Source organism: Emys orbicularis, chromosome 9, assembly GCF_028017835.1.
Source record: "Emys orbicularis isolate rEmyOrb1 chromosome 9, rEmyOrb1.hap1, whole genome shotgun sequence".
Classification (NCBI taxonomy): Eukaryota; Metazoa; Chordata; order Testudines; family Emydidae; genus Emys; species Emys orbicularis.
In genome coordinates, this window is record NC_088691.1 from 105,387,048 (window position 1) to 105,531,226 (window position 144,179).

The 144,179-nt window shown below is 48.8% G+C and overlaps 1 protein-coding gene and 1 non-coding gene across 2 annotated transcripts; one reads left to right on the forward strand and one right to left on the reverse strand.

Moving 5' to 3' along the window:
• Positions 1 to 26,576: 26,576 nt before the first annotated feature.
• Positions 26,577 to 99,632, reverse strand: MB21D2 (Mab-21 domain containing 2). The gene is made up of 2 exons (XM_065411324.1): positions 99,428 to 99,632; positions 26,577 to 27,841 (listed from the first exon to the last, which is right to left on the reverse strand). The coding sequence occupies exons 1-2, from the start codon at positions 99,630 to 99,632 to the stop codon at positions 26,577 to 26,579; spliced, it is 1,470 nt and encodes a 489-aa protein (XP_065267396.1).
• Positions 99,633 to 123,805: 24,173 nt separating this feature from the next.
• TRNAN-GUU (transfer RNA asparagine (anticodon GUU)) lies at positions 123,806 to 123,879 on the forward strand. The gene has a single exon. It is a non-coding gene; the product is annotated as a tRNA-Asn (tRNA).
• Positions 123,880 to 144,179: the final 20,300 nt, after the last annotated feature.

Here is a 144,179-nt window from a genome sequence, read left to right on the forward strand (position 1 = left end):
GGATTAGATGAGAAAGCAGAATTATGAAAATTAATGTTCAAATTGACTGGGCACATTAGATTTCAGGCAGGTTGTCAGAGCTCTGTGATGTAAGGAGATTTGGCTCCCTGGCTTTGAAAGGTTCCATGGGGCACTGGTCAGGAATTTTTTAAATGAAATGTTTTCTTCAAATCAGAAAATGCCGATTCAGCAAAATTGTAACTGGTCACAGGAGGGAGCTGGTTTTGATTAATTTGTTTGGGAAATATCTTTGAAAACGTTTTGAAATTGTCTTAACCTGGATGTTTAGACATTTTCAAAACAAAAAAAGATGATTTTTGTTTGAAATCATTTTATTTTGAAATTTACGCTAACTACGGTAAAAAAAAGATTTTTAAAGGTCAAAATAGAAACAAAAAGTTTCAAAGCTGTCAAAACTAAATGTTTCCATTGACCCAAACCCTGTGTGTTTTTCTGATTTTCACCATCTTCACAACAATCTTCAAGATGGACTTTTTGTCCCAATTCAGGGCAAGAATATTTTTCAAAAATCTCAGAATGATCCCAGGATGGGAAAACTGTGTCTAGTTCTGTGTCTGTATCCCTCATGTTTCTTGTCCATTGTCTTCGCCATAAGCACCTTCTTATTGTCATCACAGCCATTGGTTAAATCCTCTGCTTTGGTGGCCTTTTACATACAGGTGCTTCAACATTGAGAGAGGAAACCTCTTAAGAAACCATGCAAGGGATCAGTGATTATCTGTTGCTCTAGTGGAGGAGAATCCCTAACTAAAGGCAAAACAAAACTGTACTGGAAAGAATGGGATTCTTCAAAGTGGGCACTTCACATTGGTTTGCACTTCCATAACTCCTGCCAGGTGAGGATCTCAACACATTTGAGGCACTGATCTTCCCCAGCCTTCTATGGAGGTCGGCCAGCATTACCACCCCTATTTTAGAAACATAGAAACAAAGGCACAGAGAGATTAAAGGCAAGGCTGGGTGACCCCCTCACTCCCAGTCCCCTCGTCAAACTATTAAATGCCACCTCCCCTCTGGGGGACAGGAACTCACCAGAGCAGGTCAGTAGTCTTCAGCGCAGATTGCCCCAGAGGGTCAACTTTTCACCATGGCCTGATTTAGCCTGTGTGCCCTTCGCAAGGCATGAAAATAGGTTAGTTAACGGCATAAATTCTAGCTATCCAATTTCTCTGCACAAGTGTCCCTCTGGGCTGGAAGTACGAGACACACAATCCTGCACTGCATTCTTCTCTTCTTCTCAACGGGCGGCCGTAGCAATCATTTGCCATTTGGCCAAGAGTCCAACGTCAGAACAGACTTGATGTACCCAGGTAAGAGGGGTCGGCCTCTGGGCCGCCTCCACCCCTCTGTTGGTGGAATTTTATCCTGGATGTTACAAGCCACCCAGAGAACGGCATTCACTGGAAGGTCTTGTGTCATTCTCGTCACACATCCGAAAAGCATAAGATGCCATCTACGGACAACGGCCCCAGTAGTCTGTAGAGCGGAGTGACCATAACATCTGCATTACAGATGAAGTCATTCCACTTTATGCCCAATACACGACGTTGGCATTTTGTGTGGAAAGCCTCCAGCTTTGCCCAGTCTGAGCGGCATAAAGTCCATGTTTCACAGCTGTGCAACCGTACGGGAGGATACAGCTTGAACAGATCCTGAACTTGGTTGCTGTGCTGAGATGATGTTGATTCCACATTCATTGTGGACAACCCACGGCAGATGCTGGGATGCCAATCCAATGGAGAACCTCTGGGTGAGAGTTGGAGGAACTGATGAATACAGAACCCAAATAGCAAAAGCTGGAGACTGCTTCTACAGTTTCATTATTCAATGACGTTGGAGTGGACCTAGTCCTAGATTTTGCAGCTTTGTCTTTTGACCACGAAACGTGGTGGCCAACGGTAGCCAACTCCTCTTCCATTTGCTGGAGTGCCTCACAAAACCTGTTGGGGCTCTGTACTAGAACATCATCATCCACCTAGTCAAGGTCTGAGACCGAGAGATCACCCATCTTAATGCCTGTGGACCTGACGGAATGCTGCATATGAAATTGCCCAACAAAAGCATGCAGGGGCTAAGACACAGCCTTGCCTGACATCTGATACGGATTTAAAAGGTGCCGACATCCGATTGCCAAGACGTACAAGGGCAGTGGTTCCGTTCTGCAGCTCACTAATCAGTGTTTTCACCCACCCATATAGGGGCACACCTCTAATCTGTGGGCCAAGGACTTGAAGGCATCAGAGAAGAATCAGCAGTTTAAAGACTAGCTGGGTATGGACGTTCCCTTCCGACTGCGTCCCTCCCTATTGTCACAGTTTAAATTATACCTAGTGTTCCAGCTGTAGCATTTTCTAAACATGTATGTGGCCCCTTTTCAGGGAGAGTTAAATATAAGCACAGGAACAAATAAACAGACTGGGGGGATTCAGAGAGGAGATATTTTTTCAGCCTGGGATTAGATGGGAACAGGTGGCATGGCCAGCTGCAAGTTATTTAAATCCTGTTAGCCGGACAGCGGGCTCCTCCCTCTGGGCTTTTCACAGTCCCTTTAGCTGAGGACGAGGAGGAAGCGAGGAGATCCCTCTTGGTGACGTTAGCGGCACCGCTGGCAGCGTGGCTGCCCGAGCATACTGCAGTAAGCACATGGCTACCCAGGTGCATGCTAGAGGCAGGAGCGCCACGGTGCCTCCCTGACTCTCAGCATCCGGGTCAGGCTCTGCTACGGCTGCCAACACGCATGCCAACTGTGCAGCTTGTCTCCGCGGTGAGGACACCTGTCCAGCTGGGATCTGGTTGGGCCCACCAAGCACGTCCCCCTCAAAGTCTTTGGGCCAAAACTCACCGTGAGCATCCAGGGAGTAACCAGGACAGTCAGGGGGTGGGGCCCCACTCACCCCAGCAGTGCACATGGCCAGTATGCTGCCATTCTCCCCCTCCCACAGAAGCCCAGACCCAGATTCTTATTTTCCTGTGGCACCTGGAGTTTGTCTTCCCTTCTCCTTTCCAGGCACTTTCCTTTCCTCACCCAGAGGCAGCATCAGGAAATGCTGGGGTTTCCTGAACGACGATTCACTTACAAAAATCTAAGTCCCACAACGATGTCTGGCAGGTACATTTCTAGACCCTCTTGGAAACTCTAGAACTGGTATCTCAATGTCCAGACTCATTCAGCTACCCAAGTTTCTCGGCTTCTGCTCCAGGGCATGAGATTAGCACCTCCACTCTCCTCTCTGGTAACGGGGTGCGAAGAGGGCCTGTTTCTTCTCTGCCTGTGGCAGAGGAGGACGCTGGCTCCTCATTCATGCTCTTTAGCCCTCTATGTGCCTGCTGCAGCAATCGTGGGCTTTGCTCTAAGAGATAGACACTAGAGGTGAACTGCACAGTTTTTGGGAAAAAGAAATCTGTTTCTGATCCTAAATCCGTAACAGAATGTGTGTAACTCGAGATGGGGTCAGATCACTAATGGGAACCTAGCTCTAACTTACAGTTACAAATACACTTTAAAACGAAGTATTAGAAAGGGACTTCCCAAGTCTGATTTTTCCTGCAGTGGCATCATAAACACCTAACACAAAATAGGATGTGCCAGAAAATGTACCAGGAACTCTCCGAGGGATGTTTTGAATCCAACTTTGGCAATAATCAAGTCATCTTTATGCTAGGACTTTAGTTTTCCATGGCGAATGTATATATAGTGTTGTAAGGAACTGGCTAGTATGGCTATCGCTGCCCTCTCTGAGATGGAATCAGAACGTGTGTGTCACAGCACCTATACTGCTAACAGCTAATGGAGATTCTCCTTTAGCTCAAAGGGCAGGGAGCTTGTGCTTTCGGGGCAGGACCGCCTGGATTCTTTCCTTGCTGCCATGAAGTCCCACATAGCCATTGCACACAGCACAGCGACGACCAGGAAGCCCCAGATGGACACGGGTGCGTTATAATACTCCATACAATGTACAAACCCACCCTCCCTTTTCAAGGGTCCTATTGATTTCACAGCACACATGCATAAATTATCAAGAAAGCTCAAGGCAAATAAAATGCATCAGGTCAGAAGTCCATAATGGCTTGCTGGCCAAGGAATCACATAGAAACACTGGGCATAACTGATTCACAGCTGGGTGCAGAATCTCTCCTACGGTGCGCCGAGGGATACGCTCCCCACTCTCCCGGGCTGAAATATAGAAAGGGGCCCTGTGCGGTATTCAGGTGGCTGGCTGGTCTGGGGATCTCGACCAGGGAGCAGAACACCTGGGTCCAAGCCTCCCGTCCCGGCAGGCAAAGCAAGGTCTCCTGGTGATGGCACTGGCCCAGCATGAGCTCGGGCAAGTCACGTAATCTCTTATGGCCCCGACTACTGCTGGCGCCCCAGGGTGCTACCGTAATACAAGCGACGCGAATACACTTTCAAACAGACTCAGCAGCCAGGCGCTTGGTGCTAATTGCTGGTCCCCACGGGCCCAGCTCAGGCTCCACCGTCCATTCAGCCTTGTCCCCTGGCAGGGGCATGGGGCCTCAAAGCATCACGGCCAAGCTACCGGTCAGCCTGCTCCTTCCCTCCACTCCAGCCTGCAGCAGCAGCATGTCCTCTTAAACCTGGCTTCTCTCTCCTCCTAGGGAGCCTCCCTGCCCCAGAAACCAGCTGATTCCGGACAAGCTCCCCACAACTGGCTAGCCCCAGCCAGGCCAGCTGCTGGGGCGATTCCCTCCTTCTAGTCTCTAGTCTGAAGCACCGACCTCGCCTCTGCTTCCATTCGGACGTCCACCCTTCTCCCCAGGCAGTCACATGATTTCCCCAGCCGCCTCCCCTTCCCAGGGCACTGCTCTGCGGGGTGCCCTTCCCCACCTGGGAACCAAAAGCCCCAGACTTCTTCTTAACGGGCGGATGCTGTAGCAGTCGCTTTGGGCAGTTCACATATGCTGCCAGGAGCAGCGCTACAATTGCAACTGGATTTCTTTGCAGGGGTGCCCCTAGCACAGCCTGTAAAGGCCTGGAGCCTCCTTCCTCTCTCAGGGCCATGAGACGGACAGACGTTTTCTTGCGCGCGAACGCCAAAGCGAAGCATCTCCCTGGCTCCAGAAAGATACCGTGCAAGGATGTATAGCTGAGCACATTTTGTTTGTACACATGTAAGTAAATGAGGAGCAGCCCTTGTGTCCTGAGCAATGGATTCTCCATCACTGGCCATTTTTAAACCAAGATTGGATTTTTTCCCTAAAAGATCTGCTCAGGAATGATGTTGGGGCAGGTCTCTGGCCTGGGTTACACAGGAGGTCTGATTAGACAATCACAATGGTCTCATCTGGCCTTGGAATCTAGGAAGGCCCTGGCACTATCGCCAAGGGATCCCCGAGTTCATGCCTTTGCTCTGGGAGGGCATGAGCTGCCGGGGAAATCCACTCCTTTGTTTTCCCATGTAAATACAAATGCTCTCGTTCCAGCCAGCCCTGAGCACGCAGGCAGCACCACTTGGCAAATGAACCAAGAACACAGGAAGAGCATTTGCTGGAAATGTTTCTAGTTTCGTTCCCCATCGTTCTCCGGAGTGCACGCAAAGGGCAGCGTCTGCTCAGCAAAGGGGGGCACTGAAAGCCTGGCCAAGGGTTTGGCTTGGGAGACCTGCTGTGGATATTGGGACTTCATGGGGGGAGGGGAGGGGAGGAGAGAAAGTATCGAAGCCTTCCTGGGAGCTGACTCATTCCAAAGCAGGGACACGTCACAGCCCTGCACACACAGGAAACACTAACAATATGACATCAGCACACCTACACGATATGGCTGGTCCCATGTGAGGCCCCTATATAATCTGTTTTCTCCTTGCACCTGGAATGAGCTCCCTGTTCTCATACAACATTCGTCCGCTCGCTCTCTGCTCCCTTCAATTGTCAGGTCTTTGAGGCCAGGACTATGCATTACGATATGAGTCAGCAGTGTGCCCTCGTTGCCGAGAAGGCTAACGGCATATTGGGCTGCATTAGTAGGAGCATTGCCAGCAGATCGAGGGAAGTGATTATTCCCCTCTATTCGGCACTGGTGAGACCACACCCGGAGTATTGAGTCCAGTTTTGGTCCCCCCACTACAGAAGGGATGTGGACAAACTGGAGAGAGTCCAGTGGAGGGCAACGAAAATGATTAGGGGGCTGGGACACATGATTTATGAGGAGAGGCTGAGAGAACTGGGATTATTTACTCTGCAGAAGAGAAGAATGAGGGGGGATTTGATAGCAGCCTTCAACTACCTGAAAGGGGGCTCCAAAGAGGATGGAGCTCGGCTGTTCTCAGTGGTGGCAGATGACAGAACAAGGAGTAATGGTCTCAAGTTGCAGTGGGGGAGGTTTAGGTTGGATATTAGGAAACACTTTTTCACTAGGAGGGTGGTGAAGCACTGGAACGGGTTCCCTAGGGAGGTGGTGGAATCTCCATCCTTAGAGGTTTTTAAGGTCAGGCTTGACAAAGCCCTGGCGGGGATGATTTAGTTGGGGTTGGTCCTGCTTTGAGCAGGGGGTTGGACTAGATGTCCTCCTGAGGTCCCTTCCAACCCTGAGATTCTATGATTCTCGGATTACTCGGTAGTAGTGAAGTGCCATGTAAATTTGCCACGCTTTGTTAATGATTTTTAACTAATTAATATCCGTATCTGGCTCCAGCGTATGTGCACCTCTGCCCTCCAGTGGATGGAATAAGAAACGCTCAGCTGGCCGGTTCTGTCCCGGTGCCGGCCCCACCCTAGGGGCCGGAGCGCGTGCAGTATGGGGACTACCCTGGCATCCAGTATTTAGACTCCTGGTGTATTTCTTACCTCGGGGTCGGTCTAGGGTCCTCACAATGGCACTGCTGTATTTAAATGTGTACTCAGACTACCCACTTCTCATCCCAGGCATCCTGGAAGCCAGAGAGGGAATCTGCAGCGTTACATTGGAGATAAATATGACCAAATGGGGCAGATTCCTGGGTATGGCAAAAAAACAGAGCGTGTAAGTCAGGGGACAGTACACAAAGATTAATTAAAGTTCCCTTTGCCCTGATCCTGAGGCCATTCCCACTTGCCCCGCCAAAGGGCATGAGGGCTACTACAATCTGTAGCCATTACAGGCCAAGATAAAGGACTGAAAATGAAGCCCAGGCAAGGCAGAGCACTGCCCCCAAACACTCCCCCTGTCTCTAGCCTTTGAGTCTGAATTTCAGAGGCACCGAGCACTCATAGCTCTAGTTGAGGTCAAGGTGTCTGACAATCGGGGCTAAAACGTTTTACTCTGGAACCCAAAAGGCTAAGACAGCCCAGGCAGTGGACACTTTTGAAAATATGAGTCTAAGGGAGCCGGTCCCAGTCCACGCAGAGCATCATTGCCAGGGATGAGATTAGAACTTGTGTGTCTTCTTCACCCAGCACTTCCTCTAACCACTAAACCAAGAGACCTCCCTACCAGAGCTCACTGCCTCTGCAATAAGGCTCCTCATACTGGGCTGGATTCCCCCCCAATGTGCATTTGTTTGATTGGCAGCACATTTCTGTTCCTACACACACATGCTTTTTTGCTAGAAATCAAAAAAGTTCAATACCAAGCTCCCTCAAGCTCCTCATTGACCCACAATAATTGAAATTTCACATGCAAAAAAAGCCAAGAAATCCCAAATTGTGGTTCCTGTAGCATCCGTAGCGCTGCCCCATTGCACATCCAGCTATTACAGGCATTAACGTTATTGCCATAAACAGAAATTCTAAACACTGTGGATGCACAAGTGGGAGACAGTCCATTATTTCCATATTATCCTGGCCTTACATCCCCCCTCCTGATTAAATTACTGAGAGGGATGATCAGCAAGATAATCAGATGCTGTGTTTAATCTGGATAAATCAGTATTAATGGGCCTTGCGACACAGGATTTGATGGGTACCAAGTCCGTGCACTCCAGAGAATTACCTCTAGCATCCGGTACTTCAGGGAGTCCGACCCCTAAAAGTTTGGAGCCAGGGCTAGATTGAGGGAAACATTCTGAGATGTGGGGCCTAAAGTTAAGCTCCCGAATCCCAAGCTAGGCACCTCTTCAAACGTGGCCTAGTTCTTGGAGTGGAGAGCACCCACCGAGCTCTGTCTATCTGTGATGATTTGTGGGCGCTCAGCACCTCTGACAATCCAACAATTTAACTGGGTGCCTAAATACAGATATAGGTGCCCTCCAGTTGAGCTTCCCTGGCTACAGTCTAGGAAGGATTAGCCTCCCACTGCTTGTGCCTGCGTGGGGATGTGACGCATCCTGACGGAAAACACCTGCCCCTGGGTAGTGGGGTCCGGAGCGAAGGATCCCCCGTCCAGTGGGTTCGCACTAGAACAGCCTCCCCCATGCTAGGGCCCCAACAGGCAGCAGGTGAGTCCCCCGACCGGCTGAGTGCATCCTGTTGAAATGAATGCCCCACATTTATATTGGCACCAAGTGCTGCCTGATGTTAATTAGGAGGTAGCTCAGTGAAGCTTTTGCAATTCTTTTGTCAGGGAAGGAGGCTGACGGCTAAAACTCCGCAACATGCGATGCAGACGGAAGAGCATATCGGGGAACCTGCTATGCCACTGCAGTTACACAATGAAGGGAGATGCACCAGTGGGGCTTGTTAGAGAATAAACTGACCTGGATGGGACATGAAGGCAGAAAATTCACCTACCTTCCCCGGAAGACTCCTTTGTTCACAGACAGCGTGACAGAGGCCTACAAAGCCTCTCTCGAAGCCCTGCATGGTGACCTCTTGTTCTGCTTAGAAAATGAGTCACCGACAAGAACTTTTATCACCACCTTCCCTCCTTCGAAAGGGCTTGATGTCTGTTTGAGCACAGAGGGAGGTCGGGTCCCTGAGAGAAGCCAGGGATTGTGATGTCTTTTGAAGAACTTCAGACACCTCCGGGTGTCCCTGAAACACATCTATCAATAGCCACAGCTCAGAGCTTCCCACGCACCATGCAGAGAAAGGGCTGCAGGGGTTCGAGCTCTGCAAATCAGGTGGATGGCTAGATGATATTTTTGACATTGCAAAGCTATCTGACTCCAGCTTCTCTCTCAAACACCAGGGACAATGGGGAAAAAAGAGGACTAGGAAAAGAAGTCTTGAGCACAGAACAGATGAAAATATGTTGCTCTACCCATCTATTATCAAACAGTGCCTGCAGCACAGGGATGCAATTCAGAACAGTGCCGAGAGAAAGCTCTTTTCACCCTTGCGATACTATCCTTTGGAACACAGGATGTGCCTCACTAGCTTGGACCATCTAGTCTAGTATCTGCCACCACAAGTAAGTAATCAACACTGGGTACTTCAGAAGTAACCAAATCCCACCCCACCCTGCTTCATTGAATGCAAAGTGCAGGACTGTTGAGGAAAGTGATTCTAGAATAACGGAAGCATGATGATGTCACATTTAGCCAACTACTGTGGGAAATCAACAGCCTCCACCCGACGAATCTCAGCACTGGGAGAGAGAGAGCGCAGAAACACTCCCCACAACTCAGGCGACCAGTCGGACAACACAAACCCTGCTTGTAACTCATCCCTGAAGCAAATCGGCCGTGAGTGACCCTGACAATTACTTGTAGAAACTATTCAGCAAATACTTACTAATAACGACACTGCAAGCACAGCGGGAGCAGGTCACAAACAGCTTGCCAAGCAAAACTCTTGCAAAAAGTACGATTCTCAGTGATTAGCTTGGAACCCAAACCTGTCTAGGATGACGCTCTCCTGCCTGTTAATATTAAGATGGGGCACATGACAAGTGCTGGAAACTTACCCTGGAAAGATCAGCAGGGCTCTGCTAGGAATCCTGGGAGAGAATAAGCAGGTAGCTTTTCTTTTAACACTCTCTAGTGTGCAAACTTAAGGAGAAAACTCTGGTTTCTGCCCACTTCCATTGATGTGCTAATCAGGCTGCATGAAAAGCAATAAAAAATGCATACACCCAGCGTCCCTTGTAGATTTGCTTGAAATACTATTTCAGGCATAACCAAAGTGTCCTCCCTAGTGCTCAGTGAGCTTGGTTGGGTTTTCTTGTTTCTTTTGTTTTGTTTTTTGGCTCTAATAAATCACACATCCTTACAGAAGCTGCCATTCGATATTGAGCCCCTGGGTGTATCATCTTCAAAGCTGCTTCCAGGCAGGCTCTGCTTTAAGAAATGAGACAGGCAGCAGTTGCTATGGGCCATGTCTGGAAAATAGCATAACATATACTTGCTGACTTCATCCTCTGGCTGTGTGCACAGGGGGAGCAGGGAACTGCTGGAACAATATTACACCAGGCTGGAATTTGCTTAGGCCACAATAGAGCTTTTCAGGAAAAAAATGTTAAAGGGACATTGCCAGATAGGTTAAAAGCAATGTTGACGTATGAAACAAACATTTACCAAACCTTCAAAAAGTGGGAAACCTGATGCAAACCCTTAACCAAGTTATGGGATTTCATCATTTAACATTAAACAGCAGTCCTTCCCAACACATAAACCTCCATGCAGACCACAGCTGGAAACACAAACACTGCACCAATATGTTACTGCAAGAAAGCTACAAGTGAAACAAACCATTCTGCTTTCTGTGTCCTGAGTGAATGAAAGCCAAGTTGTAAAAAACAAAACCAGCAGCAGTAGAGGTGAAAAGGAAATTCATTGAAAAGATTCTTTCAATTGTAATAATCTAGTGAGTCAGCGGGACAGGTACATTCTTCCTATCGCACACACTCCTCAACATCCATGGATCTAGACTGTGATCATTCCTCTAAGGTGTTTAAGCTGTGTGTGTGTGTGTGTGTGTGTGTGTGTGTGTGTGTGTGTGTGTGTGTGTGTGTGTGTGTGTGTGTGTGTGTGTGTGTGTGTGTTTTCAGTGCCCAGCACAAGGGGGCTCTGATCCCTGACTGGGATCCATAGGCACTATTGCAAAACAAGTAATAATCAGTCTATGTCAATACCTCCATATCCGTACCTCCATGTCTATTCAATATCCAGGAGTGCAAGGTATATGCACATACGGAATATTTACAATTGGTTATGTCATCATGACAAAAGCTAACAGCAGGTGCTTTGCTGAATAGGGGCCCAAATTTGACTCACGTGATTGGATGTAGAGTTTTGGTTCAGCCCATCGTCAGAGTAACTGCTCCTGTATTTCCCCTCTGTGGTCCCTCAAGGGCAGCCACTTGAGGTTTCCAGCTGCCAACCATCACTGGGTGGAGAGCCACGTCTCTCTCCCTTCCTGAACAGGGTTTTAAGGCTGCATAGCTCCCTGCCTTACACTGGGGTGTCCCCAGAAAGCCAGTCTGTCTAATGGTCAGCGCCTGCACTTTGCTTTCTCTCTGCAGGCTATGAACAGTGCATTGCCCGCAGTTACAAGGGACCACCCAGCTCTGTCTAGGAAAGCACCTTTATTCTTTAGGTAAAAGGATTACAGAGAAAACATGTAAAAAGCTGTAAAAGTTCCTATGCACATGCTAACAGCTTACCAGGGGTCACCCCTCTGTCTGATGGGGCCCTGGTAGGCCAAAGTCTTTCCAACGCTTCCACAAGAATTGGGGCCCGTGGACAGGGGGTCCTGTCTGTTTGCTGGGTCAGAAAGAAGGCTCTGAGTCAATTTCAACTCAGCCTTGTTATGCCAAAAGCCCTTCCTTTGTCTCTTGGTCCCTGGAAAACCCAGATGAACCAATCTATGCAAACCAGGCCAGGGGTGTTACCTCTTGGGAGGGGTTTGCAGCCTGAGTGATTCACCTTAGTCACCCCCACTGTTCTAACCCCTGGAGAAGTTGTGTTAACTCTCCCAGATGCAGAAGAACATGATCATACAAACAATCCCTGGCCCACAGCGATACACACACTTAACACAATACGTTTCCCCCAAAGATACTGCATGCGGCTACAATACCGGTCACAGCCCTATCGAGAAGTTCACGTCTGGGCCCAACTGCTTCTGGAGTCCAGCGAGACTGAGGGGGGAAAGAAGTGGTGTTTCTGATCCCATGTTCCTCTTCATGCCCAGCTCCACAACAGACCCAGTGCACGCTTGCTCTAACACACACACACACACACTCACTCACTCTTTTAAGCCTGTCCTTGCAGGGAACGACCTTTCAGAGAGCTGGGAATGGAAGCTGCCTCTGGCCCGGCTCAGGTATAACACACACAACAGTTCCTTGCCCCCCAGGGCTCAGACACACCACGAGGCTACCAAGATCTGTTGCTGAATTCGGTGACCTGACAGTGAGCAGAGCTGTGGCTGACGCCTGGGAACCCGCTAAGCCAAGAGATGGAGCATGTATTTGAGAAGCGGCTGCGCTCGTGTATGTTAGAGGCTGAGCCAGGGCCAAACCTAACCTCAGTTTACATAGCTGTAACTCCCTGAGATCATTCATTAAGCCCGTCAGCACTGCTAGGAGGCAGGTCAGTCATTTCTGAGGCTGTGATTGGGGCTGGGGAGGAGGAATTGCACTGGCTCTAGCAGTGATCAGGTTTAACCAAAGCAGCCAGCAACGCTTGTAATCTGCTAACCAGCTTGAACACAGCACCAGGTAAGTGTCACTAATTGCAGCAACCTTTCAGCAGCATAACTAAGGGCAGAATTTGGTCCTCATTGTCCAGTTGCCCTAAACGTAATGACAGATGAACCAGACACGCAGAGGAAGGAGTAGATTTTCCATTGGCTTCATTGAGACCTAGAATGGGCCTTAATGAGGCTCAGACCTCTGGAAAGCTTCCTTCCTCGTTATCCTTGCCAGCTTGCCCAGAGGCTGGATTGTGCCCGACCAAGTTGGGATGGGAGGGGAATTAAGTTATGTTTGTCCAGTTTGTCCATCTTCTCTTAGAGGCAGAAACGTCCAAGGAGTGAGGAGGCTGCCTGGAAACACCTGTGAAAAGAGCCGTTCTCTAGTCATTGTTCAGGAGAACGTACCAGGAAACAAGAAACATTACACGTGTGACGTGAGAAATCGGGGCTGGGGGGATTCTGGAAGGGGCCTTCTAGGCTGGCCATGTCTCTGCACTTCCTGGTGCAGAGACGCCCATAGCACTGACACTATTGGACCTTGTTGTGAATAGTCATCAGCAGAGAGGTCCAAGACTGAAGTGACTTGTGGTCCTATGGAAGATGGTCAGTCTGGTGGTTTGGGATCTGGCCCTGAACCAGGAGATCTTGGCTCAGTTGTTAGCCAGGTGTGGGGAGAGTTTGGATTGAGCCGGGAGGGCAATGGAATAACAGAAATACTGGGATTGTTTGGGGTCCTCACTTCTCTCTGCTGTCTCCCACTGGATCCTTCCCCATTTTCAAACTAGCAACGTGGTTTCAACTCTAATTGCCACAATAAAAGTGTGTTTGCAGTGGGTTGACGTGAGTATGGAACATCAAATGCCTGCTCTTTTCTCTCTCACTCAGTCTCTGAGCACTTATTGGTTGCTTCCCACAGCTAACCAAGGAATCTCCTTGTCTTCCGCAATGAGACAGGTCACAAGGACAATGCTTTGTGAGAGACACTAAACATCTGCTGATGCTTGGATCTCGATCATGAATGATGAGCTTTAAAAGGTTACCGTTGTGCTGTGCCCTGGCCTTTCTCATGTACGTCCCCTCTCTGCATTCTGATCACATCCCTTTTCCCAGCTGATTTTTGTACACAATCATTTCTGGGTTTGAGCCAGCGTTATCAGCATAGTAGCAGCAATTTCAAATAGCCAGGTCCCCCAGACAAAACACCAAGCTCCACTCGAATATTCCTGAGGTTGTTCACCTCCAAAACCAAAGCAAAAGAACCCAGCCAGACTCGTGCAGGATCTGACTCCTGGCATTCCAGTCTGCATGGTAATTCAGAGAGAGTCAATCACACGGCATGCATGGAATTCACTTTTTTTTTTTTTAAAACATGAGGATGCTTCCATAGCAAAGAGGTGGACAGCAGCACATTTGATCTTTCCAATGTCTATAGTGTTGAGAGCTACTTTCTCTAGCGTCCTAGGGACCTACATGGCCCCCATCACCATGGCACCTCCTAATTCCTGGGGACTGTCATTAATCCCCATTTTACATGTGGGGAACTGAGGCATGGCCTAATTTGTCCAAGGTTGCTCAGGAAACCTGTGTCAGCATCAGGAACCAACTCCAGCCCAAGGTCCCCAGTCTGGTGCCTTCCCCACAACAGCATCCGCTCTCTGCTCAGCACTAGCGGAATGGCCATTCGCCTTGCGCATGTCACACACACGGAGGCTGGTTTCCAGGGGGGCCAGGGACCCGCAATTTCTGCTGAGTTCAAGGGGAGATGCAGGTGCTCAGCATCTCTCTGAAAATCTGGCTCTGGGTGTCTCAAGTTGGGCTCCCAGAAACTGAGACACCCCAAAAAACTAGAGGCCCTTTTGCTAATTCAGGTCTATAAGCCCATTGCCAGCTCCCCGAGCCATCACATCCCACTCTCTTAACATACGCAAACCCTCAACACTGGAACTTGTTTAGCAAGTAGGAGAACAGCTGATCTTACTCTTTTGCTCCTTTCAACAGGAGTTCTCTCTCTCTCTTGTGGTTATTAAAGTTTGCATAACGGCCATTAGATCTGCACTTAGCTGCAGCCCTGATAGCAGTGTGCCTGGCTGCTGATCGCTCCTATTTACCCCAGCTCTAATGCATGTTGGCAGGCACGAATGTGCAGGAAGCCAAATCCCTAAGAGGAACAATGCCACATTATCACTCTTTTCAGATGAGCCTAGAGAACAATATTTTTTAAAAAATAGGAACCCTGGCCCTAACTGACTGCAGAGGAATTTAGACAATTGCAAAAGCACAAATCAACATAATCCCTATGTGACTGGACTAGAAATCAACTGCTAGAAATGAAGAGGTACATAGTTGAGAGATGATTTTACAAATGCATCCAGGGATTCACATTTATGTTCATTCCCCAACCACCACCATCATTTGAACTCAAGCTGGCAAATCAGGGACATTTGTCTGAGTACCATTTGCTTGGGGGACCATGATGGTACTGCTCATAAAAGCGAGAGAGGCAGGTTTTTCCTTATGAAATCATCCCTACACCGGTAAAGATACTATTAACTTACCAAATATAGGGAAGAGTGTGGCCACAAGTGGGCTGCTGGAAGTCCTTCCCAACCAGCACAAGGATGAGGTAGTTACAGCAAAAGACATTGCGGGTTTTTAGGTTCTAAAACATAGTAGAATATAGGAGGCAGCACCAGGTACTGGATGAAGCTCAGCCCTGGAAAATAAGAGATCCGGACTCCATTCCTACCTCTGCTGTGCTAGCCGAGGCAAATCACTCGGTGCCTCAGTTGGAGACCAGAAGTTCCCTATCTCAGAGCGGAGTAGCGTCAGTACGTTTGTAGTGTGCTTTGAGCTCCTCACAGAAGCCTCTGTGAACAGCATGAAACCGTTTGCATCCATGTCTAAGTACAGCGTTATAAAAACAATCAGCAGAAGAGTGGCAGATCTCAACATAAAAATGGCATTAGGATTCCCAAGGAGCATACCCCAGTCAGACTGCATGAGAGTAAAGATGGTTACATTTGGACCCAGGAGCCATAACCATACAGAAAGACGAGGGCCACGCCTCAAAGAGTGAACGATCTAATAAGGGTCTTAACATCTTACTCGTCTCCTAAACCTAGGGTGACCAGATGTCCCAATTTTACAGGGACAGTCCCGATTTTTGGGGCTTTTTCTTATATAGGCTCCTATTACCCCTCACCCCCTGTCCCGATTTTTCACACTTGCTGTCTGGTTATCCTACCTAAACCTCGGATCTGGGTCAGTGTCCAGTGGGGTTAACTCAGCCCTCTGTTCGACAGTGGTAAATAACGAGTGTCAAATTCATTTGTGCTGCGATCCCAATGGAGCTGCACCAGGGCCAGTTTAGCTGTTTGAGTCCCAGGCCATTGTGTAGCACAGGTTAGGATGGGTTAGTTGCGGGAGTGTGTGTGTGTGTGGTGGGGAGGGGGAACCTAGGTGCCACATTGACCAGCCGGCCCTTAGACAGGCAGGGCAGCCTGTCTAACTCCAGGTTCAGAACAAGCCCGTTAGCATGTGAGCACCCCTTTAAACCCCAGTTGAGACCAGCACGGACTGTGAATGGAATGGTGGTGGGTCTTTTGGATGAGACCCTAAAGCCCCAAGTCCCCTCCCCTCTGTTCTACACAGACCATAAAGATCCCATGGCATATTTCGTAGGAGTTGCTTGATGTACATGGCCAACATTCCCTGTCCCTGCACCACTGGGCATGGGGCTGCATGGTCCTCCCGCCCCAGAAGTGGCTGGATTCAGTGTGCGTGTGTGGCCGGGGTCAGCGAGGAGGACGACTACTGAATGCATTTACTTTTTAAAGAACTTTAGCACCTTTCGGAGGGAAAGATGGTATATAACACATAAAACATTAACACGCCATCTGCACAGCCAGCTGGAAAAAGATCCAGCTAAAATGTCTGACATAAGCTGGCATACACACCAGCTGCCCGCTGTATTGGACTGGAACTGTGGAACGTAGTGTTCCCACCTGGACAAAGCCCTTCTCTGAGCAGAGCCTCCAGACATGCACTAGCCAGCCTGAATGAAATGGGATTGAGTTCTTCACAGACTAGTAGCTGGACACCAAATCTACCCTTTGCTATTTTATTCTATATAGGTTCTGACCCTGTCCGTGTCTGTGCAGTATCCAAGCCCCTTACAGTTGTGTAAGTGGGTAGGGGCACTGACTGGAACTCTGGAGACCTGCGATCTATTCCTGGACCTGCTGGCTGCTTGGGCAAGTCACTTCGCCTCAATGTACCTCGGTTTTCCCATCTGTAAAATGGGAATAATGATATTGACCTACTTTGTAAAGCCCTTGGCGATCAACTGATGAAAAGCCTTATCTAAGAGCTAGATATCATCGTTAAGCAACATGACTAACATCTGTCAGATGTGGTTCGTTCCTCTCTCATCTCCTCCCTAGAGGGAGGATTGTGTACGGTACAGTGGTTTCTTTCACAGGCTGTTTTTGTGGGGGTTTTCAAGGTCTGGGTTTATAGCAGAGGAGGCTGGTCAGGGCAGTGTGCTGTCCCAGGGAGCGTGCTGGATGGTCCTAGATACCGTGAGTTCTTCACCTGCTCTCCGTGGTAATTGGCGCTGTTCCGTACTCAAACCTTGCTCGCCAGGCAGCTGCGTCTAGTAAAGGACAGCAAGCCCAGTGGCTCACCTCACACTGCTAGGGAAGATGTTCGGGTGTTTGCCACCTCGGGGTGTTTGCGCCGCCACAGCCTTCTCGTGCCCACAGCGCGGAGCCAACGTCCCAGGACCTCTTGCGGAGCTGACACGCTAATGCTGCCTCTCAGTACAGTGCTCCTTGCTGTGCGGCAGTGGGGGGAGGCAGGGGAGGAATCATGGAACCGTTTCAATGGGGCAAAAGGCTGATCTGGCAACACAATTGGGGCTGCTCACTCAGGTGCCACTTTAGCCTAGTGGGCAGGGGCTCCTGCCTGCCTCCGAGCCCAGTCCATTCCTTTCTTGCCCCGAGAAATGCACCTGTCGCTTTAGTTCATTCTAAGTCTCCACTTATATTCCATTTAGCTCAGAAAGCTCTCTGCCATGTCTCACACTCCACCAAGCGGGGTATCCCCTGGCCTTTTCCTGTGCCATGTGGTTTGGGGAGAAAAGGGGGTGGATTTGTCTCAGCACTAGAGAGCAGTAAGCCTTAAAAGGCAAAAAAGAAATTTAAAAAAATGGAAGTCCTTTTTGATCGCAGCTTCTGGCTTCCAGAAAGCACCCTGGAGATCCTTCTGGCACTTGACTTCAGAATCTGCTTTCAAATCCAACGCCTACACCGATCCATCACCCCCAGGCTTATATAGAGCAATAGGACACCAAATATCTGTGTGCAAAGATGGACAGAGACACTTCACCACCACACCAAAAAATCCCCAGAAAAAACACACCACCTAGCTAGGCATCTACACTGCCCTCATCCCCAGGGGACCAGGTGCATCCACAGACTGCCACTACCTTCCTGCAGCCCAAGGAAAATTAAAATCCTGGCAGAGGGCTGGGTAATTTCCTTCTCTCCTTTAGTAAAGAACTGGGAAATTCTGCACCCCAGCAGCACCAAACATGTCTCTGCACCAGAGCAGTTAGCTGGTGCCTCTGAATTATTTACTCTAGCAGGAACTTGCATTTCTTTCCTTTTTTTTGCAGTCACTGTGATGTTCGTATCGCTGCAAACAAACCAGAGATGCAGACGACACCGACAATTAAGTGGCTCTCCATGATTTTAATGAAATATGACAAGGCATTTATCCAGTCCCTCGCAGCAGCATTTTATTTGCTGTAGGTTTATTACTGCGTAGGGGAGAACATTCACCGAGTTATTTACTGTGCTTTTGTTCCCATCACTGCTCCCATATGGCACAGGGCTGGTCCAGTGGAGCAACAGTTTGCAGGGACCAGCATTGTGATGTGGAGAGCCCTGCCATGGGCCAGATGATGAGCGACAGAGGAAATTAGACTGACTTCGTACTACTGACCTGGTAACATACGGCACTGACAGGCAGCCTAGTCCAGTGGTCAGACGAGGGTGACTGGGATTCAGGACACCTGGGTTCTGTTTCTGTCCCTCCCCTTAACTCACTGTGGCTTGGGTCCGTGCTAGACTTTAAAAAACTAAAACAGTTCCACTGTTACCTCCAGTTCAACTCTGCCAGTGCTGGCACAGACCCTGCCGCGGTCTCAGCCACACCCAGTGCTGGCACAGACCCTGCCGCGGTCTCAGCCACACCCTGCTCACAGCAGATCTAGATAACACAGGAGTTAACCCCACCAGTGGCCACAGGAGCCTTCTCTACACTAGAGCTCCCAGGGTTGCAGCCGGTGATGGAATGGCTGCAATGGGAATGTAAGAAGAGATATCCAGTGTTACATTGGGTACACCCCCTAAGCAGTACCCCAGTTTAGTGACAGCCTTTTGGCAGATGGATGATCCCGTACTACCAGCTTTGGAGGGAATTCGTTACTGTCTGAGCAAGATTTGGAGCGCCTCGGATGAAAAGGCACTCGGAGCGGAAAGCCGAAGCATTAGGAGACATTCATGTGGACGAAGGGGTAAATTCACATCTCTGAAAGCTATAGTTCCTGCTCCTGATTCTCCACCTCTCGGCCCCTTCTGCAGTCATTTACCCAGTGCCAAGCGGGTGTCAACTGCTACCAGATCAGCACCGGGATGTTTTACCCGGACTGTGCACCGATGTAAACAGCGACACAGGGTGCCAGGCTGGGGAGGATCAGGCCCTCTGCCCAGCTGCATGCTGCATGGGGGGGGAGGGGGCGGTGATATTATCTTTGTTGTTGTGGGGATGAGGCATTCCCTCGGCTATGGCTGCCCTGGAACCTCTGAAGAGGGACATGAAACCCCCCATGGAAGGGCTCCACGGGGAAAGTACCACTCACCGCAGGGCCTTGCCTGCCTGTGGGATCTCCATGGGGCCAGCGCGTGTACAGTGTGTCCCCACCCATCAGCCCTCTAGCCCCACTGAGAACCCTGCTCAGGGCAGTGAGGGGACCCCTGAGCCCCATTGGGGGAGGAGGGAGAGTCACGTGCATCACCTCAGGACACTGTCCAGCTGTGTGTGAGGCATCCATGAAAGGGCTATGTCCCGGACAGAGACACCTTCTCCTGCCCACTGCCGCTGGAGAGTGAGGGCCTGAGAGGGGGGAACTCCTGGAACTAGGCTTATCCCCTCTTCTCCGGGCAGGTTCACATCAGAGGAGCTGAATTACCATTACATGAGCTGCGGGGTCATGGCAGGCTGCCTCCCGCCCCGCCCAGCCACTGTGACAGTCTGCACCCAGCCAGCTCCAATCACACCCAGGGGCCCCTTCTGTCCCTGGGGCACTGCCTTCCATAGGAGCTGCTGCTGGCCTGCTGAGGGAGGACCAGGCCAAGCAACCCTCCATTCTACTGAGCCATTATGCCACGCCCATCACCGTGGTACCCTCAGGGAGGCTGTGTAGGAACCTGGACATGGGGGAAGCAGCAAAAGGATCCAGCATCACAGCCCATACTGGAAAAGGCCCCACCGTTCTTCCACTTACTGGTCTGGCGTGGGTCTGTCAGCTGTTCAAATCCTCAGGGCCACCCGGCTGTCACGAGGGGAGGGGAGGCCATTAGTAGCTCCGCAGGGAGCCCTGCAGTGCACCCCTCAGGCAGCCAGCGCCAGGCTAGCTGCTCAGTGAATGAAAGCTGCAGCGAGGGGCTCGGGGGGTTAGACAGGCAGTGAAGCAGATAGGTAGGACCAGCCTCCACCTTGTAAACAGAGGTTTCAGGTCGTAGTAGAACCCAAGACTTACAGACCAAGTCTCACCTTTTCCCATGGCTTCTCCGGACCCAGAGAGGAGGCCTCAGTCACAAAGCTTATGGCTAGATGGGACCCCCAGCTCACCTAGTCACGTTCTCCGGAAACACTGCTGGCCTGGCTTGACAGGAGTCATTGGACATGGATGAGGCCTCATTTCTTGAGAGACAGGAACAGGGAGCGAAATGGATCAGCAGGCTGGAAAGAAAATGTCTTGACTAGCTAGGAGAAGGGGCAACACCCAGGGACCCACGGCCAGGAGAACAATGGATAAGATAAGGCTGGAAGGTAAGATGCATATGCTGTGCACGGACCCATAGGTGCTGGAACTAGGGGGGCTGCCACACCCCCTGGCTGGAAGTGGTTTCCATCAGATACAGGGTTTACAGTTTGGGTAAATGGCTCTCCCCACCCCACCCCACCCACACACACTCTACAAGTCGTTCCAGCATCCCTGCACGGACTGTGCGTGGGCAGCGCCTGCTGCACAGGGGATTGGTCCTACAAAGTGACCGAGCCAGTCCCAAAGTGTGTGATGCCACGCGCAGTAAATGGCATGTAATGTGTACATGTAGCTAAAGGAAGAGGCCTGCTGTGAAACTCTGGAGATGTGGTACGCCCTATGCCCACCCCCTACACTTGAGTCTGAGCCACTCAGTGTAGCTTTGCTGTATGCCAAACAAGGGAACCCGAGTGACGAGCCTGGAAGCAAGCTGAGGTTTGGGGGAACAGAGTGGAAGAGGTCTCGGGGGAACTCCAACTATTTTTTAGAGCTATAAAAGGGAAAAAGTCACTGTAAGTGGAGCTGGATTTCTCCTCCCTCTCCCCAGCATGAATCCATCCGTGTCTGCAGTGTGAATGGAAACACATCACCACAACCAGAAGTTCAGAAAGATAAAAGGATCCAAAAGCCCAAATGCAGCGTCAGTTTTCTGATGCAGCAGCACGATGCCAAGCCAAGAACAACGATAATAAAACACACACTAGTTCCTCAGAGCAGCCCTAAATAATAGATTACAAATGAGAAGGGTGGGGGGAGGGATGGAAGGGCTCTTTATCACCATTGCTAAATGCATTCAAAAGGAATAACCAGGCTCCATGTGATGTACAGTTCTCCTAAGCCGAAGCGTGCTCTGGATAAAGCTGAATTCCCAACTATGAAAGGTGCCAGCAAGAGGACCTTGGCAGAGCCGCTTTTCAAGGACTGAGTTGTTTTCCCTTTGTAGTCTGTGCTCCACCATGTTTACTTCCCTTTCTAGATAGCTTCTCCTTCAGCAGTTAAGTTTGCAAGCTGCATGAAAACATTACATTTTCATTAGGTTCCCCTAAACAAGACTGGCGGGAGAAAGACGTGATGCACTCAGAGCAGGCTGACAGCGAGCCTTTGGCACGTTGAATATTTCTAGTCACTGAATGACACCAAGAGAATCTAAACATCTATTACACTCAGCCAGCTGACGGCCTTTCAACCATTCACCCCTTGACAAAACATTTGGTGTTGAATGTTCCAGGTACACAGGGAATATTCTTTATTCATTCCGAGTATTTATTATGCGAATATAAAAATGCGCCTCCCCCTCCCCACTGCTGCAGTTGCTGTGCTACAAAGCGCTTGCTGCTTTACACAGCTCAGTGTGTAACCCACTGGGGAGTGTGTGCGTGTGACAGAGCCCGCTCGCTGCAGATCCACGGAGGGTGGGAGCTGGTACAGACCCCAGCTACAGAGCGGTGGTGGTGAGGTCCCCTGTCCAACCCACTGTGCGTTGGTCTAGATCTCAGCAAGCACAAGTGCCCCAGGTATTCATTCCCACTTGTCAAACATCAGCTCACTGTGGCCTCGATACAGCAGAGCACTCGCTTAATTTCAAGCATGTGTTCAAGTCCCAATAGACTCCAAGAGGCTTTAATTGGGGCCTGGAAAGTGGAGCCCCACATCTCCAAATGCTTCACGGACACTGCGAGCGACCTCCCACAGGCGTTCGGCACAGGACACTCCAGAGGGAGGCAGCAGAGTACCGGGGACATCCAAGTGTTTCACAGAATGCAGCTGGGTGTCTTGGGGTGGAGGCAGCCGTTTGGCACACTGGAGACGAGGTGGAGATGAACCTTGAGAATCTGTATCGTTCTAAGGCATTTTTAATACATTTACCGGCAATTGAACCAACAAATTAAAGGCCTGTAGCAGTTGTAAGCTGCCTCTGTGACTGGAAAACCAGGTGGTCTGCAATTATTTCAAGACACACGGTTCAGAGAATGGAGCTTTTGGATGATTTCCTGTGGTCCATTATCTCAGGCCACTGAAAGCCGGGGCGGATTTCCAAGCTCAGGGGAATCAATCATAGCAGATACGGCGTCTGCCCTCCAGGGCAATGCTTCAAGTCCAGATCAGGCCAGAGCTGACTGCTGTTACCACCCCAAAGCTGCTTAATGGCGCGCGTGAGTCACTGGTTGCTGTCCACTTCCTAGTGGGCCCGTGTCCACACCGCAAACCACCGTGACAGCGGAGCCCACTTTGTGGTAGTCTCAGGAGGGAGAGCAGGAGAGGGCATGAAGGCTGAGAGACCCGGCCCGGCCACAGCACAGTGATGACCTGGTGGAAGCGAGTGACGGTCAGAAACCTGTGCCGCTGGGCTGGCACCCAGGACAAAATGAGATTTCAAACACGGACACGAGGCTGAGTTGGAGATGCTGCTTTTATTACGCTTTATAACAAACCTGCTGTTTTAAAGGCCTTTGGGAAGGGTATTAGTCTGCAGTCACCGAAAGGGTTAAAACCCCCACACGTATTTTGCCAGCATTTGCTTGAGCTCTTGGAGACCCAGAAGCTCGTTAGCACTCTGCCGGCTGCAGGTGGCACAGACACTGCCATGCGCCAGGGACACTGGGACAAGACAGAGAAACCCATTCACCACGGCCAGCCAAGCAAGCCGCAAGCCTCACGCGCCTCAAGCATGAGAGAGCTGCAACGCTGCAGCCTTTCACCAGGCTGCCTCTGCACACCCGGGCTCTGTTCCTAACTCCAGGCACCAGAGACCGCCACAAAATAAGAGGGAGGGAAATATGCCCCTCTACGATTTCCATCGACTGGCCAGCCCCCCTGCGCAGCGCCAGTTTTCCCAGGGGCAGAAGTAGATGCTTCGGCAAATGTGAGAGATGGAAGGACAAAGTGGCAGCTCCTCCCGCTGCCGAGGGCCAAACGCCCTGAGGAGCAACGGGTTGGCACAGGAAGGTGGAGAGCACGGCCGGAGGGCAGGGACAGCCTCACTCAGCACCCAACCAGCAGAAACCGCAGGGGGCTTCTGCTCTACCAGTGGCTCTCAACCCGTTCCATACCAGGGCCCCGGCCCCGTTAGCACAATGGGCAGGGCAGTGACGATCCAGAGGCTGAGAACCCCTGCTCTCAGCACCACCCACCAGCCCCCTCTCCAGCTGGCATCTGGTCCGAGCCTCGTCACCTCAGTCCCACTGAAGCCAAGAATGGAGCCAAGTGGAAGTGGGCAGGGACGAGCAGCCGGTGTCTGAGGAGGAGGGAGCCCAGCCCATCCAGTCCAACAATGGGTGCACCTTAGCGTAGCCAATCCAGAAGGGTGCTGAGCATCTTTGGTTGGCTCCCTCCAAAGGAATTCAGCAATGCTCAGGATCAGGCCTCAAAAGTCAGCACACGGGGTGAAATCTCACAGGGGAAGAATAGGTGGCTAGTCTGCCCACGTCAAACAGAAACTCTCTCCCGATGTTCAGCGAAGGCAGAGTCACTCCTTTACACCTCCAGGGGCCAAATCTTCCAAGGTCTTTAGGCCTCTAACAGCACAGGCACGTGCATAGCGGAGGTTTCAAAAACCACCAAAGACAAGGTGCCCAACTCCCATGGAAATCAATGGAGTGTGGTGAGATACCAATGGGAGTTGGGCACATCACCTGCTTAGGTGCTTTGGAAAACTCCCTTCGGTGCTTAAATACTTCTGAGAAACTGCTGCAGTGGAGCTGTGCCAGGGGGCGGGGAGAGAGAAGAAGTCAGCAACAACCAGCTGATTTTTACAGAGGTTCCAGCCTGCACTGATCTCGGCTTAGATCAGTCTGGGTCAAACCGAGATTGGGCCAAGTAGTAAAATTGAATCCAGATTTTGACTCCCCAAAAGTTAGGGTCCCAACTTCCCTAGGTTGGGGCCCCCAACCTGGGGAAGGACGTCTCCAGCCAGGATCCAGTTGTGCTATTGGGATCTGCACTTTGAGCACTCTCGCATCCATGCAAGTCAGATGTTCTCGAACCTGGGGGAGAGGGACAGGAGGGGGCTCCCTAGTGATGAGCACTGTGGATCATTTTACTCCTACTGACTGCAAGTGTTGGGATCTACTAACGTTCATTTTTAATCCTATCAACCTGGCACCTTGGAAGCTAAATACTGATATCTAGCCAGCAGGGCTAACAGCTCCCATCAGGTAATTATCTAATGCAGGTTTCAGAAGGTTTTTGTTTTACCTGTTGCAGGTATAGGGTAAAAATCTTCAAAAATGCCTACGTGACTTTGGAGCCTAAATCCATTTTCAAAAGTGACTTGGGCTCTTAAGTGCTAAAGTCACTTTTGAAAAATTTTACCCTTATCATCTAACAGACAAAAGGTAATTTTTAAAGCAGGTATCTGCTGTGCCAGGAAACTGGTCACTCATTCATGAGAGGGGGTCAAAAAGAGGGACATGTTTTTCAAAGCTCTAATCATCACATTTTAAAGAGCGCACAAAATTGCTCCTGGAGGAGTTGTTCTGGTCTGATCAGCAAATTGAATGCACGGTCTGGCTTATGGTCTGGCTGGACAGAAAACCTAGAGCCAGCTGCACGAGGACAGAGTGGACACATTTTACGTTCAAATTCATCATCATTCCTGTATATTTTAACCTACTTTCTGCAAAGGGAGCCAGGTTTCTTTTGCAGAGCATCATGGCTGTGTTACATATGTAAGGTTGCAGTGGAATAGAATGCAAGTAACCCTGGTGCACAGCAGGCCCAACTCGGAGCTCACATCCCGAGTGGCACCACTGAAGTCAAAATGGAACAGAAACAGGTGAGAGGAGAACCAGGCCCAGGGTGTGTTTTATCTTAGCAGCAATCAGGGTGTAAGACACTCTACTCTTCTCTTCTGGTCTGGATGATTCACTTTGCATATGACACCATTTAATCATATATTTTACAGTGACAACAAACGCAAGTGACACGTGACACACGGTATTTAAAGGAGAACCCCACCAATGCAGGAGGCTTGTGTTCTTGAGTGTAACAGGACGAATGACAAGCCAGAGGCCTCTCGAAAGGCCCAATGGTAGGAGTGCCACTGAAGACAGGGGGAGTTGAGGGTGCTAAGCACCTTGCAGAATAAGGCCTTAAGAATCGATGCTAATCATAAAAGAAACACAAACAGTGGTGCTGAGGTAATGGCAAAAGATTTCATTAGTGCAATTAACATTTATAATGGTATGTTCTTTAATAGAGAATTTAAATAAGGCTTTGAATAATTACACACACTAAAACTAACATTCCATAACCTTATTCCGCAAGGAAAAAACAGCAGAAAACCCTCCAAGCCCGACAAGGTCCAATTACGAACAATTACATTCAAGAAGAGGTGGCTTCCAAAAAACCCAAACAATTGTTTGTTGCATCATCGGCTTTTTCAAGTCTCCTTGCTCCCTCAGTGTGAGAAAAGTGTGAAGAGCAGATACACAGTACATTCACCATGGGGGGAAGTTGGGGTTTGGCCAGCAAAAAATGCCAAGTAGCGCTTCCCAATCCGGAATCTCACCCAATTTCTTTATGGTGATGGAAGCTCATGGAAAGAGCAACTGAATTTTTTTACGTAGAGGAAGGTGAATTCTCTCCTCCCCACCCAAACAAGTTGTGAATAATTATGGAAGCTTGAAAGAAAGAAAAAAATGACGTGGGCATGTGTGTTTATGGCTCAAGTTCTCCTTTTAAAAAACTACACACAAAAACAATGGGGGGTGGGTGAGAATCAAAGCAGCATATGAAATAGTAATATACTGTTTCAAAGTCTGCACTGTCCTGCAGAACCAGGAATTAGAACGTGTTCATTTTGTTCTTGACAGATCCAATCTACACTGGATATGTAAAAAACAAGGGACCGTGCCACCAAAAAACAACCTACACGTTGTAAAGTCTTTAAAAAAAATAAAAACAAAAAACAAATACAAACGTTGGCGAAAGCTCAGAAAAATTTATCGTCGATTCGGAAGTGGGGTCTCGTGACGTCGTCTGGGTTGATAAAGACGGAGATGGATTTCCCCGGGTTCTCCGTCACCAGCTGTTGCAGTTTTTTGGCTAATCGGTCATCAGGCTGGTTGGGGTCCCCTCCGTCTGACTGCGGGGAGGGGATGCTGCTAGTGCTGCCTCGCCTTTGGAGCTCCAGCGTTAGCCGGTTAGCAGCTTTGACATGCTCAATGGCAGTTCGGAGGTGCTCTGCAGGATCCGAGCGGACCGAGGACAGCTTCCGGGCATGCAGCATGACCGTCTCTTCGGACAGGTGCTCCAACATGTTGCACTGGGGGATGAAGTAATTGGGGCACATTTTATTGACCAAGCAATGTTGCAGATCGTCAATGAGGCCCAGTAAGAAGTGGGCAGCATAATCCTCTTGAGCCAAGTAGTTGGCTGGTAGCCGGTCGCAAGCCCACAGCATCATGCTCCGCAGGTGATATGGACTAATGGCTTTGGGGCGGGAGAGTAGTTTGATGATGATCGCTTTGCAGGCCTGGTAGGCTTGCATCAGGCTGCTGGAGATGCACTTCTTCAGCTGCACTTCGCTTCTGGCGAACGACAGCCTCCACTCATTGTCCTTCTTGCCTTTGTAGGAACAGGCAGGCACTAAGTAAAACCCACTAATGACTTCCTCCTCTGTGATCTTCCCATCCCAGAAGTGGTTCTCCATCAGCCAGCTCTGGGCCACCGCTGGCCACCCTTTGAAAGACACCACGGGGACAATATCATACAGCATGCGGCTGCTGCCCACTCCCAAGATGATGGATATGATAGTTCCGTTCTTTTCCACCTTTTCTACTTTGGGCATCCCTCGCTGCGGCTTCTTCTGGATTTCGGACAGAACGATGCTAATGGAGTCATAGAACCAGTCCGCCACTTTCGTAGGAGAGAAGAAATAATTGGTAGCCCCGTTAATATGGTCCACAATTGTACAGCAGTCTTTCCATTTACTTATAGTCCCTTCGTCGAACAGCCGAAGGCTGAGCCACGAATGGCACAGAGCTGAGTGGCGCATGTCCAGCGTGACTGGCTGGTTTCGGTCGTGCAGTTTCAGCGCTGGCACCAGGAGGGTAAAGTCCATGTCATAGTCCGTTCCTCGAGCGTAAACGTTTAATTCGTCGAGATCGAGATCCACCACACCTTCCCGGACCCCGCCTGAAAGGAGCAGGTACTCGTTGGCTACTGGGAGCTTTTGGTCCAGCTTCTGCACCATCCCTGAAAGAGAAGCCAGAGTCATTTCAGAAAGCGGGACAGACTTTTTGGATTGCATGTTTAATTCACATCAAAAGCTATCGTGTGTCAAAGATGACACACAACCACCGTGGAAATCCAGCACTGCTCACATATGCTACAGGAGACATGAGTCTGAGGTCTTGTCTAGAAGAGTTAGTGTAGCAAGCTGGGGTGGAAATTTATAGCGCACTGGTGTGCCACACGCTAACTGGCCCTGTGGACCCTGCTACGGCACACTAACAGTTCCCCAGCATGCTTGGACAGCAGCAGGTCAATGCACGCTAGTGAACTTTCAGTGCGCGAAAGCACGGTCCACATGGATGCTCAGTGTGTGGCAGACTACTGCGCTGTACACGGACAGGCCCGCTTGCCGTATGCTAACTCTCTATCCTGACAGCCCTTGGACAATGTGCTCCTGCCAAGGATAAAGCCAGTCCCTGCTCCCACAGAAGTTAACAGCAGGGCCCCTCTTGAATGCAGGGATATGTGGTCTAGTTAAAACAGACTGATTCTGAATGTCGTACTTAGCAGTACTGGATGGAAAGAGCAAAGGGCTTTGGCAAAACATCGTTAAGCTATTTCTAGGCCTAAATGTAACTCCTGTTAAGCTCTGTCAAAACCAGGATTTAGCTGTCTAGCTACTAGGGCTCCCGTCACTGAGTAGCCAAGCACCTCCCACGAATTTCAAAATACGAACATTAACACTGCCTCCCTCTCTGTCCAGACCCCTCTTGTTCCCCCAGGAGGGGGAAAGAGCTGGATTAGCAGGTAGGTTTTTGGTTTGTGTTTGAGTGTCTCTGTGGAACTTTCAGGGAAAGCTAAGCCAGAGAAATGGACTTTGCATTTAGTTCTGAATTCAGTAAGGGCTGTGGTTGTTTTCCCATCTTTTATGGGAGGGAATTTCACAGAGTAACTCCACTCTAACACCCTGATTAACTTAATTTAGAAACTAATCCTTCAGGTTGCAATGAAGGTGGCATTCCCTGAATTATCTGCCCTAGCTCCCAAGCCGTGCATGTGAATACTGAGCTTCTACTGTCATTGCTAAACAAATCACACCACACTCTTTTGCCCCCTATACAGTGCAGAAGTTAAAATTTCTCATGGTTGATGAGTTTTTAAAACTGTTAATTAAGAACAACAGGAGAGACTTAATCACTGCAACTTTCAAAAGAACAAAACACCACATTGCACTCGATTTCTAAGTCAACTTAAAATTTTAGGCTTAAAATGTAGCTCTTTTTTGACTATTCACTGTTTGAAAGTCAATGTCACTATTTGAGTTGGTCTTGTTGTTAAAGGTTCAGGACTGGGAGTTGCGCTTTCCTCAGGCTCCCTGTATAACTTCAGGCAATTCAGTTAGCCTGACCGTGCCTCAGTTGTCCATCCGTGAGCTGAGGATCATGATACTCATCCACTTCATCAATGGTTGTAGTTTGCTTTGAGATCCGCAGTTATAAGATACTGGACAGTTGCATTATCCCCCCAGACCCCCAATACATACTACACACTCTGGGAGTGACTTATTTCTTGGCACACATTTTATAAAGTAGCCTCCGTGCCCTGCTTCTTTCCATCTACATTACCAATACCAGATTGAACCTTCCACTACGATGACAACAGGTTTAAACGGGAATGCAAAGGAGAGCAGGTTGGCGAGGAGGGGGAGCGGGGAGAGGAGAAGAGGAAAAGCAGTTGATCTTTAACTAAAGGCCATGCAATATGGTGCCAGAAACCACAAAGGGACACTTCACTGCAAGGTTTAGCCCGGGTGAAAGCACCACAACACCTGGGTGAGAGGGTTGTGTGTGTGGATGCGAAAGGGGTTGGGGCAACCCCAAGTAAGATCCTGGGCTCTCTCTGCGGTGAAGACAGACTCTACTCACCCTCTGGACAGAGAGTTGGCTCTGGGTCTTAACACAGATTCCCGACAATTCTGCCCCGCATTTAACGTTTCGCCTCCATCTCCATTCAGCTTTTAATATCTTCCTGAAGAACTGAAGTTGCTCCCTGCAAGTGCCCTTCACCCTCCCTGCCCCAAGTCAGGGTCACCTTCCTGCCAGCTGAGAGCCACGGCCGTGGTTCTCTTCCCTCCACACGGTCCTGGCCTCAGGGAGGGAAATGGCTCAGGAAGAGTGGGAGATGTCTGGCCTCCCTCCCTCCAGCCCTGCTCTGTGATCTCCCCATACGCGGCCCCTTTAAGGATAACCACTGCTGTCACCTCGAAGGTGGTTTGGGGTGGGGGGCTTAGTTACATGGTGGGCTGTATTATCCTGATGGGTGGAGTTAGAGAGCAGGCCTGTCTCTCTGGGTCAGGTAGCATCGCTCACTCCTACCTAGTGTCCAAAAAAGGCTCATTTGTAAAGTGCACCCGACGGGGAGTCCTGCTGAGCGCAGCTCACTGCCCGACGCTGCCCTGACACTCTGCTCCCAAACGCTTGCTTTTTAGGGCGGAGTCATCAGCCAGCCTACTCAGCCATGCAGGGGGGAAAGGGGACAAGGCACCCGCTGACTCTCCTGCCCGGGCTACTCACACCAGGGGGGTCGTGATGAGAGGAGGGGGAGCAGCCACCACCAGGCTGACAGTCCCCCCCTTCCAACACACCAGCCAATGCACCCTCTCCTTCTTCGCCCCCACAACACACCCGCCAGCAGCGCCTAGCCAGGGCAGAGGGAGAAGCAACCTGCATCGGCTGTGAGCTTGGCAAAGCTTGCACCCCCCCCCAGCGAGCAGGGCCAGAACTGTGACTCAGACACAGTGAACTGGATCCCTGCTCTGTTCCTGTGCTGCCCTACACACTGCCCCTTACGCAGGACAAATTGCTAGGTACCAGTCCTGCCCGTAGCCTGGTCCAAACACGCCCTCCGACACTCAGGACCACAATGTATCCCCCCCCACGGGTAAGTTTTCAGATATTCCTGGGGTCAGGATGCAAGAGAATTCTACGGAAATTACTCTTAAAACCTGCAGAAGTTGAAAAATATATATTTCCTAAATACTTTTTGAACTGTGCTACAAGAGGGATAAAAATCATCTATTAAATTCTATAGGATGGCCCCAAAAACCTATGTACAGTACAAGAGTGATCACAGCATTACAACGTAGTCCTGTGGAGCACAGAGTCCCTGGCTGTTACACCCCGGCTCTGGGTAGAATAGTACTCCATCTAATCTTCCAAACAGAAAGACTATTTCACTGTTTAAATCTACATTCAAGACTTCTGCCCAGTTACGCATGTTAGCATGGAACACTTATTTGGCACTTTCAGCATCACCGACTAATTGCATCTGATGTACAACCAGCCAGACTCACTTGGAACGTTCTATATAAATGCAAATGGGGTTGGCCATTTCTCTGTAGAAAAATACAAAAAATTGGCTGCAAAGACAGAAAAATATTTAAAAAGCAAAATACACAACACCAGCGCCGTCTGAGATTTAAACCCACCAATATTCAGCACATCCAGAATTAAAGAGTGTGTGTGTGTGAGAGAGAGAGAGAGACTTTGTGACTCTTTACAAGCTGTCATTTGTCTTGTCTCATGTTAGGGGACGGTGGTGGATAAAACCAACCAACCAACCTTCAAACCTGTGGGGCTCAGTAGGGGTGACAGCTGGACAGGGGAAGATGGACCCATCTGTGAGCCAGATGTGGCAGGACTCACAGCAGCAGCGATTGGACTCAGCTGGGAAGAAGCCTCTTCTGAGTCCAGACTGTGGTGCAATCACCAGAAGTTGCAGCTTCGATAGGACTGAAGCCCCCTGGGGACAGCGAGAGTACCCCGGACCATCTCGCACCCCAGCTGACGAGGCCCCTCTGCTCCCCTCTGGCAAAACAAAACTGGAAGTGTTCGTTTCCCATTGTAAAGCCGTCCGAAAGGCCGGCAGCCAGAGAAAGCTTTTGATAAGCAGTGTGCAATTTCTCTAGAGATAAGAGCCTGTGTGTGAGCTCCATTACCAGGCTAGTCTGCAAGTTCTCAGAAATTTGAAAGGAGAAAGTGTAATAAATCACCAGCCACTCTTTTCCTTGCAGACATCTGGATCTACCAGCCCATGGGGAGCTGTGAAGCATTAATGTCCACACAAAGGCTACAGGAGATGAACCATCGGGCTGTCAAAATCTCTCTGCCTGGAGAGTTGCAGATTTTAAATCCAAGCCCATCCTTTCCCCTCCAGACACTGCAACATGAGCATCCGCTGACCAAAAATAGCAGGCGCTCCAGCATTCAGCTAGAGAAGGAATCTTCATGAGTGGTTAGGACCAGCAATGCTGCTACATTTGAAGACCACAAAGTAGGGGTCTGAAACAGGGTCTCCTCAATTTAAAATTTACATAAGACATAAATGAAAGGCTCTGTGAAGAGCAGAGCTGGTCACGTACAAGATTCAGCGAGGTTTTTAGGCAGCCTATGGACTTTGCTAAGAACTCAAACCAGCCCTGTTGTTTATAACTCTGTTGAGTATTTGAAAATATATAAAGGAGTATCACATGCAAACAGTAAACTGAGCATCCTATTTTGGCATCAAGCCTCACAACTGATTGGGCCAAATATCTGTATCCAAAGTAGCAAATGTATACCAGCTGAATCAGGCCGATCGAGCCTAGCAAAGCTGGGAATATTCAAGAGGCAGGATATGGTCAAAGTGAACCAAAGTCCTAGTATTTGAGAGACAACAGTGGAAGGCCAGGCATCAGGACTCTTGGCTCTGGGAGCAGATTGTGGTTTAGAGATTACAGAAAGTGAAATATGACAAGGTCCCTGTTTGAATCATCTTCAGGGACTGAACCCAGGACCTGTGGGTGCAAAAGCACAAGCCTCTACTACCTGGGATCAAAGATCAGATCTCTCAACATTAAGGCAGGAGAGGAGTCATAGACCCCGATCTATGGCCTTGCTGCTAGAGGGTAACAGAGAGCCATCCATTGTCAGAGTGGATTACTGAAGTACTTCGTTTTGGCATGTTCCCTCTGAAAGCTTGTTTGGCAAGTAGCTACTTGGCTTCAGAGACCTGGATTCTTTCCCAAGTTCTGTCTGAAGTGACCTCACAGAAACTCTGTTTTCTTACCTATGAAATTAGCGAGTACTGCCCCAAGGTATGAAATCTTGGCTCCTCATAAGGATTGTTAAACATAGAAGTATTAAAACCAGCAGTCAGTGGAAGCTCTGGGACCAGAGCCTACAGTCACAGAGCTGGTCATTTAGCACATCCTCCACTAGGCTACACTGCGAGCGCGAGAGAGATTATTTTTGTTAAAATAAATCACTGTCCTTTTAATAGCAGGAAACGTGATCTATTTTTATTCCCACATCCTGCAAGGGAAAGAGGGCAGAGCATTACAAAAGGAGGAGGAGGAGGGGCGACTTTTACCTAACTTTTCCTTTTGGGCTATATCCTCAAATGAACTGGGATGCTTCGAGGCACAAGACACACCATATCCTGTACATTAAGAAGTAATGCAGAGAAGCTCTCAATACCATTACGGTATTTCAATGTGAATTGATTTCACGGCAGCCGCTGTGTGTGCAGGGCTCTGCTTCCACCCAAGGAAATACTTCATGCAAATAAGCAGATTTACAGTTCCCTCTATAGAGAAACTGACCATGAAATAAAACACCCGCGTCTTTGCAGACATCCATTCATTTCCTGATCTTTCATCTATCTAGTCCTGATGTCTCAGTTAAAGCAGCGATAGCTAGAGAGTAAGGAAAGCAAGGCCCAGCCTGAAAAAGGGAGGTAGGCTATGCTAATAAGACCAACCTGGTCTCATCAGGTTAAACCCTGTGACCTCCAGTGCAGCCCACAGAGTGCCCAGAATGCAGCAGAAAAGCCATATTTCGGCTGCCTGGGGCAGAGGAAGAGCATACAGCCCAGTCCCTTGTGTGCTCTGGAGAAGCATCAGAACATGCACCACTTCTCTGGGACAAGCTGGAGCTCCAGGGGCTAGATCGGCTATGTTTCCATCTCCGCCAGGTTGGCAGCAGGGAAAGCTGCGTGGCAGATCCTTAGGGGCCTGCTGGTGGAAGCAGCAGAAGGGACATACCAAGCGAATGTGTACCCTGGGCCAAGCTCCCCCCGATCCAGTGTCACCCACTGCTCAGCCTGGACTGTCTCCTCCAAGCAGCAGGCACCTTGAGCTGCCATATCTTCCCCTTCCCAGCAGACTTTCCACACCCGCTGGGCCCCACGCTGTGTCTTAAACCAGGCGTTAACATAGTCCCGTATCAGATTGTTTCCCCCACCCCTGCCTGTTTTATACCCGACTAGGATACAGGGCAAGCACTAGTCCACTGAACTCTGCAGCATTTGAAAACCAGCCAGCCCGAGTTGGCCCAGAGCTGGTAAAGGGTTGCTGTGAAAGCAGCAGCAGCGAACCCAGGACTGCAGGGCGGGCGGGGGCTGGTCAGGAGGGACGAGCTTAGAGACTTGCTAGAAGAAAACGAATGAGAGTTTATGGGAAGTGAGTGCCTGCAGCCCGCTGGCAGCCGTGCGCTGGAGTTCAACAAGAGAGCTGTGCTAACCAGCCATTATTCCTTGCTACTGCCCTTTCTCCAGTCACCTCTTGACTTCGCCATCAAATCTGACCTGAGGCGAAGCACAGAGCCACATAGCATCAGCTTAGCTACACCACATGATAATCGCCCAGCTTCTGCCCCTGAGCCCTCGTGTAGCTTTGAAAAAACAGCCCCCGGCGCATGCACAGAGCACCACTGCTGCTGGCTACACAGGTTTGGCCTAGGATGTGGGTGTGTTCTACGGAGACTCACTGACCCTGGGACACTCCCAGAACCATTCATGAGACAGCGCTAAGGCACTGCTGGCCCACACCTACAGCCACCGCTCCTGAAGTCACACAAAGCAACAGCTCAGCTTCCCTTTAAAACAGAAATGCCCGTTTCTAGGCCACATTGTTGGGAAGAAAAGCGTGACCATGGGACCCAGGTGTGGAAGAGGCAGAGGTGCCTGCCTGAGTCTGCACAGAGCCTGGGACAGTCTGGGCCTGCCTCATGCATCTCAATGGGGTGTTAACACCCAGGCCCAGGGCCATGCAGGTGTCCTGCCAACTCCACCCCAGCAGAGGCTGTGTGTGGCAGGTGGGGAAAAGTGCAGCGGGCCCAGTCCCCGCACCCAGCAGGTACTGCCCCGCCGCTGGAGTACGAACTGGGACAACTGCCTGCTGCCACCCCAGCCCCTTGAGGCAGTTAGGGGAGGAGGTGACCCTGCAGATATCCATCCTTGCTGCCCCCAAGGGGAGGGGATCGCTGTTGCTGCTCCTGGGGAGATAAAGGGGCACTGTGCTGCTGCCTCTTGCGTCTTGGATGAGAGAGGAGCTTCCCCTGCCCCCCACTGACATGGTCTGGCACGGCCTAGTGGTTACAGCATGAAACTGGGAGTCAGACTCTTGGGTTCTCTGCCAGTTCTGCCTGATTCGCCGTGTAACCTCAAGCACGACACATAGCCTCTCCTTGCCTCACTCCCCCCATCTTTCATATAAAACCATCTCACACGGCTGCTGGGACAAATGCCGTGAAACTCCAGACTAATCAACAAAACATCAGCTCTGTCTACAGAGCAAGGGCTGTGTCCCCACCGGCCTTCCTGAGCTAGCTCGAATCCAGCAGGGCAGGTAACAACAGGGAAGACAGGGCAGCATGGGCAGCTACCAGCTCGGCACAGACCCTAGATACGTACTCTGCTTGCCAACCCGCTCAGAATTACAGTAGATGAGAAGCTGGATATGAGTCAGCAGTGTGCCCCCATTGCCAAGAAGGCCAACGGCATATTGGGCTGTATTAGTAGGAGCATTGCCAGCAGATCGAGGGAAGTGATTATTCCCCTCTATTCGGCACTGGTGAGACCACATCTGGAGTATTGCGTCCAGTTTTGGTCCCACCCACTACAGAAAGGATGTGGACAAATTGGAGAGAGAGTCCAGCGGAGGGCAATGAAAATGATCAGGGGGCTGGGGCACATGACTTACGAGGAGAGGCTGAGGGAACTGGGCTTGTTTAGTCTGCAGAAGAGCGAGGGGGGATTTGATAGCAGCCTTCAACTACCTGAAGGGGGGTTCCAAAGAGGATGGAACTCGGCTGTTCTCAGTGGTAGCAGATGACAGAACAAGGAGCAATGGTCTCAAGTTGCAGTGGGGGAGGTCTAGGTTGGATATTAGGAAACACTATTTCACTAGGAGGGTGGTGAAGCACTGGAATGCGTTACCTAGGGAGGTGGTGGAATCTCCATGCTTATAGGTTTTTAAGTCCTGGCTTGACAAAGCCCTGGTGGGGATGATTTAGTTGGGGATTGGTCCTGCTTTGAGCAGGGGGTTGGACTAGATACCTCCTGAGGTCCCTTCCAACCCTGATAGTCTATGAAGCCTGTTCTGCACGGTCTTTACCGCTACTGTTCCCTGCACTAGCTGGATTCAAGCTAGCTCAGGCAGGTTAGCCCGTGCACAGCTTTCATTGCATAGGCATGTCCATGGTCATTTACAGGAGCGCGAGCGCCGGCGGTTTGCAGCTCTTTGGGAATCCTGCAGCAAACAGCAAATCCTGGGGACTGTTCTCCCTGCTGCAGGAAGGAACATTCTGCAAAGGAAACCCCACGGCAGCGTCCTCCCACTGGCCCCTCGAGCAGCGGGTCTCAAACGAGAACCACACCAAGGGAGGCGTGGGAACATGTCACGGGAGGCACGAGCTGTGTGCTTCTTTCCCCCCACCCCTGCCTTCAGAGGTGGGCGCCCGGCCAGCAGCCGCTGCTCTCGGCTCTGCCTTCAGAGCTGGGTGGCAGTATATGTACTTGTGGGGCGGGGGAGAGCATAAACAAACTACAGACACAAAGAAGTGGGGCCCGATCAAATAAGTTTGAGAACCACTGCCCTAGAGTATCAAGGGGTAGCCGTGTTAGTCTGTATCCACAAAAACAACAAGGAGTCCAGTGGCACCTTAAAGACTAACAGATTTATTTGGGGCATAAGCTTTCGTGGGTAAAAACCTCACTTCTTCAGATGCATGGAGACCACCGGACTCTTTGTTGCCCTACAGCAGGGGTAGGCAACCTATGGCACGCATGCCGAAGGCGGCACACGAGCTGATTTTCAGTGGCACTCACACTGCCCGGGTCCTGGCCACTGGTCCGGGGGGCTCTGCATTTTAATTTAATTTTAAATGAAGCTTCTTAAACATTTTGAAACCTTATTTACTTTACATACAACAATAGTTTAGTTATATATTATAGACTTATAGAAAGAGACCTTCTAAAAACGTTAAAATGTATGACTGGCACGCGAAACCTTCAATTAGAGTGAATAAATGAAGACTCGGCACAGCACTTCTGAAAGGTTGCCGACCCCTGCCTTACAGTGACTCGCACCTAATTACAGGGGCTTCATTAAAGGAGGCGGATGTGTCTGCTTTAGTGCAAGCAATGTGCATTCGGGGAAGGTGTGCACAGATTCTTCCATTCCTGTTGCTAATTGTAAATCTGTTTGTGAGCAGTGCAAGTTCTCATTCTATTGAGCAAACAGAAGAGTGAGCTCTTTAAAACAGTCTTTAGTTACAAAGCGCATGTTAGGGGAGTGTTGACAGAAGCACCCTTGGCAGGGGTGGGAGGTCAGGATGGAGAGAATAAACCATGTGATGCCAATTTAGTCCAATATGGGAGGCAAGCCAAGCAAGCAATTCTTTGCGGATTGCTATGCTGGAGCCCTATAGATTTTTCTCCTTTTAGCCATCTTTTGGGAGCAGGCTGCAGAACACCCGGCAGGTAACTAGCACTCTTGTTTTAAAAGTCAAGCTTTTATCTCAATGCTTTCTTTACAAGATCAGGAAGAAACTGGGACACTTCTTTCGTTTAACTGCATGCCTCTGTCAGAATCCCTACTGTACACCGAGGCCTAATGGTGACAGGAAAAACGTAAATTAGATTCTGGGAGTCAGATTCTGATCACCAACTCAAGGTGCAGGAACCACGTTGCTCATCCAATGGCGTTACTCCAGATTTTCACCAGGGAAGTGGAGATCAGAATCTGGCCCTGAAAGCAAAGCACAGAAAGAGGATCACAAATTGAACAGTGGGATATCATGGTCTGAATATTGACCATGAGTTCGGAGGGCAGCAGCCAAGCAGGGGAGAGGGGCGAATGGATAGAAAAGATATAAGCAGCAAGTAGCTTGATGGTACTCTGTTTAACGTCAGAAAGCATTGTATATTTTACCCCTGACATTTGTTTCCTTGACACTGGGCCGCCGTTTATTTAACCAGAATATGATTTCTCATAAACACTCAAGTTACCTTCTCAGTCATCATTGTTCCCCTGACGGAAATGCACCTTCTACAACTCGCACGGGTCATTACAAACCAAAGAGAAGGTGGTGACGATTCTGTCTTAGGATAACTCTGTGACCCACTTCAAAAGGGATCTTTTATTCAGCAGGGCAGGAAACATGATTCTTAATGAGGTGGGCTGCTTTGACACAAACAAAAAAAACCCAAACCCACACACCTTGAATTCCAAGGTCAGGAGCCAAAGAAAGCTAGGCTAAAACACTGACATCTCTGACAAAAATCTTTGTTGAATTTGATGGGACAAAAAGTGGCTTTTTACAGACAAGGCCCTGGTAATCTCGCTCGGTCTCTTTTTTTAGGATGTGTTTTACTGCCACTTTCTTTCAAAGTGTGTGTCATTAAATGCACCTGCCCTTTGGAGGAGAGCTCGAGAGAACTTTGGTTTTTTATATTATTTTGGGAAACTATTTTTAAACCTCACGTCAAGAGACAGGTGTTGCTACCCTGTGGAATGTCATGCAAGGAGCAGGAGCCAATAGGAAAGAGCCAAGCGCTGGAGAGGCCAGCCATCCAATTCACCCGCACGCCTGCCCCACAATAAAGCTGCAGCTCTAGGACTAGGACACAGAGCAGTTAGTGGAATTTCATTGATCTTTGACTGCACTAGTAAATATTTTGGGCAGCATTTTCATTAAAAAAAAGTCTCAGAAGAAATATTCACCCCAAATCACTGCGCCCTCCAACAACTACTTAAAGCTACAGATGTTTGCACCACACGTTACTGCCTAACTGGTGCCCTGGTACAGCATTTATCTTTTTTGATTTCTCCCGCCTCTCAGCATTGCTGCAGAGATTGCATCCCAAATGAGCTCCAGAAGTAATACTAGAACCCACCCATGCCCCTGGTGGGCAAAGAGAGCCCAGTTCTGCCCCCACGTACACCCCCGGGACGCTGCTCAGGTGGGACCAAGGGGGAGGATTCAGCCCAGAAGGTTTTGCTTTGGAAGAGACTCAAGGAGTTTACTCTCTTGGGGCCTAGTCCTGCAAGGTGACTGAACTCTTTGAAGGAGGTACTCAGCAGCAGCTTGCAGGATTGGGCCCCTTTGACTTGTCTACAGGACTTCCAAGCCCTGCACTGTTAGCAGCATCTCTGCTCTTCCCAACCCCTGGCCAGCTCCTCAGTCATCTGGCCTGACAGCTGCTGTGGCGTTAACTCAGCCCTGGTCTGCAGCTCATCTGCTCCCCGTGATGCAGCTTTTACCATGCACCAAGCCCCACCTAGTGGACAGTCTCTCTGCTTCCCCACCAAGCCAATGCCAAGTCCGCCGGTTCAGCATGGGATACTAGTGAGAGATGCCCTCCTGTGGCATCGGAGGGCTGCTGCGGCTGCACCTGGGAAGACACTGAAGTCTGACTTCAAAGCCCTCAGTGTTTCATGCAATGTAAACCCAGCGCAGGTTCCACACTGACCGGTCGCTGCCAGCCAGGTGTCTCTGCTGGCAGGTCCAGCAGCCTCCCAGTGATGGTCACAGCAATTCTGTACACACACAAGGAACAAATTCCGCTCGCAGTCACTCCTGGGAGCCTCCCGGTCACGCCAATGAGAGGGGCACGCAGGCCCGTCAGGTCAGACTTTGACCAGAGTACGCACAGCACGTGGGGTTTCTCCAGGATGGTTTACTGCCCTTGGGACATACCGTTTGCTATTTGTCTTCTAGTCCCTAGAGGCACAAAAAGCTAAATGAATCCACAGAGCCCTGTTTGCAGACAGCTCGCGTGGGCTGTGCTCACAGAAACGCAGCCACACCCAGTGTGCCCCCCTCCTTTCAGTCGGTGTGAAACCAGGGGCGCACCAAACGTGGGAGGCAGTGGGGCTTAGAGATAGTGCCCCCCAACTGGGGCTCAGGAGACCCAGGGTCTATTCTTGGCTCTGCCACTGGCCTGCTGTGTGATCTCAGACAAGTCACTTCACCTCTGTGCCTCAGTTGCCCTATCTGTAAAATGGGGATACGGATACTGGACTCCCTCTGTACGACACTCTGAGATCCGCTGATGAAAACTTCTATATAAGAACTAGACATTGTTTTGCTGCTGCTGGGCCTGTACATGGGTATCTAGCATGCATAATTTTTGTCTCCAATGACCCAGCCATGACATTTCACTTCCGTACCCGAGTCTGGCGGTTCTCTACGGAGACTACTGGGACACTGCATCCCATATTCTTCCTAGTAGTATTATTACGATTATGGCATAATTACGATGCATTTTGTACAAGACAGGTCATGTGAGGTGTCATTGGAAAAGTGATGATTTGCTGACTGTGATAATCCTATTTGTATGCATGTATCGCTTTTGTATACAAAGCTATAAATATTGACTAGGGATCTGTATTTCAAATGGGCTTACTCTGGGTGCATGCCTGGGGGGTTGGGGATTATCTTGGCCGTAGCCTCTCTATTGTTGGCTCATGCAGTGGACTGGTCAGCCTGCATGTAACTGCAGCTGGGGGGTGTCCCTACCTGTGTGTATGCTGGTGGAAGTGTAGGCCGGGAGAGGGTCTGCCGCTTGTCACAGCAGCACAGTGAGAGAGGGAGCCCAGGCTGGGTGAGTCAGAGGGCTCAGTGGTACCCCTGTTACAGGTGGCACCCCAGGGGCAACCTGTCACAACTCCTAGAAACGTGGGCCCGCCACGCCCACCACCGATACATTCCTGTTCTGAAACGATAGAAGGGACGTGATCGTTCCCCTCTATTCGACATTGGTGAGGCCTCATCTGGAGTACTGTGTCCAGTTTTGGGCCCCACACTACAAGAAGGATGTGGAAAAATTGGAAAGAGTCCAGCAGAGGGCAACAAAAATGATTAGGGGGCTGGAGCACATGACTTATGAGGAGAGGCTGAGGGAACTGGGATTGTTTAGTCTGCAGAAGAGAAGAATGAGGGGGGATTTGATAGCTGCTTTCAACTACCTGAAAGGGGGCTCCAAAGAGGATGGATCCAGACTGTTCTCAGTGGTACCTGATGACAGAACAAGGAGTAATGGTCTCAAGTTGCAGTGTGGGAGGTTTAGGTTGGATATTAGGAAAAAAACTTTCACCAGGAGGGTGGTGAAGCACTGGAATGGGTTACCTAGGGAGGTGGTGGAATCTCCTTCCTTAGAGGTTTTTAAGGTCAGGCTTGACAAAGCCCTGGCTGGGATGATTTAGTTGGGGATTGGTTCTACTTTGAGCAGGGGGTTGGACTAGATGACCCCCTGAGGTCCCTTCCACCCCTGATATTCTATGATACTTCCCGGCTACTGGGCAACATAAGGAGCTGGGTCCTTCCCTCACAAATTCTCCCATAAACCATTTGACAAGAATAACTTTTTGTCTACACTAGAAATGCGACAGCGGCTCAGCTGCAGTGCTTCAGTGTAGACACTCACTACAGCAACGGGAGGAGTTTTTTCCAATCGCTGTAGTAAATCCACTTTCCCAAGAGGCGGTAGCTAGGTTGACTGAAGAATTCTTCCATCGCCCTAGCGCGATCTACGTTGGGGCTTGGGTTGGCTTAACTACGTCGCTCAGGCATGTGGATTGTTCACATCCCAGACCAAAGTACCTGGGTCAACCGGACTTTCTAGTGTAGACCAGCCCTAAGACTGGTTTAAATGCTGACTCGCTATGAAAGGAATCGCCTCTTGCCCATCAGGAAGGGCTCTCAGAACAAAATGGGCCATTGTGCGACGTCACAATACAGACTTCACTAATTGCCCCTGCACAGGCTACGTGCAAGGGCTTGTTCCAGCAGCTTGAATTCTGGAAGGAAATAAAGACAGTGGACATGAAAACTTTTCATCTCTTTGGCTGTTTGGACTCTGACAGGGCTGGAGCTACGAAACAGAAGCAGAGACGCCAGAATCAACCTGGGTTAGCCCTAGAAGACATTCAGAGTGGACAGATTACTGAAACTCTCTTACCTTTTGGAACCATCAATGGTAACTCATTTGTGCCTGCTTTAATCTGTAAATAACTCATTTATTTTTCCTAGTTAATAAAGCCTTAGTTAGGGTATGTCTACACAGCAGAGAAAAACCCACACCTGGGTAAAATGAGTCTGTCTCACTTCCCCCTTTTACAGATAGGGAAACTGAGGCACAGAGGTGCAGTGACTTGAGAGAGGTGACAGAGTGGGCCAGTGGCAGAACCAAGAACAGACCTCAGGTCTCCTGAGTCCTGCGAGGTGGGAGGGCCCTAGAGCCCGGGCTTCACCCCGAGACCGGAAGCCTACAGAGCACCAAAACAGCCCTACAAGCCTGAGTCGGCTGGCACGGGCCAGCCGCGGGCTTTTCTTCGCTGTGTAGACAGACTCTTAGTTTACTATTGGACTGTTCGAGTTGTCTTTGGGGTGAGATCTGAGGTACAAACCGAGCTGGGGTAAGTGACTGGTCTCTTGGGACAGGGGGCAACCTGAACGTTTTGTGATCCTCTGGTGCACAGCAACCATCCAGTGGCACAACAGACCGGCGTGCCCAAGGGGACTGTCTGGTAAGGCTGTTACACTGCTTCAGGTATTCACATCTGTACTGGGCTGGTGAAATCGAATGATAGAACATACAGCCAGTCTGGGGGGTCTGCCCTGAGGCTGGTGCTCCCAATTTTCGTACTAAGGTTATACTAAGTGGGGCTGCCTTAGACTCACTTGAGGCGCAGGGCAGAAAGCTGAATCCCCACCGCATGGGGCTGAAGCCCGGGGCCCTGAGCCCTGCCACCCGGGGCTGAAGCCAAAGCCTGAGCAATGTAGTTTTGTGGGTGCCCCTGTCGTGTAGGGCCCCGGGCAATTGCCCCATTTGCAACCCCCTAACGCCGGCCCTGGCTTTTATATACAGATAACCAGTTATTGTGCACAGGTGGGCCAGGGAGTTTTTCTAGCATGTCTGGGGGGCCTCGGAACGAAAAAGGTTGAGAATCCCTGTGTTAGAGGATGTGGCAGAAGATGCTGTGTCACTGGCTCCATCTAGCCGCCCATCACTCCTGAGAACAATGGCCCGACAGGCACAGGCCAGCTGCGGCGTTAACCTCTGACCGAGGAGCAAGTGCAATTCGAGAGTCCAGAAGCTGGGGCTTCACGAAAAAACATCAAATATTGCCAGATTGGCTGATGTAGTTTAATTTCTCTTAGCCACAAGACCATATTTTTTCACTATACAGCATTGCTCCGAGACATTCAACCCCAATAGATTCTAGATTTAGGTTAATAACGAAACAAATACAACCTAAAGCTTTGCTCACAAGAAGCGTACAATGGAGAAGGCGGACGAAAAGGCTTAAGGTATACGATAGATCTCGATTATCTTCACAGGTATAACCAAAATTAGGAACCTCAAAGAAATCAAACATTTTAGGTCTACAAAAATAACAGGAGTACTTGTGGCACCTTAGAGACTAACAAATTTATTAGAGCATAAGCTTTTAGGTCTAGTTTTTATAGCTGTTTTGATGAAAGTGCCCTTATGGAGGCTGTGTTTCTGCAGCACTCACCATCCCCAGCACGGAAGCTGTCCCTCAGAAGGGACACAGGTGTCAGCAGAACATTCTGCTGCATATACGGCATCACATAAAAGCAACTTCACCAGTCCCCTGCTGACAACTGGACCCCACAGTGAGGAAGACCACAGACCTCCCAAATTCTCTCTCTCATCAACAGAACTGTGTATGCCAGAAGCACTAACATGGAGACTGGCCCCTTAAGAAGGGCACTGTATTAGAAAAATCAAAATGAGGAAGCACAAATCATGTCCAGAATCCTGGTTATTCAATCATGACAGCTTTGGGGAAGGGTTGAGAAGAGAACGAAGCCCTGGCTTTTTAGTGGATACAAATAAAAGCAACGTGCAAATAGGAGCTAGCAAACACAAGTCATGTACTGAGCACCACGCTCTGCCTAGCTGAAGAGATCCTGCTGTGACAGACAGCTGCTCCACAGGCCCAGGCTTTCCTTTCTCCTCTGCACACACGCAGAGCGCGTTGGGGCACACCGACGCAGAGCAGAGACGTTCTCACAGCACCCACGGCCCTGCAAGTACAGAGCTCTCGAAGGCCAGCCTTGTCACCAGCAGGGCCAAAGCATAGAACAGAGAGAACAAAACCAGAGTGCACAATAAAACACAGCAGCCTGTTTATTTATCCATTCACAGGCTTTTCTATGCTGCTCATCAGTGTAATCATTAGTCCCCGAAAACACTTCAATGGGCCTGTCCTCACAACACTCTGAGCAGCAGGGAAGTACCGGGGATGGGGAAATGAGACCCGGAGACCTGACACACCAAGAACAGAGACTAGAACCCATGTTTAAGTTTCACTCCAGTTCCGCAGCCACAAGTGTGCCTTCCTCTAGCCCCCTCCCAAAAGGATCACAGGGAAGGGGGAGGGGTGACTTCCGAGGAACTGCTATGGGGAGACAGTGAGGTCCAAAGCCCCTGGAGCAGGTTCCCTCTGATGGGATGAAGGCGTGATCATATTGGCCTTCAGGGTACATCACAAAGTAGAGAGCGAGAGAGCTCGTGCGTGTGTACCGTCTATATTCCCTATCCACCCAAATACCCAATGTGGGAACTTGTCAGTTATTTTGCAAGTCATTCCAGGCTGATGGGTAGTTTACAAGCATGCAAAATATGTAGTTTCATAGATGGTTGCTGATCTCATACCTGTTATCCAAACAGTTTAAAATCCAGGATTTAAGGAAGGAAAATATCCATGCCATTTCTTAATCTTAGCCCACCCCTAACAATCAGAGGTATATTCTCCTTTCACTGAAGGTCTGCGATCCCCATGGCACTTGAGAAAGATACAGCAAGAAGACAGCAGTTTCCTTACTGTGAAATTACCTCTTCTATCAGCAGATGGAGCAAATGCATTGGTTTTACTGTAGGCTGCAGAGAGCAGCGGATGTGTGGAGGGGGGGGGGGGGGGTTGGAGAAGAGCTGAAAACAAGGGGGGTTAGGTTTTTCCTACTGCACTTCTGGGGAAGGAAGGAGAAATCTCTCTCTCACCGCCCACCCCCTCCCCCCACCATGAAGGAATCACCCAGAACAGAAGTTAGAAGCCATGGCAAGGAAATCCAGGTGAAACACTAAGGCAACATATTCGAATGACAAGAACAGAATAACTGAGTGACTGAACATTTGCCAAGGGAGGATGTGGCATCACGGTTACAGGAGCGGTTCAAGGCTAGGACAGATCCCCACCTATTGGAGGTTTAAGGAACATTTTATATCAGTTCTGCTGCACCAAATCATGGCAGGTGGAGACGAAAAACACCTCCAGTGTCAGGTCATCACAGAGCCATTATGGGTTTTCTCCCAGCATGAGAGTGCCTTAGCTAGTACCATGATACCCTGTGTGTGGCCGGGGGGAGGGGAGACGCAGCACGAATAGGGTGATGAGAAGAGTCGGGGGTGGCGAGGTGATGGACAGCATACCTAACTATGTGTCCTGTTTATTGCAAATGAGTTGAAGAATGTCCATACGGAATAACTGTCACGGAAGGCTGATATTTTGGCCAAACCACCTTTACAAGGCACTTTTTGTGTTGGTTTTATTTTAGTATTTAGTAGCCACTTTATGGTGTTTTATAGCATCATAAAATCCAAGCAGGGAACAGGCAATTGACACTGTTTATCAGAGCTAGAGAACAGAACAGGCATTGTTTATAGCAGCATTGTTAAGACTTTATTGCAACTGCATATTAATAAGTTATGAAAATAAACCATCATCTTTACAGGGGCAATTGCAAGTGAAATTCGATCCAAAATTAGGGTATAGGTTGTTTAAGAAATAAAAGTCAAGCATTCACAAAAACCTAGGAGGAGAAATAGCTCAGAGTTTCAGTGGAAGCAAGTGATTTTGGTTATTTTAAAATAGAAGTGACTGCAGCCCAAACACTGAGAAAGTGAAATAGACCCACTAGTCACTTTCACTTCAGTCTGGTTGCATTTCACTCTTTTCAGACAAAGTAAACACACAGCTTTAATAATGAGTTAGAAAGGAGAGATTTAACATTATTTCTGTTGAACTAACTGCAAGCTGTTACTTATCACATAGGCTTGGATTATAAATCAGAGGAAAATGCAGGGATTTTGGAGTTCATTGGTTCTACACTGAATTGATAATCTACAATTCAGAGAGAGAGAGAGAGAGAGAGAGAGAGAGAGAGAGAGAGAGAGAGAGAGAGAGAGAGAGAGAGAGAGAGAGAGACAGTAAATGTGTGAATCCAGTCTATAAAGCTTTCAATTACTTGGGAGATTCTGAAATAAAATTAATTAAAAGTGCATCTAATTTAATGAGGCATTTGGGAGCCAGGATTAGCGTTTTAGTTAAATAAATTATATTAAAATCTTGCCAATCTCCCTTCAGAGGAATTCAAAATGTAGAATCTCAACTGTGAGCAACGTGGCCTGGGTAGAGCAAGGCTACCCTGGGTTGGGTCCCTGTGCCCACCCCTCCTTTCCCCCCATGCTGGTAGCCCTGTAGGATAAGAAGGGAGGAGGCAGGTACCAGGGCATCTGTCTCTGGAACCCTCCCCTAACCTCGGGGTGGGGCAGAGCCAGTATTCTGTGGGTCTCAGGGACCGTTGCGTGGTCTGTTCTCAGGAGGACGGTCTGCATGTTGTGAGCGGGAGCCCGTGTGATCAGATCAGCCATGAGGGGTTGGACCATCAGCCTGGGCTTTGTGCACCTGGAGTCCGTGCACAAGTCCCTAGAGCCAGGCGTTACACAGGGAAACCTGCAGGGGTGGAGAGAGCGTCTGGCCACAGTAAACTGGATGTTAACAGAGACAAAACTGGCAGCCCTGCCACAGGTGAAGCTGCCGGTGAGCTCAGTGGGGTCGTCTAGGTCCGGGAGCAGATTCTCAAGGTAGATTTAGGCCTATAACAATTGTGCTAGGGACTAGGCTCCTCATTTCAATCTCCTACTGTGGAGCTGCAACACCCTCAGAAAGGGAAAAGGAGCCAGCTGCTTATTCTGTGGCCATGGGGCTAGGAATCCAGACCTTAGCAGCACACAGCAGTGAGAGCTTGTGTAACATCCAGATCCAGGTCACAATGAAGAGGCAGATTGCTTAAAACACTCCAAGCAGGAAATGCAGGAGGCGGGCAGTGGGGAAGAGAACACAGTTAACATTACCAGGAAGCCTAGCAAGGAACGCTGGGAGACAGCCGGCCTTCGCCTGCCTGGGACGCTTGCTATGCTCAGCATTTAACGTTGCCCCAGCTTTAGCACGCCCCAAGCCATCGCATTCCTGTATTAATGGCTTAGGCAACGGTCAGCTTTGCATTTGTTACTACTTCTGCTTGACCAAGGTGACCTGAATCCACAGAGGTTGCACCGCAAGCTCGGCGCTCTTATCCGGCCTGTGAGCTGGATGCACTCTGCATTTTCAATCAGGAACCAGCATGCCACAGCTGGCCCCAGTCAAAAACAGCATCACCTACCCGCAGCATTCAAACCTCAGGAGTGGGGCCTCTGAACGCCACGGGACTCGCTTAATTACCAAATTCAAACAAAAAAGTTGGGTTCTTGCCAGTTGCTGCTTTCTGAGCCCTTAGGATGCACTTGGGTCACATTTTCAAGCTTTTCTCTGCAACCATGAGGGCTGCAAACTTGTTGTGAAAACTGAGATTCTCACATAGACCCAGGACTCCAGGATCTGTAACTTTAAGGAAAACACCCAATATTACCAGAGATGGCAACAGTGTCAGGTGACGTCTTTTCGACCCGTACCCAGCTGAACAACTAACACGTTGGAACCTCTAGAAACCTGTGCCAAAGTTCCCTCTGGAGTAAACCCAGCATGCAGTTACCTCCCGCATGCACCACCATGTCCACATGGACAACCCCGCAGTACCAAGGACATAGCCATTGCATTAGGCTGGAGATTCAACCCTTCCCGCTGCAGCAAATGCAAGCACAACTCATTTCAGTAACTTTGGGGATCTCTTCTGCTTCTCTGAAGTAGGACTCTGATGCCATGGATATGTGCTCATGGGCACACCCCTGATCTCACTGCACTTACTCACATGCACAGTTAAATCACATGTGAATGTTTGCAGGATGGGATCTAGGCACGTGACAAGCCTACACTGCATCACGCCCTCCCTCTCCCATCTGATCTTTATTCTCAGTCGTTTTTCGTAAGTAACATTCCACATTCCACTGTAACCCAGGCTCCCAGGGGCATGTGAAAAAGCTATTTGAAGCCTGAATTTAAGTGAAAGTGTTTATTTATAGACCGGATATATAGTTTAAATTTCTTCTGCCTTCAGTACAGTCAAGCCAGCATCAGCTCTGCATTCACTACTTATAAAACAAGCAGCTCTCTCTTGCCCAGTTATCACACCCCTTTGATCTGCACGCATCTGAACCTCCTGAGTGAATGGGAACAAGCTCCGGAATCTCAAAGCATGTCAATGAGAGACGGGTTCCAGGATCCTGGTGTGGAGCTGTGTTTTGTGCTCCTCGGTGCCCAGGTCCGGCAGCAGGTGCATTGTTTGTCCTGTAACAACAGTGGCCGTTTGGTGGGCGCGTTCCAGGCCAGATTTTGTCAGGTCTTACAAAAGGCACACCTGTAATTATAGAGCCACCTTTGTCCTCCCCCCATCCACGTGGCCGTGCTCTGAAGAGTGCAGACTCCTGCACCCCTGAGCAGCAGAAACGCATCATTTCCACTGTGTTTGGGGCCCAACATCCTTTTCTTGGGCAGCAGGATTTGGCCCTAGGAGAGGGTATGCTTTCGCCAATGAGCACGTGCACTGACTACCTTTAACACACACAGCCTGTTGCCAACTCTCACGAGTCTCATGGTCTTTGGTGCTTTGCTCAAAGCCCCAGCTCCTGGAGTCAGGTGATGATGTGCAAATCTCAGCTTCCATTTACCAGCAAACCGTTTCAAGCCCTCTTGGTGGCAGAAAAAACATTGAAAACACGACCTGAGTGAGACCTGAAAGCTCAGAGGGCAGGAAGGAAATAAAGAAAGCCAGAGGTATTTTTATTTCTAGAGCCCAACTCAGGACTCCTGGTTGCCTGGGGTCGGCCACGCTGCACCCAGTAACCAATTCCCCGTGACACTCCCCCTCCGGACAGCCGACACCCATCCATGCCCACAGATTGATCTGGTAATGGCAACTGTGCAGGCCAGCGAAGTGCGCAAGAGGCCTGACTCACTAGGCGTGGTGGAGCCAGGGTGCAGAGCAGTCACCCTTGGTAAGCACAGCTGCGGGTTACACGGTACCACCTTCGAGAAGCTGCTCAGAGTCTGGCCTACCACAATCCCCAGGGGACGAGCAGCACAAACCCCTTTGCAGCCAGGGCTGTTTGCAATTCTAGGAGCAGCCACGGGAGGGTAGGGGTCTCGTAAGATTGAGAGTTTCCTTTCCCCCTGTGGGGAGCAGGATGTACTGTAGTTCCTTTAAACATCCTTAAGGTTCTTATTAGATTCAATAGCTGAGCACACTGGCTTGATGTTTCCTAGAGGTGCATGTTGAAACAGAGAGCTCTGCTTTGTCTCTTTCCACAACAGAGAGAAGTACGATTCCTTGGGTGGGGAGAATGAGGGAGTCTGAACTCCCTCAGGGAATGAAGGGGGGACGTCTCCATCCCAGGGACTGCCCAGAAGGCCCCACAGTCTGCATGTGACAGAAAGCACAGCACAATTCACCCAGAGCTGCAGGGAGCCATTTGCCAGGAGCACGGCACTCCAGGAACACGCTGGGCTGGGAATTGCAGCAGCACTCCCTCCCATCTGCTCACCAGCTACGCTCACACACAGTCCCTCCTGGGTCTGCTGCTCAGAGCTGAAGCAGATTGCTCCGGCCAGGCGGTCGCTCTCCCCGGCACATGCACAGATTGGACTCGGCTCTGAAGCAATCCGTTCAGATGTGTTCGGGGGAGCAGCAGTCAGCTTTGCACTGAACCAGGGCAGGGGTTAGTCTGCAGCCAGAGAGAGATGCGCATTTAGGACCTCCCATTCCAGCCCCTTCGTCTGCAGGGCACTCGGCACTTCACCCTACCTCCCGCAGCTCCAGGGCAGCTCAGGTTCCATGCCAGCTCCGAGCTCAGCAACTGGCCTCTCCGCAGGAGAGCTCGCTTTGCTGATCTCTGCTTCACGAGCAAAGCCACTAGAAATGCACTGAGACCCCCAACCTAGTGCACATAGCAGGACACGGCTGAGCAGCCGTCAGAGACCTCTCAGCACCCTGACTGCGCTGGGCTGGACTCACTGTCTCACTCCCAGGCCTGACCTAGCCAGCTCCGCTCAAGCCTCAGTGAACGTTAACGGTGGTTTTAAAAGCGCTAGGGGGCCCAGGTTTGAAATGTGGGACATCGCACACTGGCTGCGACCACTGAACATCTTCACTTTGCTCTCACGTACCGTCCTACCGGACAAACACACAGCAGAGCCGCAGAGATCCCGTCTCCGACATCACACTTCGGCATAAACAGCAGTCTGTCGCCTTCCTCCCTGTTCAGAGATGTCGTCTCACACCCACCCCTGCTTCCTCTCGCTGGCCAAGGCCATCCCCCCTTACACTCTTTCCTCTCCCAACAGGAAAGAGACATCATTTGCAGAAAAATCCCATGATCTCACTCTTCACGGTGACCTTTGCTCTCTCTCCTGACTCTCCCACGTGTTATAAACTTGCAATGTTCTCGCTAAAAACAGACTCTGGGAAAGGCCTGTGTCTTCACCCTGATCTGTTCAGGTCCCCACACACATCAGGGACAGATGAAATGTAATAGCAATGGAACCATAAAATAGATACACATAGAGAATGCAAGAATGGTCCTATCGATCAGTGGTCCATCGAGCTTGGAAGCAGACACTGGCTGATGCAAGACAGAGCAGAAGGAAGGTGCATTACGAGAGCTTTGCTTTAAGTGCACAGGACCTCACCAAGGTACAGCAGGGAGTTTCTTCCCTAGGAAATCCTGAGAAATCTCAGGCCACAGTGTCCCTTTCTTTGCCTTCACCTGCCGGAATATCTCCTCCTCCTCCAGTTCCTCTCTACCTCCCTCTGCATTTCTACCTCCCTGTGCCTGTCACAGAGATGGGATTCAGTGAAGGAGAGCGACAGCAGAACCCTCTTTTGTTTGCCATTAGCACCCCCCTACAGTACAAACACAGCCCCTCCCAGGAGCATTGCCAGGCAGGGAAGGGCTCATGGGCACAGAAGACGAAGCAACCCAACAGCTGCGAGAAAGGAAGAACGCAGGTAGGTACCCAGGGAAAGCGGACTGCACGGGCATTTCTGAGCACAGGTAGAAACAGAGCAGTCACAACAAAGGAAGGAATTATGCAAAACGAGCCGGAGTCAGCTGATCTCTTTCTAATTCCCAGCACCTGACAGCGCAGCGCTAATCTCCCATGTCTCAAGAAGAATCTCACAGGCTGCGGACTGAAGGAATAGCCTAGCTGGGAATGCAGGTGGCGCACACACACCCCATTTCAAAATCCACAGGCAGTTACTACAACACGGCTTTATCTGGTGCAGTTTCTTTCATATGCGGCATGTTCCAAACGCAGTGCAAAATTAAAGAACCAATCGGAGCTAGTGAGACAAATGGAGTTAAGAGGTATTAAGCCATGGAGCGCGACATTTGAAAGGAAGGACAGTCTGGTGGCTAAGTCACTGAATGGTGACTCAGGAGATCTGGGTTTGATCCCCAGCTCTGGCATAGTGTGTGCTCCCAGGTTCACAATCTGAATTCTCAGCAAGTGTTTTTTAAAATTAATTCAGAGTTTGTGACCATAAAGCCAGTGTAAAGTTAACTGCATGTAAGAGGTTCTTGCAAACTCTTCCCTAGTTTTACAACTGGTACTTTAGACTTTGGGGCTTGGACTGAACCAACCTACGTTACAGGGAGTAACTCTACTTTCTGCTAACTGAATGCAGCTCACTCACTGAAGTCCAAGGGCTGCAGCTGGCCTGTGTCTGAACAGAGAATTCATCTGAGGCCTGGTCTATATTTCGAGTTTAGACTGACGTAGCTACGTCATTCGGGGGGGTGTCATTTGGTAAACTGACCTAGCCCCCAGCATAGAGGCAGCTAAATCGATTATGGAAGAATTCTTCCATAGACCTAGCTGGTGCTGCTCGGGGAGGTGGGTTACCTTCCGTCAACACAGGAAGTGTCCGTTTCTATTCTAATGCAGACTAGCTGGGAGGGGTTTAAAGCCATTTTATTTGTAGTGGTTCCTTGTCAGACCAACTTTACACTCGGTTTCCCACAACGTGACTATTACAACTCCTGCCCAAGCAGGTTAAACTGTAGCAAGAGTCGTCATGATGGAGCCAGCTTCTGCTCTCAGCTACACTAGAGGGAAGATGGGGATTCTGTGCTGACACCGGGTCAACCGAGCACAGAATCTGGCCCTGAGGGATTAACCTGCCTTCAGATGGGCCCGAGGTGGCTCCCACCACCGACAGCAGCAGCACAAGTGCAGGGTTAGAGAACATGGCCCTAGCGCTGCAGCGCCAGTCTCCGATCAGCATCACAACATTGCTTCGACCTCTCTGCGTTTTATTACGAGCCCAAAGGGAAAAGCCGACCTACTCCATTTTAAATGTACTTTGAGTCAACAAATCCGGTATTGAATACACCTCCATGAGCAGCCTTTGGCTTCCAAAACAAAAGTCTTTCTCTCGACTAAGAGGGCAATCTCTTAGCTGCTGGCAGCACGGGCGCGCTCTTGTCATCTGTAAGCCAACCAACCACTCGGGGGGGCAGTGGTGTGCGTCCCCACCCCACACCTCACTGAGGACAGGCAACTCAGTGACCCCCCCCCCCCCATTCCACAGAGGGCTCCAGGCCAGGAACGCCCCAGTAACGCCAGGCACCCACTGGCTGCCCAGGCACACTTGGAATAAAGGAGACCGAGCTGGACCAGGCCAGGGGCAAGCTGCCAACGACACGCGCCAAAAGGAAATCCCCAAACGAGTGGAGAGAAGGAATTGGAGGGCAATAAGAAAGCAGCGTCCCTACGGCTCCCTGACAGTGCCCATGGAGGAGGGCACACAGCCAGAGGTCCCCGGTGTCGCTACAGATAAGAGGAGGTGGCCAAGTTTTCAGACAATAAAAATGACTCAAGATAGTAAAGTCCAAAGCAGATTGCGAAGAGTTACAAAGGGGTCTCACAAAACCGGGTGACCGCGTGACAAGACGGCAGATGAAATTCGATGGTGATGAGTGGAAAGTGATGCACATCGGGAAGCATAATCCCGACAGATACCAAAAAAACGGGTCTGAATTAGCTGTTACCACTCAAGAAAGATCTTGGTTTTTAGTGCAACCACCGCAGCAGGCCCTTTCTTACCCTCATCTCTCTCTCCCCCCAGCCCCACAGGGCCCTCCTGCCCCCTCTCATTTGGCCTAGTTGTTGGCATGGTGGGTAGATCCCCAAGGAGCTCTGGGGGAGAGGGCAGCTTCCTCTTTACTTCTGACGTGTCTGACCAGGCCCAAACCTCTGCCCTAGATTCAGCTGCAACAGCCACGAGCGAGACAGAGCTCCGGACAGCCCAGCGGGGACCCATGGGGCAAGCCTTCAAGCACTGGGCCAGGGTCCCTATGCAAAGGCCACTCGGGCAGCACACGGCTGCCCCAACGCTGGCTTCCCCAGCCACTGGTGGATTCCCCTGCAGCAGCTCCTACATCAAACCAGGTGCTGGCCCTAAGGGGCTCCCTGACACCGGCCGAATGGTGTGCATCTCGGAGGAGAGTCAAGGCAGTTCTTGGTATTAGCAGCAACCCAGCAAGAACTGCACGAAATAGAAGGGGGGGCCGCGCCGCTGCTCCAGGGTCTAACGTTTCCGAGAAAAGGGATGGTTTTAACCCTGGGCGGCTAATTCTGAAAAAGCCGCCAGCTCAGCCACTCTGGTCACCAGCTTTTTCACACTCCTCGTGCAAGCCGGAGCGGGGCTTGTGGCGGCCAGCAAGGAGGATCTCTAGCAGACAGACTAATGAGAGGGTGAGTGCTAGAGTTTCACAGGGACCTATTAAAGTGCCAGACGGAGCATTCCTGGCTCTCTAATTAACGCCCACTTGAAATCAGAATGCAGGATGACATCACCACAACTGCTTACATTCCAAGGTGCGACAGGGAGGAACCAATTGCTATGCTGAACGACCCCAGGATCTGGATTCAACTGCGCTGGCGTTCTTGGCAGAGCCTCAGAATTCACGCATTTCATCTCAATAACATGCCCCAGGGTTAAAACAGTGGGACAGCTCAGCTCTGCTCACACAGAGGCTGCTGAGGGGCTGCAGACACAAGCCAGCAAACCTTTCATGCATACTCTGCAGAGAGATTGAAAAGGGAGCAGAGAGCAGCACTTGGGCTCCAAGAATCTGCCATTTCAGGAGCTAGCTAGTCTAGTTTTTGCCTCAGAGCACCATAGCTTAGCCCTAGATTGACCCCTAACCATCTCCCCACCAAGTAGTCTCTCTCCTCCCCTCCAAATCTATTTCTTTCCCATCCCTTCCCCAGGAGCTGGCATCACTCCCATCATCAGAAATAGGCCGACATCTGGCACCAACATGCGTGTAGTAGGGCTTCAGCTCGGCCATCTCCCCAAGCTGTCACTGCCAGCACCCTGGAAGCTGCATTGAAAGGAGCAGGCTCTGGAGGTCAGGGCGGCTGGGAGATACAGGAGTCTTGAAGAGCAAGCCTGCCTGGGAAGGGCAGTCATGGGACGAGGTCAGGCACTCATTGGCCCCTCCATACCAGCTAACAGGTCTCTGCACTTCAGTTCACATCCACCTTTCACCAGGAAACATACAGTGTAGAGCAGGAAGCCCAAGCAGCGGCGGAAGGCTGCTGCATTTCAGTAGTGCCAGGTACAAACAACAGTCCCAAGATGGTGTCCCTTTGTGGGGAGATTCTGGTTGTCATGCTGCCAGTCACTGAGACTGTTCCGCAAGCAAGAAAAAGACCAAAATCTAGTTCAACTGGGATACACCAGCTTTTCTGCCAGAGTTCTCAGCTGCTCCACTGCTAAGTGGCCCACTGCTATCCGACTTACTTCACTCAGCATGTGGCGTTTAGTGCTCCCCCTTCCACGCCAACGGGTATCAGAAACAGTTGATAATTGAACGACATCAAAATGATACTGCAAGGAATTTTCCCTCACAAAAGCGTACATTAAGCTGTGCCCGTCAGTCACAACGGTCACCTAAGCAAAGTACATCCACTTCATGATGTAAAAACTTGGTTAAAAACAAACCCGTTTTTAATACGAGGGCAACAAGACGTTTCCAGAAAGTTTTTTGATTTGCCTGTTTGTTTTTATTAGACTGTTCATTAAAGGAGTCGTGTCTTTTTGCAGTGTTAGTAACCCTTGTGCTAGCACTGCATGAAACCCGGAAAGGGAAATTGACTACCCCAGAAGTGAGCGTGGTCAGCCTGTGCTTCGCTCTCCAAGATGAGTGAAGGGCAAAGAGTAAAACCTGCCACCATGAAGACAGAGAACTCTGGCTGTTCACACAGAAAGGGTTTTTTAAAAATATCGAAGGTGGTCATTAATAACACACCTAATGAAAATTGTTTTTAAAATGTTTTTTTCATCTTCATGAGACAAAACATATGCAAATATCACTACTAAAACATAGGGTGACCAGATGTCCCGATTTTATAGGGACAGTCCCGATTTTGGGAGCTTTTTCTTACATAGGCACCTATTACCCCCCACCTCCTGTCCCGATTTTTCACACTTGCTGTCTGGTCAACCTACTAAAACACAACCAACAAAGGCCTAAAGCTCTATGAATCGGGATGACCTCCTGATAGTTTTTAGATACACTTCAGTAATGCTACAAAGATTAAAAATGATAGAAATCTACAAAATAGCTTCAAAGTAAGACATCAATGGAGACCGAAAGCCACGCTAACAGACCTACAATGCTTAATTCTCTGTCTGTGAAGGTTCATTACAGATTCTTTTTAAAGTCTCGTTCCAATCCTCCTCCCCTTTCCTTACCCAAGTTTTCAAAAAGACCCTAGGAACTCAGTGGATTACGGGGGAAACTCATGGTTGTGAGGCAAGCAATATTCAATCACCCCAAGGCTATTATGGGACAACACTCCCATGCTGAGATAAGCAATGGTTTAGAAAAATATCTGAACGGTTTCAAACATCAAGATGATTTCACACCCAGATGGAAAATACTTGGGTTATTATCGCAACAGTCATTATGGTATTCAGCATGCAGTCATGCTAGGAACATCACAAGAATACAGCCACTTTCTTTTATAGGATTAGGGGACTGATCCAAACCCCACTGAAGTCAATAGGATTTTTCCAATGGCTTTAGTGGGAACTGAATCAGGCCCTAAAAATTAATCATACCAGACTACATAAGACATCATGGTGTGTACACCCTATATCTAGTTAATAGATATATGGAGGGGTTACAGTAATATACAGTGCATTTATTTTCCCCAATCTAGAAGTGAATAAGACCAGTGATGAGGATTCATAGCTGGGTATTGCACATTAAGGACCGGGATCAAGCTAAGGGTGAGAGCACAATTACTAACATCTCCTTTTGCGTCATGCATGTCAGGGCTCTTGGTATGGGAAGCTTTGGCGAGCACGCTCAATGTGCGCTCTCAGAGTGGCATTTTAATGGAATATTTAAAGAGGCGTTCAAAGCAAAAGCTTTAAAAAGTTTGTGGCCTTTATGCTCAAGGAAAAAGACTCTGATTTGCAAAAGGTGCTATCTGTGAGCTCGACACTGCAGCCCAAACAGGCAGGCAGCACCTTCCAAATAAATGCAGCAGTCTTTCTAAACTGTTATTTGAACTGTACGTGATTCTTGCACCAAAGAAAGCACAAAGGACCAGAGTGTGAACAGTGGCCCAGAACAAAGGGAAAAAGCATTAAATAATAAAGAGACAACTGAAAACAAAAAATCCAGCTGCATAATCACATGCCATGTCAGACTCATTCACTGTGATACTGGGATATGAAATCCCTCATCTAGCACTGCTAAGGCACATTTCATACCTCCAGCAAACTCTTAGTAACCAAGGTGCCACAGGACCCTCTGTTGCTTTTTACAGATTCAGACTAACACGGCTACCCCTCTGATCTTAGTAACCAAGTCTTTGCCCTCCAATGGCTGCTAAACAGTCTAACCAGATGTGTCTGTGTAGGATTCAGTCCAGTTCCTAGCAGCTGCAATCGACAAGCCCTTCACAACGGGCAATCTCAGAGCCACTGGGTACTGGATAGACATTGGAATGTGGACCATCCTCCTTCCAGAAAGGGGCTGTTCCCACAAAGAGACCCAAAGCAACAGAGTGAAAGGCTGGTGAAACCAGCATCTCCAGTCTAATGAAAAACAAACAAACAACAAAACCAAGAAATGCGTTCGTCCCGTCCCCTCTCCCCCCTGCCCCCACGGGGTTTGCTCAGAACTGATCAAGTTGGCTCACAAAGCTCATGCATAGCCCAGAACCAAGCCAGCTTTGCAACGTATTGAGTTTCACTGTGAACCTTTTGCACAGCTCATTGCCCCGTCCATCATGCAAACCTCCCTGACAGATGCAATGCGGGCATTGTGGCCACTCCACAAGACAGTCACTCAGATACTAGCATAGGGCCAACGCCAAGTGGGCAGTTGGTTACGACTGCACGGGGCTGAGACCTGGGCTTTCTATAGCCAGCTCAGGGGGTGACCCTGGGTAACTCACAACCATTCCGTGCCTGAGTTTTCGCACTTCCCTACTCCAGAGGGCTGCGGAGAGGCTTAATCTCTTTAAAGCATTTTGATATCATTGATGTGACAATGATAGCAAGACAGGAGAAACAAGGGGAGTGTCCAACTCCTAAATCCTGTGGCAATGCTCATGTTGGACACGCTCACACCAGGGAGAAACAGCAAAATTGCTTATCTGTGGCTGTGCGAGGAGACTGGGGTTTAGACACACTTATTGCTCCTGATACTCATGTCTGCTTGCCAGACCCCCACCTCCCCCCCCCCACCCTGGAATGAGCGTCCTCGTTGTGGGCTCACTTTAACGATGTCGATTTGGGAGCATCACGCAGACGTCTTCAACTGGGGTAGCTGTGACAGAGGCGCCCAAGCAAGAGCTCAGAGTGAGGCAGACGGTGGTGGCCTGAGAGAAAGGGATGAGGCAGATCAGCAGAAAGGGACGTTCTATTCCAGAACCCTGCAACAAATGCCACAGGGCAAAGGGTCCATATTTCAAACCATTTCCAGTTCTATAGAGCAGGAGCCTTACGGAAGAGTCCTTCCCATCCCCCACTTTAAGAGAAAAAGCAGGATTATATTAAGATCCAGTCCAGAAAGTAAAACGTCTACGTCAGGGGTCGGCAACCTTTCAGAAATGGTGTGCTGAGTCTTCATTTATTCACTCCAATTTAAGGTTTCGCGTGCCAGTCATACATTTTAACAAGGGCTCTTTCTATAAGTCTATAATATATAACTAAACTATTGTTGTATGTAAAGTAAATAAGGTTTTTAAAATGTTTAAGGAGCTTCATTTAAAATTAAATTAAAATGCAGAGCCCCCCGGACCAGTGGCCAGGACCCGGGCAGTGTGAGTGCCACTGAAAATCAGCTCGCGTGCCGCCTTCAGCACCCGTGCCATAGGTTGCCTACCCCGGTCTACGTCTTCTCTACCAGACAATGACAGCTTGAGGCCGAAGGCTCCAGTAAATGATATCATTACTACCAGTCCAGCCAAAGCCATTGCATAACGGGAAAGAGGGGAGAGCCGAGAGACAGTGACATGCACGTTCCTTGCAGCACCGCTGGATAATCCAATTCTGCTCCGGGGGAAAGGACTGCCAAACTTAGTCTGTCGGGTTGGTTTGTTGCTAAATTCAAACTGATATTTGGGGAATTTGTAAGTTATGTTAGAAGCACGTTGGCAGGGTGATGGGGGAAGAGACTGTGGTTTGTTAGTGGAAGCCTGTCAGCCCCCTGGTGGCTATGCCCCAGTCCATATGTTGCTATATAGGCACTGTCACATCAAAAGAGAAGCAATGGCCCTTTGAGTCTGTTACCTTGCCTCCAAAGCCAGGCAACCTGGATGCTTCAGGAGGGAACGTAATACCACTCGGTGACCTACTCCCACAATACTGGGCCACCAGAAGAAGTTTCTTCCTGACTTCTGGGGACTGATCTCATGCCATGAAGCTTGTGGGGTGGCGTAGGGCCTGCCCTCCTGGTTGCAGAAAATCCAGCACATCCCTGGGCAAGCAGGCTCTGCATACCCTGTGCCCTGCCAGGTGAGCGCTAGCCCAGCGCCAAAGCTTGTCTCTCTCACCAATGGAAGTTGGCTAAATAAAAGCTATCCCCCCCGTCCCCCACCACCACCTTGTGTGTCAGGTCCAAAGGGAGTGGTCCAAAGCAGTGTTACACTGATCCAGTTGCTGGGACCCCACCGGAGGAGCACCTGCTAGTCCACCTTTGGGGTGAATGAGGTCTGCCCCACACGCTACCCACAGATTTACTGTAGCTTTGGGTGCAGTGGAAACCCCCCCCCCCCCCCCCCCCACACACACATCTCCAAGAGCAGACTTTGTGTTCTCACCTCTCCCATTAATGAGAGCTCTGTGGAGGGGACTGCTGCCTGCATGAGCAGAGAATTTCACCCTAAAACCGTCTAAGCCATTGCAGGACTCCGAGACGGAGCCTGTCAAATCCATACCTGGCAAAGCTAGCTGTCAGGGAGCCAGACAGACACCCACCCAGCCTGCCCACAAACGCTCTCTCCGGCTGGTCAGCCTAACTCTCACACGCAGCCCCATTTGCTTCTGCTTAAGGGACCCCAGGAGCCAGCCGTTGAATACGAGCGGTAACTGCAGGCACACCAGCATTTTCAAAAGCGGCCTAAAGCCACAGAACTAAACACAGAGGTGAAGTTGGACACCAGGGCCCAGTTTTATCACCCTTGCCCATGGCACCTTCTCCCCCAGCGTGAGGACACTGAATTCACTGAACTACTTACCGAGGCCTGGTCTACCCTGAAGATTTAGGTTGACATAGTTACGCTGGACGGGTGGGGGGGGGGGGGGGATGAAAAATCCACCCCGACTGACGCAGCTATGCCAACTTAGTCCCCAGTGTCGATGCAACTACGTTGACAGAAGAATGATTCTGTCAAAGTAATTACCACCGTTCAGGGAGGGGGCGTTCCTACACGGAGGGAAGTCGGTGTAGGCTGCATCTACACAATGGGTTTATGTCGGCAGAGCAATGCCTGTATAGGCCCCATAGTACAGACGTACCCTTAGGAGCACGTTAGCTTGCAGAGTTGCCTGTTACGCTGAATAATCTAGACTAAACGAAACGGAAAGAAAAAACTCTCTCCCGACCAGACCAGAGGGACGGCTGCTGAAGGGTTTCTTCACAACACTCACCGGTGTGAACAGCAAAGTTCACACCTCGGAGGGTGCTGAGTGCTAACTAACAGAATCACTCTTGCTAGTTAGAAAGCCATGATAAGCCAACCAGACAGTAGCTTATGTAGCAGCTGGTGATCCTTTGTTTGTGCTTCCTCTCTCCTATTGGGCCATGCACCAATATTGTACCTGGAAGTGGGACAAGAGATTTCATTGTGTTAACCCAGCACAACGATAGGTGACTAAAGCAAAGCCCTGGAAGCTGTTCTTCTCCTCCGCTTTTCGCTAAGGGGGCAGCAGCCTGGGGCCCGAAATGCCCTGGATGGAAGAACTGCTCCTGTTAAGTCCTCAGCCCACCACACCCCCTCTCGCACCAGACCGCCTGCCTGTGCCTCTCCTGGGGTGAAAATACGCACTTCTCCTACTCGCCCTGGGCTACAGCACCATGTGGATCAACTGTACCTACCCAGCAGGTCAGACTGGGTTTGGTACTGGTGACAATTCCCTTCAGGGGTCTGTGACCAGTGGTTAGTAGAGTGACCAGGCATAGCTGGCTCTTCAGACAACCAAGGGAGAATCTGTGCCAGTCTGGTTTCACTGAACAGCCCCCCAGATAACTACTGTCAGAGAGATTGTGTTCTCTCTCTCTCTCGCCCCCCACCCCCTCCCTCCCAGCCAGTTTTCGGGCCTTGGCCCCACTCATCCAAACCTCTGATGGGCTCACCAGGCAGTGGAGCCAGAATCCTCAATGCCAACGGCTCTGCCATTGTCCCGAAACAACATTCAAGCATTTACTGTATGGAAGTGATCTCAAGCCACGGTTTCCTTCCTGATGGCTTTTCCTTACCGCCTCCTACTAAACTAAACCAATAGGTTCATAGAGCAAACATCCCAGAAACTAGGTCAACAGGCAGCATCACTGCCATCAGACCTCGCTTCGCACTCTGCAGCGTCCTTATCCTGCTTAACTGCTGCCTTACCCCAGACAGTCCTGTGGACCCGACAGTTTTCTTGCAGGCCTCCTCCTGACGATGATAGATCTTCCTGCCTGTCTTGGGCTCTTTGCTGATGGCCACCTGCCATAGACAAGCCCTATTTGTGTTGGTGTCCCGTGGATTTCCATTTTCTGGAGAGTGCCTGCTATCTGAAATGACCTCGAACCTTGCAGTTTAAGCCATACTGGGTTTTAACCTTGTTTTCCTGCTTCTCACAAGCAGGCCTGCTTTCTGAGAGGCTTATGATTGGACTAAGTAGCCACTAGGCCGAGTCTGTGGGTTTAAAATGTACTGTCTAACTGAGGAGTAATTTTGTTCTTTTACTTCTCCTCTTTAGGGTTCATTGTCTGCGTGTTAGTTTTCGGTATGATCCATCCTTCAAGGATGTTGAACTTAATTCTGTCACGGTTACTAATATTCAACGGCTCAACTGCAGTTACTTCTTGAATCAAACGTACGCGTTACTTAGGACTAAGTCAGGACTAGCCTCTTCTCTTGTCTTACGTTTGGTTAGATTTACTTGCCTTTATGATCCCCCCCTCAGCAATGCACACTCTATCCCTTCCTGATGAGGAAGGCAGGCAGCAATACAACCCTACCTACCCGTACACTTTTCTTCTCATGGATTGGGATTTGCATCCCTACAGGTCTGGGTGTGTAGTTCTCTGCTCAGAACCGCTCTCATTCGATTCTAGAGAGTCTTTTTAGCTAGAATGCTACTCCCTCACATCTACGACCTGTAGTGCAACACATGGCTATAAACTACCCCCATCGATTTTAGTCATTCACAGTCACATCTGTGTCAAGAGCCCGCTTCCACTGCCAGGCGATCTAGTTCACCTCATTTTGCTTCTCACGTTGGTGCAGATACATTTTTGGCCTTTTGCCTATCATTATTTAATGGCTGGATGTCAAGAATCTACGTGACAAGTCCCAGGGACTTTCAGTTGGACTGGTGCTGCTAAGGTCATGGCTACATGTACATCTGCTGCAGCGTGTGTGGTGAAGACGCTCTATGCTGATGGGAGAGAGCTCGCCTGTTGGTGTAAAAAAAACAACAACCCACCTCTGCGAGCGGCATAAGCAGTGGTGGAATATTCACACCCCTGAGCGACGTAAGCTTTGCTGACATGGGCTATAGCGTAGACATAGCCGTAGTCACTTTTCAAACCAGACTAATCGCTTATCTTGGTACCGTGGAACCTGGCTGGAATTTGCCTCTGCTCGCAGCCTGCCTCCGATAGTGACACAAAGGTGTTCCTGTCTCCTCTCTAACAGACGTCTTTGTCCAACCTCAGTGCTCAACCCCTGCCAGCTCGCCCCAAGCTCCTCCTTTAAATAACCACACAAAGCAGCCTCAGTTCTCCGTGGCAGGGGCCTGGTTTCTCTGGAAGAGCAGTAAAGGTGGGACCCATTCCTAAACATCACAGCACCTAGAATTTAAGACCTCACTTTACCCCCTCTTCTCATCCATTTCTGATACTGAAGTTTTCCCTTATTTAATGGGTCCCCTGCGTGGCACCGTCAGAATGCCAGAGAAAGTTACCCCAGGTGTGCTGAGTCAATCATTTAAGTGTAGTTTTCAGGTCTTCTCTGCTACATCTTTGGCACTAATAAGTACCATGATGAGCAGTCTCTGCTCTGGTGCTCTCCAGAAACCCACGTAGAAGTCCTGGGAGATCTGCTGCATTTGCAGCCATTAGGTAACTCACCAGACTGTTCAAAGTCACATGATTATATCGGCTAATAGAGCAGTGCATCGTCATCACAGCAAGTGGGGAGCGCGTGTCCCACACGGCTATGGTTTGTTAGTGTGATACTCAAGCTGGAAACCCAACATCCATGTGCACACCTGCTGACACAACAATGGTGCTTTCAAGCCAAAAATGTGCAAAACCAGCCATCCCATCCCAAACAAAGCACCCATATACCCCAAAGCCCCAGGGAGGGGTGGGGGCACTTAAACCCATTAGAATGGTCTTTCCTGTGACTAAGGAGGAGAATGAGATTATGCAGGCTGCTGAGGCGAGAAAGGGGAGGGAGAGACAGGCACTGCAGCTCGGCTGTGACAACAAGCCTTTAAAATCCTCGGAGGAAGTCACAGGCAACCAGCGAGCATCTGATCCAGAGGACAAGAGGCTTCTTCTGTCTGCAGAGCCCATCAGCTGGTTTACTGCCCTCCTGCCAGCTCCAGCACAAGCCCGCCCATTTACAAGGGACAGATGCTGCCCGAGCAGTTAGACGGAGCCACCGCAGCCAAAGAGAAGCAGCCCACCCATTCGGTGCTCCTGCTCCAACAGAGCTGTGCCCAGCCCTTCCCACAAAAGAGACGGATTTCCCTGGTTTAAATCTTAGCTGGGTGCCAGCCTCTTTCAGCATCCCCCAAGAGGGTCACTGTGATGACAGCTCACCCCCCTGGGCACTCAATCGGTGATTAACAGCCACTTGAAAGACCAGGACAGGCTCTCCTCTCCCCCGTTTTATTACCAGTAAGTCTGTTAGTGGGTTCAAAGGAACAGATGTCTTCATTGTGCTTTTGTATTTATTTATTTGGGGGGCGGAGGGTAAGAGGAGGAGAGCTTCAGTGCAGAACATTCACTTGTTAGCCTGTATCATTTACTGGGGAACATCCTTTCTTCCCCCTTTGTAAGAGGCTAGCCAAGTGGATTGCAGGATCGGGAGAGAAGTCCCCTGGAGAACTCGCTCCTAGTGTAGGCCTGGCTCAGGACTTCACGGTTGTCATTACACTTGCACACAACAGACTCAACACTGCAGTGACAGCAAGGATAGAACTGAGCCGCCTGCTCTGAAAGCCCCAGTTCTGGTCACTACGGAGACTCCATGAGCAGTTGTTGTGTCTGCTGTTCTTTACACAACAAAGCAACAAAGCCACAGGTTCACAGCTAGGTCCCAACCAACAGTGTTTACTACACACAATCATGCAAGTCCCAGCTACTCTGGCTGGGTCCTGGCGGCTTCTAAAACCCAGAACACAGTGAGCACCTGTAGAGGGCTCACAACCTATTTAAATGGCCACTGCAACACAGGCTCTACAACGACCAAACACTTCTGATTCCACCCGGTGGCAGGCATTAGCATGGACATGGTGCACCAGTATTCTTCCCATGTTACAGAAGGAGATACCGAGGCACAGAGACAGACGGAGGTTAAGTCAGTCGGCCAAGGTGGCAGTGAGGTCCTAGTTCCCAGCTTAAGAGAGCACATGCCCTGCTAAGAGAAGTCAGAGTGCACAGCTCTTGTTCAGTGCAAGTTCAGGATGAAGACTGGGTCAGAGCAGGCACCAGCCTCAACAGTTGGGGGCACTGCCCATTCCTGCCACCACCACTACCCACAGTGGAATACAGCAGAGGGCAACCGCACAATTCTTTCCAGCACATCACATGCTCTTTGTTCCTCGTGCTCTTTGGAGGTAAGCCACATAGTCTGCAGTTCACTGAGTAGGACGCCTCTGGCCTCATTCAGTCGTATACTGTAGCTGAAAGTGGAGGGTTGGGGTGGGAAGTGATTCTGATTTCTAAAGCAAGACAGTTCTCTGGCTTCATGAAAAGAGTCACTACTCCTTAGGAACCTGGCTACTGTTGCTGTGCACTAACATACCATGCTCCACCCCAGAGACAGCTGCAATACAGAGTAGCAGAAAAACAGTTCCTTGGCATGTACAGAGTGCCAAACCTCCCCCCACCCCAGCCCCGCAAGATGCGGAGCAATCATCTCATTTTAACCAGATGATATCCCTAAAAAAAAAAAAAAAAAAAAAAGGGGGTGGGGTGGGAAGAGGGCTGTGTGTTGTAGACATGTGGCATTCCCACCCTGCTCCTAACATAGCATGCCCATATGCATAACTGGCTCCAAAATTATCCCCTTCCTAAGGTTTCCTTTATTAACAGTGTAAAAACCTCAATCTAAACTTTTGCCACAGCTTGCACGTTCCTATGAATTTCCCAGCGCAATCCCAGAGATACTCAAGCCCTGTTATGCTCCTATGTTAGACTAACAGGACCTGGCTCCCAGGGCGGATAGTGAATCAGTAATAGTTCTCCACCCCTTTGCACACACCATCCAGACCAGCACTATTTCAGACAGCAAGTCTGCAAACCCAAAGCCTGGCAGTGTCTCTTTAACCAAATGCTAAATTAAGTCCTTGCAATGTTATATCCATCACAAGTGCCCTTTGTGCTGTAGAAACCGCTCTGATCGCAGCATCCCAGCTTAATATTTAGCAACAACTGGCTCCAGCAGCCAGTCAGCGTTCATTCAGCTTGACTCCCTCAGGCAGCAACGGGGGTGACACAGGGGCCTTGGGGGTAAGGGTAAAAGTGTAACCTGGATTGAGGTTAAAGTGCCCCTGATTTATAGCAGCAGCAGTAAAGTTAAGAAGAAAGCTTCACCCTACAGTTGCACCTCCACTCATTCCCCAGACTCCAGAGAACATCAAAGGGCCTTTTAAAACAACCACACACACTTTCCCCCTAATACTGGACTTTCAGAACAGCTGCACATTCACATCGTTGGCAGGAGCCTGTTCAAGTGCCCGGGCCAAGAAATGATTCTGCCAGCTGGTGTCTGGGAGGCTGCCAGCTTGATAGGAAGAAGTGAGCTAATCAAATTTTCATGTATGAAAACAGTTTCCTCCATGTGAACAGAAGCTGGAAGGAAATGCAGCAGGCTGGAGAGTCCCTGATTAACCCTTGTGGTGCTGGTGTTTCCCCCAGATTCACAGATAAATGAATGCTTTGAGGGAAGGAGCAAGCAATGTATGGATCTGGACATGGAGTGTGTGCACCTGTATTACTCACATGCCCAGGCAAAGGGTGTTTGCAATGACACATCGATATTATGCTGATAAGCGACACAGAAAATACTGTAACTAAACAACAGCTAAGGGCCTCAAACATTAGTTAATTTTGCTTCCTCCCAAGGCTGTGGTGAGGCTGGACTATTATCCCCATTTCACAGGTGGGGAAATGGAGGCCCAGAAATAGAGGCCAAAGAGTTCCATTCGTTTTGGGTACCCCATTTGAGCCACCGAGGCCCAGTAGTGCTGAGCACCATCTCCAACACAGATGTCCTCTCTGGTTTTTGACAAGGCACTACAGCGCTTCACCTTGATTTTCTTCCTGCTGTACAAAGAGCGGATAATGCTTCCCTGCCTTGCAGAGATGTTATGAGACTTTATTAATAATGGGCTCGATCCTGCAAGCAGCTGAGCACCCACCGTCACCGCCAAATGGATTTCAGTGGGAGCTTTTCAGGATTCGACCAGTGTTTGCAGAGTGCTGAAGAACTGACAGCACTAGGCACCTTAGAAAAAGTGACAGGTTAGATTGATGAGTGCTTAGTGTTAACAAGTGATCAATATTTGTTGTGAGCCACAGCTACCCATGAGCCCATGTGTGCATGTGTTCCTCATTCTGGCTGCTTCTTTCCATCTTTGTTAGACTGGAGATAGACGAGGGAATGGGACTGGCAGGTATGCAGTTACAGAGACACATCAAGAGCCAAGCATTGGCCAGTATTTTAATCGCATTACTGAGTTGCTCAACCTGGCAGCCAGTCAAAAATTCGAGAATATGTTTTGGCACCCAGGTTATCTAATTCATCTGGCAACACAAACCACATCAGTTCCACGCACATGATCTGGAAAACATCTTTTCTACAGCAATTGCACAGGAGGAGGAGAAAGTAAAATGGATAGTAGCCTCGAGCACAGAGCAGAGAGGAAATCACAATTTCTATCCCAGGTTGCAAAAGGGGAAATCAATTCACTTTGTTTCCCATAACTCAGAAAGCCACCACTGTGGTTGCTAGCAGCAGCAAAAAACAACTGGAGAACTTCCTGAAAGGAGCAGGACAGACCCCGAAACAGGAACGGTGCGGAGTTTTACGTGAGACACAAAGAGGAACGATGAAACAGTGGGGATTTTTATGTGAGTGGCAAAGAGGAACCATCGAGTTAATGCTCCGTACCAGTGAAAAGCGAGTTCACAGAGGGGCACAAGGGTTAGAACCATTTTTTAAAAAACGACTTTGTTACCAACACTCTAAAAACATCTTCAGGGCAGGAACCGGGGCTTCGTAGGAGTCTATGAGACCCCAGCTGCAGGGGGCTCAGACCCTGGCAGAAGGTCTTGGTGGAACCACACTTAGTCAACATCCATTCCCCTCCCCTCCAGACAGAGGAAGAACGTGGAGCCTGGAGGAGGGTGGCCCAGGACCCCTTCTCGTCAGCACCGCCAGGGATGCAATACACCATTCAGTGCAGTGACCATGCTGCCCTCGCCTCAAAGGCAGATTAAACCTTCTTGCTGCCTGGGGACGAAATTAGAAATGTTGCCTGTTCCCAGCCACTCCTAAATTAAAAACAGGAGATTGGAATGGGGACTGGCCACCGTCACAGTTCAGGGCAACTGTGCCTGTATTTCCCCTCAGAGGTCCAGCCAGGGCTCCCTGGCCCTCATCTCTCTGGGGTGGAGACCTGCCTCTCTCTCCCTGCCCAGAAGGGACTCTCCAGGCTGAACAGTCCCCTGCCGTCACGGTGTTATTCCTACCACAGACAGGTTGCCCAAGGACACCTCCTTGCTTTTTCGTCAGAGACAGCTAACAGGTGTCATTGCTACAGTTATACGGTACCACGCAGCACTTTCTACACAAGCCCACTTTACCCTTAAGGCAAAAAGCAGGACAGAGAAACTGTATTAAAAAGAGTAAGAGAACCTACATGCAGGCTAATAAGCTTACCAGAGTTCATCCCTGCTTTAAACATGGTTCTGGCAGGAGCAGTCCTTCAAATCCCCACCCAAGGGGTTTTCTTGTGGTTACACGTTCATCCCCGCTTCAGCTCAGAAGTCTCATGGCGCCCAAAGGGCTCAGTCCTTCCAACCACTCCCTAAGGGCTGGGGCCCTTGGCGGACCAGGGGTCCTGTCCATTTGCGTGATCGGGAAGAAGGCCCCAAGCTAGTTTAAAACCAGGCTATGCGCTGAAAAACCCTTTGTTGGTCCCTGGAGAATCCAGTTTGAACTAGTGTATCCACACTCTCAACGGGGGTGGCTGCAAAGGGCTGATCATGGAGGAAATATACTGGCGTCCCCTCCCTACTAGAAAAGATACAGACAATGCCACAAACACATACCCAACTGCATTTTTAATGCAATGTACCCCAAAGTATTAATCCTAGTTCAATAAGATTTAACTTAATTTCATATAGTTTGTTCAGTCTCTCACAGCTATTGCTTAAGTTTTGTCCCCATCAACCTTGACGGAGTCCTTTCAACAGCAGGAAAGAGGAAAACTAGAGACTGAAAAGATAAACATGAATGAGCAGCTGTGGGACCCTCCCTTCCCCCACAGACCCCAGCCATAGAAGCATCTCATGCGGTCCTTGAAACAGAGACTGGAAGATCTGCTCAGAGAAAACCAACTGCTAATCCCACTGTTAAACCTGGGGCTTGGGGCCAGCTCCCAGAAGTTATACATTTTACTAGAAAGAGTGTATCAGTGCTACAGAATTTGGGACGGTGGGTTGGGGGGGAGGGGAGATGAGGGGGAGGTTCAGATCCAGGGCTTGGAATTGGACCCATCTCAGCTGAAGTGGAGAGTAACTGCAATCTGATCCATTTTATTCAAGTTAGGCATGGCAAGCAGTTAACACGGCCTTGAGTTAGGCAAACCCGGTTGCTGAAGACAGAGCATGTCAATCACCATATGCTAAAAGGATTGACTGACGGTATAAGCAGCACAAGTCAGACAAGATGAATATTAATGTTGTATTTAAATCCATTAATCCAATTAATCATCATGAGAGTAACATTTCCTTGCTGAGCAATCGTAACGTAGAACATTGCCGAGTTAGGAGTTACCCACGCGCTAGGCAAGAATACAGCAGTGGCAAAGAACTAGGCACGAGGACCAAGCACCATTTTAAACAGAAACAGAATGCAAAGAAAAAGACAAATCAGTAATGCCACTGGGAGACTGCTGATGGCAATTTTGAAGGGCTGGCAAAGCTCTCACGGTCAGAGAGCCGGGCGTGGGGGGAAGAGTACTGCGTATTAGACATACAGTGAAGTCATTGGGCTGAATCCACTTTTGCTGAAAGAGCACTAGGGTTAACCTCCCTGGCAAGCAGTGATAGAAAAGCTGATGCCCTAGTTATAGGAGAGGGCTACGAAACAAGAGGATCTCTTAAAAAGGGGCTTGCCGGCTAAAACAGGTGTGGGAACCACAATAACACATCTAGCCCTTCTCCAGGGGAGTCACAGAAAGGAACAACATTTATACAGCTATGTTCTACCAGAAGGACACACCAGGGAGTGTTTTACAACCCAACCCAAGGGCCCAGTCCTGAGCTCCAGACTCTCTTATCTCTCTCCAGTCCTTGCCCATGGAAAACTTTCATTCCAGTCCATAGGAATTACACCTGCATAACTCACAGGATTTGTTTAAACACTCACATGCTCACACACACAAATATTTCAGCCGCCTTGTTCTCTGACCCTGCGTTCCTCCACTGTGTCTAAGTACACTCCCTCACTCATACTGCACTAGTAATGTGCAATAGAACTGAACCAGGGACAGCAACAGGATGGGATATCTGATGTAGATGACAGTGGGCAGCAAGACCTGAAAAGGAATTCCATCAAAGGTTGCTTTTTAAAACCATTTAAAAAACAGTTCTAAAATGTTGATGCGTCTTGCTAGTTTGTGCATGTTGGTTTAAAACTGCAAACTGGAATCTAATGAACACACACATACACACACAAAACCCCTCTTCTCCATTTAAAGAGAAAGAAACACTCACTTTCCTAGAAAGCTATGGCTGCATGGTTAAGCACATCACATCCACAAAATGCAAGTGCTCAACGTACACTTGTACCCTTAACTCGGCTCCTTTGTATTTATGGGACAGTCCTATTAAGTGATCATATTCCATTGGTAAAGCACAATTTATTCCTACAACCTTGTAAGGAAGGTTCGGAATTCTTGCCTTATTTATCATGTGTCTTCAATACAAACAATCTTCAGAAATCATGGTATGCTGCAAAGATGCTGCACATTTATCTAACATTTAAGAAAACACTGTATATTCCATTGTTGTATATAGGAACTAAAAGGACATAATGTTTATTACAGCATATGGAGCTGTATCAAAGCATACACACAAAGGGGGATGCAAAAATGTAGAATGTACATGGAAATCTGAATACTGACATTTCCTGACTCGACTGCTTAATTATCTGACCTTATAAGTTTCCTTAACATAATTTATTCCATAAGCAGCAGCACCACACAGTCATGGAGACAAAATACACACACTCTGGCATATTGCCCTTTATGTGGCTACTCTTATCCTGGTTTGTATTACACAGCTTGCAGAGTTTTAGAGAGTGACCTAAAAAAAGCAATCAAGTCCGAGTAGTCAAATCCAAAGGCAGGCTATGCATGCATTTACCAGTTTCATTTTCAAGTCACCTCATCTTAAGCGCTGTAATTAAGCATGAAAACTCATTAAGTCAGGTATTTATACCTGGGAGCAAAAGGTGCTGAGCGTTCACATGGGATGGAAAAATCGCAGACTGTTTGGAACAAGAGTTCAGCCTATTCCCTGACTGTACTTCATGCACAAGGATCCTTTCTGCTGAGGGGTGGGGGCATGTACCCGACACCATATTTGAGATGGTCTAAGTATCTCTCCTCAGATGCAGAATTGACTTGTTTCCCCCTCACCCTAATACACTTTTCATTTTGTGATCTGCTAAGCATACGGCACAATAGCGAGGATCGCATGAGAAAAACGCTCAGCACTGCTAGCCCCAGAGGTTGAAAAACCTGGAGTGTGACCCCCAAAATAGTGGTGTCGAGTCCTTTTTCTTTGCTGTCTGTTTTTTTAATCTTTTCCACTTGAGTCACCTTTTCAAGCCGTCTTCCCCTGCAAACTCACTTTATTGTTTTCACATGGAAGTGGAAATTGTCATGTAGGTACTTGTCTCTAGGAGTTGAGGATTTATGTAAAACAAATATCCTGCCACTCACAATAGAATCAGGACAGCGGGCAACATGGCTCTTTCCTATACTGAAGTGAAGGATAAATGGAGACAGTCTGAATGTGTGTTATTTGCTACACACACCCAAACTCCCCCCAAATCATGGAGTTAGATCCCCAATTTGCACGTCCTCAAAACCCGGCTTGGATGTTCAGATCTAGTGTTCTCTCTTTGTACCCCCACCTCTAGCAAACACCAGAATAGACGTCTAAATCAGTGGCTTCATGCATGTGGCAATCAGCTATTCTAAGTATCTAAATGTAAGTTAGCTATTTATGGCCAGAGACGTTTTGATTTAACAGAGCAATCAAACACAGGATTTGCCACCCGGCGTCTCAAAGTTTGAGGATATTTTTTTCTTTATCTAGTGCTGGAAGTCAGGGAGACAAGCACTCCTGACCCCTCTCTATTCTTGGAGTAAGGAAACAGGCATTTGTTTTTACATAACGCCACCCAGTTTGGATGTAGAGGATCCCCTGCTGCCAGCTCTACGTCAAGGTCCAAAGTTGAGTCTGGATCCAAACCCATATGTAAATTAGAAAGCAAAGAGCCTGTCCGAGATGCTAAGTGTCTCCCAGGATCTGGCCCTAGAAGCTTGGACTAGCTGTGATCAGCATCAGGCGGCGCACATTGATGTCCCTATGCCATGTAATGCATTTACACTGAACCAGTCGGGGTGATTTTGTCCAGTATAAGGGGATTAAAAAGACCATAGGTGCATGTCATAGGAGGATTGCAGTCTGCTCTGGCTATCATTAGCCCACTGCGCTGATAGTTAGAAGTGCTTCAGCAACTGACAGGAGGGAGAGACAGTTATTGGTAAAGTAGGCCACCAGAACAAGGCTTGTAGATTGTGCTCAGTAGTTATGGGAAGACTCCTGCCTAATCACTGAGCTCCACAGTCTCTCTGGAAGATCACTAATAACTGCCGATAGGTCCTCTAGCTGTATTCACCACTCCCCCTCCCCAGCTAAGGGGCTACAGTCCCTCCCCACCACATAAAAGAGTGCTGATTCCTCCTTCAAGCACCAGTGAGGGGAAACGAACAAAGCCGCTTTACTCCTCTCTAATCTTTCTCCCTTGTGTGCTCACACCAGATGGTGCGGAGCCGCAGGTTGGAAGGAGATCATAGGCCCAGGGAAAAAAATATATGGTAATATTAGGTTATAAAACTGCTGACCTTCAAATATTAATGTCAGCTGCTGGGTAATTGATGGGACAAGACGACAGACAGAGGCACGCACTTCAGATGGTATCCACAGTCATGTGTCCCCCTTCTCTACCAAGAGACTAAGCTATAGAATACAGTTAGAACTGTCTACTACCACTGTTTGGTGGTGGTTGTGAAAATAATAAAGCACGACGGCCTCTATTTCTCCTGACCTGATGATAATCATTTTACAAACACGTTTCTTTAGTGGAAGTGGCTTCTCCCGCTAGCATCACAGCGTGCCCTCCCCAATGAAGTTCAAGGACCCCTTCCATGTTCAAAAGGGTCCAAATCAAACACAGGGCAAAAAGAACGCCTAAGAAAAAACATTTGAGGGGTGGAGTGGGGGGAGGCGGTGGAAACTGGGGGAAACTGTTCAGAATTAAAAGGTGATCTCAAGCTCCCGACCTACACTATTAGCAGCTGGAGGTTATGCTGGGGTCAGTGCAAAGGCTGCTATGAAGGTGGCCTTTGGGTTAGATGTTTCACACCGGGACTCGGGCGATCAGGGTCCAGTGCCCAGGTGTTCCACAAGACGCCCCTGTGTGGCTGTCAGCAACTGCAAGTCAGGATCTAACTCTCTGCTGCTGTAAGCGAGCTGAGCGTCACGGAGCTAAAGCGTAGCATCGCCCATTTACACCAATAGAGACTAAGTCTTCTGATCTCCCCATGCCTTGGCCCCTACAGTGGGGATAACAGCATTTCATTTCTCCGACCCTCTGTTGGCATAAAGCGCCATCTCTCATGAAGAGTTTGCGAGTGCCAAACATCCTATGGCTCCAGACTCAGCTGGGCCCTAGAGCTACCCCTGTGAAGGCCCCATCCTATGAGGTGCTCATAGGATCACGCTGCACTTTACATCTTCAGAGCCATTTGTTACCTAATTTAATCCAAGTGCTATCACCTGCCAGGCTACAGACAGGGAACTGAGGCAGAGAGATGGTCACAAAGCGAGTCACTGTCCCAGCCAGCTTTAGATCTCAGAAGCTCCTGGCTCCTAGCCCGCTGATCTTCCTGGTGAGAGGTGGGGTCCACTTCCCGCAAGATTTGCCGCAAGTTCTTGGATTCTAGCCACACCCTTAATAGCATCAGATATTAGTGACCAATGCGTGTCCAGGAGATCTACTGGCAAATAACCAGTTTCTTTGTAGATTCTCTAGAATTTTAATTTACAAGGATAAAGCCGATTAGCAGAACTCAATGGTTTCTAAAATGCAAGTTATTGACCCTGATTACATCAGTCAGAGACAGGAAGCTCAACTAATGTAGGATCAAGATCCCCAATCTTTTTCCTTAAAGCTCCTCCATGCACCAGATTAATTCCAAGGCCAAACCTATTGGAGTCGATGGAGTAACACATGGGTGTGGAGATTCTCTCAGTGGAGCACGCAAAACCTTAAATCAGAGTGAATAAATGAAGACTCGGCACACCACTTCTGAAAGGTTGCCGACCCTGTCATAGCTAGATACACCGAGCGTTTCCATCTCGTGATGCCTACCTCCACACACGCAAAGCTCCCAACTCCTTCCTAAACAAAGATGGGGAGCATGTTGCAGCTTTTCCAAAGGTTCATTCTAGGCATTAGCTCTTGCTACGTTTACCACCTCCTCGTATGTGGCCTGATCCTGACAGGGGAGGTACGTTTTGTATGCATGGAAGCCAGATAATGACTTTTGTATGAAGTCGTCCTATAAAGGTGAAAGCAGGCGGACTCTACAGAAGTTACGTAGGGTGCCATATAGACTAGAGCCTATAGATTCAAAAAGAGAATTCTATTCGTGTTATAGCCCCTCTTGAAGATTCTGTAGGTGGTTTTTATTTTTATTTTCAATTCCACAGGACTTCCTGAAGGGGAAGCCGAGCCCAGTGGAGGCTCTACGGTAAGTGCTCTGCACAGTCTGCTACTGCACCTTCTTGGTTTAAGCCCCTTGCTCTTATGCACACAACTCCTGGGTGCTTTAAGAAATCTAGGTTCCCATCTGGTAAGCTACTTTAATGGGCAACTCTTCCTGTTACCTAAGGATTTAGCAGATGAAGCAGGGCACCCTGGGATATTAACATTAGGAGGGCAGGACTGTTGCAATAATTGGGTCTACAAATTTACCCTAATTGTGAGCTCAACTGGGAAGAGTGAAAGTTCATAAGATGTCACAAAGCCTGTACAAATAAATGTTGATGGTAAAAGATACGAAAGCGAGACAGGCTGAATTAGTCCAAACAAAAAGGCCTCCTGATAGAACTCAAGGGCTGTGTTAACGCAGGCCTGATAATCACTACAAAAGTTTTCTTTTTTTCCTCCTGCTGATAATAGCCCTCCTTAATTGATTTGTCTCGTTACGAGTTGGTATGGCAACCCCATCTTTTCATCTTCTCTGTGTATATATATCTTCCTACTGTATTTGCCATTGCATGCATCCGATGAAGTAGGTTTTAGCCCATGAAAGCTTATGCCCAAATAAATTGGTTAGTCTCTAAGGTGCCACAAGGACTCCTTGTTGTTTTTGCTGATACAGACTAACACAGCTGCTACCCTGAAAAGAGACGTGTGGGACCCGAAATCCGTGAACCAAAACTGGTGTATTGGAAACTAGGCCGAATTGGTGGACAAAGTAATGAGGGGACTCGCAATTGCACCCATCACCCCCTTTTGGGATCCTTAAAGAAAGACTTTGAGGAGAAAAAGTGGCTATTAGAGCACGTTTCACTATCTCCCGCGTCCCTGGGCCTTCATCATCCCGATCTCCTGGGGTGCCCTGACCAGAGGGGCAAAAGAGAGGTACCCAGATGACATCACCACCTCTGGCAGCTCCAGCTGAATGCCAAACGCTGCCTGAGATGAAATGGGATCAGACTAACAGCAGCAGCTGCAGCTCTGGCCCATCTCAGCTAACTTCTCTTCTCCCCCAAAGCACCATTATTACAATCTCCAACCCCATCTAAGAGCCTGTCAAACAAGGGGGTTTTTCCTTCTAAAAAAACTCTCCAGCTAAAAAGAAAGGGGACAAGGGATGCAGTTAAAATGAAAGCCTTAATACTGCACATTTCAATGCTGTGACAGCGTACCCCATAAGGCTTTATGGGGGGGTGTTTATAAATGTATGTATGACATAACTGAAATATGTTTTGTGCTGCCTGTGCCATGTAACATATCTCCGTAAAGGTTATGGTCTACTATATCTATTCATCCTATTTGTACATATATATATCATTTTCTACTTGAGGTTAAGAATATGGGCTGTATGCTTGCTTGATTTCTAAGTAAGCTTGGTGAGGCATTTGGTCAGCTTCTTTAGGAAGGAATTTGCCAGGTTAAGTACCTGATCAGGAAACACTTGGGGAACAATGCATCTTGGAATGCTCCAATCCACATAAGTCTTCCTGGAGACATGCAAGATACCATGTGGACAATGGCGTCGGCCTGTAAAGACTGAGTCATGCAGGGGCATGTGACTTGCCCAGGTGTCTCCAAAACTCCATCTTGGAGCTGGACTTTGCATAGGAGGGAGGAGGGGGGTCTCCTCCCACAAGAGAAAGCCTATTTATACCTGGGGGAGACCCCTCCATTTTGTCTTCAGCTGGCTAAAGAAGGAGCCTCTCCACCCCCCCAGGATACTTGAAAGAAACTGGGGGGGGGAAAAGACAGTGACTACAGGGGTTGTGAGAGATTGCTGGACCCAGGCTAAAGGAGGATTAGCCTGTAAAAGGGAGCATTCTGGAACTGGTGAGGAACTTATCTGTATTTAGTTTGATTAGGCATAGATTTGCGCATTTTATTTTATTTTGCTTGTGACTTACTTTGTTCTGTCTGTTACTACTTTGAACCACTTAAATCCTACTGTCTGTATTTAATAAAATCACTTTTTATTTAGTAATTTACTCAGAGTGTGTATTAATACCTGAGGGAGCAAACAACTGTGCACATCTCTCTATCAGTGTTATAGAGGGCGAACAATTTATGAGTTTGCCCTGCATAAGCTTTATGCAGGGTAAAACTGATTTATCTGGGTTTAGACCCCATTGGGAGTTGGGCATCTGAGTGCTAAAGACAAGCACACTCCTGTGAGCTGTTTTTGGGTAAACTTGCAGCTTTGGGACAAGTGATTCAGACCCTGAGTCTTTGTTAGAGCAGACTGGAGTGTCTGGCTCAGCAAGACAGGGTGCTGGAATCCTGAGCTGGCAGGGAAAACAGAAGCAGGAGTAGTCTTGGTACATTGGGTGGCAGCTCCCAAGGGGGTTTCTGTGATCCAACCCGTCACAAATGCTTTAACTGTTTTCCCTTCTTTTCTGGATCTTTAATGAAAGGTTAAAAAGATTTTTAATGGGAGTGCCATGGTGCCAAGCAGGCTGAAGTCTCTGTATGCAAAACCCCAAACCTTGTTTATCACTGTTTGACTGGGTTATGGTAACACTTTGGGCCCATGTATTCCGTTTAAATGAATACAACAGGAACTTCATGAACACATTCTCACCTGCTCTAAACGACAGTTTACTGTGCTCAGGATGGAATTAGTTGCCACATGTGAATCTAGCCAAATTTCAGAATGAGCCCTGTAGCTTTAATCTTGCAAGCATCTTCCGCTGTGATTATGTGACTTACGTCAGGTTAAAAGTTACTACAGTAGCATCTCTGGAGTCCCTCCTGCCCCCTTTAACTGACAAGTGCCCAGAAAGCCAGCATTGCCTGGCAGTGAGTGAAGTGATGCAGAGGAGTGCAGTGGGCTAGCAGACACACAGAGGAAAGAGCCAAGAACGTCAGTGATGCTTCATACTAGTTTAAAATCAGAGAGTCGGTAGAAACATTTAAAATTGGATGCGTCTCTCCAAGCAGTTGGTTCCCTGGCTGTTCAGCCCAATCCTCTCGTGCATATTTGCTATCTGGCCACCACTAAGGAAATGGAGCCATTGTCGTGCATCGAGCCGGGGGATGCTCAGTGCAGATGCTAGGCTTATCTGAGCTGACTGAAGTCAGATCGACAGACTGAGGGAAATGATGCACTCAGCTCTCCAAATCTGGTCTCAGAGAGTCCATCGAGGACAAGTCCAAAGAAGGAGGCAGGGCTCTTGGGGCTGTCATAGAACCATAGAAATGTAGGGCTGGAAGGGACCTCAAGTGGTTATCAAGTCCAGTCCCCTGTGCTGAGGCAGGACCAAGTAAACCTAGACCAGCCCTGACAGGTGTTTGTCCAGCCGGTTCTTAAAAACCTCCAGTGATGGGGATTCCACCACTTCCCTTGGAAGGCTACTGCAGAGCTTAACTAGCCTTAGAGTTAGAAAGCTTTTCCTAATGTCTAACCTCAATCTCCCTTGCTGCCGAGTACTTCTTGTCCCACCTTCAGTGGACATGGAGAAAATCAATAGACTGTCCTCGGTACAACAGCCCTTACCACAGGTGAAGACTCATCAGGTCCCCCCGAGTCTGCTTTTCTCAAGACTAACCATGCACCGTTTTTCTTGCTCTCTTCTGGACTCTCTACAATTTATCCACATCCTACCTACAGTTCAGTGCCCAGAATTGGAGACCGCACTCTAACTGAGGCCTCACCAGTGCCGAGCAGAGCAGGACAATTACTTCTGGTGTCTTCCAGATGACGGTCCTGTTAATACTGCTCTCCCACCCCAGTGATATTAGGCCTTTTTGCAACGGCATCACATGGTTGGCTCATGTTCAGTTTATGATGCACCACAACCCCCAGAACCTTTTCAGCAGTACTATCACCTAGCCAGCTATTCCCCATTTTGGAGCTGTGCATTTAATTTTTCCTTCCTAAGTGAAGTTCTTTGCACTTGTCTTTATTGAATTTCATCTTGTTGAATTCAGACCAGTTCTCCAATTTGTCAAGATCATTTTGAATTTGAATCATGCCCTGCAAAAGTGCTTGCAATGCCTTCAAGTTTGGTGTCATCCAGAGATTTTTCTAAACATACTCTCCAAGTCATTAAATCAAAATATAAATTCTACCGGACCCAGAACTGACCCTTGCAGGACCCCACTAGATACATCCTCCCAGTTTGAGAGCAAGCCGTTGATAACTACTTTTTGAGTATAGTCTTTCAGCCACCTTATAGTAATTTTATAGACATTTCCATAGTTTGTTTGTGAGAATGTCACATGGGATCGAGTCAAAAGCCTTACTTTAAAACAACAAAACAAAAAAACACCACCAGCACTACAAACTCCACACAATAAATAAATAAATAAAATAAATAAATAAAGCAAGATATGTCACGTCTACTGCTTCCCCCCATCCACTAGGCCAGTAACTTCATCAAAGAAGGAAATTAGGTGGGTTTGGCATGTTTTTGTTCTTGACAAATTTATACTTGCTATTCTTCTATTCATATTATCCTCTAGGTGCTTACAAATTAATTGTTTAATAACTTCCACGATCTTCCCAGGTATCAAAGTTAGGCTGACTGGTCTATAATTCTCCCGGATCGTCTTTGTCACCCATTTTAAAGGCAGGTACTACATTTGCTCTTCTCCAGTTCCTCTGTCAATATACAAGGGGTCTGTCCCATAAGCCTCAGTAAAGGGAATTGTGGTCTAAGTCGGTGTTCTGCCAATCCCGCACCAACTGGACTTTTAACGGCCCGGTCAGCAGTGCTGACCAGAGCCGCCAGGGTCCCTTTTCGACCAGGTGTTCCAGTCGAAAACTGGACACCTGGCAACCCTACTGTCCGGAGTGACACCTCACTGGCATTTAACTAAGGGTAGAAGGGAAAAGAAGACTGAAATGTCTTGCTAAACTTTAGACTCAAGCTTGCAAAGTAACAAGTCATTTTTAAATTAAATCTCTGTGCAAGCAGCAATGCTATTAACCCTTTAGTGATATAATTGCACAGGGAGATAGCAGTGAATTTTGAGATCAAAACTCTGTTTGCTATGACTTTTTCTGAACTCTGTCCAGCTGTACATGAGAGAAAAACATGTTTTGACAATGACATTAACCCTCTAAATATATGTAGCTTTGTGGTTCCTATGTAGATTGCTAGGGGCAATCACACAATGCAATTGCCTGAGATGCCTCTGCATGTGATGTACTGCATGTAACGTGTTTGCCTTGGCCAAACAGAACATTTGCTTCTGCCATGTGACATTTAATGGAGATGGTCGACCATACGAGAAAGAGGATTTTAAATTAGCTTATTAGCTTTGTAGCTTCCAAATATAGCATGGAGACGAAGACAGTGAAAAATGCTCCCATTAAACACTGGACCAGCGTGACTTCGAAAGAAAGAATTGAGTGATTTGAACTGCAACGCTGGGATTTAATTTGCTGGAGACTTTCTTAATCACAATTATTTTGTACAAATTTCATCTTTCAATTCCATGCCTTTTTAAAAATAGTTCTTAGATTTGTTTTTAAGGCTTGGTGTATTGGGAACTTCACAATTTTTTTTTCTTGACTTTAAGACTGGAGTCCTATGCATCTCTCGTGCTCATGTCTAAACCGCAAAGAGCAGAATGATTTGAAATGTTTCAGGAGTTAGTTTATTTCCTCTTCAGAGACAGTCCAAACTCAAACCGTTTTATCTCACCACTTGGTTCATATGTCCCATTTCTTCCCCAAAAGTTGGAAGGTCAGAGAAGCAGTATGGTCAACTCCAAAAATTCAAAAAAAATTATGAGATTTAAAAAAATTGTCCTCTTTTCTTCAAGCCTTTAGGCTGCACTCAGGTCACATTTTTCAAGCTTTTTTCTCTACCACAGTGACGTTAGAAAATTATGTAAAGGATGAAAAACCCAAATCTGATCCATTGTGAGTGTGTTGCAGTGGCCTACGCAATTCTGCACGGACCACATTTCAGCGGCACCATGCACAGAAAAAGGCATGGTCTTGGAGTTTTCTGCCCCAGTTGGTATTGACTCCATCCCTGTGGAGACGCTGCTTGGAAAGCTGTTCATGAGCATGCTAAGGAGAAATGTTCTACAGCTGAGCTGAGTGGCCTGGGGGACAGGGAAGGAGGGAGTGTGAAGGCGCTCAGATCTTGAGACGTCTCCTTTCCCCAATCCCTCCTGCTGAGTTCCCTGCCAAAGCAGAGTTATCTGTATGGGATAAGGGAGGCTGTGTGCTGGCCGGACTGGCCAGGAAATGGTCCCATGAATAATGCAATTTCATTCTTGCATTTGCAGCAATTCAGTTAAACCAGTGTAGGCCCCTGTGTGGGAATCTTATTTTGGTTTAAGAGCAGTTTATTTTGGTTTAGCTTACACCTGTTCCTAGCTGACTCCAGCTAAACAGAAATAAACCTAGTTTAAACTGAAATAAAAAACTTCCACGCAGCCTTTTTTAACCAGTTTGAAATAGCACCGTAAGTTATGGTGGCCTGGCTCAGTGTGGAGAAGAGCCCTTCAGCTCTTTTTAATATAGCAGTTGTCTTGGGGAAAGTGGTTAGTCTCTTGCCCTGTGCAAAATGTTCCCATCAAAGTCACCCAGACCGAGTCTGAGGGACAATGTGTTTGTGAACCCTGGCTTGTTCTGTGTCCATGAAATGGGCCACCCTGGGAACACCAGCTGGCCTCTCAGCCAAAGTGGCCAGGGAATCTCCTTCCACACTGGCTGTTCCCTCTGGCAGCTCAAACTCAGGCCTGCAAATGAATCTACCAAAGATGGCCCCCACTTCTAGAGCCCGCGAACCAAGCCTACGGGCTCCAGAGAGCGAGCTGAGCCCTGCGGCATGAGGCTCAGCAGGAGTTCATGGCTTTGTGCCTTAGGCTACAGACAATGAGTAGCTCGCCTGCATTTGCACACTAACCCATCATCTTGTGGGGTCCTAACTCACAAACAGAGGGTTAAAAATACCCACACCCCACTCTCCGCCAGCCCAGGGAACGTCTGCTCTGAGCACAGCTCCTCTGGGGTGGTATTTGAGGAATGTGGCCTGGGCTGCCTCTAGTCTCTCCGTTCTGACTGAAAAATGTAAAAAGCTTCAATGGGGCAGCGATCTTGGCGCTCAAATCCCATTGTAATTGTTTACAGCGTTATTTAATGGAAGATTTATTTGCATTGGAACAGCAGGAGCCCAGCATCAAAGGGCTGGTTTAGAGGCCTCTCCGCCATCCCCAGCACAACGTAGGTTCTTTCCCCACCCCCAGCGTTTTAGAAGCTTTCAGACGTCAGTGCAATTACTGAAGAGGCTGCAGTTAACATTTTAATGCCAAATCACAGGGGTAATTTAAATAGGGGATTGCTCTCATTGTTCTGTGGAAGGAGGTAAAAAGGGAAGGTCTGTGGGGAGAATGGAGCAGGAAAGGCAGAGACAAACCTGCATTCTCCCCCGTTCCCTCCCTCCATAGCACTCTAATGTCGATTTGTCTTGCTTAACTCTGGACGGCTTCTAGCTGCTCAGGTTGGACCTGTTCACATTGATGGAAGTTCTGCCACTGGCTGATGGGAGCAGGAGAAGACTTGTGATGGTGCTCCTCTCTGTTCAAGGTCTCTTGTGCTCAAACCCTGCAGACATATCTCCACTGCTACAGTCATCTACACCCCCCAAAACACATCTTTCAAGATCCAGGCATCCTACACGTGCCTATCACAGCAATGGGTGGTGTTCCTCATCTGGCGCACTAAATGCCCCAACGAGAACTATGTGGATACAACCAGACAATCACTGCACTCTCGAATGAACTCGTACAGGAAAATGAGAGAAAGACAAAAACACCCTATCAACTGTGGGTGAACACTTTTCCTAAAGCCATCACTCTATACCTGACCTATCAGTCCTCATCCTCAAAGGAAACCTGCACAACACCCAAAAGACAAGCCTGGGAGTTTAAATTCATTACCCTTCCAGACACCAAAAATCACACACTGAACAGACACTGGATTTATGGCACATTCCAACAATCTGTAACCCACTAACCCTCTCTTTTTGTCCTACGACTGCAGACGTGTTAACGGGCCTCTCGGCCTTGAACGGTCCCTTACAATATGTGCTACCTACAATCTATTCCACCTTGCAATTTGCAGTGACACTGGGAGTTCCTTTCCCAGGCCTGAAGAAGAGCTCTGTGAAGCTTGAAACCTTGTCTCTCCCACCAACAGAAACTGGTCCAATAAAAAGATATTCCCTCCCCAGCCTCATTTCCCTGTTCATTGCAGTCAGCTGGCTGTATCTACGCCCCTGGCCCATGACGGGGAGCACTCTGAGCCTCTGGCAGATGGGGAAATGCTGCCGATAGTCTGCCCACTTTCTCCTTGGTTCTTCTCCCTGTGTGTTAGAAACATGCCGACACAGCGATTGTGGTTTTTTAACTGTATCCTCTGCACAGCGCACTGGCCCATGAGAGTGGGACGCTAGCTCGGGTCCAGTAGCGTCTCTGGGAATTTCAGTGCAGGTCTGCAGGCACACGGTTCATCGAACACCTCACTTTAGTTAACAGATGTTATTTAAAGCTATTAAAAAAAGTTGGTTGTAAAACAAAGGACAAACTAGACAAGTGGCTAGAGCCTGAAGTGTCCATGCATGTCGGGATGGAAATGCCAGATTTCCGTGCATTCGGGGACACATCTATTCTCTGCACCAAGCTGGGAAGGGAAGGAATCCCAAGCCGTGCGCTGCAGCTACTATTGCAGCTTAGCGCTGTAGACACTACTGCGGCTCTAACACGCCCCGCACCCCGCACCCTCCCCCCCCCGGGTTGAGGAAGAGACCAGCTTACACTAGCTATGGACCCACTGATTCATGTCTCTCCTTCCCAGGCACTCTACCCCCCCCCCATGTGCTGGGGTGCAGTGAGCCCCCACTGAGCTGTGCCTGATAGCATTCAGGAATTTGGTTTTCCTCCTCCATGGCATCCTAAAGTTATACCCCACCTCGCTTGTGGCAGAACCACCTCCGTCCTGCTGGGGACCTGGTCTGTCTGCTACAAAATTAGGTAGAGAGTCTATCCTCTATTCTCCTACTGGGACAGACTTTTTTATTTTATTTTATTTTTAAATGGGGTTGGTTTATTACCGTACCATTCCCAAACTGTGCTAAAGGCTCAAGATCTCCACATGGCACTACCACGCCCACTGGGTCACTGTCTTGTAAAAGCTGGTGACCCTATGGTTGCTGGGCAGGCTGATGATTGGTTACAGAGCTGTTCACAGCACAAGATGGTAATGACCAGAGTCACTGCTGCCTGGCTCACGAGTGACCCACGTGGCACAAGTTGGAGGCCCCCAAACCAGTGCCCAGGCGCCCAACACTCATCCCCTCCAGCTCCACAGGGCCTCAAAGGCAGATGGTGTTGGGCATGAACAGAGGCCCTCATCAATGCCTCTCCCTGGCAGCTCCCCACCAGACACTTACAGATTTACTGCGTGCGTAGCAGTGCTTAGAGCTGTGGGGCTGGGAGTCGGACGCCTGAGTTCTACTCTTAATGGTGCCCTTGACTCCACGCACAACCTTGGGTAAGTCATTCAATTGCTGCGCCTTGCTTACCCATCAGTACAATGGGGATACGCTCATGGATCATGGACTGTACGGCACTGCATATGTGGCAATCATCATTTAACGGAATTTTGGTGCCTATCAGCTGCAGTTAAAGAAAGGGGGGTTGCGGGGGAATCTGGATCCAGCTCTAATAGTGGATTCCCTTAGGGAGAAGGAAAAGTATCTTCACTCAGGGAGCATTTGCATCTTAGATAAATTGGTTAATGTACGTAGCATGCTTTGAAAATGGCAAAGTGCTATATAAATGCTGAGGATCGTTATTTATTATTGTCTAGGTGCACAAGGGCGGAAGCCGTGCTATTTAGAGAGGCAAATTAAGAACAACAGGAGGTCTCTTGACAAGCTGTATTTTCTTCTCTCCAAATGCAGCCGCGGGAAAGGGGGCTGAAGTTCCAGGGTGGGCTGAGCCTGTTTGAGGACAAACACCTCTCCACTTCCATCCACTCAAGACACCAAATCAGAGAAATACATCGCTTTCCAGAGGGGCTCATCTGGGGCTGCCACTCCGGGTCAAGTGGGAGTAGGATCAGGCCCCAACTGAATAAGTGATTTCTTTTGTTGGTTTTAAGTGATGCAAGATGTGTGTGTTTAATCAAATAGGAAAGATCAAGTGAATTCATTGTGCAAAATTCAATATACAGAAGTGCCCTCTTAAAATAGATACATCATAGAGAAGCAAGTTTATTTGCCTGCATTAAAAGCTGAAAACAGCTCTTAAAAAGCCAATTAGAATTAGCAAACATGAGCATTAGAAAGTTTGAAGACGTGACCCAACTACACCCTAAAAGCTCAAAAGCCAGAAGGCAAATAAGATACCCGCCTTTTTAAACACAAACAAAAAAAACCCACATGATTTTGGAGGCGGACTTCTGATTTGTAACTGTTTGGGGTTGGTGCTGCCTTCAGGTTGTCAATGCTGCAGTGTCCGGGGGCAGACACCCTAAGAGTGTACACATTCCCAAAACAAGACATTCAGTGGGAACATGTGCTTTTATGAAACCTTGCATTCGTTACATATCCACAAGGGCCACTAGGGAATCTGACTCGCATTAGAAATGCAGCATCAAGGACTTGAACACTTTAATGAGCGATTCTGGTCAGGTTTCTCTAAAAAATGTAATCAAGTGAAATTCTTCCCTCCGATAGATGAATGCTATGAAATCCTCGTGCCTTTGTTTTCTGTGTACTGCGCTGTTAAGTTTCTGAGACCTCTACATGCCGAGAAAGCAGTCATTTAGTTCTCCGAGTTGCTGCAGCTTGTACAATCTGCACTCAGACTTGTGTTCTTTCTTGTTATTGTCTCTAATCTAGAAGTCATTTAGCATCTGGCTAGAAGATGTCTGCAGGCAGCGCCTCCCCATCAACTTCAGGTTTGGCCCAGTGAGCTGAGGGATACCTACAATCTTTAAAAACAGCACTAGATGCAGCGAATGAAAGGAAGATTTGGGAAGTAGACTACTGCTCAGCTGGGAAAGAGGACTGCAGAGCTGTTGGAATGCCAGTCCTTACCTGTCTCCCCATATAAATGCAAACACCTCTTTGTGCATGGCAAACAATATGAAGTTATTAAAAACTACTTGAGTCTTGAATAGCAGTGATTCACCACGCACTGACGATCTGTACAGGCAGTATAGCGAGTCTGAGTTCTAATATTTCAGCAATTAAAAAACTGGAAGCAGCACAACAATTATCCCAATGTGCAGGTCTAGTAGAGGTGGTTGTAAGAATTGTAAGAAAGGAAGAGAGGTGAATTCAGACACCTTTGAGCCACAGAAATGGTACAACTCTGAATGTTGGCAAATGAAGTGCATTTAAAAGGAGATTAAGGCATTTCCTGAATACAAAGTCCTACTTAATTTGCACTCAATTGCTTCTTTCTTCTTTGCTGTAAACTCCAGATTCTTCAGTGCACTGGGCTGTGTTGTAGAGAAACTCAGTCAGCAGCAGCAAAACAAGTTTATGGACGTCAATCTCACTGCACACATGAGAGTTTGCAGGTTCCTGAAAAATGCCCTGCAGTTCAGGTCCTGCCACACTGAGCCAAGGATGGAGATTAGAGTTATCAACTTTGACACTCAGCAGTAACGTGTCACAACGGATTAAATCATTACATCATGAAATGACAGCAAATGCAGCTCTCCGGCTCTTCTAAGTTACAGATTTAATAAAGGAACTAAAAAAAAAAAAATCTGAAGCATCTCCAAACATCGCCTCATGTATTAGAGCCAAATGCAGCTGTAAATGCAGGTTTTACATATAAAACATAAGAACGGCCAAACTGGCTCAGACCAAAGGTCCATCCAGCCCAGTATCCTGTCTTCCAACAGTGGTCAATGCCAGGTGCCCCAGAGGGAATGAACAGAACAGGAAATGACCAAGTGATCCATCCCATCGCCCACTCCCAGCTTCTGGCAAACAGAGGCTAGGGACACCATCCCTGCCCATCCTGGCTAATAGTCATTGATGGACCTATCCTCCGCAAACTTATCTAGTTCTTTTTTGAACCCTGTTATAGTCTTGGCCTTCACAACATCCTCTGGCAAAGAGTTCCACAGGTTGACTGTGCGTTGTGTGAAAAAATATTTCCTTCTGTTTGTTTTAAACCTGCTGCCTATTAATTTCATTTGTTGACCCCTAGTTCTTGTGTTATGTGAAGGAGTAAACAACACTTCCTTATTCACTTTCTCCACACCAGTCATGATTTTATAGACCTCTATCATATCCCCCCTTAGTCGTCTCTTTTCAAAGCTGAAAAATCCAAGTCTTATTAATCTCTCCTCATATGGCAGGCGTTCCATACCCCTAATCATTTTTGTTGTCCTCTTTTGAACCTTTTCCAATATATCTTTTTTGAGATATGGTGACCACTTCTGCACGCAATATTCAAGATGTGGGCATACTATGGATTTATACAGAGGCAATATGATATTTTCTGTCTTATTATCTATCCCTTTGTTAATGATTCCCAACATTGTTCAACATCTTCATTAATGATCTGGATGATGGGATGGATTGCACCCTCAGCAAGTTTGCAGATGACACTAAGCTGGAGAGGTAGATACGCTGGAGGGTAGGGATAGGGTCCAGAGTGACCTAGACAAATTGGAGGATTGGGCCAAAAGAAATCTGATGAGGTTCAACAAGGACAAGTGCAGAGTCCTGCACTTAGGACAGAAGAATCCCATGCACAGCTACAGGCTGGGGACCAATTGGCTAAGTGGCAGTTCTGCAGAAAAGGACCTGGGGATTACAGTGGACGAGAAGCTGGATATGAGTCAGCAGTGTGCCCTCATTGCCAAGAAGTCCAACGGCATATTGGGCTGCATTAGTAGGAGCATTGCCAGCAGATTGAGGGAAGTGATTATTCCCCTCTATTCAGCACTGGTGAGGCCGCATCTGGAGAATTGTGTCCAGTTTTGGACCCCACACTACAGAAAGGATGAGGACAAATTGGAGAGAGTCCAGCGGAGAGCAACGAAAATGATCAGGGGGCTGGGGCACGTGACTTATGAGGAGAGGCTGAGGGAACTGGGATTGTTTAGTCTGCAAAAGAGAAGAATGAGGGGGGATTTGATAGCAGGCTTCAACTACCTGAAGGGGGGTTCCAAAGAGGATGGAACTCGGCTATTTTCAGAGAACGATCCACAATGACTTCAAGGTTTCTTTCCTGAGTGGTAACAGCTAATTTAGACCCCAATATTTTATATGCATAGTTGGGGTTGTGTTTTCCAATCTGCATTACTTTATCAACATTGAATTTCACCTGCTATTTTGTTACCCAGTCACCCAGTTTTGAGAGATCCTTTTGTAGTTCTTCACAGTCTGCCTGGAATTTAACTGTCTTGAGTAGTTTTGTATCATCTGCAAATTTTGCCACCTCACTGTTTACCCCTTTTTCCAGATCATTTATGAATAGGTTGAATAGGACTGGGCCTAGTAGAGACCCCTGGGGGACACCACTATTTACCTCTCTCCATTCTGAAAACTGACCATTTATTCCTACTCTTTGTTTCCTATCTTTTAACCAGTTACCAATCCATGAGAGAACCTTCCCTCTTATCCCATGACAGCTTCCTTTACTTAAGAGCCTCTGGTGAGGGACCTTGTCAATGACATTCTGAAAATCTAAGTACACTATATCCACTGGATCCACCTTGTCCACATGCTTGTTGACCCCCTCAAAGAATTCTAGTAGATTGGTGGGGCATGACTTCCCTTTACGAAAACCATGTTGACTCTTCAACAAATTATGTTCGTCTATGTGTCTGACAATTCTCTTCTTTACTATAGTTTCAATCAGTTTGCCCGGTACTGAAATCAGGCTTACTGGCCTGTAATTGCCGGAATTGCCTCCGGAGCCCTTTTTATTAATTGGCGTCACATTAGCCATCCTACAGCCATTTGGTACAGAAGCTGATTTAAATGATAGGTTACAGACTACAGTTAGTAGTTCTGCAATTTCACATTTGAGTTCCTTCAGAACTCTTGGGTGAATACCATCTGCTCCTGGTGACTGTTTAGTTTGTCAATTTGTTCCAAAACCTCCTCTAATCTCCTCAATCTGGGACAGTTCCTCAGATTTGTCACCTAAAAAGAATGGCTCAGGTTTGGGAATCTCCCTCACATCCTCATCCGTGAAGACCAATGCAAAGAATTCATTTAGTTTTTCCGCAATTACCTTATGGTCCTTGAGTGCTCCTTTAGCATCTCGATTGTCCAGTGGCCCCATTGGTTGTTTAGCAGGCTTGCTGCTTCTGATATACTTTAAAAAAAATCTGCTATTAATTTTTTTGAGTCTTTGGCTAGCTGTTCTTCAAATTCTTTTTTGACCTTCCTAATTATACTTTTACACTTCATTTGCCAGAGTTTATGCTTCTTTCTATTTTCCTCACTAGGATTTAACTTACACTTTTTAAAGGATGCCCTTTTGCCTCTCACTGCTTCTTTTACTTTGTTGTTTAGCCACAGTGGCACTTTTTTTTGGTTCTCTTACTATGTTTTTTAATGTGGGGTATACAGTGAAGTTGAGCCTCTATTATGGTGTCTTTAAAAAGTTTCCATGCAGCTTGCAGAGATTTCACTTTTGGTGCTGTACCTTTTAATTTCTGTTTGACTAACCTCCTCATTTTTGTGTAGTTCCCCTTTCTGAAATTAAATGCTACTGTGTTGGGCTGCTGTGGTGTTTTCCCTGCCACAGGATGTTAATTTAATTATATTATGGTCACTATTACCAAGCGGTCCAGCTATATTAACCTCTTGGACCAGATCCTGTGCTCCACTTAGGACTAAATCAAGAATTGCCTCTCGTCTTGTGGGTTCCAGGACTAGCTGCTCCAAGAAGCAGTCGTTTAAGGCGCGGAAGAGAAGCAGAGAAGTTAATTGCGTTTGTCTTAACCTTTGAGACTATGATTGTGTTTCATTACTAAATCAAAAGGTCCCACCATATGCATGGAAAAGCTAAGGCCATGTCTACACTACCACTTTTGTCAGTATAACTTATGTCGCTCAGGGGTATGACCCCCCCCCCCCCCCCCCACCGAGCGACATAAAAGTTACACCAACAGAAGCACTGGTGCGGACAGCGCTACGTCGGCGGGAGAGCTCTCCCACCAGCATGGAGCGGCTACATGAGCGATCTTACAGTGGCACAGCTGCGTCGGTATTGCTAGTGTAGACATGGCTTAAGACAAGAGACATTTTAGAACGAAAGCACACAGGCTAGCATTTCAGTTCAAGCTCTCCTGCTTTGTGGCAGGAACATACGTTGTACGTCTCAGTAGCTGCATCCAGCAACAATATTCTGTACATACTCAGCTATTCTGGACAAGCTAACTTTCATTCATGAGCGCCCACTGTGTCGAGAGGTGGGAGTATTCCACTTAGCAGGATGCACTTGGGAAAGGAAAAATCCTACATCCAACCACGTCTACTTTCCATCTCTCAAATCACAATCCCAGGCTGCGTGTGTGTCACACAGTGTGATTACACTCTTTCCTAGGTCCTTGTGGTTACCCACACCGGTATCCGTGGTTTCAACAATATACGAGAGCTGTCACTTTCTGTCCCAGATTGCTGCACCCTGCTGCTCTGTGAGCTTGGACCACACATTCCACACCAGCTCTGGCTGAAGCCAGGACTGTACTTTTAACTGTAGTTTGTAAGGAGCTTTGGGAATTATTTGCTAGACCTTAATAAGTAGGTCACTTTATAACCCCCCTCTGAGGCCAAGCCGCTTGATCAGCACGCAAGGAGAGCGCATCAGTACCTCCCTACAGTGTTTGTTTGAATACTTTCTGAAGCTTGCTGGTCAGTTTTGCATGCCCTATCCCACATATGGCCTCACCACAGCCTTAGCAGAAAGAACTGCCCTACAGCGTCCTACTGCTCAAGCCCTGCAGCAATGCAACGCTGAGTTGCTGTATTTTAGACTAATACTACAGCAAACTGAAGTACTCTTCTTAAAGGTCACGATCTTAGTCTTCAAAATGTTATTCCCTTTTAACATCACCTGGAACATGGTCACTAGCAGTTCTGGGCCACAACTGTCACATTCCTGCAGTTACACCTCATTTTTGACATTACAACAGCCCGCAGAGACCCCAACCAAGACGACAGCCCCTGGCAGTAGGCCATACATAGACACACCAAGCCATCCCGACACTGCCAAGCCAAACAGGTTGCACAAGTAGAGGAAGAATTATTATCCCCATTTTACAGACAGGGAATTGAGGCACAGACAGGTAAAGTTTCCAAAAATGCCTCAATCCCATTGAAAGTCAATAGACTCAGGCACTTGCCCAACTAGGGTAGGGCAGGGCACTGAACCCAGGTCTGAGGAGTCCCAGTCCAATGCCTTAACTACAGTCTATGAGGCTGTGATTCAAATTCATCAGTCTCCATTGTTCGATGCCCAGAAGCCACACAGCACAGCACTATTAGCAGCCTCCTCTCCAAAGAGGTCTGGAAAGGAGCAGGAGGGAAGAAAAGGTAGCCCAGATCCCAGCCTCGTGGTTTCTGCACCTTAACATTAGTAATCACCCCTCATTCAGAACACTGTACACCAACCCAACCAGCACAAAGTGCATGAACTATATAGTAATTAATGCTCTAAATTAGACTAAAGCATACTGTCGGACGGATGAAAGACAGCACGTTAATAAGACCACTGTACTTTACTTCGCATAGAGGGTACCTTTGACGCCTGTGTTTAACAAATCAGTTCAAGGAAGGTTTGTTCCTTCTAATTTAAGCTACTGCAGAAGACTGTCTGAGAGAGGAGATCCATTGAAACAGGTTTTTGAAAATGAGAGAGGATGTATCCAAAAGGATTACGTGCAGTGTAGGGATCAGGCCAGGCGAGCTCGCTATCGCTGCACATACAGACCCGCAGATCAGAGGTCTGAAAGGAGGGCAAGGATATGGTTGCCCACTCACGGCAGAACAGCTTGCCATTTGCAATCAAAAGCACCACATCAGAGCAGCAGAGATGAAAGAGGAAGCTGTGGAGTTTCTCGGTTAATGAGAGCGCAATCCACGCCATCATCCGCCAGTCAGAACAGCAGCAGCTGTTGGAAGAATTATTCTGAAGGCCTGGAAGAAACCAGGTTACAAGTTGCACTAGCAGACAAGCGGCAACCCCCACATCTCTGTGACTGGTACGTTAAGGTTACAAATAGATTTTTATTATTAAAACCTGCAGCCTCTGCATCCACAGGAACGATCCAGTTCAGAAAAGATCCCCAAAGCGTTTGAATTGGTTTGACAAGTGAAGGGAGTGTAGATACGTCTTCCAATATCCTCTGTGTTCAGAGAGTCTCTTGAACTCACACGTGGCCCATATCACATTTCAGTGCCCAAGTTGAAACCTGGGCTGGCGGTTTGACACATCTGCCCAAGAGTCATTTCCCATCCACCAAATCCACCAGCCAGCTGGGACAATTTGCCCTCCCTCAGTAAGCTCCGGTGTGCGCGCATCCATGCTGCAAGATAGCCCCTGTACGGCAACGCCCATCTCAGCTCCCCAGCGCCGCCTCGGAACGAGCAGCAGCCTGGCTCTGTCCCTCCCAACCCACTCCAGCCACACGGCCCGGTACAATCGCAGAGTGCCCCAATAATTCAACTAAGCTAGCACACGACTTCGTTACCGAAGAGAAGATTAATTACATTTTCATTTATAATCAGAGGCTATTTAAAAAAACATTGCCCAGAGTTAGAGAGAGGGAGAGAGAGAGAGAGAGATCTAGCTCCTTATTAGATGAATGGTTGGAAATTGGTGGTGAAGAGTGAGGCAGAATTAAGGTGCATTTTCTTCAAAGTGTGCAACATGATTCCCCTCCCCCCGCCCCCTTCCCAATTCAGATCAAGGGGAGTTTAGCTCAGGAAGGATCTCCTCCTGCTTGAAAAGAAGGGCTGAAGAATTGCAAAGGCTATGGTCCTTTCCTCCTCAAACCATTAATCTCATTTTGGTAGTTCCATGACTTGTTTTAATCTGTGAGCTATGTATTCCAAAGAGCAGGATAGCATCCATCACTGCCGTCTCCTGGACACAATCAGAATCACTCAACTCTGGGGCATAGGCCCTATATTGCACAACAGTAACTTTCCTTAGGTCAAGGGGTAGGGATTGTGCTTGAAAAACAATGGGATCTGGATTTTACCCCGGCTGCTGCCATGAAGTTCCAAGTGGATACGTTGTCACTATCTATTTGTATTACTGTACTACATAGGCGCCCCCATCATGGCCCAGGACCCCACTGTGCTAGGCACTGTAAAAACAGAAGAAAAAGACAGTCCCCTCTCCCAAAGCTTATAACCTAAGTAAAAGGCAAGGAGACAACAGATGGATACAGATGGATGGAGGAGCACAAGGAAACAGCGGGAAAGCAGTGGTCAGCATGTGAGGCCATGGCCTCGGCACACCAACAGCCTAACCACTGTCGTGTTTTTTGTAGGTATCACGGAAAAGGAGAGTTTCCAGGAGGAATCTGCAGGAGGATAACAAGGTAGCTTCGTGGATGTTTACAGGGACCTCCTCACCAGCTTGCAGGTCAACATGGGAGAAAACATGATGGTGCTTGCTTGAAAATTTAACTAGTGGGTGACATGCTCAAAGCCATAAGCTACGGAAGCGATCTTTGCAGCTGCATTCTGAATGGATGAGCGGGGCAAGACTGCATTTGTCAAGGCCAGAGAAAAGGATGTTGTGGTAATTAAGACAGGAGATGAGAGGCAGAACAAGGAGTTTTAGCTGTGTGGACAGTAAAAGCTGTATCTTAGGGCTTGTCTATACTTACTGGGGGATCAACACGTGGCGATCGATGCATCAGCAGTCGATTTAGCAGGTCTAGTGAAGATCGAGAAGAGTAAGGGGAGTCAACGGGAGAGCGTCTCCTGTTGACATCACATAGTGTGGACCCCCCAGTAAAAAGATCTAAGCTACGTTGACTTGAGTTACACTGTTCACAGAACTCAATTTGCGTAGCTTAGATCAACTTTTCCCTGTAGTGTAGACAAGGCCTCAGAGATGTTATGCAGACAGAATTGTCAAGATTTAGACACAGCTTAGATACCACTTGTCTGTGGACTTGGTACGGTGTTCAGTGATAGGGAAAACCAGCAGAGGTTTGGTGTCTGCAAAGTCAAAAGTAAGTTTTGTTCAAATCTGCCTTCCATATAACCCAGCCCTCCCCCATGTTTGGGGGCTTGAGAGCCTGAGGAGGGACAGACCATTCTGGTTGTGGTCACTTGATAACTATGATGACTTCGTCCTGCCAGGAGTGCAGGGGACTGGACTAGAGACCTCTCCAGGTCCCTTCCAGTTCTATGATTCTATGCCAAACAAGCTGCGATTTGGCTAGAGACCCATTTTCCAACTGTCAAATACTTTTGAAGTGGGGTGAGATTATAACCATGGACCCCGAAGGAAACCCTGCACATGGACAGATCTTGTATGGACCAGCAGAGACACTGCATGTGTCTGAATGAGTGAAAAGAAAACCTTCAAAGCGAGAATTAAATCAAACATGTCCTCTGCAGTGATTAACAAGAGAAATAACTGCCACGCTGCAGAGTAGAGCCCCCAGAAATGCCCATTAAGCTTCAGAGCTTTCCTAGAAACACATTTTTGCATACTAGAGAAAAAAAATCTTCCAGTGGAGGTGTTTCCTAGAATTGCAAAGTTTAACTCTCCTTCCTAAGCAACTCTACCACTTGTGTCATTGTTCCTCATTTCTGCTTCCACTTTAGTTTTATTTAGTAGTTCAAAATCAATCAGCTGGCTAAGAGAAAGCTGAACAACTTGTTTCCAGGCTAGAAATATTCCAAGTCTGGTAGTCGCATCTGTCTTGTTTATGCTGCTTTCGTGCTAGGTGTTCATGCAAAGTCATGTGGAAGAAGAAAAAAAAACAATTCACGTATCCTAGTTACCATCCTTCTGTAGGAACATAATTATAAATTGCCTTTAAAGCAAAATTGGGCTTGGCAAGTATTCCCAAAATCCTTTACAAATATTTCCCCAGCCTTTAAGAACGGGTGTTGGGCAAGTACTTGACAATCCCGCCTTGAGAATGTGTGTGCCCGGAAGACATGTTCTTAGCTATTAAACTAAACAGCCTGCGTCACCACCTAACGTTTCAAAATAGCAGTTGAGTGACTTCTCCAGTTCATTCGCTCAACTGTCTCAGAGACCGTTAGGACAAAGCTTCTCAGGCTGTCTTCACTGCACAAAAGGTGCGGGGGGGGGGGGGGGGTATATTGAGATAAAGGAGACAAGGGGGGAAGGGATAGCTCAGTGGTTTGAGCATTGGCCTGCTAAACCCAGGGTTGTGAGTTCAATCCTTGAGGGGGCCATTTAGGGATCTGAGGCAAAAATCCGTCTGGGGATTGGTCCTGCTTTGAGCAGGGGGTTGGACTAGATGACCTCCTGAGGTCCCTTCCAACCCTGACATTCTATGATTCGAAGGCACGGCTTTTAAATCTTGACTAGCCACATCCCAGTACACTCCCGGGGGGTGGGGGGGCCCATAAGGATAGGGTTGACTTCAACTAGCTACATCGAGGTACGAGCCACCTGTGCCTTGTTTCCATCAGGATTTTGCATTGAGATAGCTACCATTTTCTGCACCCAAGGCAGAGCCTCAAATATAAACCCAGACACTCATGGCCTGCAGGGAGAGGGACCCAGCAAAAGCCAGAGACAAAGGATACTGTGATGCAGAATAAGGTTGTTCTTAACAGCTGTGTGGTATGTATGCAACAGCACAGGGGCACATCAGCAAGGAGGCTCCTATCGTGATTGGCCTCTCTTGGAAAAGAGGGAAGGACAAAATCTTGACTCCGGAGAGATCATTCCACTCCCGTTGCGATTTCTGCTCCTCAGTACAGCACCAGAATCAAAGTCTCTCTCCACCTACCATAGACAGTGAGTAACATTTCCAAGAGTGCCTAACAGAAGTGCCTTGGAGCCTAAGGCCTGATCTACATGAGACAATTTTACTGGCCTAGCTGTGCCTGTTAGAAGCTAGTGGGGGGACGGGACCACAGGGTGTAGCAAGACTACCACCCTAACCAATATCGCTATGCCAACAAAAGCCCTAGTGTAGCTGCTGTCACACCAGCAGGAGTGTCCTTTCGCTTGGATAAGCTCTCTCCCCCCTGGGGAGGTTTTCTGGTATAGCTCCCCCAGTACATCTATCCCAGCAAGCCCTTGTAAATGTAGACAAGGCCAAAGGTCTCACAGAAAGTCACTGGGACTCAACCTGCAAACTCATCAGCTGCTTTGGAAAATCTTACCCACCCCACCATCTGTCCAGTGTCAGAGGACAGAACCACCACCCCCCTTTAGAACGCCCGTGAGATTGTCAATGGACTCAGGCTGCAATGTTTGGACTTGCACACCCCCAAAAAGGTTGTGTGGAGCTGAGGTTTTGTCCCTTCCCTCCTGTGGAGATTAGACCTATTTAGGCAACAAACAAAACAGTCGAGGTTTGTGAAAATGGCCTCACTAAAGGATCAAGATGAATAACCCCCACCCCACCCCCTTCTCTATATGGCAATAAGCAAGTCTGAGCCCACCTGGAACAAAGGGACAGTTACAGATTTCCTTAAGGCTGTCGGCACCCCTAAAAAGAAAAGAATCCAAGAGTCAGGACCCCTAAGAGAGAAACCACAGCCTAGCTTGAGGCAGCAGCAGCTGCGCCGGGAATTTCAGAGGTCGGTTTAGTACTCAGTGCTCCTAGTCCTAAGAGCCCAGTGTATGTTTTTAAAATTTCACAGCACATCTGTGCATCATGAACAGCCGGAGCTGCAGCTATCGCCGCCTCCTACATTTGCCAGAGCAGTTCAGTTCTTCTTTTGTTCTAAACGCTTTGCGTAGAATCTTCCTTGATACACAGCTAATTCCTCTCTGGGGTTCACGGCCTGATAAAGAGGGAACAGTCCTGCCTTGGAAGGACACCCCAATAGGACTATTTTATCTAGATACTGATACGGTCGCCATCACAACAGTATCCATGACACTTGTCAGGCGCTTGGAATTCATCATCACAGCAGCACCGTGAGGTCGGGAACTATTGCTTTCCTTATCCTACCGGCACAGAACTGAGAGCGAGTATAAGCATCTTGTCCAAGGTCTCAAAGAAGTCAGTGGCAGAGCTAAAAGTTAGACCCTGATCTCCAAAGTCCCGATAGTACGAGACCATTCTTCCTCCCCAATTTTCCCCATTTCGGACCCTAATTATGCAAGCCCCACAAATCTCCATCACTTAACAGACAGAGGACACAACCACGCAGCTAAACTTCAAACAATCCTCAAGTGACGCTCAGCATAAACAGGGAAACGTACCCAATAGGGGCTCCTCAGCACGCGCACTTTCAGTGCTACCGCATTAACAGGACTGCGAGCTTTCTGGGAGAGTGCCTAGTTGTGCTACCACAATCCAAACAACTATATAAATAAACACCTGCTCCATCTAGGTCAGAGTCATAAGGCTGCAGCTACGAACATCTTCCCTAGCGTTCGGGGACACGGGCTGTTGGGACCACGGTACCAGGTCTGAGGTAGCAGAACAGCAGTTCATTAACTCTTCCAATGCTCAGCTGTCCAATAGCTAGGGAGAAAAAGGGTATGAGACAGGGAGCAAGAAACTCAATTTTTTAAATACCGGTGAGAGAGGGTATTCCTCCACGGGGCCTGGGCCTGGAGTCTTTTCTCTGGCAAAATTCCTTCCACTGGAAGTGGTTTAATTTTGACTCAAGCAAAACCTGCCTGACATGACGTAGGCGAGAACATCACTTCTGTGAAAACCCCACGTCAGTATGCTAACAGCATGCTTCAGCCTGCAGATTTGTACACACAGCACTCTGACAGAAAGTGACTGATGGATATTCTAATATAGTTCAGACTCCACAATTACAGCTGAAGCAGTCCCCCTTGTGCATTATACGGGCCGTGAAGCTTTGTTAATTTGTGTAAGCACCAAGTAGCCAAGAGTTCCCGATCTATTCTGAGCAGCTGGCCATCAGGCTGGCGAGGAAGAAATAGAAGGTGTTGTGCCACCATCACACCCAACGTCTGCATGGGGGAGGGGAGACGTATAGGTGAAGAAATGCACTGCCTGGCACTTCGGAAAGATGCTGTGTAGTTATTTACAAACCAAAGAGCTTTGCAGACAAGCTATCGGGGCAGTCGCTCATTTCTACCTGTTGATGTTTTCCCCACAAAATCCCAACTGAGAGGTTTGTCAGATCAGGATAGTGGGTGGAACCCTGGCCTCACTGGCGAGAATGGCAAGACTCCCATTGACTTCAGTGGGGCCAGAATTCCATGCAGGGAGGGTTGTTGTTTTTTTAAAAAGGAAGAAGGAAACCCCCCCTCCCAAAAACCGCAGTTATAACCAGTGCCATTAAACATTTCAACGCTTTGCCCTTGTTCTCAAGCTAAAGTTAGTGAGTTACATCCTCTCCAGCCTTACATGAAAAAGAAAAAATATATATATTGACTATCTGAATCCCAAAGCAAGCAATTACCCACTAGCTAGTCATCCTAGATAACCAGAGTTCAGCAGGTAGTCACTTGTTTAATGTAAGTACTGTACATTTATGACTAAAGAGGAAGTGATCAGTTAGTGATTTCTGGACTATGACAGCATCACGCTTTCATATCAAAATGCGGTATAGGTTAATTATTAATAAATTGATTCTGTGTAGCCCCGCACATGCATATGTACTTTACCTGTTTCGTTACATATATGCTTTGGAGAGAAAGAAAGAAATACACACACCTTGAAGCCCAGAGCTATTTATTGACCCTACATTCTATTTCAATGGCTTGACCTCAGACTCTTAAATATCAGATAAAACTTTGAACCTGCCACATATATGTTTCACTCTTCTGTTATTTTGATGAAAAAATGCTTGTGATGCTGATGTAAACCCGAAAGCTTGATGTCAAGATCCATTACAAAGGATCCTTTCTATATTAAAGGTTTCTGTTTAGATTAATAATTTTTAACCAATATTCATCAGTGACTGTACTGCAGGTGGAGTTCAAACGTTAGTCACTCTGCATTTCATCTGTGCTAACTCTTTGTCATCCAAGAGCCTGGGTGATTTAAGCAGTGGGGTGGCTGCCATTTGTTTGAGTATCATTTAAGGATCCCCACACCTGCGATGAATCAAAGTTACATGCAAACTAGAATTCTCAGCCCAGCCACAGTCCCTGGTTCCACAGGATACAAGTTTTGCAACCAAGCCTAGAAACACAGCTCATGGGAGTGTTGGTGTGCTAGCATGTAAACCATCTGGCTACAACTAGACCGACCCGTGATCTGCAAATATATCACTAGTCTCCATACATGAAAATAAATAAATAAATAACGGAGAGTGCCAGTGGCCTCGCCTGACCCCCACCCTCCCAAGGCCACGAGTGTGCAATCTGAGTCAGGCACACACCAGCTGTGTGTTTGCACACCTACAGCCAGGAAGGAAGGTGTGCCATGCACTCACACGAGGGGCAGGAAAGAGAATTTTAATTTAAAAAGGAGGACGGAGAAAACAAACACCTCAACCTGGAACGAATCAACCCCCCCGGCCCAGGCGGGTTCGGGGACCCCCCCCCCCCCCGGGCCGGCGGTTCTGCCCGAGCCCCCCACGCCCCCCGCTCACCGAGCATGGAGAAGATGAAGTCTTTGGCCGTGTGGATCTCCAGGGCTCGCTGGTCGTCGTACTCCCGCTGGTCGTGCTTGGTGAATTCCTGGATGAGTTTATTCAATTCCTCCGTGCGGGCTCCGGACCTGAAATCGAGCTCGGGGCCGGCGGGCTTGCTGGGAGCGCCCAGGGGTCCGGGCTTGCTGCCGATCGGCGCCGCCATCTTCACGCACAGGAGACAGCGGAGCTGGAGCAGCGGCGGCGAGCCTCTCCCCGCGGCTCGGCGGGCCCGGGGCTCCCCTGGCGGCGGCGAGCTCGGCAGCCCGAGCCTCCCTCCCCCCGCCAGCCGGCGAGCTGGAAACAATGTGACAGTCAGCGGCGCGCCGCGCAACAAGCGGCTGCTGGTGCCGACGCCAGCCCGTTAAAGGGGCCGCGCCGCGGAGCGAATTGGAGCCCGGCCCGTGTGCACGGCGGCGCCTGCTCCGAATCCAGCCCGGGGCGGGGGTGATGCGGGGCGACTCCTCCTGCTGCTGCTGGTAGGTGCCGCTCCAAGCCTCGCCCTCTGCCAGGACCGGGCCTGGAAAGCCGGAGCTGGCGCCCCCAGCCCTGGCCCGGGCCCAGGCGAGCCCCGAGCTCGCCGCCGCCGGGTGCCAGCCCTGGCCGAGGGACTCGCCTGGGGCCCGGGCTACGGCTTGTAATTAAACCTCAGACCGAGCATCGTTGGGTCCCCCCCCCCCCCCAGTCTGGCCGATAGCCGGGGGGCTCACCCGCTTCTCACGCCCGACCCTTCGGACAGTCCCAGCGGAGGTGCCGGCGCCTGGGGGAAGCTACTTGCTGTCTCTAGCCGGGCTGGCCAAACGTACTGACCCTCCCAGCCGCATGGGATACTCGGCAGAAGTTCCAGAGCCGGGCGCATCTACACGGCTCGGGGGAGGCACCTGCTGGTGCTCAGGGCTTCAGCAAGAGTGGGGTTGAAGCCCCGAGCCCTGGCAAGGCTCCTCCTGTGGGCAGATGCCCTGAGCCCCACCGCCCTGCCCGCCCTAAGGCAGAAACCCCAAGCTCCTCCCCGCCCCCGTCTGGTAGGTGGACAACCATGGAATCATAGGACTGGAAGGGACCTCGAGAGGTCGTCTAGTCCAGTCCCCGGCACTCATGGCAGGACTAAGTATTATCTAGACCATCCCTGACAGGTGTTTGTCCAACCTGCTCTTAAAAATCCCCAATGATGGAGATTCCACAACCTCCCTTGGCAATTTATTCCAGTGCTTAACCACCCTGACAGGAACTTTTTCCTAATGTCCAACCTAAACCTCCCTTGCTGCAATTTAAGCCCATTGCTTCTTGTCCTGTCCTCAGAAGTTAAGAAAAACATTTCCTCCCCCCTCCTCCTTGTAACAACCTTTTATGTACTTGAAAACGGTTATCATTTCCCCTCTCAGTCTTCTCTTTCCCAGACTAAACAAACCCAATTTGTTCAATCTTCCCTCCTAGGTCATGTTTTCTAGACCTTTCATCATTTTTGTTGCTCTTCTCTGGATTCTCACCAATTTGTCCAGATCTTTCCTGAAATGTGGCGCCCAGAACTGGACACAATACTCCAGCTGAGGCCTAATCAGCGCAGAGTAGAACGGACGAATTACTTCTCCTGCTAATACAGCCCAGAGTGATGTTGGCTTTTTTTGCTACAGCGTTATACAATAGGTGTGGGAGGGGGTGAGGGGCTCCGTGATCTGCACTTTAACTTTAAAAGAGCTGCATGTGGCTCACAAGCCTGTTTGGCCACGCCCGGTATAGAGAGATGAATTCTTTTCAGTCTATATTTTTTGCAGACCCCTTAGACCAGTGGTCCCCAAACTGTGGAGCATGCCTCCCTAGGGAGGAATGTTTGGGGGGTGTGGTGGGGCCTGGGCCAGCCCCCACGGGGAGGCAGGGAAAAAGCACCACCCAGCCCCGCTCTGTCCCCAGCTCTGCTCTAGCCCCGGCCCCTGGCTGTGGCTCCACTCCTGGCCCTGGCCCTGGCCCAGCCACGACTCCGCTCCCAGCTGCGGTGGGGGCGAGGAGGGGCCCAGACACATTCCATTACAGGTAAGGGGGGGCGCGAGAGGAAAAGTTTGGGCACCACTGCCTTAGACATAGTCTGCAGACTGCAATGACTGGTTGAGAACTGCTGTTCTATAGGACATTATTTATTGTTTGTATTACGATAATGCCTAGAGGGACAACTCAGCTCACGGCCCCATTGTGCCGTGCTTCCAATCTAAACAGACAAGCTGAAAGGGGGGAGGCACAGGTGAAAGGACAAGATAAAAGGAGAGAGACACAGAGAGGGGAAGCGACTGACCCTAGGTCACACAGCAGGTCTTTGGCCAAACTGCGAATAAAATCCAGATCTCCTGGCGCCCTGTCCAGAGCTTTGTCCACTAGACCCACTGCTTCTCTTCTCAATATATATATTTTAATGCCTAATGTTTCAGCCTGAGGAGGTATTGCTCAGTCTGCTGTCCTGGGGTTTGTATGATCATCTGCCTCGTAGACTGTGCTCTTTACCTTGGCCCACCCATTGGCCCATCAAATCCTCCCGATTGTCCTTCCTGTCTGGGAAATTCACAAATCTATGACATTGGATTCATTTACATTGCACCTTTACTCGTAGGCCTGGTCTACACTGGGCGGGATCGATCTAAGATACGCAACTTCAGCTACGAGAATAGCGTCGCTGAAGTCGACGTATCTTAGATCGACTTAAAATTACTAACTTCACGTCCTCACGGTGCGGGATCAACGGCCGGGGCTCCCCCGTCGACTTTGCTTCCGCCTCTCGCCGAGCTGGAGTTCAGCAGTCGATGGGAGAGCGATCGGGGATTGATTTATCATGTCTACACTACACACGATAAATCGATCCCCGATAGATCAATCACTACCCGCCGTAGTGTAGACGTACCCTCAGAGTCCTGTCCTAAAACACTTAATAAATGATATCACCAAGGATCCTGGCTGAAAGCAAAGGGCCAGATTCAGTCCCTGAGTACGCAGATGCATCTCCACTGAAGTCAGTGATTGAGGGAGTCAGTGAAAAGCAGGAAAGTGGAATTAAGCTAAACCTAGCAGGTCATCAAGGTGATTTTCCCAATATATACCAGAGATGGATGGAGGAGTAGGAGATGGCATTTAGATCTGAATCATGTTTAGGTTAGGGATCAAAGCATGACTCAGGTTTGGGCTCACTGGCACTGAAATCCCAGGTGCCATTCTTGCAAGATTTCTGCCTAAGTTGGGGAGCATTTCTCAAGTACAGCTGATCTTGTAACAATGCTGGCCTTTCAGGTCTCAGCCTAATCAGAACTGAGAAACAGGTCCTTTTTCCTTTGGGATTTGATCTGGAACCAGAATTAAAGTCAGAGGTAGGTTTGGATCCAGGAATTGGAAACCCAAAATATTCAAACGTGTTCGATTTGCGGTTTTGGCTTTGACCCATCTCTAGTTTATACAGTTTCTCAATCAGAAATGCCGACCCTGCAGTACTAACAGATTTTCCTTCAGCTCAAGGAACAGCAGACTGGGCTTTTGCAAGAGAACCGCATCCTGTTTCCACTTGCACTTCAAAGTTCCCAGTGGCCATGGGGTGTACCATACTGACAGGCATGGAGTGGTTACACTACCATGTTGTATATGTTAATCCCCTCTGCAATTGCATAAGATTGCAATTCTTATCTCATCACATCAGGGCAATTTAAGATCTCTAAATAAATACGTTGTTAATTCAACCCTTACATAAACGCAAGCAGTGGGGATTATCTGAGCAAATAAACAAAAATGAGCAGCAGTTAGCAATATAATGACCCGCAGAACAATGATGCTAAAGAAAATAGCTCTTTGCATGTATATAGCATTACCTGATCTCAAAGTGCTTTTCTCACTTGGAACGTCCTGTGTGGCAGGTGAGTATGAATTCCCCGCCCCCATTTTGCAATGGGGAAACTGAGGACAACAGCTACAAACAAGAAATAACTCCAGCATACAGGAGTCAGACTGGATGATCCAGGAGCCTAAATCGCCTCTTGTTCTAGTGTTTTACCACTGTCACTCCACTAACGTAAATGGAGTTTCTCCTGATTTACACCAGTGGCAGTGAGAGGTGCTTCTGGCTCCCTGCCTACTACCCTCACAGTCCAATGCCCTGTTTGATTGCAACAAGCGGAGCAAGATGAGGAAGATTAGGTGGCCCTCTGAGCTGAACCACCTCAGCACACCTTGCTGTGCCAGGCAAGTGCTGCACAACCCTTGAGATGATTATCACAGACCCAGGCTGAGTCAAATTAATCCCTGGCACAATGCACTGCTACCAGCTGAAGTAACTGGCGTTACTCCAAGGGTGCATTTGGCCCAGTGCACTGCCTGGGTACCACAGCCGGAGGGCTACGTTAACTCCAGGATCTGCGATCTTGCTCCCTGCTTGCCCTCAAGTGAATCCCACTCCCTGTGGCACCGCTGGCCAAGCTCAAGGAGGAAGCTGCAACCTGAATCTCCTGGCACCAACATGAGTGAATCTGGCCTGAGGGCCATCCAGCCCATGCCAGGCTGCCGGGCTGATCAGGTGAGGTTGGTGCTTTCCCGTGAACGGTTCGGGTTTGGCGCCGGCCCTTTCCCGTGAACGGTTCGGGTTTGGCGCCGGCCCTTTCCCAGGAACGGTTCGGGTTTGGCGCCGGCCCTTTCCCAGGAACGGTTCGGGTTTGGCGCCGGCCCTTTCCCAGGAACGGTTCGGGTTTGGAATCGACCCTTTCCCAGGAACGGTTCGGGTTTGGCGCCGGCCCTTTCCCAGGAACGGTTCGGGTTTGGCGCCGGCCCTTTCCCAGGAACGGTTCGGGTTTGGCGCCGGCCCTTTCCCAGGAACGGTTCGGGTTTGGCGCCGGCCCTTTCCCAGGAACGGTTCGGGTTTGGCGCCGGCCCTTTCCCAGGAACGGTTCGGGTTTGGCGCCGGCCCTTTCCGAGGAACGGTTCGGGTTTGGAACCAGCCCTTTCCCAGGAACGGTTCGGGTTTGGAACCGACCCTTTCCCAGGAACGGTTCGGGTTTGGCGCCGGCCCTTTCCGAGGAACGGTTCGGGTTTGGAATCGACCCTTTCCCAGGAACTGTTCGGGTTTGGAACCAGCCCTTTCCCAGGAACGGTTCGGGTTTGGAACCAGCCCTTTCCCAGGAACGGTTCGGGTTTGGAGCCGACCCTTTCCCAGGAACGGTTCGGGTTTGGCACCGGCCCTTTCCGAGGAACGGTTTGGGTTTGGAATCGACCCTTTCCCAGGAACGGTTCGGGTTTGGAATCGACCCTTTCCCAGGAACGGTTCGGGTTTGGAACCAGCCCTTTCCCAGGAATGGTTCGGGTTTGGAACCAGCCCTTTCCCAGGAATGGTTCGGGTTTGGAACCAGCCCTTTCCCAGGAATGGTTCGGGTTTGGAACCAGCCCTTTCCCAGGAACGGTTCGGGTTTGGCGCCGGCCCTTTCCGAGGAACGGTTCGGGTTTGGAACCAGCCCTTTCCCAGGAACGGTTCGGGTTTGGAGCCGACCCTTTCCCAGGAATGGTTCGGGTTTGGCGCCGGCCCTTTCCGAGGAACGGTTCGGGTTTGGAATCGACCCTTTCCCAGGAACGGTTCGGGTTTGGCACCAGCCCTTTCCCAGGAACGGTTCGGGTTTGGAATTGACCCTTTCCCGTGAACGGTTCGGGTTTGGAACCAGCCCTTTCCCAGGAACGGTTCGGGGTTTGAAGACATCAGCATTTAATTCCTGGCCAGCTCTAATCTTCACAACAGCCACAAGCAGCAGCATCCCCAGCTATTCCAGGGCCTGGCTGAAGCTGAATCTAGGAAGCATTGAGGTGATACGGTGGGAAGAGGAGCATTCTTCAGAGAACCTGTTTACCATCACCCTAACATGGAGGGCCTGTGCTCTTTGCCACCAGGCAGCCCACAGCCTGGTGTGCAGCTTGGCTCCTGGGTCCTCAAACAGACCAGGCTAGCAGACTGCGCCCCCTCCTGTCAGACTCGCACTGAGTATCTGGGATACTGCCATGCTCTGTTCCTAGGAATTAAACTACTGGCTGTAAATGCTGCCGTTGGTTCCAAACACAGCGCCTGCGAATTATTATTTATATTCTAATAGCGCCTAGCAACCGAAATCAGGGGCCCATTGTGTCAGGCCCTGTGCAAACCTGTAAGTGAGGGACTGTGCCTGCCACAGAGAACTTGCTGTCTAAACAGACAATGGGTGGGAGATGAAACGGACTCAGAGAAGTGAATTGACTGGCCCAAGGTCATACAGGAGAGCTAGGAACAGACGCCAGTTCTCTGACTCCCAGGCCATTGCACAATGCATTGGACCACATTGCCTCTCCCCCATAAAGCAGCCCATCACCCCAATACTCTGCTTCTTTAGTTGCTGAATACCAAGTCCAGGTGTCCCCTTCCCTGGCACTGGCCCAGTCTACATAATCCTGACCTCTCGCCTCACTCTGTTCCCCTGGAACCATGAGATGTCAGCTTCAGGAATGAGATCCGTATGCACAGGACAAAGCAACTGTCCCATCACTGGAACTCTCACCCGGACGAGAGGAGAGTAGCTACAAACCTCAGTGCCTTTGGCAAAATCCACTGCTTCGACCAACCTTCCCCGATGCCCCTACATCACATACCGAAGAGACACCCTAGAGAGCAGAGAGACACACAGATTGACTCATGCTCCTTTGATAGATGTTAAACTGACACCCCTGGGAAGGCTGTTGGCAGTGGGGCTTGACCATAGGACCTCTGGACCTATCTCAGCCAAGGCTGTAGCAAGCTCATCGAGCTCACGTTGGCCTAAAAACCACTTGAGTCGAGGGGGCCAGAGTAGCACGCTCAGTAGGCGTAGCTTGCCTGTGTTTGTAAGGGGTCAGACATCATGGGGCTGGAGGTGCTAGAAGATGTAGGAGCCGGCAAGCAAGGACAGCGTCAATTTGCATCTTCTCTGAGCACTCCCCAGCCAGCAGCTAGCTTATTCTCACTGCACGTGTGTGAGGCCGGGACGTACCGTCATCCCTATTTTACACCCAGGAAACTGAGGCCCAGATCCTCCAAGGCCTTTAGGCACCTAACTCTCATTGGTTTCCAGGGAGTTAGGCTCCTAAAGACCTTGGAGAATCAGGGCCAGAGAGACTAAGGCCTGATCCCAGGGGAAACCCAGGGAAAGAGCCCAAGAGACTTGCCCAAGTCCGTGGCACAGTCAGGAGTAGGCTCCCCATAGTGCCTTAGCCACCAGAACACCCTTCTTCTCCATGACTCTGTGTACACGCACCTTTAGACCATTGTGATCCATCCGTGTGGTCCACACAAAGGCTCATTCTGGAGCCATTCGCCTGCAGCTCACACCTCGGTATTTAGACATATTTAAAAATGCGCTTGGTGTCTTCTCAATAGACCCTAATGGCTCATCGGGATTTAAAAACTGGCTTCCCCTTTGAAGAGCGGACGTTAAAATCACTTGGAAAAACACCTTTGCATGGGCAGTCGCCAACCTCAGAGCATCAGCAATTGGACTGTTTAAAATCGTTGGTTTTAAATCAATAGTAGAGGCGTAGTCCATGTTCTAAGCAAAGAAAATGTCATGCAAGAGCATTTTTAAAGGAACTTTAAATAGCAGCCTCGGTGTGTGAGCTAGGAGTCTGAGCCCTGTCCGGGGAATCAGGAGCTCCTGCTTCTCAAGCCAGCTCTGACCATGACTCACTACATGACCCCAGCCAAGTCACTTCAGCTCTCTGCCTCAGTTTCCCTATCTGGGACGTGCAAATGATACTACTCACTTGTCTATCTCTTTGGGGTGTTGCGAGGGGTAGTTAGGGCCTGACCCAACTCTTATTGCAGTCAGTGTGAGCCGGAATCTTGTGCACTTCAATGGGAGCTGGGGAAGGGCCTCCGTGAATGATGTCAGGACGTATTTCTGCTGCTCAGTTTCTTTCTCTGACTTGAGTAAATTTTTATTTTTATTTGACTGTTGTGATGACTCAAGCTGCAAAGTTTGAATCCAGACCTGAGCTCTGCCAGGGTTTGAAGGCACTTTAGAGCTGATCTTCTGGTTCAGAGCTGGGTCTGCAGCATGAAATTCAAATCCTGACCTAGATCCATCTCGTAATTTCCCCCAGATCAGAAAGACACAGTGTTTAGGTATGCACCCATGTTACTGTATAATAAAACAACTCTAGTAGCATACGGGAGGGTCTACAATCAGCAAGATAAGCTCTCTTATAGCAGTACATATGTGGAGCAAGAGAGCATTTATTAATATTATAATTCATTTGTAGAGTGGTAACACAGGGAACTACGTCAAGGATTGGGACCCTGCTGTGCTCGGCCCCGTACAGACACATAATGAAAGCCTGTCATTAGCATTTCTAATTTATATTAACAAATCTAGGAACAAAGGCCAAACACCACCACGATCCTCTCTCAACTCCCAGGCTAGGAGAAATGTATATCCAAGGACCAGAGCCTACAAATGGGCTCTCATGGGCTCTGTATGGAATCAAGGAGACACGCATATTGCTGGCTCTGTCCCCAAGCCCCCAGGTACCATTCTGCGGTGCTTGGCCCTGGCACAGATTTTTAACGTTACACTTCACTCTCCTGACAGCTGGCAACTTTTCCTGTGATTTAGCCATATCTGCTTTTTCTTCAATGCCTTGTAAAATAATAATCCCTGCATCATTAGTTATATAAAATCCAGCATCAGGTTAATAGGGGACCCGGCTTCGTCTCCTAATTGTTGTGTAATGGGGTGTAACCACAGGAGATGCATCAATATAGAAAGTTTAAGTTCCAGTCGCCTGAAGTCCTGAATGTGTTCTTTGCAAAACACATTGCTCTAAAGGCGTGGAAAGGGGGGGAGGATGGTTAGGGAAGTGCTGACATTCCAGGAATTCTAACAGCATCCATGGGCACCGCCATAAAACACTGTCCTCCGTTGTGCTTTCAATGCTAAAAGGCTGGAAGCTCTACCTTCTCCCCAGTATGTGTCTAGTAAAAACCCTCCCCAATGTGTCTTCTGTTCAAAATTGTCTAGCCTGTGACAGATTGCTTGTAAAGCCATTGACTTTTATCTCTCTTTCCCTTTTAATAGCATGAAAATCTAAGAGCTCTCTGGGTGTCTCTGCTTTCAAACACAAAAAGAAAAGCAATGCAATGGGCAAGAGGGCTCTAGTGCATTTAAATGCCCTGTTTCTCCAAGGACCTGTCAGTCTCTGATGGCAGAAGATGCATCTCTGGGCCACTCCAGCATGTCTCTAGGCAGACATCTAGAGCCTGTGGCTTTGGGTAAACGAGGAGCTGCATTCAGTATGGCATTGCCCAGCAGGGGGGTTCAGACTCCAGGAAGGTAGCCTCGGAGATGAATAAAAACAAAAAGCACCCTAGATTGCTCCTGAGTATGTCATGTCAGAAGCCTTACTGAAATCAAGATATATCACGTGTACTGCTTCCCCCATCTACTAGGCCAGTAATCCTGTCAGAGAAGGAAATTGGGTTGGTTCAGCATGATTTGTTCTTGATAAATCCATGCTGGCTGCTCCTTATAACCCTATTATCCTCTAGGTGCTTACAAATGGATTGTTTAATAATTTGTTCCAGTATCTTTTCAGGTATAGGAGATAGGCTGACTGGTCTATAATTCCATGGGTCCTCTTTGTTTCCCTTTGTAAAGATAGTACGGTGTTTGCCTTTCCCAGTCCTCGCTGAGTTCTTGAAGATCATTGCTAACAGTTCCAAGATTGTTTCAGCTAGCTCCTCCGGTACCTTCGCATGAATTTCATCAGGCCCTGCTGACTCAATACATCTAACTTATTTAACTATTCTTTAACCCGTTCTTTCCCTAGTTTGGCTTGCAGTTCCTTCCTGCTTGTTAATATTAATCATGTGGAGTATCTGGTAACCATTAACCAATGAAGATTAAAACAAAATAGGCAATGAACACCTCAGCCTTCTTTGATGTAATCCATTATTAGCTCTCTTTTCCCACTAAGTAGATGACCTACACCTACACTTTCCTTTGTCTTTCTCTTCCTCCTAATGCATTTAAGGAACCTCTTCTTATTGCCTTTTATGTCCCTTGCCAGGTGTAACTCATTTTGTGCCTTAGCCTTTCTGATTTTGTCCCTACACATTTGGGCTATTGTTCTGTACTCCTTGGTAGCACTTTGTCCATGTTTCCACTTTTTGTGGGATTCCTTTTTGATTTTTAAGTCATTAAAGAGCCATATTGGCCTCTTCCTGTTCTTCCTATCAGTCCTTCACATCAGGATAGTTTGCAGTTGTGCCTTTAATATTTTCTCCTTCAGAAACTGCCAGCTCTCCTGAACTCGTTTTTCCCTTAAATTTTCTTCCCATGGGACCTACCTACCAGTTCTCGGAGTTTGTCAGTGCTCACTTTTTTGAAGTCCTTATTCTGCTGTTCTCACTCCTTCCTTTCCTTAGAATCATGACATCTATTCTTTCATGCTCAGAGTCACCTAAATTCCATTCCCACCTTCAGATTTGCAACCAATTCTTCCATGTTGGTCACAATCAAGTCAAAATGACTGTCCCCCTGGTTACTTCCCTCATCATCTGAAACAAGAAGTCCCCAACACATTCCAAGAATGTAGTGGACATTTTGTGTTTTGCCATATTACTTTTGTAATAGATCTATGGGTAGTTATTCCCCCACATTACTACCAGTCTTGTGTTTTGGATATTTCTGTTATTTGTTCTAGAAACACCTCATCCACCTCCTCCTCCAGATTTGGTGGTCTATAGTAGACCGCTACCATGATGTCACCCTTGGTTCTTCCCCTTGTATCTTCACTTTCAACTAGTCTGCCTCTCACCTCCTTCTGGACCTCAGAACAAGTCTCTATATTCTGGTTTTTTTTTTAAAGGCTCCAGAGGCGATTCTGGCAGTTACAAGCTGGTAACCCTAACCCCTGTACAGGCAAACTGGTTGAAACTATAGTAAAGAACAGAATTATCAGCCACATAGATGAACATGATTTATTGGGGAAGAGTCAACATGGCTTTTGTAAACGGAAATCATGCCTCACCAATCTATTAGAATTGCTTGAGGGGGTCAACGAAGATGTGGACAAGGGTGATCCAGTGGATATAGTATACTTAGATTTTCAGAAAGCCTTTGACAAGGACCCTCACCAAAGGCTTTTAAGCAAATTAAGCAGTCATGGGGGAAGAGGGAAGGTCCTATCAAGGGTAGGAATAAATGCTCAGTGTTCAGAATGGAGAGAGGTAAATAGTGGGGTCACCCAGGGATCTGCAGGCCCGCTGACAGCAATTTTGGGCCCCAGGGCAGAACAGTCAATGGGCCCCCACGCACGCACAAGCTGCACCTGTGCAGACGCCGTCCGCTCTTCTGGCACGGCCAGGGCTTCCACATGCCTGCCCGGTAGGGTTGCCAAGTGTCTAATTGCGCAAACCCAAAAACCCTTGCCCTGCCCCCTGCCCCGTCCCCTCCCTGAGGCCACACCCCTGTCCTGCCCCTTCTCCGAGGCCCCACCCCCCGCTCACTCCATCCCACCTCCCTCCTTCGCTCACTTTCCCCCACACTCACTTTCACCAGGCTGGGGCAGGGGGTTGGGGTGCAGGGAGGGAGTTTAGGTGCGTGAGGGGTGAGGGGGTTGGGCTCTAGGAGGGAGTTTGGGTGTGGGAGTGGGTGCGGGGTGCAGGCTCTGGGAGAGAGTTTGGGTGCAGGATTCGGGCTCTGGGCTGGGGCAGGGGTTTGGGGTGCAGGAGGGTTGCGGGGTGAGGGCTCTGGGAGAGAGTTTGGGTGCAGGATTCGGGCTCTGGGCTGGGGCAAGGGTTTGGGGTGCAGGAGGGTTGCGGGATGAGGGCTCTGGGAGGGGGTTTGCATGCGGGAGGGGGTCAGCGCTTACTTTGGGTGGCTCCTGAAAGTGACCAGCACACCCCTCTGGCAGTGGCTCCTAGGTGGGAGGGCCAGGGGGTCCCCTTGCGCCGCTGCCTGCAGGCATCATCCCTGCAGCTCCCATTGGCCACAGTTCCTGACCAATGAGAGCTGCGGAGTCGGCGCTCGGGGCGGAGGCAGCGCACAGAGACCCCCTTCTCTCCCAGGGCCCTTTTAAATTTCCCAGACCCCAGGGCAATTGCCCCCTTTGCCCCCTCCTGTCGGCGGGCCTGGGGATCTGTACTGGGACCAGTGCTGTTCAACATATTGATTAATGGTCTGGAAAAAGGAGTAAACAGTGAGGTGGCAAAGTTTGCAGACAATACAACATTACACAAGACAGTTAAGTCCAAAGCTGACTGCAAATAGTTACCAAGGGATCTCACAAAACTGGGTGACTGGGCAACAAAATGGCAGATGAAATTCATTGTTGAAAAGTGCAAAGTAATGGACATGGGAAAACATAATCCCAACCATATATGCACAATGATGGGGTCTAAATTAGCTGTTCCCACTCAAGAAAGAGATCTTGGAGTCATTGTGGATAGTTCTCCAAAAACATCTTCTCAGTGTGCAGCGGCAGTGAAAAAAGTGAACAGAACATTAGGAAACATTAGGAAAGGACTAAATAAGACAGAAAATTCCATAATGCCACTATATAAATCCATGAGACGCCCACACCTTGAACACTGCATGCAGTTCTGGTCGCCCCATCTCAGAAAAGATATATTCGAACTGGAAAAAGTACAGAGAAGAGCAACAAAAATTATTAGGGGTATGGAACAGCTTCCATATGAGGAGAGATTAAAAAGACTAGGACTGTTTATCTTAAAAAAGAGACAACTAAGGGGGGATATGATAGAGGTCTGTAAAATCATGACTGGTGTGGAGAAAGTGAATAAGGAAGTGTTATTTACTCCTTCACAGAACACAAGAACTAGGGGTCAACCAATTAAATTAATAGGCAGCAGGTTTAAAACAAACAAAAGGAAGTACTTCACGCAATGAGCCACCTTGTGAAACTTGTTGCCAGGGGATGTTGTGAAGGCGGTTAAACAAAGAATTAGATAAGTTCCTGGAGGATAGGTCCATCCATGGCTACTAGCCAATATGGTCAGGGTTGCAATGCCATGCTCTAGGTGTCCCTAAGCATCTGACCGCTCAAACCTGGAAGTGGGCAATAGGGGATGGATCACTTGATAATTGTCCTATTCTGATCATTCCCTCAGAAGCACCTGGCATTGGAAGACAGGGTACTGGCTAGATGAACCATTGGTCTGACCCAGTATGGCCGTTCTTGTGTTCTTATGATGTATAATGTAATACCTCCTCCCTTTTTTCCCTTCCTGCTCCTCCTGAACAAGCTGGACTCCCCTACTCCAAGATTACAGTCATGAGATTTATCCCACCATCAGTGATGCCAATTAAGTAATAATTTAGCTTGTGTACCAAGACTTCCAGTTCTTTCTGTTATTACCCCTATTCATGCCTGTGCAAAGTGCGTGCCAAGCATGACCTCTGTGTGGGTGACAAATTCTGGTTTGGGAACAGTTCTCACTCACTTTGCACTGGGGCGAATGAAGACACGAGGTGCGAAGCAGGGGAATACCCAGCCCTTAATGCTTTCATAACAGTAGGCCTATAGAGCCCTGATCCTGGCCAAACTTCTAATTTGTATGGTTACATTCTGTGTACTTCAATTCAGTTTATATTATAACTCCAATGACATAAGGGAATCTTTTCCACTTCCTTTACTAAAGTATTGTATATTGTGATGGGGTGGACCAGGCCCAGAGGACCCCTGTTGGAGGCCTGAGGGTTCTGTCAGACCCATCCCAGGAAAGGAGCAGTAGAACTAAGTCCTCCAAGCAGCCTAGAGCGACTGCGCAGGAAGCAGCCAATTGGGAGGGGAGACTGCAAGGGGCTAGCCAATCAGAGGGTTGCAGGCTAGTATAAAATGAGCTGCAGTGCCTCCCAGAGTAATTTCCTGGGTTCTCCTGGCTGGCGAAAGGGAACTGCACCATCATGGACAGGTAAGTGCTGGCAGGGACTGGGGGAGTGAGAAGGAGCTCTTGGCTGGTTGGCTGCTGGGCCTGAACATTGGCCCCGAGGAAAGGGTGAAGCACTGGTGAAGACTGGGGCTGTGGGGAAGTGGCCCAGGGCATTGAAAGCAGTTTTGTTAAAGGGACATGGTGGTGTGTGGCTACTATTCCTATTTTCCCTGGGCAGTGACCCAGAATAGTGGTTGGGCCTAGGTTTCTCCCCCACTCCCCGTAGGCCACTGGGGAAGTGGCCTACAATTGGACAGCAATAACCCCCCAGAAGGGGATCTGAACTGTTGAGACCCAGCTGCAGAGTGGGGGCCAGAACAGACCAGAGTGGGTGAAGAGTCTCCAAGAAGGAAGTGCTGGGGGCACAGCCCCCGACCAGGGCCGGGAGTGCTTAAAGACTTTGTTGGACTAATCCCCCAGAAGGGGTCTGTTTGAGTTGTGCTCTGTACAGACTGTGTGTGACTTGGCCAGAGGGCTGAGTCACCAGAAGCTGCCAGAGAAACTGCCGGAAGGGCTCACCATAAACGGAGAGAAGTGCAGACACACCTGGCCAGAAGGGGGCGCTCACAAGAGGTGGGTGCCATGCCGTTACATGTATGTTGCTGTGCTGCCCTGTAGAAGGGGCTATGGAATGTGCGGGATGAAGTGGTCTCTGCAGGCCGTTGGGTAGGTGAGCTCCCTACGTTTGGAAGAGTCCCTTTGGGAACAAGAGATGTTCTATAATTCCAAGCTATTGTAATCCAAGGCCAGGCGTTTGCGACACACTGGTTTTCAGTCTACAGGAACCGAATGTCAGGCGTTCAGTATGAACTTTGTAGCATTTTCCCTGGTTTAATTATCTTTGAAAAAACCAGACTCTCCCATGATGTTAGAAGTGAGCTGACAGGCCAGGTGCATCCAGTTGTTGCTGTTCTCCCATCATGGCATGTGGACATTACCTGGCTGGAAGAGCCCAAACCTCAGCCCCCTGACACACAAATTCAGCCTTCCCCCTTCCTCTTCAGCCCCTCCTGTAGCCACAGGGAAGAGGGCCGGAAGTTTAGTGGCAGCTGCATTGTTCTGAATGTTACCAGCACGTCCAGGTTCTGTTGCTGGCATTAGCTGCCGTTTCTACACAAACGGAGAAGCTCTGGCAGAACATTAGAGTGAGGCGACATTGTTTCAGTGTGGCCCCGTCAGCCGGTGGAATGATGAGCCAGCGGAAAAGAAAACAGCTGCAGTCAGCAAGGTCTTTTCCTCAAGGGATAATATTTATAACAAGCAGGCAAAATAAATTAACATATGCAGAAAAGGGAACAGAAATACCGCCTGACCCAGGGCATGTGAGCCTAGCTGTCGAGCCTGACCCTCCCGTAGGCATCAGGCAGACACTTTCTAGCCCTTACTCTGAGCACTCGTGCAAGGGGAGCGGGAAGAGGTGCTGCGCTTAACCCCTTATGGCACTGAGACCTGGCAGTGCTCTTGCACCCCGTGACACCACGGAATGCAAGAAACCCCTAGAAAAGCCCAGGAAGCTAAAACCGAGCAGAAAGCCCTGGAGATAGGATGTTGCTGTCATTCATTTAGCTGAAGAAGTGACATTGCAAAGGTTTCAGAGTAGCAGCCGTGTTAGTCTGTATCCACAAAAAGAACAGGAGTACTTGTGGCACCTTAGAGACTAACAAATTTATTTGAGCATAAGCTTTCGTGGGCTACAGCCCACTTCATCGGATGCATAGAATGGAACATATAGTAAGGAGATCTATATACACATACAGAGAACATGAAAAGTTCAACCTTTCTGGCCACTCAGTAACAGACCTAAAGGTGGCAATTTTGCAACAGAAAAGCTTCAGAAACAGACTCCAAGGAGAAACTGCTGAACTTGAATTAATATGCAAATTAGACACCATCAGGTTAAGCTTGAATAGAGACTGGGAATGGCTGAGCCATTACACACATTGAATCTATTTCCCCATGTTAAGTATTCTCACACCTCTTGTCAAACTGTCTGTAATGGGCTATCTTGATTCTCACTACAAAAGTTTTTTCTCTTAATTAATTAGCCTCTTAGAGTTGGTAGGACAACTCCCAACTTTTTCATGTTCTGTGTGTGTGTGTGTGTCCTTACTATATGTTCCATTCTATGCATCCGATGAAGTGGGCTGTAGCCCACGAAAGCTTATGCTCAAATAAATTTGTTAGTCTCTAAGGTGCCACAAGTACTCCTGTTCTTTTTGACATTGCAAAGTATCTCCCGATCAGAAGTGCCATGCCCTGAAGCACTAAGGTCATTAAGGCACCAGGAGCTCATAATAGTGGGATCTGACCTGGAGGGCTGAGTACCGCATGTGCCCCACGCTGGTAGGAAAAGTGTTGGCTACAGAAGAGATTCCACAGAAAGGGAGGGGAAGATGCAGGGGGTTCAGTGAGGAATTGGATAGTGCTAAACCGCTTCCAAATGCCTCAATTAGAGAGAACCTTGCTGTTAATACTGAATAGATCGCAAATCATTGCACAAATAAGGGCCAAATTCTGCTCCCAGAATAGGGATGGATAATAAGATAGAAAATACCATAATGCTACTATATAAATCCATGGCACCCACACCTTGAATACTGCGTGCAGTCCTGGTTGCCGCATCTCTGAAAAGATCTATTGGAAAAGGTACAGAGAAGGGCAAGGAAAATGATTGGGGTATGGAACAGCTTCCATAGGAGGTTCAGCTTAGAAAAGAGACCACTAAAGGGAGGTATGTTAGTTACACAGCAACATTGCTTTCCGTTTCATAGGGGCGCCAATTCAATGAGATGTTGTTAGCATGACTAAAGTGTAAAATAGAAACAGACCCTGCGGCTATCTGCCAGAGGCAGGTACAACCTGCCCCGGTTGGGGGGTTTATTGTTTATAGCACCTAGAGACCAAAGTCTCATTGTTCTAGGAGCTTTATAAGGAGATGTCCCATGTCCCTAAGGGTTTATGGTTTGAGCCAGACTCTACCCTGTATTTGGGGTCTGGTCCCCTGTGTCCATGTGTCATTGTCCACTCTTGACTGGGTGGCAGATTGCTACTTGATTACACCCATGTAACTGAGGGAAGAATTTGGCTCTAAACATTTAAGATTACCGTAAGCAAAGGAAGGGCTGCAGGTTCTGATGCCATGGCCTGGGCCCAGGTGCTGCTGGAGACTGTGTGTGATTCTAAGGGTAGTCCAGGACAGTGGTTTTGAGGAGAACCAGGTTCTATTCCCAGTCCTGCCACTGAAACACAGCCTGCACTTGGGAAAGTCACTTAGTCATCTCCAAGCTGTGGATACTCTTCCCTTCTTTTGTAAAACACTTTGAGATCCATAGCTAAAAAGTGCCATGGGAATGCGGAGTTTTAATTGCTGCTGTTAATAATGCTTGGTGCTAATAATAGCAATGTGAAGAACAACAAGGCTCACACGGAACTGCCGCAGTGCATGAACCTGACCCCTCTCCTGCACAGGTGCGGAGGGAAGTGGCAAGGAGGGCTCCTCCCCACACACATGCACAGGAGCAATGTGGCTCAATATTATCCATTTACATCCCAATCCAGCAAGGTGTGATGCCAAGGGGGTGCTCCGAGCCGTGGGGCGTGGGTGGGCGCAGGGGTCTGCCTGCACAGAGCCCCCCTGCACCACTGGGGACTTAGTTTATTTCTGTTTAGCCTGGCCATGGGATGACGTGTACAGGGATTATGGACATGGGCTCTCGTGCTTTGCACGCTGGCCCTGAGTAAGTGGGGACTTGCTCACATAGCACTGAAACCTGACCATTGGCCTCCCTTTCTGGTTTTGCTTTACTTACCCTGGTTAACTCCCACTATAAAGAGCTTTGGATTAATTACAAAGAATCCTGCACGTATTTGTAAGTAAATAGCTTTTAAAATACCTTTTATGGACAAGCCCTCCAGACTTTAATAGAAAGTGACCACTATCTATTGGCTCCCCTCATGCCCATTCTATAGAATTCAAGAGAGGATTCGCTCCCTGCTACCAAATCCCATAGGGTCATTCCAAAAATCTTTAGCAAAGATCTCCTCCTCTATTACGCTCTGTAACTGCTTTAGAACCTATTCAGCGTCTCCCTTCTTACATTCCACAGGACTTTTCCAAATGGGAAAAACCGAGCCCTTTACATTAATCTGTTACTTTCAAACCATAAAGCTGACTGCAGGAGACTTTCCTTTAGCAAAGCTCCCCTGGATTTTAGCCAGACTCTAGCTTGACTTAGAGTGTGGGCCCCAGGATTATTAGGTCCAGGGTTTGTGATTTTTAGAGCAAACCCCAAACTCTGCCCTCCGGTAGAGCCATGTGCAAGCTCAGTGACTCACTGGCTGAGGCCCTGTTTGTTAATGCACGGGACGGCTCAGAATTAAAGGGCACTTTGCTTGGCTTGCCTCCAGAATACTAATTGAAACACCTGAAGCGCCCTGTCCCAGCATGCACTGGGAGGACCCTTCAGAGAGCCATCCCTCCTCCAGGTGTTATGAATACCTCGTCCACAATGCAGAGCGGATATTTCCAGTACATTGCACTCAGCCCCTGTGGGGAGCAAATGCTGCTTTATCCTTGAGCTGACCCAGGAGTGGCCCTGATAGACACTGAAGGGAACCTGATGTGTAGCCTCAGGTAGAGGACAAATGGGGGATGAAAAATAAACAGAGCCTCATAAAAACATTGAAATAACATCTATAGCATGCTTAGCAATACAGGGCCAAGCTCATCCCTGGAGTTACAACCCCAAGGAAGGTCCAGTGATTCCACGGCTTACACCTGGGAGGAATGGGACCTAAACACTTGGCTAGCAAGTTGAGATTAGACCTGGGAGTCGGGACTCTTGGGGTGAAATCCTGACCCCATTAAAGTCAATGGGAGTTCTGTCACTGAAGTCATGGGGGGCCAGAATTTCACCCTTGGATTCTGTTCCTGGCTCTACCGCCAACCTGTTGTGTGAAATGGGGCAGGTCACTCAGCCTCTCGGTGCGCACACTGCGAGTAGACAGACCCTCTGGGTTCATGCTTCCCAGCTAGAAAACTGGAGTTGTGACTTCTCTCCCCGGGAGAAGTAAAGAGGTTGTGATCTAAAAGCACAAAGGATTACTACTGACTATGGATGGCAGCTCCATACGGTACCGAGTTCTGTTCTAAATCTGATTACTCACTAGAACTGCCAAATGCAGGTGTCCTAGCTCTGTTACTAAAAACACTTGCCTTGTGTGCTTTGTCATGCCTGCCCCTTCAGCCTCGTCCATTTAACCGAAACACCCTCCCTCCCCCTCCCCCCATCCTATCCTAGAGCCTGGATTGAGTGTTATCCATAGTACGTTAACAAAAGTGTGTAGCACTTTCCATCTGCAGACCCATAAGCCTGTGGCTAAATATCCTCGCCCCAGTTTCACAGAGACCCAGAAAAGCTAAGGTCCAGGTACTCACAGGGATTTAGGGCCTAGCACCCATTTATTTCAATGGGAGTTCAGTGCCTAAGGCCTTTTGAGGTGCTGGATCTAAGCAGGGCCGGCTCTGGCTTTTTTGCCGCCCCAGGCAAAAAAGCCTCCCCCCCCCCCGCGGGGGGGGGGCGGCCGGAGCCCGGGGGGGGGCGGCGAGCCCCGGCGGGGGCTCCGCTCTCCCCCCGGCGGCCGGGGGGAGGGCGCCGGAGGGGAGGGCGGCCGGAGCCCTGGGAGGAGGGCGGCGAGCCCCGGCGGGGGCTTGGCTCCGCTCTCCCCCCGGCGGCCGGGGGGAGGGCGCCGGAGGGGAGGGCGGCCGGAGCCCTGGGAGGAGGGCGGCGAGCCCCGGCGGGGGCTTGGCTCTCCCCCCCCCCCCCCCCGACAGCCAGAGCGCCGGGGGCAGGGCGGCGAGCCCCGGTGGGGGCAGGGCGGCGAGCCCCGGCGGGGGCTCGGCTCTCGCCCCGGCGGCCAGAGCGCAGGGCGGCGAGCCCCGACAGGGGCTCGCTGCTCTCCCCCCGGCAGCCGGGGGAGGGCGCGGGGGGGAGGGCGGCCAGAGCGCCGGGGGGAGGGCGGCGAGCCCGGCTGTGGCCCCGCTCTCCCCGGCGGCCCGAGCGCCGCGCCGCCCCCCTCCAGGTGCCGCCCCAAGCACCAGCTTGGTTGCCTGGTGCCTGGAGCCGGCCCTGGATCTAAGTAACTCACAGAAGAAAGCCAGTGGCAGAGTTGGGAATAGAACCCAGGAGTTCTGACTCCATAACTCTCTGTGCTGTTTTGTGTACATATTTTTTGCCCAGTTCATTTACCTCCTGCTAGTACACCTCTCCCACTGGAAGCTTCCTGGTCCTACCAGTCATGTGGAAATAAAACCCACCTGATGCTATGTGAAGCTAATTAGTAACTGGGCTATCTTCGAGAAGCACTCTCTTGCACTACTGAAGAAATGAAGGCTGCAGATAATGTGCTATCATAGATGCTCATTACTGCTGTGTCTCCAGTTGTTATGGAGTGGTGTAGCCTACGCTTGTCAAGGGCAAGGCTTCCTGCTGGAATTACTGCAGCAATTAGCCATGTGAAAAATACCTGCCTGCTGGCTCCTCGTCATCTTTATTGCAAAGTGATTGATTTAACCTGGCGGGGCATTGCAAAATGCCCTGACCTACAGCTGATATTGGTGTCCCATTTTGCCACAAAGCCTCAAAGTCTGACATTGCTCCAGCCATCTTTAATCCCAGCCACTTAGCAACAGAAACTTAAAGTAAGTAGGTCACGAGGAGTTCAGAAACAAATGGCCTACAAAGCTAAATCTTCGCTGCAAAGCATCAATGGTAGCTCTGTATAAGGGAGCAAGGCCATAAATCCAGGCAGAACCACTACAAAATGCCAACATAACGCTCCAAAGTCCTCGAAGACTGGAGCTCATTTGGAGTATTGCTATTTCCGCTTCTGTTCATTTAAAGACTTTTTTGAATGCTTTATGAAATTAGCAGAACTTGTTTCATAGACCAAAAAGGTCAGGGAGACACTGACAGCGCTGCCTGTTCGGCTAGAGCAGGGGGCTAGGAGTCAGGAGATCTTTGTTCTAGTCTACATTCCACCCTCACTTGCTGTGTGACCCTGGGCAAGTCACTGTACTGCTCTGTGCCTCAGTTTCCCCACCTACAAAACAAGATCTTATCTGCTTGGGGAGGAGGTGAGAGGCATTGGCCCTGATTCAGCAAAATACTTAAGCCTATGCCTAACTTTAAGTCCATGCTTAAAGCCTGCGGAGGACATAAGAACTTAAGTGTTTGGCTAAACAGGAGCCTTAGTAACCTAAGGATGAAGTTCCCCCAGCGCAGAACGCCAGCTCAAAGCCAAGGCTCCAGAAGAGTCCTACTTAAGCCTTGTTTTGAAGACTTAAGTTCCATCTTTGTGGCAAACAAGTCTTGTATCAGCCCAGGAATGTACTTCACCCATAAGGCACTTGGGGATCTCCAGATGACAGGTGCTGAGCAGGCAAATAGTATCACAATCATCTAATATTTCATTTCCAGCAGATGAGGATTCACATCTTTCCCCTTTCTCCATAGTCAACGTATTCATTCTGAATTGCTGCATTTTAATGAGAGTTTAAAGAGGTGGACGTTTTGCTCTAGTACACTGAGTACAATAGATTTTTTTTTTTTTTTTAATACGTGTCTTCCATTCTGTTATTTTAATTTGCAAAATAATATCAGGAGATCAGGTTGTTTTACATCCCATCCCAGCATGGCCCCCACCCTCACCCCACTCCACCCTGCATCACAATTCATTTCAAGATGATGCTTGCCGTTCCTTAAATGATTGTGGGCTGTCCTGTAACAATAGCACAGAAGAGACGACGCTATTGTTCTCTTAGGGACTGCACGCCACATCTAAGGGAAATCCTTGTATTGGTGTGCTTCCCCCCCGTTTCGTCCCATCAGCACCAGAACGCAGTCCCTTGTCAGAATGAAACCCTTCTCAGAAGCATGTTCTGATGCCTTAGGCTACTGCACTACACGGGGAGCTCTTTAAGGGTGTCTGCCCATTTAAAGACTCCCATTGACTTCCGTGGGCTTTGGCTGAGACCCCCAAGACGTGAATATTTTCCTTTCCTGGTGTTAATTTAGGAATCATTGTCATTTGAGAAGGGGCAGTTGTTTGAGGGGGGGAGGGGGGCTGCCATTGTCCTGGGCAGGGAGATGTCAATGTAGCACACAAGGTTGTGAGATTCACACCATGAGGTGAGCCAGCACCAGGCCTAGGCTCCACTTCCATCCCATTTGGAGGGACAGGGTGGGTGGGAAAGGATGGCAGGACATTGGCTGGCCCTCTGTGCTGGGGTGAATTTCACCCCAGTCTTTGGAAATATGTGGCCTTTTCCTTTATTAGTATTCACAGAAACCTAGGACACAGAGCGGGGCAAGCACTCGCCCATCCTCTTAGCCCACCACAGCCTCTTTCCTGCAACACGCTTTCCAGTGCTTTGAACAGGCTAGCACAGGGGACTGCAACCTTTCAGAAGTGCTGTGCCGAGTCTATTCACTCTAATTTAAGGTTTTGCGTGCCAGTCATACATTTTAACGTTTTTAGAAGGTCTCTTTCTATAAGTCTATATATAACTAAACTATTGTTGTATATAAAGTAAATAAAGTTTTTTAAATGTTTAAGAAGCTTCATTTAAAATTAAATTAAAATGCAGAGCCCCCGGACCGGTGGCCAGGACCTGGGCAGTGTGAGTGCCACTGAAAATCAGCTGGCGTGCCGCCTTCGGCACACGTGCCATAGGTTGCCTACCCCTGATCTATGAGGTAACGTTGTTTGGTTCCTCCTGTGTTCAGGGAAACAGGACTTTGTACATTTCTTGTAAATAAATAAGATTTGCAGCAAAGGTACCTGACTATCATCAATTTCCCTCCTAAGTGGAACAGCCTGCATGACCCCACATTTTTTGCTAGTGACTCAAGTCAAAAGGGGTAGCACTCCCTTCATTTCCAAACCCTTTTCATCCGATCAGCCTGATCCTGAGATCCTGGAGCACCCGTTGGCTCCTGCAGAATAAACCAACAAATTTAGGGGGTAGACACTGGAACTTCGCATCTGTCAGCATCAGGCTGTAAGTGTAAATGGATCACCTTGCCCACCGGTGAAATGCAGCTGCTTCTGGGGTGCAATTGCAGTAGCTACACACAACAAGATTTCAAATAGTGGTGGGAGGATAATGGAAGAACGCTGGAACTATAGGTCATAGAGAGGTAGATTTTAAGGCCAGAAGGGACCATTGTGATCATCTAGCCTTTCCTCCTGTATACCACAGGCCAGAGAACTTCCCACAATTCTTCCCAGGACGATGGCACGGGAGAAACCTAGGCAGGAAGAAGGAAGTTACCTAGCTGGAACTTATCTGGGCACCATCCTTCCTCATGGTCATAGCCAGGTAGCCTTCATAAACATCTCCTCCCACCTCCTGTCTCTAATGGCGAGCGTGTCCATTGCAGGCTAACCCAGCTGACATCAGCATTAGTAGAAAAAGTCCCATGGACTCCACGGGGAGTTGGGTGGGGAGTACGGAATTGAAGGGGGCAGGGCTGGGCTTCTTGTGATTAAACTGTGTGTGGTAAGTCCTATTTTGAGGATTATTGTGACCCAGTTGCTGGTCTCAGTCCAGTTCATAGTGACCAGGCGTGCACGTCACTCAAACCACCACTGCACCTTCGTGCAAAGATTTCCATTGATTTCACTGAGCTTTGGATCAAAGAGGAAAATGGACTGGATTGGTACAGAAATGAAATGATCTTTTTTCTAACGTCCTGGTGGCAGCACTTTGATGGGGGGGAGGGGGGTTTCTCTAGGGGCAGCTCGCACCACTCCCACCTGTTCTCTGGAGAGGGGGGTCATTCTCTAAGGCTGTCTGTGCATTCAGTCGACGTTCGCTGGACCACACTGGAGAAAATCAAAGCAATGTTGCTGGTTGTAAAGGGGTAGGAAGGCAAGAGGCAGCACATGGGTTTGAACAAATCTAACTGCTAGCTAGACCTTCCTCATCTGAGCAGCACCATGGCACCCACAAGCTGCAATAAATCCTTATCTAAATCTTTAGCAGGTCACTGTTACTGCAAATGCAGCCCCTGCGCTAACCCCTCGCCCTGTGCAAAGGGAAGCCCTTCTGCTTCACAGCATGCATGCGCTAGCCTAGAATGAGTGCTCGGGACCCCTTGTGGGCACTGCGCAGGGAAACGCTCCTCGGCCAGCAGGGAAGGGATGGCTGGGCGGGTTGGTAACTGGCAGAGGAACCTTTCACCTCTAGATTGTCAGTTTGAACCTAGCGCAGTGATCCCCGTGGCCGTTTGGTGGCCTCTCTGGGTCTCGGTCTGCGAATCGTAAAGAAACCTCAGGAGATTGAGGGTTCGGGTCCCTTCGTGGTTGCCAATCTATGTGTCTCTGTGGCGCAATGGGTCAGTGCGTTTGGCTGTTAACTGAAAGGATGGTGGTTCGAGCCCACCCAGGGATGGTGGTAAGCTTGTGCTACTTCCTTTGGGGGGAGGGATAGCTCAGTGGTTTGAGCATTGGCCTGCTAAACCCAGGGTTGTGAGTTCAATCCTTGAGGGGGCCATTTAGGGATATGGGGCAAAAATCTAATTGGGGATTGGTCCTGCTTTGAGCAGGGGGTTGGACTAGATGATCTCCTGAGGTCCCTTCCAACCCTGATATTCTATGAGTTTAGTTGAAATCCAGGCCAAGTTTTCAATCCATCCGCTCGGGATGGCTGAATTCCCCCAGGCATGGTCCAGGGGCAGGACAAGACTGAGTTCTAGCCCTGGCTCGGATACTCATCTCCTCTGAGGCCTGAGATGTCTTTTACCCCAAAATCCCACTGGTTTGGGGTGTTCCAGTGGTGGGTGCCCACCTCCGATATTTAAGGCCTGAGTTTTCAGGAGTGCGGCCAGCCTGCTGGGTTTCTGGTGGAGCTGTGGGTGCTGAGGGACCTGAGTCTCCCTGTACTTGGGGCAGGGATGCAGGGGAGGGGTGTTGTGATTTCCATACCCCAGGGCCATCCAGAGGCCTGCTATGGCCCCCCGCGGGAAAGCAGAGTCTAGCCATCCACTCTGTGCTCCACGGGCTGGGAGCAGGGCTGGTGCAGAGCACTGACACCTGCTGGGGAGACCCCCATGCCGGGGAGCTCTCAGAGCGGGGGTCTCTAGCTACATTGCCAGAGCAGGGTGAACGGGAGGGGAACAGGCCAAAGGCTGACACTATCTCTTGGGGCTGTGTGTCTGTCTGTGTGCCTGCTGCCCCCTGCTGGAGGGGATGAGCCTGGCTTTGTGTGTGTGTCTGTCTATGGGCCTATAGGGACTGTAGCAGGGGTTCTCAAACTGGGGGTTGGGACCCCTCAGGGGGTCACGAGGTTATTACATGGGGTGCCATGAGCTGTCAGCCTCCACCCCAAACCCCACTTTGCCGCCAACATTTATAATGGTGTTAAATATATAAAATGTTTCCATTTATAAGGGGGGGGGGGGTCGCACTCAGAGGCTTGCTATGTGAAAGGAGTCACCAGTGCAAAGGTTTGAGAACCACTGGACTATAGGCTACATTGTCCACTGGTATAAATCAGCTACATTGACTTCAGTGGGTGATGCCAATTTTCACCAGCAGAGGCTTTGACCCTAGAGATCCCAGGTTGCATCCTGATCTGATCCTGCCGAGCAGCAGACCACTGTCAGGGGTGGATTATAAAAGGTCTGGGCAAATTTCTGGCCAGATTTAAAGAAAAAGTCTGGCAGGCGTCAAGAGCAGAAGTCAAACTCAGCCTGAATCAGCCAGGTCTCAAGTTCTTCTACCCGGATCTTGTGAACAAGGTGCTGCCAGTGCATAAGAACAGAACCATTGCATGAAGAAAGACACTATCATCCATGGGCAGAAGAATAAATCAAGGAAACCAGGAATCCATTGTAAAATGTTACTGATATTATAATAAATCAGGCCAACCAGACTGTATCCCAAGCAAAAACCACTGAGGATTTCAGGCTGAATATCAATCTTGGAGACTTTGCCCTCCTTGAGTCTTATCATCAGACAGTAGATGCATATGATCAAGCTCCAGGACAGGGGTGGCATGTCACACAAACACAGGACATATGGTACTGTAGTTGTGAAAGGTTGGAAACTGCTAGAGACAGGATCCTGAGACGAGAATCTCAAGTAAAGAAATAACAAATGCATCATTCTTCAGTCCTAAAGTGTTGTCCAGACCCACCATGAGATGTGTGCTTCCAGACTTCAGTGGTAACAGAAAACTGCCCACTCAGTTGGGCTTGCATTGGTATTTATTGGTTTTCTGTTGACTCAAAAATGAAACCAACCTCATTGGCAAAAGGACTATAGGGCAATAGTCTTCCTTTCACCTCTTTGGCCAGAGGACCACATCACAGTTTGGGCCATTAAGATTGATCTATGACTCCCCAGAAGTGCAAAGCAGGTTTTAAGGTGGGTTTTCTGGCTACCTGGGGATTCTCTCAGCTCAGTGGGGAGCACAATTAGCAACCTCCTTGGCAGTCTCAGGCAGATTTTTCAAGGGCAACTTTTTGTGGGTGCAAATTCTTGCAGGAGAATTTTAAAGCCGTTGGAAGGTGCTCACGTAACACGGTGATGAGCATACCAGGCAAGCTGAGCTGGATAGCTCAAGCAGACCACTTCCTACCTGACTGTACCTGCAAATCACTTTAGACCCATAAGTCCAATAAGATGCTCCTGCAATTATTTCAGCCTGAAATCCTGTGTGGTGTCGAAGTGGCAGCTGAGCTGAGGTGTGTCTGAAATTGGAGGCCTTGGAGTCTAGAGATTAACAGTCCTGTAGGGAATCATGTTAAGATCAGTCCAACTGAGGCCTAAATGATTACAATGGCTCTTTAATTGCAAAAGCAGCAATACATCCATCTCCTTTTGTTTCCCTGGATCTGAGGATATGCATGTTCTCTCCTGGGCCAGCTACTGGCAGCGCTCTGCCCCCTCTCCCATGGCAGCTTTATCAGGGACTCGTGCAATTTCCTCTCTCTGTCACAAGCACTTAAACTTGTGAAATCTCTCCAGGACTGATGTCAGCTTTGCCCAGATCAAGCCAGGGCAGCAGAGGAAAAGGAAGGCAGGGGAGGATACGGCTGTTAGACTGGTATCAACGTTTTGGTGATGCCGGTTAAGTGCTAACGTGGCTAATGCCAGTGTTAAAGGAAATTAATTTTGCTGCCGTGACATACAGATCGTAAGGCCTGATTCTGCACTCACTCACGCTGGTGCAAATTCCATTTGCTTCAACAGAGTTACTCTGGATTTAGCCTGGTGTAAGTGAGAGCAGGATTCGACCCTTGGGTTTTTAGGTAGGCCTCTTAACTATACATGAGAATTCTCCTCAAGTGTGGCAGAACAAAAGCTACTCAGCCTCTCCCACGGATCTGACTGAGATGCTCTGGGGCAAAATACACATCAGAGTGTTACCTCGAGTGACTGATTCTTTAGCTTACAAGAACTGGACAGATGACGGGGGGGGGGGGGGGGGGGAGTATAAAAATATTGCTCGAGCATGCAGGGGTGTAATCAGGAAGGCCAAAGAACAATTGGAGTTGCAGCTAGCAAGGGATGCGAAGGGTAACAAGAAGGTAAAACTCAGCCAAACCCACCAGGCTTTTCTTGGTCTCTTGAGTTTCACATAATTTGGATGTGAGACCATACAGTGCCCCCAGGCTTAGCGGAAAGGCCTGCAATCCTCAGTGAAGTCTTAAACAAATCTATCCCACCCCCTCCCCACAGTATCTGAGCCCCTCCCATGGCACTTAACAATTCATCTTCCCAGCTTCTCGGTGGGGTAGTAATATCCGCTCCATTTTACAGATTAGGTGTCACTACAGACATTTTTCTAATGTAAATTTACAGTCAAACAGCAAGAGCTGCAGCCCACCATACCGATTTCTGGTCTTGGACAATGAAAATACTCGCACACTGGCAGTCTTCCAGGATCTCGTAAGGCCAATATATCCCTGGCCATATTTCAGACGGACATAAAATGTTTTGTTGTTATTGCAGAGCAGAAAAAAGTGTCAGCATTATGAAAGTTAATGATCATATTTATTCATAGGCCTTTTTACCAATAAATAAAATACAGCCTTTTCCTGCATTATAAACATGGAAATAGTAAAAAAATAAACTGCTCCATCCCCAGAAAACCCAAACCCACAACATGGCTGTATTCCTGGAGAGAAGGAATTAGTCCTAAAATGTTCCAGCATATGTCCAAAATCAGGCTCCTAAATCCATATTTAGACACCTAAGCAGAAGTGATCAGATTCCCAATCGTTCTGGTCACGTGGCGCTCCCCCGACTTCAGATGGCTTTCTGGGTACTCTGGTCATATCCACTAATACACCTAAATATAGACTGAAGAGCCTAACCTGAGGCAGCAAGACATGAATATTTTGGCCTGGAGGTATTAAGGTACATGATATTGAGGAACAGTCTCCAGTGTATTTAGGGCCTGATGCAAAACCCACTGATTTCAATTTGCTTTGGATAAGGTGCCAGGAGGCAGGACCAGAAATCTGCAGTGCTACATCAAAGTAACCAAGTAAAAAGGCCCAGCAGAATGGTGTTGTGGCCAAAGCACAGGGCCGAGGGGCGGGAGGTCTGCATTCTCTTCTGCTCTGGATTTATCAGGTGTCACTTTGAGCTCAATCCTGCACCTAACTGAGCCCCCTGGGCTCCCATTGAAGTCAGTGGGAACTGAGTGCTTCCAGAGACGTGTGTTTGATAAGGGATTTTGGAGTGGGGTGCTGGCCTATTCCCGGAATGGTGCAGGGTGGAAAGGAGCTTTCCTGCAAGTCAATGGAGGAGTTCCTGCTGCTGGGTTTGTTGTAATGTTAAGGACACACGGGGAGCCTTGGATAGGTCTCTTTTTTTATTGACTCAGAATAAATAAAATTAGGCTCCTAAGTCTGTGTTTAGGTACCTCAATAAATGGTCTGAATTTCAAAAGGGCCGAGCACTTGGGAGTGCCAAGGCTCAGAGGGAGCCAGTGGTAATGTGTGGATTGGACTAGAAAGGCCTGTATTTCAAGCCCACGATCAAAGCTCAGGACCCACTTCTCTCTCTCTAGCAGATTAGATACTGAGGTGAAGTACTAACAGCACAGTTCTCGTGTGTGCATTCTACAAGATGGATTACAGCTCCGTCATGTGGCTGTGTAGGTCAATTTTTGTTTTGCTACAAAATATGCACATTGATATAAAATTAGGTGTGGCTTGAGCTCCTGCAAAGTGCGGACAGGGCCCATCATCTTGCAAAATTTGGGCACCCCTAAGAACGTGCAAGGTTCTCCTTGACATCTCACAAGGGGTAGCCTGCTCTTTCTTACATGACATGCAACTTCCTCATCATTAGTGATGCTCTGGCATTAGCTGTGTGATCATGTGACTGTCTCCTTGGGACAGGAAATCAATTGGATATACAATGAACTTGAGCCTGTTCTGCTGTAAAAAAGGGGAGCAATTTATTGGTGCGTGATACCTATAATTAATAAACGGCTGGCAGATGCCAGTGGCTTAAGCAATGCTATCGATTTCCCCTCTCCAGAAATTTTTCTTCAGTGTTTCAGTAGTTCATCTCTCACTCCCTTCACTGATTTTATGTCCCCTTAATAACCTGACCAAAGCAGCGCTCAAGTGAGACTTATCGGCAAAGAAAATACCCCTAACTGAAATGGAATGTGGAGGGCAGTTGGCTCCCTAACTGCATTACACCCCAGGGACAATACCATTCACACAGGTGATGAGGTGGGGTGGAGAGCACCAAACTCAGGGTTTTCACTTCTCATCCAACCCTTTTTTCAGGCCCAGTTCATGTGAGTTCACTCTTCCCCCCCCCAACCCACCATGCTTGACTCTGAGTGTAGGGTTTGCACAATCCCTAGAATTCAAAGGAAACTCAGCCAAAAACTAGGGGCTGCTTGAGTTCAAGATAAAATCATGCAGAACCATTGGCGTTGCCTATCAACAACGCATAAACTGGCCTGGCAACTCAGCTCGAGGCTCACTCCAGCTTGGGCACAAGCTAGCTCTCTGAATCAGAAAAGCCCTGACTTCCATGGATGCTTCGCTCTGGAACGCCAGAAAGGACCCATTTTTGCTTGAAATGGCCAGGGTTTTGAAGTGGCAATTGGGCCCCAGGCTGGGGAATGAGGGGGACTGTCCTAGAGCCAGCTGTGCCTTTGCTTTCCCTGAGCTGGGCTGGGTGAACACAAAATCGGGACAGGCTGGAGTCTGTGTTGAGATGCGTCACGGAGGTGCAAAAGCCCTGGCTGTGGGGACCCTGGCCAGAGTGCATGTAGGGGTCTGGAGTTGGGGTGTGACATTCTGTACCTTGGGGGAGCACCCTGCAATCCCCCATATTCCTCATCTGTATACAATTGTGATATTACATAGAAAGCATTCCTTGTAAGGTATCGGGGAAAGGTTATGATCTGCTGAAAGTCATTTCTCTATCCATATATGTGTATCATTAATGCATATGAAGTTATGAGAATTGTGTGGTATGGTTGTCACTAAAACATGCTGCGAGTTGGGGAATCAGCCAGATATTAGCTCCCCAGAGGCAGCAGCAAGGAAAGTAACCAACGCCCGGGCGGGTGTCAAACAACCATCACCAGCCATGGTCCAGCAAGGGAGCTACAATGCAATGACTCACCTGCATGAGGCCACACCAGGGGAATTGCCTAACCTGGCCTGGAGACTCAGCAATGCCCCCCAGATGTGCCTGGACTTGTGTTTTCCAAGCACATGGACTGAGGGTATAAAACAGACTCGGTCACATGCTGGGCCTTTCTCCCTCACCCACCTACACTGCAAGCAACAAGGACACTCTGAAGACTCAACTGAGGGGACTGGCCCTGATTTCAAGGGTGAAATCTGCATATTAAGGACTGCAGTACCCAGTGGGGTGAGAGACACTGCTTAGTGTAGTTGTTGCCCAGTCTAATAGGGTTGAGACTTTAGACTGCGTGCTTATATTTTATTTCTTTTGGTAACTAACTCTGACTTTTTGCCTCTCACTTAAAGTCTATCTGTTGTAGTCAATAAACTTGTTTTACTGGTTATCTTTACCAGTGAGTTTGTATGAAGTGTGTGGCAAATCTACTCAGGTTTTGCAAAGGCTGGTGTATATCCCCTTTCCATTGATGAAGTGGTGAATCAATTAATACATTAGCACTTCTCATCTTGAGCAGTACAAGACGGTATATTCCTGGGGTACAGTGCTGGGAGCTGGGGGGATTTGGCTCTGGTGCTTTTCTCACATTCTTTACGGCCCTGCGAGGGGCGAAGGTCCCAGAGCCCCGATTCCAGCCCGAGCTCAAACGTCTACCCTGCACTTCTCTAGCCCCGCAGCCCGAGCCAGGGGTCTTTTATTGCAGTGGAGACGTACCCATTGATTCAATGGGAGCTGCGCGCGTCTCTTCCAAACAACACAACCACACACCTGCCTAGAGCTGCCTACAGTTTTTCATCTGCAAATGTCAATTTGTCACAACCAAAATGTTTTTCAAAACCATAACCTGTTTCCCCAAGCACCACCACCGTCACTGCCTCCTCCTTCGCAGCCCTCTTGTGACTCTCATCCTCCTTCACTTTTGTTAAAATGCCCATCATCGAAAGGACATTTCTGAGTCGGGTCGAATGAAGTGTTTTGTTCCCTGACTTTAAATGTTCTCTGGCATTTGGATTCGCTGAACATTTCAAGAAGTTTTGTTTTCAGTTCGACCTGAAGTAAAACTCTTTTGGATTGTCTGGAGTTGCCAGAGCACCAAAAATGCCATTATTCACTCCGCTCCAGTCACCATGTGAGAGCACCATAGATTCTGCTCATCCAGCGGGTGAATGTTCCCCTGATGCTTTGAGAACTTTCCTTTAAGGGACATCCATGCCCTCCCCTGAGCTAAGCTGTACTCCTCCAGCCGGGAGTAGATCATTTCCCCTACATGCGTCTGACGAAGTGGGTATTCACCCATGAAAGCTTATGCTCCAATACGTCTGTTAGTCTAAGGTGCCGCAGGACTCTGTCGTCATTTCCCCTCTGTCGGCAGACCCCTGGAGCTCTGGTCTCTTTTATTTGGGGCACTGGGTGGAGCCGAGTTTCCTTGGGCTTTGTTGTGTTGTTTCCTTTCTTGGGGGATTTAACACTACCCATTTAGCTCTGGCCTTTTCTCGGTTTCTGTGGAGGGTTGTTCCTCTTTATTTGTCCCTGAGCCAGGCGTTGCTGGTTTCCAGTGTTGGGAACCCACCCAGGGCAGAGCCCTAGCAGCCAGTGGAAAAGCTGTCAGAGCAGAGGAGATGGCATTAAAAAGCAGCTTTGACTCCCTGAAGAGGGATCAGCACTGGCCCCAAGACTACTAGGCACTGGCTCAGGAGAGGCAGTGACCAATACAGCCAGGAAGTGTTCCCTCCCCTCAGCAGGGACTCTCTGGGAAGCTGTGCTCCTGCCTTCTCTGGAGGTGGATTCCCCTGCTGTGCAGGGGAAGTGTCAGCGTGGGAATGTTGTAATGACACCCTCCTGCACCAGCTCGGGTGAAAGGTGCTGACTGTGTTTGGTGCTTCGCTCACCCACCCTCCAGCACGGGTAGATGTTATTTTCCCACGGTTTGGGGATTTTCCTTGGTGCTGGCTTAGCATGGGAACCAAGCAAAATGTAGGGCTTGTGCTGCGTAACCCTCTGGTAAACTGCCAAGTGCTCTCAGCATCTCTGCTCTGCGACTGCAGCGCCTCCGGAAATGGAGTCCGCCCGGTGAGCGCACGCCATGCTGACCACCCAGGAGCGGCACTGGGTGCTGGAGTTTCCAAGTGGGGCTTCAGGTGCAGGCTCCAGCGTGGTTTGGGAACTGGGTGCCTGAGGGACCCTTTCCACTGGCCTTCAACCAGGAGACTACTCCAGCCCCACCAGAGCTATGGGGCAAGCTGGGGAGGCCAGGAGAGGGGAATCTCCTGCTGAGGGGTGTACCCTGGTCCCTAACACACTGCTCTCCTCCTGGGTTTGAATCAGCCCCTCGGGTTATTGGAGGGTTTTTTTTGCACCTTCACTCTCCAGTCTAATAAAATAACTCATTACAAGCAATCAAAGGGATTTGTGTCTCTGGCTCTTCTGCCCTTTCAGCTCTCTCTGCTCACCTACCTCTGCCCCCCAGTCCCTTCACATGCTCCCCACCCTTGGTGTAAGGGCCTTCTCCTCTGCACCACCTATCACATGGAACAGCTTCCCCAGAGCCCTCACTGCCTCCACTCTCAAGCTGTTTTGAAATCACGTATCAGAAGAAACCTGTTCTCCACTGCCTACGCCTGCTCTGTCACCCAGCGCTGCTATTTAGTTATTTATTAACCCCACCGCTATATTAGTTAGCTCGGTAAAGGGCTTGGGACTATGACTAGCAGAGAGACAAAGTACGAAACAAAGTTGTTCCTATGCCAGGAAAGTGCCAGTCCAGGTACAAATCATTATCTCAGTGCCTGTTTCCTCACTAGCACCTGTTAGTTACTTTAGCTTATAGTGCACCGGTGTCTCTGCTAGCACATTGGCTAATCCTAGCCCCTTCGGCTCCCTTTGCACCACAGCACGAAGAAAGCAGAAAGCCACTCTGTGCCCTCCCCAGCTGGCATACCCTGCTCCTACACCGCACTCCCAGAAGCCCCTGGCAGAGGGGATATGTTGGAGCCTGGGGAAGGTGTGAGTCGAGTATTTTACATTCCAGTTAACAGAGAAAGGACAGTCAGTCAGCAAAGATTACAGCAGCCCCTCATCCTGCATTTTTGCACACCCCAAATCCCCAAGGGGCAGGGCTGAAGCCAATTTTTGGACTGAAATTCCTGGGTGTGCAGGGAATGCAGTATTGGACTGTAGGAGCCAATGCCTCCCAGGAATGGATTTCTCCCAGCCTGGCTGGAGCGGAGTGCTCAGACGGTGTTCGGGAGGTTATCAATCCTTTCCCAGTTGGCAGCGAAATAAACATCTCAGAGAGCCCAGGCTTCAGCCCGGGGTCCACTCACACACTCCCAAAAGCCACAGACTGGCTCACAAGTATTTTGCAAGGCTCACTCAATCAATGTTGGTAACATTCTTTTCATCTCCTGGCTGGAAGGCAAAGCTGAGAGCTCCACAGGCGTAAATACAAAGGGCAATCATTATTCCACAGATTCTGCTGTCAGAAGAGCAGCAGAGAACAGTTTCCACTCCTGCTTCAGAACACAGATTATTGTGCCCAAGAGACCATGAAGGAGAAACTCTCTCAACAGGATTTCTAGTTTTCTCTGCGGTCTGTTCTTGCCACTGTCCTGACGTGTGGATCATGTTTCACTATAAATCCAGACCCGGTACATCTATCACAGGTGAGTGGCCACGTGGGCTGTGCTCTCTGGAAATTCACTGGAACAGTGTATTTGCACTGTTGGATGGCATCCCATAATGAGATTGTGATATTCCATAACCTGTTATTTTCTATTTGTGACTATGATGGATTTCATGGCTAGGGAGGCTGCTAAGAGAACTGCTGAGCTTAGGGGGCATTCTGCCTGAGAACCTTCTTAACCTATTGAGTGATGATTCAGATAGAGTGGAAATGACTGCTCAGAGCTGCTTACAGCTGGTTGCCAAATGTCATTAAGTCCAAACCTGGCTATGTATTATGCTTTAAAATACTACATGCAATGTAAATAGCTAGTGAAGAAGAATACAGGCAAGAAATACGAGCAGTGTTTACAGCCAAACATTGTATATAATTATATGGACCCCAGAATGGGTTTATTATACCAGGTACAGTAACAGAAGTTTAATTCCAACCTCCTTTATTCTTCTGTTCATAGTTATGGCAAATTAATTTCTTTTGGGCTGAAATCCTGCCTGTCTGGTTTTTCCCCATGCCAGCTGTGATGTATTTACAGGATATATTTTTTCAGGCTTTAAGGAAAAAATGAGAAAAATTGCTTCATACATTTCTGAGTTCTACTTTTGCAGCTTGTAGCAGTGTGCAGACTCACCCGGTGGCACCTCCTGCTGGTCATCTCGGGAATTAGCTCTTCTCCAGCCTCGGGAGCACCCTCTGCAGGCCAGCGTCCCGCTGCTGCTTGGCCCCCGTGTCCCTCCCTGGCCTACGGTGCCCTGTTCTCTGGGGTGCTGCCCCCTGGCAGTAACCCCTCTTTTTCTCAGAGTCTCCCTACCCAGGGGAACCCCCAACCCTCTATCCCCACCTTGCCTCAGTCATGGGCTACTGCCAGTCACCATCTAGTCCCCGTGCCCTGGGGCAGACTGCAGCATCAGCCACTCATCATAGGCCAGGTTGGATTTGGACCTGCTGCCTCTGCCTACCCCCAGGCTGCCCTCTGCAACCCCCAGTACCCATGGGCCCTCTGCTAGGCCACAGCCTGGGGCTTTCCAGGCTGGAGCCTCCCCAGCTCCTCTGCCTTGCCCCAGCCCTGCTCCACTCAAGTACTCTGCTCAGGTCCCTGCAGCCAGGTCCCTCCCTCTCAGAAGCTAGAGAAATCTGTTTGGGCTCCTGGCTCACAGCCTTTTTATACAGGCCAGCTGGGGCCTGATTGGGGCGTGGCCCAGCTGCAGCCACTTCCCAATCAGCCCAGCTTAGCAGCTCCCAGCCACAACCTTCCCCCAGGGCTGTTTTAAGCCCTTCAGGGCAGGAACCGGGTAACCGCAGTTACATTTGATCTAGTTGGTATTTCTGAGACCTACTGGGACGATTCCCATGATTGGAATGTTAAAATCACTGGTTATCACTTATTTCAGAAGGAGAGTGGCCAAAAGGGGAGGGGAGGGGGCACCCTATGTCGAAAATGGCATTACCTGGGTCCCAATCATTGATAACTTGGAAAAATATTATCTTGAATGCTTATGGATCAACGTTGTAGTAAATAAAACACAAGATGGGGTTTTAATGGGTGGCTGCTACAAACCATCAAATCACACTAGGGAACAGGAGGATCAGCTCCCTTTGCACCTATCTGTAATGTGTGGGAAGAAAAACTGTGAGATCGGGGGGACTTCAATCTGGAATTTCTATAGATGAGAATTTCCTAACTCAAAAGTGTTGCCTCCAACACCGGAGAATTCTATATTAGACCCTGTCTTGACAAAGGAAGAGGAACTGACCACCAAATTAAAAATGAATGGTACCTTAGGTACAAATGATCATGACTTAATCACATTTATAATATGCAAACAGAATAATGCCCAGACCAGTGATACATATACTGGGTACTTTAAAAGGGCCAGTTTCATATAGCTGAAAACAATTATGTGCCAAATCAGCTGGGAGGAAGAATTTAATCAGAAAAATGTGAAAGGTAATTGGGACTTGATTAAGAACACTTTGTGAGAAGCCCCAAAAGCCCCAATCTTGCAATCAAGGAAGAAGGTCACATGGGTTGTGATGCGGGGTACCTGGCCCGTTGTGGCCCCTTGCTGGAGGGCCTGTGGTCCTACTACTCCCTGCCCCAGAAAAAGAGCCCAGAAGGTGGCTTCTCCAGGTCTGCCTAGAAAGGTGGCATGGAAGCAGCCAATCAGAGGCCAGCTGGCTCAAATAAAAGCAGCTGTAGGGGCTGAGCAGGTGGATGCCTGGCTGGGACTAGGGTGGCTGGCAAGGAAGGGGCTCCTCTCTGGCCAAAGGAGCTCAGTGGGCTGCATTTACTGCACCTGAGAACTGTAACCCGAAGGTAACAGGCTAAGTTAAAGTGACCAGGTGGACGGAAGCCCAGGGAAAACAGCAGCAACTAATTAAAGGACGTAATATGTGGCAGTTGGTATGGCTACTTCCACCTTTTCATGTTCTCTATATGTATCTATTTCTTACTATATGTTCCAGTCTATGCATCCAATGAAGTGGGCTGTAGCCCACAAAAGCTTATGCTCAAATAAATTTGTTAGCCTCTAAAGTGCCACAAATACTCCTTTTAGCAGGTCACTGATTCCTTTGTGCTGTTCCGAACTGGCAATAATCAGAAACAGGCTAGATTCCAGTCACATTCTTTTCATTACATGTTCCTTATCGTCTGGATTTCCCTGCCTTCGGAGAACCTTCTCACCACCCCGCTCTTGCCAGCTAGTTTACTGAACCGCCATTTTGATAATAATGTCTTTTTTTTTTTTTTTAAACAACATTCTTGCTGAAATCCAAAATATCAAAGATCATTCACAACCATACAATCTGTCTCTCAGCTGAGTACAACACACACTTTGTGAATCAATGAATTTTCCATCTCTGACATCAATAATATTTCCAAATTATTTACATATATTTCTGCCCTTTAAAAAAAAAAAAAAAGCTACAGTGTTGCTCTAATTATAGTAATGGCCCAAGCAGTGCAGAGCTAACAAAGAGCAGCCTTTTGCCCCCCTCCCCCCGCCTTCCTGTGCTATTGTACAATAAGGATGTGTATAACAAGGTGATTTCTACAGCCTATAGTCTCAGTCATTCACATGAGCAGTCCCTCTGACTGTGGAGGAGCAAGTACTACTCACAGGAGTAAGGGCTTGTGCAATCAGGCCCTAGGTGTATCTAGTTCTGACCGGTGTGTGTTGTGCTTACAAAGCCCTCCAGGCTGTGGGTCAGAGGACTCAGTGGTACCCCAGTTCCAGGTGGCACCCCGGGGGGGAACCTGTCACACCTATATCCTGCAACCAGGGCTCCTGGCTTCTGTATCCCTCCAATGTAGCAGGTTGAAAATTCTGTGAAAAATTCAAGTAACTTCAAAAATGTAGGTTTCCACTAGATTATGAACATGAACAATTCGGTGGGCAGTGCCTGTGCTCTTTAGATCGATGTTAAATTCAATTCACTTGACTCTGTCCCACACATTGAATTGTTGATGTGCCAGAGACTCTTTGGGCTGATAACTCAGAGCCGCACTGCAGAAACTGTCAGGAGCGAGAATGGAGATGCCAGGAATCTAATGGTGCACAGCTGGTGGTGTTGGTCCCTGGGGAGCTGTGGAAAGCAGTTTGGGGTGATCAGAGAAGTAAATTAGCTGGATGTTTGTGCTAAAATGATTGGCAGTGAAATGAAGCTGAGAACTCCATTGCTCTTGTGTTAGCTCCTGTTGTGACAACAGGGATAGTGGGCAGATCTCCCAGGTAGTCTGCAGATGCAGGAAGGTGAAGGCACCTCATCAATTTACACCCGGCTCATGTTTCAACTGTTAGTATTTTGTAATCAATTATTGTTAGCCCCAGATTAATACAACCCAAAACAGAATACAAGAAGGAAGGCTGCAGTTACCAAAGCCACCTGGAGGCTGGAGAAGTGACTGCAGCGCCAGTCACTCCTAACTAACTCCTCAAAACTCTCATCCTTATATACTTCTTTAAGACTAAGAAAACTTCCTTTCCCATAACTGAGCTACATGAGGAGTTCGTTTATGACATCTCAGCTTACCTAATCAATGAGCTAAAGATATCTGTAATGTATTTGGTCTTCTATGGTATCTCAGCTTATCTAATCAATAGGCTAAAAATACCTGTAACTAAGCCCTTAGTAGGAATTGTTGCCCGGGGCGTTTTCTATAATAAGAGAGATCTTGGCTTATCAATCAGGAAAGACTTGTTAATAACAAGTATCCCTCACCAGTGACAAGTAATCTTTTCCGGACATCTGGATTTTCCATGGGTCAGCAGGGTTAGGGTAAATCTGTTACACACATTCCATTATTTGGTCAGACACCAAAATTCACCCTGTGTACCAAGTCCCTAGAACGATTGCTACAAAGCTCTTTGGTTCATGCACAAAGGATCATTTGGTTCTAGATACAGATGTAAGCAGAGTCAGGATGAGCTCTACCCTGACATCTGGTGGTAAATTATGGCGAGTGTGGGAAAGAACTCCAGGGGCTGATCTTGTTTGCATAGGCACACCCACTCGCCTGGCATGAAACAGCAACTGATAGTGGTTACTTTGGATGGAGTGGGATCCCCAGTTTCTCTGTTATTGGGGCAGGAGGAATAAAGTGTTGTTACCCTGATTATGTGAATCAAGGACAAGGAAACTGTTTTATGACCATCACCTTCACCTAAGTAGCACTCGCTAGACAAGGGACATGGATTCCACAACCCAGTGAATTAAGAGAGGATGGGGACAGGTGTCTGGTGGTATGGGCCCCCTTTGAGGGCTCAAAACACCAATTGCACCACCTCCTCTCTCCACTGTTGAATGTCAGAACTAACTTTGATTCCATTAGAAGTCTAGTTACAGGCTACTGAGCTGAATTCACTTTGGGCCAATGGTGCACCAGCACTGGGGCTCCCCTACTACGAGCTGAAATCACAAAAGAGCTAAAGTTACTAAGAGCTGAGGTCATTGAGTGCTGTGTTAACTAGTGGGGGAGCCTGAAGCTATATTGCTAAGCGGCTGGCGGAGCAGCGAGCGGCATGGAGCCTTGCGTGGACGGTTGGAGCGGCCCAAGGAATGGCGAGCGGAGCCGTTTGCAGGGACGGCTGGAGCGGCTCACAGGTCGGTGAGCGGAGCCATTTGCAGGGACAGCTGGAGCGGAGCGGAGCAGCTTGTAGAGCAGAGCAGTTCGTGGGACGGCAGGAAGGGGACTGGCTCGTGGTGAAGGCTGTGGCGGAACCCCACGGAGAGATGGCCGGCCGGCCTCGGATCATGTAAGGTGCCCCTTAACACCCTGCGTGCCCCCCTTTTACTCTGGGGCTGCACTGACCAGGGACAGAGACTTTGGGGGGTGTTGGACTTTTGGGACTTTGGGTGGTTGCTGGACCCAAGAGACTTTGGGGGTGTTGGACTTTGGGGACTCTGGGTGATTTTTGGATTTTTGGGTTGCTGGATTCAAGAACCAAAGGGAAAGGACACGGCCCAATTTGCTGGGGTGGGTCTTTTGCTCATGGTTTGTGTTATGAATCCTGTTTGTGGTGTTTTTCCAATTTAATGCTGATGTCGTTTACCTCATGTTATTAAACATTTTCTGCTACACTCAGACTCCATGCTTGCGAGGGGGGAAGTATTGCCTCTTAGAGGCACCCAGGGGGTGGTATGTAATTGTCCCAGGTCACTGGGTGGGGGCTCGAGCCGGTTTTGCATTGCGTTATTGAAACGGAACCCCTAGATACTGAACCCGGCCCTTGTTGCTGCCAACTCAGAGGGGCAGAAGGGTTACACAAAGAATCCTGAGGAGTCGGCTCCATTTGCTCGCACTAAGGTTGTCTTCACAACTTTATGCAGCAGAGTTTTTAATGAAACCTTAGTTTTTGGAGCTCTCTTGCATGGCCAGGAGTAGATTAATTGGCATATTCTACAGCAATATATCTCAGTCTATACAGAGCCCTGAGTACTTTCAGTCTCCTTGCCAAATTCCATGGGATTTATGCCTGCTTACATCAGGATTTAATTTGTCCTGGATTTTAACTCTCAACACAGACTAAGAAACAAATTAATCCCCCAGGTAGCTTTTACTTTGGTGGAATCTCCCCAGCGGCGAGTTTGCCCTGCCACACTCATGCTGTGTAGGCAATGCCAAGGACCCCGACTGAGGTTCTGGCTTGCACTCCATTATCAAATTCCACTTTTTGCAGCTTGGTTAGCCTGCTGCCAGGAATCTGGAATACAAAAGGAGGAACAGAGCCAAAACTTTTTCCTGGAGGATTGTGTCCATCTCCTTTTATTTGGCAAAATGCTGCTTGAGAACTCATTTGTTGTCTGGCTTCCATACAGTTTTGGACAATACCAAATTCAAAACTCAGCTTACCTCTTGTTTTAAATATTAAATCAATTTTCAGCGGAGTTCAAAGTGAAGCCCTCTGCATGGCCTACAATAGACTCAGCACAACAGTTTGGAAGCTGAGCAGAGGTCACAGTAAGGCAGGACCATGTATACCTAGATCATTCCTGACAGATGTTTGTCTAACCTGTTATTAAAAACCTCCAATGACAGGGATACCGCAACCTTCCTAGTCCAGTACCTATCATTATAGTTCCTCCTAATATCTAACCTAAATCTCCCTTGCAGATTAAACCCATTACTGTTTGTCCTACCTTCAATGGACATGGACAACAATTGGTCACCATCCTTTATAACAGCCCTTACCATATTTGAAGACTGTCATCAGGTCTCCCCTTAGTCTTTTTCTCAAGAATCAACATGCCCAGTTTCTTTAATTTTTCCTCATAGGTCAGATTTTTCTAAACTTTTTAATCACTTTTGTTGCTCTCCTCTGGATTCTCTCTAATTTGTCCACATCTTTCTTAAAGTGTGGCACCCAAAACTGGACACAATACTCTAGCTAAGGTCTCACCAGTGCTGAGTCGAGTAGGACAATTACATCCCATGTTTTGCATATGATATTCCTGTTAATACACCCCAGAACTATATTAGCCTTTTTCACCACTGCATGACATTGTTGGCTCATGTTTAATTTGATCCAATATAACCCCCAGATTCTCTTCAGCAGTACCACCACCTAGCCAGCTATTCCCCATTTTGTAGTTGTGCATTTGATTTTTTTTTCCTTCGTAAGTTATGCACTTCCTAGTTATCTTTTTCTGAATTTCATCTTGTTGATTTCAGACTGTAGAAGATGCACCACCCCCCACAGTGCTGCCTAGTGGTGGGGGGGGTTAGCAGTTCGGTCCTGCCCTTCCGTGCTCCCGCTCCAAGGGTTTCCAGTCCTCCCCTCCTGCACAGGGGCAGCAGGAGCTGGGTCTCTGAGTAGTCAAGGCCCATTCCAGCAGGCCTTTTGCCTTAGGTGAAGGGCCCTGTGAGGGTGTAAAGGACCCCAGGCCTGCCCTCTCCACCAAGCCCCAGTCCAGGGGCCAACAGTGGGTGGCCACACTTGGTCCCTTGGGGTGCTAAGTTGTCCACCCTCCCTGGACCACTTCCTACCCTGTCCCTTTTACTTGCATCAGAGTAAGTCACTTCTCATAGGTCTCTGAGCCGCCCGCTCGGCCTCTGGCCTCTCTCTCATAGGTTCTTTTCTGCTCTGCGTAGTGAGGCCTCAGGCACGGCGCTCCTGGGCAGTGCTTTCCCCTCAGGGCAGCAGCCTGCTCCCCTTTTAAAGCCCTTCCTCCAGCTAGTGCAGGCCCTGCAGGTGTGGCTGAGCAGGGCCACCTGGGCCCAGGGTTGCTCTTTAACCCCTTGTCCTCCAGTGTGGGGTTTGTAAACCCAATCACACAGACCAATTCTCAATTTGTGGACATTTTGAACTCTAATCCTGTCTTCCCAAGTACTTGCAACCCTCCCCCTCCCCCCCCCCCCCCCCCCCGCTTGGTGTCATTTGCAAACTTTAGAAGTGTATTCTCCACTCCATTAGCAAAGTCATTAGTGAAAATATTGACTAGTACAGGACCCAAGACTGACCTCTTCAGGATGCCACTAGCTATGCCCTCCTTGTCTGACAGCGAACCATTGATAACTACTCTGAGTACAGCCTTGCCACCAGTTGTGCATCCACCTTATAGTAACTCCATCTAGACCACATTTCCATCATTTTCTTATGAGAAAGTCCTGTGGGACTGTGTTGAAAGCCTGATTAAACCACTGATTAACCCTCACCACAAGGGCATAAACCCTGTCAAAGAAGGAAATTAGATTGGTTTGGCAGGACAAATCCATGCTGGTTGCTCCTTAGAACCCTGTGATCCCGTAAGTGCTTACAGTGGTGCTGGGACATTGTTTAGAATGGGGGTGCTGAAAGCCAGCTAATGAAACTGTAACCATGTGCGTTCAAAAGCAATGTGAAAAAATGCAATTCCTGCTCATACCACACAGGTGCAGCACAGCTCTGGGATTCTCAAAAATCATGAAATAATGCTAGCTTCCTTCTTACAGCACCAGCAATAATTATTCACAGTGAAACCTGGGGGGTAGGGGAGAGTTGCACCACCAGCTGCACCCCTAGTTCCCATGCTTACAAAGTGATTGTTTAGCAATTTGTTCCCCTATCTTTCAAGGTATCAAAGTTAGGCTGACAGCTCTATCATTCCCTGGGTCCTCCTTGTTCCCTTTTCAAAGACAGGTACTATGTTTGCCCTTCTCCAGACCTCTGGGACCTCACCCATTGTCCAGGAGTTCTCAAAGATCATTGCTAACAGCGCAGGAATAATTGTATACAGGGTTTAGCACCATACCTGTGTGGTACTGGAGGCAAAAGCACCAAAGGGTGGTAAGAAAGGCTCTCCCCATGATGTGTACAGAGCCCTGCCTTGACTGGAGAAGGATGTGAACTTTTGGTAACTTCAGGGCCATTGCTGCCCAGGAGCACCCAGTCCTCATCCCATGCTTATCAGCGATGGAGCTCTCTCAAGTAGGCACTGCCCATCACAGTGAGAATGCTACCCCTGGCACTGGCTAGACGAATGCCCCCAAGCAAAACGAGTCTCCTGGGGACAGGGCCATTGAGCTCTGCTGCAGGAAAAGCTTTCAAGGGCTCAGGGGGGAACTCTTCGAACTGCTAGGATCAGAGCTTTTCCTGACTCGGCACCTGCCAGGCTGAAGGCAAGAGGATGCCGTGCAGATGCCAAGTCCCAGCTTTAGGCACTGGGCCCGTAATCCTCTGTTCCACATCCAGCGAGCCTGCCCGTGGAGCTGCCTTGGCATGTTTACATTTTCATGGCAGAGCTTTAGGCACTTGCTTTCTCATGGCCATTCATGCATTGTGATGTGCCTAATTGCTCCTGGCTCATTTCCTTACAGACCCTCTATCATTATCCTATGGGTGTAAAACTGGGCCTGCTGGTTTTGAGCAGAAGGCGGCTTCACTAGGGTATGCGGACAGGATGATCTCTCTCTGCCATGTGTGATTCCCTAGCATTTGTATTGCCAGGACAGCAGAATATTCCAGAGAGAGGCCCCAGACTCGAACCCCCCTAAGTTTGGCTGGTGGGTGTGTGACGGTGTATCCCATAAGGCTTTATGGGGAGGGGGTGCTTATAAATGTATGTATGACATAACTGGAATATGTTTTGTGCTGCCTGTGCCAGGTAACATATCTCCGTAAAGGTTATGGTCTACTATATCTATTCATCCTATTTGTACATATATATATCATTTTCTACTTGAGGTTAAGAATATGGGCTGTATGCCTGCTTGGTTTCTGAGTAAGCTTTGGGAGGCATTTGGTCAGCTTCTTTAGGAAGGAATTCGCAAGGTTAAGTACCTGATCAGGAAACACTTGGGGAACAATGCATCTTGGAATGCTCCAATCCACATAAGAAGTCTTCCTGGAGACATGCAAGATACCATGTGGACAATGGCTTCAGCCTGTAAAGACTGAGTCATGCAGGGACGTGTGACTTGCCCAGGTGACTCCAGAACTCCATCTTGGAGCTGAACTTTGCATAGGAGGGAGGTCTCCTCCCACAAGAGAGAGCCTATTTAAACCTGGGGGAGACCCCTCCATTTTGTCTTCAGCTGGCTAAAGAAGGAGCCTCTCCACCCCCCCAGGATACTTGAAAGAAACTGAAACAAAAGACAGAGACTACAGGGGTTGTGAGAGATTGCTGGACCCAGGCTAAAGGGAGATTAGCCTGTAAAAGGGAGCATTCTGGAACTGGTGAGGAACTTATCTGTATTTAGTTTGATTAGGCATAAATTTGCGCATTTTATTTTATTTTGCTTGGTAACTTACTTTGTTCTGTCTGTTACTACTTGGAACCACTTAAATCCTACTGTCTGTATTTAATAAAATCACTTTTTATTTAGTAATTTACTCAGAGTGTGTATTAATACCTGAGGGAGCAAACAACTGTGCATATCTCTCTATCAGTGTTATAGAGGG

Coding starts and splice junctions, on each gene's coding strand:
- MB21D2 (XM_065411324.1), bottom strand. CDS start 99,632: ATGGCGGCGCCGATCGGCAGCAAGCCCGGACCCCTGGGCGCTCCCAGC. Junction 27,842..99,427: donor CTTCATCTTCTCCATGCTCG/GTGAGCGGGGGG, acceptor CTTCTCTTTCAG/GGATGGTGCAGAAGCTGGAC.